The following is a 140433-nucleotide window of genomic DNA, read 5'->3' on the forward strand; positions in this document are numbered from 1 at the left end:
AATAGAGTATATAAAACATATTCATAGGCTTCAACCTAAAGCTTTAGTTGATGGCTAAAATGGTCCTTTAACATGGGTCTTTTGATACCTATCGCTTAATAATCCCCTTGAAAGTGCTTTTGGGAGGGTGGGGGGTGGTGGATGAGATCTGAACCCATAACCTCTGTGTCACGCATAATGAGATATGGTACAATAATAGACAATAAGAGTATAAGACAATCGACTTTGAGTTTTGACAACTTTCTTATTGATGAGAATCCTGAAGCACTGTGCCCAATCAGAAACTTGGAATTACAGATTTATCTCAAAGTGAAAACTGAGATTTATTTTCAGGCAAAATTTCAGCACAAATTGCTACCTGTGCATCTTTTATCAACTAAAGTGTTCTAATATCGGTATATAACAGAATTATGGTCACAACTTTACAGTGTACAGTATTCAGTTACACTTCAGGGCCATTCGCAAATAAGCTGATAAGACCGCGGAAAACCTGAGCTGACAGTTTATGAGCTCGTAGGATCTCGCCATCCAAATTCCAAACACCCTCTTTGCCATAAGATGTAAAAGCAAATGCAGGGGTCTGCAAATAAAAAAAAATAAAAAAAAATAAATAATAACTGATAAGGAAGACATCCATTTGAGAAAAAGAAGAAATTGGAAATTATGAAAGATTAAGAGCACAATACCTTGTAATGTTCTACAAACTTGAAATCAAGGGGAGATCCACCCTTTTTAGCTAGATGGGTTAGGTGCCTGCAAATATCATGCAACAGCATCAATACATAATTTTAATCATGTGGCAACTTTTCAATATTCAGTAGTCAACTTCGAACTTTCAATTCAGAAATTGCAGAAACATCATTCCCCCCAAATGAGGCGATTAGTCAGAACCCAACCTCTGAGGCAGAGATTACAAAGTACCAGATAAAATTTGCGTTTAAAACAATACTTAATAAGGGCATAAGGCTAATAGTTTACACAGTTAAACTGTATATAGTTCACATGCCCCCTCCTACCTAAATGCACAATTATTTCAGTTTATGAGATTGTAGGATCTCGCCATCAAATTGTCAGCTCGCAGAAAACAAGTGTCTAATAGTTGCTTAAGGGTGTTCAATAAAACTTAAGCTCTTAGGGATGCATCTGTGAATTTTAGGGGTGATTTTCTGCCTATGATACTGATACTACAATTTATAGACTATATCAACATACATTAACAGCTGATGGCCTGCTCAGATATCTCTCTAGGATCTATCACCTAAAGCACTCAGAATGATTAGACCGTCGAGCACTAAATGGTCATTGCAAAACAAAATTTCAGTACCGATGAGGGCTTGTCCTAGTGGTTAAGATTGAGGGATTGTGTACGATAGGTCACAGGTTCAAATGCCCCCACCCCATTTGTAATTTATATTGCCCATATGGGCTCATACACACGAACAAAAAAATCATGCCAAAAAAGAGACCCAAACTTACCACAAATATAGTGCATGCGAGCAATTTTTCACCAAGATAAGATGCAGGAGACCATCTGTAAGGTGCGCATCAGCCACTAAACCATCAGGAGCTCTTTCATTTCGACAAGACATGACAGCAGCACCTACACTAAGGAATTTCCCTCTAGTTTTCAACCATTTTGATTTCATCATGCCCGTGTATGGTGTGTTGCAGACTTTGCAATTAGCTCTGCAAATTATTCGCTCACATTTTCTCTTAAGGCCCTGGCATGACTCCACGCCCCCAATCAAATCATCATCTTTGGAATCTGGATCGGTATTCTTAGACTTGACATCCAAGTATGATAATTCAGCCTCATATGACCTAAAAAATAATCAATAAATCAACTAATGCAGGATAGTGTGAAAAGCTATAATTATCAAGCATGCAGAGGGATTGAACCCAGACTTTTTATTTTATCCTTACAAATCATGTTTTGTATACTTGTTTTTGTGGTTTTATCCAAAAAATCATACTATATGACCAAATTCATTAGAAAAGGCAGTAAACCAAAATGCTCACAAGTTGTCTAGCTCAGCTCTGTCAAAAGCTTGGCTTGGCAATTATTTAAACTTGTATTCTAACTTCTATATTAAATGAGCCAAGCACAAACAAGTTGTTAAAATTAAAAGCTCATAGGCCTATTCAACCATATTTTGCCATTTTTCTTTTCCATTAAAAAACTATGAGTTACTTTATGGGGTGGCTAATTCATTTGACCTTCAAGAGGATTTTTAGAAAAAAATTATAAAATAAAAAAATCAATAGAAACAAATTACTTCGTAGCATGGGAGGATAATAGATTCTCCCTACATCCTATGGACATTTTCCATTTTTGATTTTTTACAAATATTAATAAGTCTAATTCATGAGTTAAAACTAAACAATAAAATCGTAGTGTAGTGAAAATAAATAGTTGATTGGGTAGAGTTGTATATATTGACCAAATAAACAAACTAAAATAGACAGGTTGACAATATATTTGCAGCGCCAACAATATTTAGGAGTATATTAACATAAACCAAACTATAGGGAGGAGACAACTACAACAATAATATGATCATGCCAATGCGTCTAACACACAACAGATGAAGAGAATCAGTTTGAAATAAAACGAGTGGAGATTTATTGAAAATAAGAAGGAATTTTAAGGAAAAAAAGAAAAACAATTGAATTCTAAAATAAAATGCTGAGGCAGGCTCACTGCTTGGCTTTTATCAAGCTTTAAATTGGGACCACAGAGTCAAGCCTTCTCATATATGATTTTTCTTTGGCTTGGCTCCACTCATAGGAAGCCCCAATTCTCATACTCGTTGAGGCTAATCCAGTGTATAATCGACGCAGAACCAGTGTTTTAAACCGCATTATAAAATGTACAATCAGTCCACTGGGGGCATGCATGCTCTACTGAAACAACTAAGATAGCTACCTGTGTTTGAAAAAAACTTTTGTCCCTGCGAAGTCATAACGTTTGGGACCCATCCAGCGATATTTCTCACTCTCTGTAATGACATCTCCATAAAATCCATAACTGCAAGGCTTTTAGCGTTGTGTCATTAATAAATACTTTAATTGCATAAAAAATGTCAAACAGCATAAAGAAGGAATACCAAGATCTTCTCTTTTGTAACAACATTTTTATAGCTAATATTAGTTCAACATTAAGGATGAAGAATTGAAGTATACAATAAACTTCACTCTCACAAAAGCATAAAAGAAACAAAGGCCAAGGCTATGAGGTCAAGGTGCATCACAATACACATCCACAGGTTATAACGAATGCTTTCGCAATAGACAGCCGAAAATGATAATAATAGTAATAGATGAGACAATTTAAGTAAAGTGAAAAGCCTACATCAATGCGGGGTGATTGGTTCAGTTATTCGGTATGAATTTTATTCTTGAAGTATAAATTCAGAAAAGTCTCTTAGCTTAACAAGGTCTAACTAACCCTGTAATTGGTTGCTTTGAAGCAATTTATTAAGCAGTATAATTTACAATAAATTAAGGAGTATGCAAAATGCAAGAAATGTGTTTTCAGTGAGGTTTCTAAATCCTTCAGTCACTTGTTCTTCAAACGTAAATGATTCAACAAATAGGGATTACGTGCCTTTATCTGGACGATAGGTTGAAAATAAGGTGATTGAACAGAACTACCTATTACTTCCCATAAATTTCCTAAAGTCTCCTTGATTGGCAACAGGTGAGCAGTCTCCCAAGTGTTTTCTCATCTGAACTCTCATAATTTACCATCAGTGACCACGACTAGGCAAGGTTCCCATGCACAACATACAAAGCATCAAAATCCACATGAGAGCCGGTTTTATATAAATAAACAGGATCTAGCTCCTAAGATCTCGAATCAGAGTAAGCCAAGAAGGTGCTCAAGGTCGGTCTGCATGCTAATCAGAGAAAGAATCTTCACAGGAGCAACATATGAACAAGCGAATAGCTGGAAAACTTTCTCTTTAGAACTAATTTAGTTACATGCATGTGAAGAACTGGTATGCTATGTTACTTGGACTCGGATGAAGTGTCCAATTAGACACGGGTGTCCAAGTATCGGACTCGCCCATTTTCTTGAAAAAAATTCTGTCTTTAGTTAAAAATGAAGTGTCCAAGTGTCGGTGTCGGTGTCCGACACGAGTCATGTCGACACGGACACGTGAGGTAAATGAAAGAGTCCGAGTAACATAGCTGATATGGAATGCAGATAAAATTGGTGCAGTATAAGATTATAAGAAAACACGACTTAGATGGATGGAGAGTGTAAGATTGTACAAGGATGCAAAACTAAATTTTTCAGTCCTTCAAGACACAGTAAAGTGCCATCAACATATAAAGAAGATCTGAACAATATATACAGGTAAAGCCTCTACTTAGCCCTTCCGATTCTTCCACAACCCAATAAAACAAGAACAAATGCATAATACCTTGGACACAACATGCTGCAAATCTTATATAAAGGCCAGGAAAATAATCAGGGACTTAAAGAAATCTGAAAGCGTATAAGCATTTGTAAATTACCCGACAAAAGAGGCTGTGTAATGTACAGAGGGTTCAATGTCTGAGTTCATGGTTGTTTGCCACTTTACAACTTGAGCTATATCAAGACCAATTCTTTTCCCAAGGACAATGTGTAATGCTGATGTTATGGGATCTCTCACTCCTGTTGTACTGCATGAAAGAGTAAAGCACAAAGCTCCAATCATATCATAGTTCTTAAGGACAAAAGTGGACATAAACATTCAGATATGAATGAACAATTAGAAGCTTGCAAAGGGCACCAAGTTACACATTATCCAAAAAAAAATTGTACGGGGAATGTGTGAAGTTAGTATCAGTATCCATGGAGCATATATAAAGTTGTACACGTTTTCCATCCTAAAATAAGTCAAGCACAACAAAAGATACACAGAAATGACAGAATGGATAAGGTGATCTGCAAGGCCTGTGATTTAAAAGGGACCAACAGTATGGACTGGCACCATCGTGCGCCATAGACTGATAATTAATCAACTTACTGAGGGCAGAAATCAACATTTAGAGATCACATTGACTTGGCTTGGATGATAATTGTATCCAGAGCAAATCAAAGGAGATTAAGATAGAAAGGTACACTTAAACTACACTGTAATAACCTTGGCCAACACGGTCAAAATCAGAGAAAAGGTAAAGGAATAACAGGTTTGTTGGTTTACTCCCCTGGAAGCAGTCCTAGGTGTTCCCCACTACAAAGAATGAGATCCCCCCCCCCCAAACCACCCCATTTTCAATAAGGAGAGAGAAAGTGAAGGGAAAAAAGATAAGGAAAAAGGCAAAGAAAATAAACAAAGACATTATTATCTACAAAAAAAAGAAAAATATCATGAAAAGTAACAATTTCCCGAAGATTACCAAATCACAATAGCATCAGTCGAGCCTGCTGGAATGAGTCCAAATCTGAATCTTTCATGAGGAAAAGAAAAGTCAACATCTTCATCAGCTGAAATTACAAGCAAGAAAGTAGTCAAAGAATTGGCCAACATAAAGTTCTATAAAGAGCTAAAGCCCTAGAGCACATAAAAGACTTAAGGTGAGGCACTAAAAGTTAATATGAAGTTAGCCTGGTGTAAACCAACCTGTGCTGCATACACCATCTTCAATTCCTGCAATTTTAGACACATCCATTCACAAAGAAGCACCTAAATAAGTTGAACAAAGCCGAAATTGGGATACATCATTACAATGATATAACTAATTATGGTACATACTGGAACTTGGAAATTGAGATTCATAATGTCTTGAAGTTGGAAGCAGAGGGGACTGGTCTTCATTGGGGTTAAAAGTACCTGCATTAATTTCACTTGGATACGGAACTGAGGCACTTGATTCTTCCCCTGGAGAAGCCATAAAACCTGGAGGAAGGGGGGTAGATTTGGTCTTGAACCTGGACCTGAGAAGCCCATTTAGGATCTCATTGAATAAGCCATCACCACCCTGCAACCAATAGAAACAGAATTATATAGTCAATTGAGGATAAAGATAGGATTACCCAATGAGCACACAGATCAATGGTACATGCATAGAAACTGCATCAACCAAAATAAACTAAAGTTTATAATAACGAGAGAATGCTTTCCACCGGGGCCATTCGGGGATCGACCCCCCAGTAAATATTATAGTAATAAATTAGTTAATTTTTTTTTTTTCCTTTTTTACGGAGATAAATAATTAGTTAATGAACTTTTTTTTTTTTTTGAGAAATTTAGTTAATGAACTTAAATAACCTTATTTTATTTATAAAACACTGGGACACAGTGATTAGTTTTGAGCGAGATGTAAAAGATTTAAATCCCGGCTCCTCTAATATTTTCAGCTAAGATCCGCCAATGGCATCATAGATAAGAAAATTAATGTTTGGCAATTGGCATCATAACCAAACAGGGGAAAAAAAGACAAAGAAAGTCCTCACGGATATGAGAAATTTGAAATTTAGCAATTAAAAAAGCCCTAAGGTAACAGTTTGGTTCAATTCAAATGTTCAAGGATGCCTGGAGATCAGTTAACAAGACTTTAAAGAACAAATCACAAACTTACAACAGCCACAATACCATCAAATGAAATCAGTTCACGGTTTGTCATAGACGACACTAGATCGAAAGCATGTCCTGCCCTCTCTGTAACTGTTACCTAACAGATGGTAGACAAAAGAAGATGTTAGCGGCAAACCAAATACTTAAGCTAAAAAAAAGACTCAAATAAAGGTGTGTTGTTGTTTAACATCATCAAGATTCATGATACATCATTGTTCCTAATATGAACATTCATCATAGAGCAAGCCTGCAAGTAGCTAAGACACCTCAGACAGAGAAATTTTTAAATAATAAATGTCAAGAATGTCAACCAACTAAACTGATGATTGTAATCAGAAATTTATAAGGGGTACTGGAGTACTCATGAAAGTCATCTTACATGAGAAAGACTGGGATCAATATACCTCATTGTCTATGTGACCAGACACACACCAAATTTGTTGCATCCAATTTACTAAACAAAAATACTAAACAAATCCAGCCACCTAGTTCTGTCCTCCATCCTCACCTCAAAAGACATAGAAGAGCGCTTGAGGTAGAGACTAGCATAATACAACATATCCAGAGAGAAGACAGTGACACAGGAAAGACAAGGTTCAGTTGGGAGGGAGAGAAAAGAGGAAGAGATTGGAAAGAAGAGTCAACATGAAAATTTGAAAAAACAAACCATAACAAGAATTTAGAATGTGTATAAAATGGCAAAGATGGTCATAGTGTCATACATATGTTACAATGCTAAGATACAAAAAACAAAGTGTCTTCATGCATCAACATAGATAACACAATAACAATTATCTCAATAATTCCAATAGAATATATAGGTCAGTGACAGTAACTAAACAAATAGATCAAAAGACAAACCTGAGTTCTCACTTTAGCACGAGAAAATATTGGAGCTACAACTCCCCATATATTTTGACCGTTCCCCTTGCCACTTTTAGGATTGACAAAGACCTAAAACATTAAAGAAGCATAATAAGTTTGCATCTTTTTGTTAATTGAGCTGTAAGAGAAAAAGATTCAAAAAAAAACCATACCAACAGGCTCTTTGGTCTTCCGATTTGCGTTGCAAGATATGACTTTATTTTGTTCACTATCAATTTACATACAAGCTGATCGCTGTGACCAAAAGTGTACTCTGCCAAGTGCCAGAGAGATGCCTTGGCCTTTGATCTCTGCATAACATGTACCACAAAAAGGTACATCTGCAATATAACATATAGACTGATAAACGAACTATCATGGTCAAAAAATAAAAAATCTACAGTTGGAAGACAAGGAACTAACCTCTGAATCCTGATGCATAAAGCAGCATCTAGTTGATTGACGAACTGATCCCCAATCAGCCGATTCAGCAGCATATACATCAGAAAACTTTATTTCTGCAGCACTTTCAATGTGATACTTACGGCCAATACATGATGACTTATCCTGTGAAACAATCCATCATCAACTTCCAACCATGAGTACACAATTACATTGAAATAAAAATACAAACAGAAGCGCATCAAAAGATAATGGCAAATCGAAGTACGTGTATCTGCTCAATTGCTAATCTCAGCAGAATAATAGACTGCTACCCCAATGGAAAAACTGTAGCCACCACTCTGAATAGCTGTAAACTTGGAATAAACAATAAAGTGACCAAGTCAAGATCACAGCACTAGTAGGATTTATAGAATCCATGGCATACAGCCATACATAGTCTTAAGGTATCATGAAAGAACCCTTTGGAAAGAATTAATTCCCAGTGGGATATTCTAACTAAAAAAATCATAACACCAAAACTTTTCCCCACGAAATAAGTAGGGGGGAAAAAAAAGACAGCTTTTCACTGTACAAATGAGCTTTCACAAAGATGGTGGTTAAGCGAGAATCCCACAGAATCCAATTCTAAATTCAAATAGAAACTATCAAGTCAACAAATATCTTGAGTGAAATAGATAGCTAGATCAATGTGTACATTGAACATGAACCACCACAAATTTTTTTACTAAGTAGCACACAGACTGCTATGATAAGTAACTTCACAACCTTCCTGCAATCGTAGAGGCAGCGGTTAAAATGCATACAATTGACCACTCCATTGTCCATATCCTGCTATATTAAGGAGTTTGATGTGAGGTATCATGGTAATGATATGTTATGGCATTAGACAAAACCATGGAGATTTCCAACATGGTGAGACTTTAGCTGTAATTCATGTATTTTTGGGAAGGGGAGAGGACATTTGGACCCTATTTTCCAATGCACTGGAGTGAGATGTAAGGTCTAACAAACTTTTGTCCTCAAATTAGATTAGTGAGGCGCGCATGTTTAATGGTTATTGTTTTAAAATGGGTGCTTAGTGAGCCAGTATAAACCTAGAATTGATTGTTCTCATTCCTTATTTTGTTCAACCCTCACCCTAACCACAAATTCCTCATTGCACCATGTTCAAAACAAGATAGAAGCCTAAGGCAATGGCAAACAATAAGCTGGAAAATTCTAAATTTCTATTAATTCCTGTATTACATACATCATTGAAAATTGGAAAGTGCTCATTCTCCAATCTTTATAACTCTAACAGCCCATAATTAGTAATTACACAGGCTTAAGTAAAACTAAATTGGCAATAAAAATTGAAATTCAAGACACCCAGAAAATCATAGAGTAAAAAAATGAAGAACTATGAAATCTATATGATCATATCAAAAATACCCATTATTCCATGAATCATAATCTCCATGATATAAACCAGAAGACAAATAATTTTCACCCAATTAATGTTTTTTTTTTTTTTTTTTTGATTAAGAGAAAGGGGCTTACCTCAATCGAATAATCTGCAGGTTTCCAAGATAAACCAATTGAATTAAGAGAGAGATTGACTTCGCCAACACGATCCAGGAATACAGTGGAGCTTAGTTCGGATAATTCGCCATTAAAATGGTCATTTAAGGTCGAATTCTCTGCAATTAAAGAATTTTCATCCTCCATGATTTTGTAGGATAATTCCTCCTTCAGAAAATCATTGAAAAAGATTTTAATTCAAAGAAAATTAAGAAGAAAATCATGAAATTTTGAGTTTATGACCCCGGAGTCAAATGTTCATCGTTAAGAGAAAAAAATTGATTGACATTTGTTGTTGCAAAATGAGTAAATGACTATTCTTTATTTCTCTTTCCCATTTTTGGTAAATAAAGGCAGCTAAAGAAAGCAAATTTGTTTTACTAGTAAATTGGATTAAAATAAAATTGTAGTACTGTATTTGGCAAGACAATTCTATTTTACATTTTTACCACTCGTATTCAATTTTACCACGTAGTAGATGGTCTGAAATAAATTAAACTAAATGTAAGCCCGTGCGCGGTTTTTTTTATATTTCATTTTTGTATATTATTTTGTAATTTCTTATTATCTTTTATACTTCTTCTGTTCTTTTATTATTGTACCACTTGCCTTTTAAGGAAATTCCACAAATATTGCACCATTTTCATTTAAAGAAACAAAAAATGTGTGTTCACACTGTAAATATCTAATATACCCTTACTTTTAACACTTGATTCTTTACTCTATGTTTACATCAGATGGCTTTTTTGTACTTTTACCCTTCTCTCTCCTCATTTTTCCCACTACCAAAAAATGTGTTCCCAACATGTATGGTGCAATAATAAATAACGGAGGAAGTATTAGAAGTAGAATTATTTTAAAAAATAATTAAAAAATTATTTTTTTTTTTTTTTGATAGAATTAAAAATCTTTTGACCGATCTAAATGATTTTTTTTCACCACCCGACAAATGAGATAATAAGAACATTTAAAAAATATATATAAGAATATTCTTAAAACCTAATAAAAAAATATCGATAGAATTGTTGCAGAATAGATTTAAAAATTGTAAATGTATCTAATCAAATTTATGCATTGGAATTTTTTCATCATTAATTATTGAATCATTATTTTGTTGTCGATATCACAACGCGATATTGCTTATTATTTGGAACGACTCAAAAGTATCTTATAGAGTAAACATTTCATAGTCTTCAATCAAGTTTGGACAAATATTTTGAATACAATTGGCTTTAAATTGAGGCATGAACTTGTGTAATCACCTTGAAATTAAAAAAATAAAATTAAATTAATTTAATAAGTTGATTATGCAATCCAAATCACAAATTTTGTTTTTAAAAATACCTCTTCGTCCAATATTACCATATCCAGACTTATTAAGCTATTTTGTTTGCGGAAATTTAGTACATCAAACAGGTGAAAAACTTGTACTTTGAATTTTTAATCATTTTTGCTCGAATTTAATTCTTTGACCTGCATGTAAAAACGAAATTCATCAAACAGAACATAAACATATGAAATTAAGCTAAAAAGTACCCTACCACTGATGACCTAAAACTGACACAAAATTACTAATGTATAAATATGAAATTTTGTTGGTGTTATATAATGTGTCAATTTATAACATTAGGTATAACAAAATTTAATTATGATTAATGAACAATTTTAATTTCTTATCATAAACGCTATCAAAATTTATCTTATAATGATACTATATCATTTAAATATAATTTTTTTCGAAGGTATTATTTAGTATTTGTGATACAGTGTCACACATCACAAGCTAGATAATTTTTCCTTAAATTCTTACTTGACCGGAAGTGTTAATTAAGTATAAAAGTGGAATTATCATACACTTTAATGGTAAAAAAAAAAAAATGCATTTATAAGATAATTTTGATTCAGTTGCATTATTAAAGTGGAGCTGTCATTCCTATTATTCTACGTCGGTAAAATTTGTGCGCTTTTCTTTTTAAGATAATTTTTTTCCAAAAAAATTATTATAAGTCAGATAAAGATAATGATAGATAAAAATTATTATAAGACAAATAAAGATAATGATAAATAAAATTTGGTTTTTAATATACGTGGCATTAAAATTTTAAATACCATATCTCATTCGCTACTTTTACCTACGTGGTGATACACTTTTTTTTACTCAAAATTAAAATACAAATCTAATTTATCATTGGACAAAATCACAAGAAAAATATAAAAAACGATCTATCAAATTATTAAAGATTAAGGTATTACAACAAATAGATAAAATGATACTCCGTAATATATGTATACATAAAAAATGAAAAAAATAAATTAAAAAAAAAAAATCATACATTGAGTTTTTATTTTTGAACAAAAGCTTTAATCAAATCAAGATCAACCAAAACTTGAAATCTTTGGGGAAAGAGTTATTAAAATACGAGTCAGGTTAATATCAATTTTCCATCTTACAACTAAGTGGACAACTGTATAACCGAATCTTTTAACATGAACGCTTTTGAAGCTATAAAGAGAATTACAAATTCCGAAAATATCCTCAAAGAATAAGAAGATAGGAGCAGCTCCTTCCTGTTGCTAGTAGTTCGATCACACGCACCACATTGATAGCATCATCACGTACACTCAAGCACCAAGACCCTATACCCCAAGTTTCCTGCCAGCAGTAAAGCCACATTCCCATCTTTGATCACGGCCCCGGCCTAGACTCGCCCCAAACGAGAATTATAGGTATTGATGCTTATAAGTTATACAACTTTTCTCAACTCGTGACCCTAAGCGACCCAACTCAATTGATAGGTCTATCGTCAATGTATACTTAATACTTACGAGTATAAGTTATACAACTTTTTAAGGATACTCTTTGATTGGACTATCCCCAAACGATGCGAGAAGTGAAATGTGTTGATATGGCCTAGTATTTTAGTAACAGCTTCCTTAAGCTCGTCTCTTGAATAATCTCCCCTACTTAGGCAAGACATGATAAGATCATCTTCATGTGCTTTGTTGCTAAAATCATCACCATCATCATCGCGTTCAATGGCTCCTTTGTCATAATAGTAAAACCAAAGCCATGCATCTTTTATGGTGACACCACTAGACTTTAACTCCAACTCATTATACAAATAACAAAACTTGCATCGATATAATTTAACTACATCTTCATCTTCATCTTCATCTTTATCGGTTTTATATAAAGTTAGCCTCCCATTACCGTCTTTGCTCACAATTGTTGTCAACCTAGGGTGCTGATAAATTGCCTTTCCGCTAGGATTGATTTTCATGGATGGAAATTGTTTTAGAATTGTGTTAGCATGGAGCTTCAAGCGCCTCCATGTCACGTCCCCTCTTCGAGTAATCTCTTCGTTTGTGACTGGCCATACAACCGGAGCCCTTTGATTATTACTATAATTATTATTATTATTGACGATGGTAGCATCAACAGAAATAAGATAATAAGTTGATTTATGCGAGGTAACATTGATTTGAGAATCCCACCTAAACCAGGAATCAGCTAAGGGTACGGGTTGAGGCGGGACTTGAACGAACACAGACTCAAGAAGCGAAAACCTTGTAAAAAAATCACATGATTTCTTTTGACTCACCGACAGTATACAACGATCAACCTGATGCTGGATTAATTCTGGAGGGACCGGAAACAAGACGACAGAGAATGATGACGCCCATGACGGCGACACTTTTGGGTAGTTGATTAACGACCTTGGCATGGTAAAGGAGATGACCCTCATACTTGTAACAATATCACACATTTCCCGAGAGACAATCGAGCAGCGACAAAGGCTTACAATGTCATCGACTTTGCTTAAGATTAATTCTATCAACTCTCGAGGAATACAATTCAAACTATCTCTTGCCTTATTAACGCCAACCTGCAGTTCATCATCATCCTCTTCTCGATTCAATGGTAATGGTAATAATGGCTTCTTATTATTATTATTAAACCAACATCGTTTTACTTCCATGAACGCTGCTATTGCTACCGCGCTCATACATACTGTCCTCATGATGATTATACTTCCCATCAATTATTTAATTTGAACAATTTCTGAATTCTGATATTTGATCTAGCAATATACTACGTATGTATACAACTATAAGGATAGTTTCCTATTAGTAATTTGTTTACTTATTTATTATAAGAGGATAGTTTCCTACTAAATTTTATCTTTTCTCGCTTTTTTAAAAAAGAAAAAAAAATTCTAAATAAAATCTTTTCACTTTTTTTTTTAATTTTTTTTTTTAATTTTTTTAATTTTTTTATTTACCGGTAATGTACACGGGGAACCCTTTCCTATCACAGGAGGGGGACGAGGTTCAAACCCCTGTCACACGGGAGGGTCCACCTCCTAGATCCTTATCTTTTCTTACTTACTCTGTACTATGTACCTCCATATTTTGTTTTTTTTTTTTTTTTTTTTTTTTTTTTTTTTCTTCCAAGGGAAATCTAGGAATTTAAGTTTGAGTAAATATGGAGTAGTAAGTACATACATAATAGTTCAGTCTGAACAGAAACAACAGGTGTAATGCTCAATAAGCATTTGAGCCTTTTGTCAAACATTGGCAGTTGCAATATGAGGCATGATTGTGTACACCTCCACGTCGTCCATGCTTGAAAGTCTAACCGAGTACTGAAATGTCCATCCATGGCAAGCACCTGCATGTACGCCATTCTTGCTCACTGCAAAGACAGCTCCAACAAATTTGGGAAACTTTCTAGCAATTCTGGATATCGCGTTCTCAGCAGCTAACTTAGGTTCCATTCCTTGTCTCATACTCTCAATAACTTGGTAGCTGTTCATCAAACAAAGATAAATTCGTATCTCTAATATTCAAAAATTTCACTCTTTTGTTCAGAGATAATAGTGATCACTCATTTTTCCTAGCAACTTAATAATTAAGCAAGTATATGTGATCTTATATTAAAGCTGAGAGACTGAGAGTGTTAAAATACTTGAGAGTCATAATATAATGCAGATCCTAAGCAACAAGTTCTGTAATCTAACCATGGAAGAAAGCGCATCATAATATCGCCATCTCCTGTTGCACCACATGCACCAACTTCATCATCAGCATATGCTGAAGACCCAGGAATAGGACCATCACCGACCCTGGTTGCAATGGCATTATCTTGTCAGCATACAATGATAAGACTAAGTTGTTTCAGGGGAAAATATAACAGGCATCTGAAATTAAGAACCAGTCTAATTCACACCTACCTCATCTATATATATTTTTTTAAGCAGTAAAAAAAAAAAATAAATAAATAAATAAATAAAACGCTAACTATACTTAACACTATGGTTGTGAGCATAATCCAAATTACCTGCCAGGGATTTTAAAAGTTGCTCCATTAGTAGATGTACCAACAGCAATATGTCCCATCTATAAAAATTACAGATGCTAAGTTATTCTTATCACAGAATGTGTCAATTACAATTCAAAATAGTCTAAACTGACTAAAGGAATCAAGGTAGGTTAGCCATGAAGAGCATACCTTATCGATAACAGCCATTGAAATAGTGTCATGGTTGTGGATGTTAATAGGCGTAATATTTCTAGTCGAAGTTTCTACCAGATTTGCAGCAGGACATACCGTCTCTCCAAAACCAATCATTTTGGTCGGATGGTAAGGACCACAACTGTTTGAAGGGGAAACGTTCTTTCGGAAATTCGGCTGACAGTCATTCTCTTTCCATTTAGTCCACTTGTGCAATGAATCCTCAGAGCTGAGGTTCATAGGTCCCGGAAGACCCATTGAAATGGCAAATAGTGATGCTTGCTCTCCAACTAACAAAGTATGCTCGGTATATTGCATCACTAATCTTGCAGCTCTAATACCATCTTTCACATATCTCATGGCAGCAACAGCACCAATCTCCATAGATGCCTATGAAATGCTTTAGAAAACAAATAAAAATTGAGCTAATGTCTACAACATGCATACATGTAAAAAAGCGAGCAAGTTATAGTTTTGCTACCCCATTCATTATCAAAGCATCCAAAGTTGTTTCTCCATTCTCATCTGGACTACCACCAGGTCCAACTGTGCAAACATAAAGACACATTTCAACATTCTATCACTTCTCAAGATTCTCAACCATATGGTTCACTTTATATTCCACATTTACATGTACAATCTAAATTCTAAAAGCCGAAAACTAAAATTTATTCAATCAGTTTTCAATATCACTGAGACCTGCTAGTGACCGACCTTACCGTTACAGTTACAACTTAATACTAGAAACTAATATACTATAAGCCACCACACGATCCACATAAGGCAGAAAGATTCAAATGTTACTGGTACTACCCCCCCCCCCCCCCCCCCCAATCAAACTACAGCAGTAGAAAGGGAAAGTGAGTGCACAAACTTTCAAATTACTAAAATTAATGTTGGCCACAGAGGGCTCACACATGAGTATAAATAAACCAACAAAAGACAGTTCAAGAGAGGGTGCCTTATGGCCACAATCCTTGATTTCAAACTATTAATACTAACATCATCATTATTATCATGATGATTAACTGGTAATAGCATAACTATCGATATTTCCATTCTTAATGTGCTACCTTTAGGAATATGATCTTTGTTTTTCATATTTCCTATCAAAAAAATTTTCCAACGAATATTTCAAAACCTCTGTACTATATTTGTTAGGAGTAAGGCTAAATACATTTATACATGTCATCATCTCACCCCTACCAACCTTAACATAATTCAGATGATTGCATTTATTTTTTTGTTTTCGTTGCACAATCATAAGCTCTCTATACATAACATCAGAGCAACCACACAACTGATATATATCAAGAATAAAAAATTACTGTTCTTGATAGCACAAGTTCACTCTTCGAATGCGGAGAAGACATGTAGTGGAAGCTCATACATAAGCTATGCATCAAGAGTCATACACTTGATGCATAGCTAAACTAACACGATATATACACTTCTAAACCACCCGGTAAGCCAAACTAACACAATATTATTTACAAAACACCAAATCATAAGCCATAATCTTCTTTTTAGAAGAAATAAGCCATAATCTTCTAAATCTTAATATTGACAATTAAACACATTTCAAGCTCACCCTCCAGAAATTATTCAGTTCCAAAACATACTATGTACAATTAAAAACTTCATATTATGAATGAATTGCAAAAATCACACAATTTCCTCAAAAACATATGAAACTCAAAGTTATAAATGAAGATAATTTATGAAAATCATACCTGTACCATCACATCTAAGTTCTTCACAAGCAGAACAACCTTCAACAACAGCATCAACGGCTGAGAAACCTCCATCAACAGCTCTCCAAGCAGCCCTAACAGCATCAACAAACGGCCAAGTGCTTACCACAATTGGGTATTTCCCATTATTCTCAACTTCATTTGCGACAACCTAATAAACATACATACAACCCAATAATCAATATCAATGACTAAATGTTTAAAATTGACAAAATCCCAGAAATTAAAGATAAACAAAAATTGAAACTTTGGAAAGGATGGAGTACTACTGTAACGAGCAGTGTAGTAATGAGGAGGGACTTAAACCCAGCAATCTCCATTCAGATTCTTTCTGGGGTGACACCCAAAACTAGGAATCAGAGTTATCAAATATGGGTTATCGGGTGGGTTATATTGAGCCAATACACAAAATGATAATCACTATTTATTAATACGAGTAAGGATAATGGGTATTCAAAGCATCCGATCTGAATGATTTCTGATATCATATATCCGAAATTTTTGGATCGGTTTCGAAGAGTAGTTTTTGATATCTGAGTACGCTTTGGAAATCCGATCCGTGAACAGGCCTAATTTTCACTGCTCCTGCAATTCTACAAGGAGAAATGGAGCAAGTAATAAAAAACTGAGGGTAAAGCATGTTTTTGGGCAGGTACAGCATCTTTCACACACTTTTAAAACTACCAAACACCATGTTTTTGGGCAGGTAGAGCATCTTTGGCACACTTATAAGGGTATAGACGTATAGTAGTATACTGTATACAGATAACCCTAATTTAAATATTGAGTTGAAATGTTAAAAATATACATAGCACACATTAAAAATTTAAAATCATTTGAACTTTATCACTATTACGTAGAATACTTAACTTATATATATATATATATATATATATATATATATATATATATAATATATAATACCACCATTGGTTACACTAGTTTACTGAAATTCATGACTAATTGTCATTATGATTCAGAGAGTAAGAGAGCATTTTTTTTATTTAAAACTGAAAATACAAACTGATACCAAATTCCCAATGTTACAATTGACAAATCAATCTGTGCAAGTGTTACCCACAAAAATGGCTAAGAAGAATAAACAAGGGGGCATGGAAAGGGAAAGACACAAAACAGCAGAGATGGATCACCACACACGGATACTAAATATGTACAATTAACCAATCTACAACTCGATCCCCCTTGATACCCCCTCAATGAATCAAGAGAGAGACACCCTTTATACAAAGCTGTAAGCAGGAACGCGACTTCATCAACATCATCTCCAGACTGTCTCATTGGCATCAGTGAAAATTGAGTTGTGATGCTCTATGAGGCACCGAATGACCTCGACTGCAGCAAAGTCAATGGGTAAGCCATCATCCAATGGAATGGGGGATGAAGCATCTTCTTCATCTTCGCTCTCCTCTGAAGCAAGAAATATAAGACAAGCAATTCATCAGAACAATTATACTTGCTAGATATACATATCAAACTAATGGTTTGCATTGCTATATAAGCTATCTATTCAAAGTCCAAATTAATACCAGTTCAAAAATAAAGAATAAGAACCATAAAAACAAACAGAACCATAAACCCAGCTTTAGTAAACATCATATCTACAGGACTACAAGTAGGCTAAAAAGCCGTATTATTAAATATTGTGTCTGGAAAATACTTTGATCAGTTAGCATTTGGGAATTGGAGGGATCTATTAACCTTCATCAAATCCCTCCATTGATGGAAAATTTGGAAGGAAAATGGGAGCTCTCTATTTTATCCGATCCCTCTCCCCTCCCCTCCCCTCCCCTCCCCTAAACTTACTGCACTCCCTCACCCACCCCACCACCCACCACCACCCCCCCCCCCCCCCAAACGATTGCAATGATTGCCTCACAAAACATTACTACTCTTCACAATGATTGCAGACTTTCCTGTTATGATAGGCATAGCATAAACTGTAGAACTAGTCTACGTAATTAAACTGAATTAGTGTTGTCTTATTCAGTCCTTGTTGCCCTTAGATATAGCAGATAGTGGGGTAACAGCAATGATTTAAAAAAAAATAAATAAAATACTTGGTATTATGCACCTCATGTGTTGCACTGCTTGCACACATCTAGGTTTACTTAATATGACAGTTTAATCAACATACAGGAGCTCACTTTAACCCTCAACATAATGTTGAAATGCCAATCTAACAGTTTACATTTCTACACAAAATATATCACAATATATTATACAATCACTTTTGTATACACCCGGTTTTCAGTAATTTACTGTACATCGAGTTCATTTTTGTCAAATTTAGTGTCATTTTTGTCAAATTTAGTATCACTTTTGTCAAATTTATCAATAAAGCATAAATAACTCTTATATATGTCAGAGTAACTTTTGTGCGTTTTAGTGTAACTTTTGTGCGTTTTAGTGTAACTTTTGCGCCTTTTATTGTCACTTTATAACGGATGTTCAGTAATTTACTGAACATCCGTTATATTTAAAAGTTTGTGTATACTATATACCAAAAATCAATTGGTATCATCCTGCAGATAGGAGTTGCTGAAGTTCATTACATAAAACAATTAATTATAACATCAGAAATAATGTCACTCTTAAACAAACAACTCTAGAGATACGTCCAACCATAAACAGACAATTCTTGCACCATAAGTGACAAGGTAAAAGCATCAATATGATATTCACAACAGAGATACTCAATTACTCACCAAGCATGTCCCATGAGCCGTAAGTAGGGGGGCCAGTGGGCAAATCACTTTTCTTTCTGGTGAGAGCTTTAGTCTCATGATGCCAGAACTGCCTATAGGATTCTGGCCTCCTTTCCTTCTGCCAGATGATAAGAGGTGCCATTTCCTCAGAAAGACTTTGAGCACCCATCTGTAGAGATTCAAAAGACAATAGTTATCATAAAGTCAAAGTGAAAATGGAAATGCTTTATTCAAAGTGAGGTTCTGTTAAGTAAAATGACTCAGCAGTTAGTGTTCATTATCTAATACATGAGGAAAGTCATCAAATGGAAAAATTAGAACAATAATTGGCAAAATAAGATCCTTGAGATATGAGGATAAAATGGGACAACCGAGATACTCATTCAATCTGGAAAGCACAACTTTAAAGAATGGGAGTTTATGAAAAATAATAGTCAGAGTAAAACGTGAAATACTGGGTACATAAAACTAATAAGTATTGAATGCTAAATTCAAGAATAAGGATTACAAATAAACATGAAATTTGTTTATAAGTGAATATATAATAATGGATCAACAGAAGCCAAATATCAGCCAAGCTCGGAAAGAAATATTTAAAGTAGATAGCGGTTATGTGGTTCATGCCTTGTTGAGAACCGACTTCTGGCTAACGCGGAGCAAGAGTGCAGTAACAAACTCCAGAGTCATATAATTTACAGTAGGAAGCTTCTTTAACACACTCCTAATAACATTGATACTCGAACGAGCACTTCTAATCTCATCATAGAGCTCAAAAGTGGTAACTGGCTCAGGAAGACTTGCAAGGTAACATTTAATTAAGAACGCAATGTCAAGTGGATTTGTGCCATCTGGTGGCAATGCATTGGGCTCTGAAATTGAAATGTCAACATGTGAACCATCATGATTCATGAAGCCAGAAAATATTTTGGCCAAAGTAAGCAGAAATATGTTGAACCTTGGTTGTATAATGAAACAAGTTGCTGAATTGCCTTCTTGTCTCCCTCCAATTTAAACAAGTAAGGTGCACTAAGCCCTGCAGCACGAGTAGAGGAAAATATAATAAAAACCCTCTCTTTTGATCCTGCAGATACACAACAAACATAACCGAAGTACAAAATAAAATAGCTCAAGTGGCTATAATGACCTGATGCTATGAGATAATCTGCACATCTGACCAAAATATGGGGAATAGGCCTACTGGATTGCTGTTGTTGTTGCTGCTGCTGCTGCACTGTAATTTCTAGTGCAATTCCAAATACTGGAAACATAATATATTAGTAATCTATACTCATACTAGATAGTATAAAAATGCTAAAATTACTCCTCCCGTCCCTGAAAGAACGACTCATTTAGCCTAATTTTAGTCCCAAAAAGAATGACCCATTTGCATTAAAACACCCACCAATTTGCAATAATATTTGTGCAAAATTAGCTTTCCCATATAATATTTTGATTTTCCATGTAATTTTATTACTTTCTCTCTCTATTTTTTTACAAACCCCATGTAAATTTATCTTTCCAACATACTATTACTTCTTTTTATTAACTTTCTTAATACCTGCGTAATCAACCCAAATGGGCCGTTCTTTCGGGGACGGAGGGAGTACAACAGGTTTTGTATGACTTTATTTATCAAAAATCAAACAATAGGTTTCCACGACTTTGGGAAGACTCGGAATAGGATATGTAGGAAAAAAAGGAAAGTAATACAATAATTTGTTAAGATTTTCAAAAAATTTAAAAAAAAAAAAAAAAAAATTATAAATTAGTAATTAGAGCAGACACCCTCCCATGTTTCAAAAACAAATTCCCTTCCATAAACTACCTTTCTCATCAAAGTTCCTTTCTATATCTCTCCTCCAGAAACTGCAATAGTCTTACTTATAAGTCCAAAGAGTGAGGTAAGGTCATTCTCCAACCTCCACCCAAAATCAAAGTGGAAAGTCAGAGACGAAATTACCTTTTAAAGAGTTTCATTTAAATTGAACCAAATACAGTACAACATTTGTAATTTCCAACTAAACAATAATCTTCCACTTCCCTACATTGTGAGTTTATGACCTGTCCTTAAGCATGCAGCCAGAAGCTCAGTCTTCAAGACTTCAACAAGTTAAAAAGTGGGGGCCCAAAGCCTCAAAGAAGCTTCCCACTCTGATTTCCTAAACTATGTATGAATGTTAACACAACAACCCCAATAAACCTAATCTATAAAATTATGCAGGGCAGATCTAATTACTTTATTAATCAGTATCACATACAAACCAGTTAGCATAGTATTATATTAAGACAATGACAGACCAAAATTAAAAGCTCTACCATACTTCAGTCTTACATTGAAGTTCTTAATTTCCGAAAAAATAAATAAATAAAAAATAAAAACGAAACACTAATCTACAAGGAAAAGCAAAAAATTACGAGAAATTTATTAGGCAGCACAGGCAGATTATTGTTAAATAAAAAAATAATAATAAAAAACATTTTTTTAAAAAAAAAAGAAGTAATGAAGATAAATGCTTACCATCACTACTTGCAACACCCTGCAAGAAAATAGAGAAACAATTGAAGGTAAGATTCTGAAAGCCTTACCTAAAAACCCAATCCTGAATTAAAAAACAACTAGAGAATTAAACCTTTTGCCATCTTTCAATATCTGATATAAAGGATTTACTTCTTTGAGCAGTTTTCTTTGCCACCTGCAGAATTGCCATGAAATGACATCAGTAAAATGACAAGTAGATTTTAATACCTTGAAACACCAAAGACATATCCTAAAACTAGATTAAAAGATTTGCAGCAACAGATAAACCTGGTTCACATAAACTAAAATAAAATGGGCTTCATGTGTCCAAGATTGGTCTATAGAAACTAAATGAATATCAACATTTTGTAAGCTCCAACTTGTATATATATGACTGCCTAAGCTTCAATTTATCCCATAATAGAGTATTAGAGTGCAATACTGCAAGATAAGTTCACCACCTTAGCACAAGCAGATATTACCAAAAGACTAAAAATCTTAGTACAAAGTATACATCAATTGCTAGAACTAACAGGAAATGATAGAAAGGCATAAGAAAGTGATACACATCATGATACCTCCTCAACTTTTGTCTTTCCTATAGAAACTTTGTCTTTGGTCTCAGAGATTCCTTTCCTTAAGAAAAAGCTTGTTGAAGCAGCAGCTGAAAGAAACCGCTCCTGCACAGCTTGCTTAGTAGATGGTTGCTGGAACAGTGACCATTTACTCTTAACCACAGAACCAACTCGTTCAGCTGCATCAACCACGTTCTCTTTTGCATCCTTAGCTAAAGACCCGGCCTGATTCCCAGCTTCCTTTAGTTTAACCCCTAAATTGCAAAATTGATCACGGTTACTCTAATCTAGCACTTAATAACATACAACACCAACTTTAAATTTATAAGTTAAACATAACAGAATCTACCTGAGGCAGAAAAAAACCCACTAGCCTTGTCTTGCCACTGAGGAGATATCATAGAAGGCATTGAATTTCAACCCAAAAGCTACACGTACACCTCCCCACGCGTATAGCTGTACCTGTCATAACACACTCAAAATATCAACATATGCTGACTGCATCCTAAATCAACACTTAGTTCAGTACCTCCTCTAATCCCAAACAAATTGTACTCCTAAACGACAGCTCATCAAATACCTCTTACAAACCCAAAACAAGCTGTCTAAGAAATAAAGAACAATTTTCCTATAAGTCTAAAACAGTAGCAAATATATCTGTAAAAATACTACTTCAAATAATTCCACATTAGCCATATGCCCTGATCATTTATCATTTTTCCACTACTCCAATTAATGTTATTCCTCCTTCCTCAACCACAAGCAAAGATTAACTGTTAAAAATCGCTTCGGTACCGGAAACTTCAACATGATCAATTTAGGTCCACTTCTTGTTCAACCACCTATAGGCCCTAACTCAAGAATTCAATTCTTTTCGACACCGGGCGATTACAAAAACCTATTTTCAGGGTCTCCACACTATACTGTTGATTAACAAAAACTGAAAAAGAATAGCAATTAGTGAATTTAATAACAAAACTAGATCAAACACATCAATTTTGAACTTTGGTGATGTATCATAATTGACTCCAATAAAATCTGAAAAAAAATAAATTTATCAATTAAAACAGCAAACAAACTTCAACCCATTTCATAACATCATTTAACCTAGAGCATGCAATTCAACAGGTGCAAAAAAATCCAAAAATAAATAAATAAATAGCAAAAAAACAATTTTTATTTTCTGTAAATTTCTTTCATTACAAATTATTCTTGCTAAAATCTTCAACAATCATGGAAATCGAGAAAAAATATAAATGAATTATCGATCAATCAGGTAAAAGAAATTCAGAAAAACAAAAAATAAAAATAAAAATCATAAGAAATACCAGTAGCTAGAATGGAATAATCCAGTAAATCGCCACCAAGTAGGGTTGATTTGGTGGAGGGGAAAAAGGTGATTAGTGGAAACTTTGGATTTTCGAATTTTGAATTAGGACTTTTATCTTGATTTTTTTTTTTTTTTTGATAAAAGCAATTATTTTTATGAAATTTATTATTCAAAGAAATTGAACAACTGGAAGAGTAAGCGCAGTAAGACCTTAAACGACGACGTTTGCTAGATATGATGGGCTGGAAATCTGGAATGCTGGATTTGCGCTGGAATCCTGGAATAGTCGAAGAGTACGGCTTCACAATTTTATGCTTTTAAAGTTTTACCTTAGGGTATTGTGTATTCGTGTACACTGTTAATTACACATTACAACGGTTGAAGGTTAAGAGCTTACAGGTTCGGAATATTAAATTAGAATTTAATGTGTCAAAATCTAATCTGACCGATTTAATCAACCCAAAACATACTTTGTATTCGATGTGCATGGTCACAACTCACAATAATGTAGCATGACTCGAATTTAAAATTAGGCTCGATATGATCCAACCTCATCAACCCAACAGGGTATCCGAATTGACACCTGTAATTACAATGGTATTCAAAAGATAAAAATACAACTCAAATAAATGCATAAAATCTGTCATTATATAAAATCAGAAATTTTAATAATAACAATGTTTGCCAAAATGATAAATCGTATTCCGTACAGTATTACTTGTTTTTGTACTAGTTAAGAAATTTTTTAACCAACAATTTTACCCCAAAACCAATGATCATTCCAAATACGATCCATCTTCTCAAGAGGAATGCCCTTGGTTTCTGGCAAAAACAAGTATACAAACCCAGTCATAACCAAAACCCACCCACCAAAAAAGAAGAAAATCCCAGCTTTAAAACAGCAAAGCATAGCTAAAAATGTTTGAGCTATGATAAAAGTGAAGATAAAATTAACTGCTACTGTAATACTTTGTCCTGCAGATCTTATCTCAAGCTGGAAGATTTCGCTAGGGACTAACCATCCTAATGGCCCCCAAGACCACCCGAAACCAGCTACATAAATGCATATGAGCACCAACACCAAATAAGCGTATTCTTTGCTAATCCCACCATGATCTCCTAGGTGTGTTGCCATAATAGTCCCAATAGCAATCTGACAGATGAACATCTGAACTCCTCCGAAGATGAACAAAGCTCGTCTTCCAAATTTGTCGACGATTAGCATTGATATGAATGTCGAGGCTGTTCCTACAGCCCCTGTCATAACTGCAGAGAGAAGTGATGCACTTTCTCCTAGGCCTAAAGTACGAAATAGTAAGGGAGCATAAAACGCGATTACATTGATTCCTGTCACCTGTTGAAAGAATGGTATAGCTATTGACATTATGAGTTGTGGCCTGTATTTGCGTTGCAGGATTTGGCTGAATGAACTGCCATGTTTTGTTTCAGGAATTGTGCTACTCGCGTGTATAAGATCATCGAGTTCTGCCTCAACATCAGTAGTACCTCGTACACTTTGCAATGTGAGCTTTGCTTTATGCAAAAGACTATTAGGATCAGTAGCGCCAGAGTTTTTGCTTCTTTGGATTAAACTGTTTGGCGTTTCAGGCAGAAGAAGTGCCCCTACAGTTAAGATTATAGCAGGAACCACAGCCGTGGCTAGGGAGACTCGCCATCCCCACCCGCCTTTGATTTTCTCGGTACCAACGTTGATCAAGTTTGCTGTCAAGCCCCCAATGCCAACACTAAGTTGGAAGCCGTTGTTAAATGCCCCTCTGTACTTTGGTGGTGCCATTTCTGACAGATATAACGGAGCAGACTGTACCAAAAAGTATAAATGTTATAAAATAAATTCTCATCTTTAAGAAACACAATTCAGTCATAATCATACATACTTGGTTGGCGAAACCAACTCCAACACCAAGCAATAGGCGGCCGAGTATAAGCATGTAAATGTTAACAGCAGCACCACCAACAGCAGAGCCAGCAAGAAATGCTAAACCCGCTATTAGAATGGATGGCTTGCGGCCGTATGCTTTGGTGATTGATGAAGCAAAGAAGGATGCAACAAGGCCAGCAACATAAAGAGATGATGTGAATGAAGTCAACAATTCACTGTTGAATTTGCAGTAGTTGCTAATTTTGGTGTCTTCCATCATATTCAAATACACACTTGGGAAGAATTTTTTTAGAAATGGCTCCATTGATGTTACTCCACCTTCAAATTCGATACACATTATATAGTACATTAAATTTCTAAGTACTAACATAAAGCCAAGATTAATTAGCCACCTTATATATTATGCTTGATAATTTGAGACGAAAATTGACAAGTATGTAACAACTAACAAGGAAACCAAAGTTGTAAAAAAGAAAAACCTGAAATTCCAATGTCATAACCAAAAAGTACTCCTCCCATAGCAGCCATCATGCACGATATTATAACAAACCATGTCACCTTGCCATTATAATTATCACCTCCGCCTCGAGTTATAACTGCTACACCACCTGCCATCACTTGTATGAACAAGGCCAAGGCCGAGGACAGCGATGATTGAGTCAAGGTCGAAGATGATCAGTAGAGGTTGTTTGTGAGTTTACGCTATTTTGTAGTATGTGCTTGCTGCAGACATCCTTGACTAGAACTCTAGTAGCATTGCTAGTATGCTATCAATATCATTGTCATAGTCTTATGCATCATGCAAGTATACATTTTATCATGAATTTGAGAAGATTCAAAGAAGTTTAAGCATCTCATATTTTGCTGTCAAGATTATGAAGCTAATGTTGACCATTGACTTGAAGTGCTATAGATTATGTATTTATGTGTCTATATTTCAATATGTGATGTAGATATCTTTCTAACTTATTATTAGTTACTCCGAAGTTAGCATAGGAAATGTACAAGTAATGTTGACGTTTACTTAATCTTTTGTCATGTAACGAACTTGTATTACTAATGATTTCTAAAAATTATAATCTAACTTAATAACTAACTCAATTCGTAGGTATCACGTGTAACATATTATCACAAACTATGTTACTTTGCCATTATAATTAATCATCTTCTGGTTTTGTACATAATTATTACTCTTGTCATTGCTTATATGAACGAGATAGGAAACGAAGAAAACCGGGATTAATTTAAGGTCGATGATGATCGGTATATATCTCAACTGTTCATGTAGAAGGTTTAGGGGAATTAAAAATTAAGTGATGCTCAAATACTAGGTTGTTTGTAAGGTTATACTTAATACCCAAGTTTCCAACTGACACAAATGAGCAATTTAGTGTGTCATAAGACTCATAACTCATAAGTACATAAGTACATACACAAAAATTGTCATACAAAGCCTGATAATTTAATTCAATGTACACTACTAGCCTACTAGGACATATGAAGATAAATTTCCAAATAAAAAAAGACTCACGACAAAGTCCGTAAATCTCATACTCCGACACTCCATATTACCTACCCGTTAACCAATCAGTCAAAATGCTTTTAATCAAAGGATCTTGCTAACGAGCGCCCCGGGGCGATAAATAATGAATAATTATATTGGTTGAAATAGTATTAAGTTATGAATGCATGACAAAATTAAGCGTCATTCGATATGATTAATGTTAATTTTACTCTAATTCACTTTTAATTCTCTTATCTTACGCCCCGGGACGCTCATTAGCTTTTGCCTTAATCAAAACAGAGCAAGTAAAATGAGACTTGGGTAGATAAACTAAATTATACTATCAACCAAAAAATATTAATTATAAAAAGAAAAATACTAAAACAAGTAGACTTAAGTTAGATATAAAAAAGACTCAATGAAGTCAAGATAACTAAACAAGTATATGGTCCATTAAGAACCCAAATCATATGATTATCAAAACAATACTCGTACAAGTTAACAAAATAAATGGGGTGTTTAAGGCTAGGATTAGTACCAACTTATCATCATAATCCTTCATTATTGAATTCTAGATCATCCTTAATCTTACACAAGTATAAAACTGGGTTTCTACCATGTTCTTCATTTCCCTCAAATAAAAACTTATTCCGATTAATTACCATCACAAATCCAATCAAGTTGAACAAAGTTAGAGCTTGTTCAAATTCAACCGAAAAAACAATGGTGAAAGCAATTAGGGTTCATGAATTTGGCGGTCCAGAGGTTTATTTTCTATTCTCTCAATGATTTATATGTGCACTCTACCTGTTTGATATTATGGCCAAATGAGCTAATTATTAGTTATTGATGGTTCAAACTTAAGCTTATATTTTGATGAAATTCTGAAAGTTTGCATTTTGATGACAAATTATTGATCTTTCTTTTTGTGCTATGCAAATGCACTCTACCTATTCGTCAATTTGCCCAACCTCCAAGTTATTGATTTTTTTTTTATTCTTTTTTGGTTGAAATTCGAGAATTTACATTTACAGATATGGGTCAGTGAGTAATTCTGACAAATTTTACAATTTGTGTTGAAAATATAATTCCCTTTTCTTTCTCTCCCTTAAATTTTGATGCATATGCACCTGTGTTCTTAAGATTATGAACTTTATTTGTGAATATAATTCACATGACTTATTTATAAAATATCTACTCTTCAATTGAGAGAGTTTCCAAGAATGTTTTACTTCTCCAATTCTTCATGTGGAGGCAGTTGTTTGATTACTGAAATTTCGTCACCTTTGCAGATGATCATGCTCTTATATACAGTTGATGATATTACTTGAGAAATTTTCTTGTTGAATATGACAGGGAGATTGTGAATCTTAGTTTTAATTTTGCTTGTATGCTAATTAACAAGCTGAAAATGTTAGATTTTTTTTTTTCCCCGATTTATATGTATGTATATTTGATGCTGAATCTATTGGCTGAACTTGACTTGATGACGCTAATGTTTGTAGGTATTGAAGTGGGAGGATGTAGAAGTAGGAGAACCAAAGGAGGGTGAAATCCGCGTGAAAAATAAAGCAATTGGGCTTAATTTTATTGATATTTACTTCCGCAAGGGAGTTTATAAGAGTCCAACAATGCCCTATACTCCAGGTTTGCCTATTACTTTTGATCGTCTGTGCAATTTGTCTGACCCCCTCTTCTGGTTTTTACCGGTTCTGGACTCTTGGGAAGGACTGTCCATTTGAACCACCCCATCAATGGTGCAGATATATTGCTTGATCTTATTGTTGCTTATTTAGTTATGATAACAAATTTCATTCCAGTAAAGTGATGTATGCCTTGAGATTTGAGGAAGCAGCTTCTCTGCAATTCTTTCAAGATACCAACTGATATGCATGCAAACCTCAAATTTCAATGGTGTGAGTTATTTTTTTTTCTTTATGGAAGGTTTTGTCTGTCATTTGAATGGTGAAAAAAAGTCCTTTAGGTATCATATCTTGCTTAGTTATGAGTCTTATGACTCAACAGGAACACTAATTTAGTCTCCAAAGGCTCCAATATGCTTTATACTGGGATGTGCAGAGCCCCGTGGTCTCCATTCTGCAATTTGAATATTCTTTTGGTCCATAATGCTATCCACTAACCTGTTATATTTACAATTTTTTTTTTTTTTTTTTTTTGGGGAGGGGGGGGGGGGGGGGGGTTAGGCATTTGTCTTGGTTAAAAAAATGTTATTTGACTTAATCTTATCATCTATTGTGTGTTGATGGGCATGTGAATATGTAAGCATATCAGTAGTTAGGGTGGTTACGTGGAGTTCTCAAATGTTTTATGTTGCTTAGATATAACATTTGTCCGAAGTATCTTTTCATGACTGCATTTCTTGCGACTGAATTGCCTCTCCGTTAAGCCGTTATTCTGTTTTCTTTCTGTTTGGGGGATTACTAGGAATGGAAGCAGTTGGAGAGGTGGTAGCTGTAGGTCCTGGATTAACTGGCAGAAAGGTGGGTGATCTTGTTGCTTATGCTGGTAGTCCAATGGGTTCATATGCAGAGGAGCAGATCCTTCCTGCTGACAGAGCTGTCCCTGTTCCGCCTTCTGTTGATCCTATCACTGCTGCATCTATCATGCTCAAGGGATTGACAGCTCAATATTTAGTCCGTAGCAGCTTCAAGGTATACACTCTATGTGATTATTGACTATAGGCCTGTTAAATCGTAAATTTACCATCTCTGAATGAAATTCTGACTAAGACTTGGTTCTCATACTCTTCCCTTATTTCTGGTGTGTATTTGTAAATGAAGTTCTGCTCGCCCATGATAATGACCTAGTTTATATGTCTAAGCATGTTATTCAACATTTATTCTGATTACTGTTATTAGCAAGCTAGTTATGACTTACTTGTTTATACAAAGTAAATGTACCAAAAGAAGGCACATGCAAGCTAGTTATGACTTACTTGTTTATTACTGTATTTGAGGTAAATGTTCTCATATGAAAGCTAGTTATGACTTACTTGTTAGTCATAACTAGCTTGCATATTAGAACATTTACCTCATGAATCACTCATGAAGTCTGCACCTCTAGTTCCCTACTGTAGAGAACATGTGTAGCAAGTATCATCTTAGTGTATTTCTATGAAGGCACAAACAGTATCACAAGTGTATTTTTAAGAAGAGATTTTTCTTGATTATTGCATTATTCAAATCTAGATTTAAGAATGATCAGAGGAAACGGTTGTTATATGCTATAATATTGTCTATTCTTCCAACTTATGAAATCATAGGTTGAAGCTGGGCATACTGTTCTTGTACATGCGGCTGCGGGAGGGGTAGGATCTCTGTTATGCCAATGGGCAAATGCCCTTGGTGCTACCGTCATTGGCACTGTCTCAACAAAAGAGAAAGCCGCTCAAGCTAGAGAAGATGGTTGTCACCACGTGATAATCTACAAGGAAGAAGATTTTGTGTCTCGTGTTAAAGATATAACAGCTGGCCAAGGGGTAGAAGTTGTCTATGATTCTGTTGGAAAAGACACTTTTCAGGTAATGTCCACCATTGTGAGAAACTTGGCACCCATATTGAATTTATGAGATCTTCACGATTTACCTTAAGAAAGGAACTTCAAATTAATTTTTTAGGTTTTACTCCCACCCCGCTCTTCCCTTCAGAAAAAAAAAGGTGTTATCGTTGCCATGTTTCTCACTACATTCAACAAAAAAAACCCTTATCCACCCTAAATCAAACCAGGGTTGCGCTTTTCTACCTGGACGGCTGGACCCTGCAACTTTCTAGACTTGTGTATTTTTGAATTTAAATTCCAAGCTTTCTGAATCCTCAAACAAAGGAACCAACTTATGACCTTATTTGCATGTTGGGGTTGTTTAGAATATATGAAGTAATTAGCTTATATTCCCTTGTGATTTTGTTGGTGCTTTCCAGACCTTCCCATATACTGTAGTTCCATTAAGATGCTTTTTCTGCGTAATCTAAATAATATATTTTCTTAAAAATAAATAAATAAAAACATCCATATGCTGAACCATGTATACTGAAATTTTTTTGTTTTCAGGGATCACTGGAATGCTTGAAACTCCGAGGATATATGGTTCTGTTTGGTCAGTCTTCAGGTTCACCGGATCCTGTTCCATTGTCAGCGATTGCAGCAAAATCCCTCTTCTTAACAAGACCCACCCTTATGCATTACACCATAACTCGGGATGAGCTTCTAGAAGCTGCTGGAGAGTTATTTGCAAATGTTGCTTCAGGTGTTTTACGGGTTCGTGTTAATCATAAGTTTCTACTGTCACAAGTAGCTGAGGCTCAAACAGCACTTGAGAACCGACAAACAACTGGATCAGTTGTGTTGATACCAGATGCTTCACTATGAGGTCTTACTATTAAAAAAAACTGTGTTTGTCACTTATGTATTGTGTTCAAGGTAGTTTTAGTGTGAGTAACGGGTTCTGTGTAATTACACAAGGATCTTTTGTCTATGTTACTACTAGAATGAGGTAATGAGTTTTCATCATATTTCATGTTATGTAAGCTAGCAAACATTAATTTTTCCTGTGAGGTCTAAACCTTCACTTGCCAATAATAAATAAATGTTTGTTTGGTATCATTGGCATCTTTTTGGTTTTTGGTTTTACATTGAAAAAAAGAAACGGAAAATTGAAAACAAAAACAATAACAAACAGGCCCTTACATTTTAACAGATCTTGAATAAGAAAAGAAACTATTACTATAATCCTATCTGACCAATCTACTTTTCAATATAAGTTAGTTGCTTCCATTACATAGGTTTTTACTTAGGAGGTTGCACTGTAGTACAAATTCTTTATGGCCGGAAACTTGTAGCTTAACCAGAATGTAAATTGAATTGACAGCTGCTATTGGCATTGCTGACTTGCTGTAGGCAGCCTGAGTTTACAACTTCATTTAGCAAAAATAAATGTGCACAAGAATAACTCATAGAATGGGGCAATCAGCAAATATACAACAAGACTCATGTATAGTAAAAATCCAGCGACATTTTCTAGAACATATGAATTATAAGACTTCAAGTAGCCTTTCTTTAACAAGAACAACTAACTCGACAAAGTTCATGCAATTCTGGCATGTCATCAGCACACGTGAATTTGAATTCTTGTAGCTACCACTCTTCTAAGTTTCAGAACACCAAATGTTTCAGCCTGCAAACAGGTACTGAAAGCCCAAGACCAATTATCTTTCATCCATCACTGCTCATTGCCTGCCAATTGCCACCATAACAAACTAAGCTATATTTAAACCTTAAATTACCAATTGGAACCACCATCTGAATCACGAGATTGGTAGAAATCGTTTGGCTTTACGATGTTGACATCTTCAAATTCATTATCATCTAGACACAAAAAGAAGCACGCAAGGCATTAGATACAAACCAACCTATAACTGATACAATACATCTTACAAAGAGGGTTTACACTTTACACCCTTTCTGTTCATTCTTGCTTTGCTTCACACCTTTTTTGTTGTTGTATTCGTTGGGGGGGGGGGGGGGGGGGGGGGGGGGGGGGTTTACCTTTAACGGTTTAGACACCCTTTTCTTTTATTAGAACTACTGTTGGAGATAAAGCACAATGTAAAACAGACGAATAAAGGGTAATAGATTACTTTCAAATGGGATATTGGGTTCCCTTTTCCCTTCCTAGAGTTATAATTAACTGTCTATGGGGATAATAAAACAGTTAATCCGCTGCTACCAAACACTAGCATCGCCTCCATGGCTCCAACCATCCAACACCCTTTACGTTAGCCCTTATTGATTATTATTACCCTTTTTTTCATTCTTTTTGGTTTTAAGCATGGTCTCATTAAATAGTGAAGATCATTGTTCCAGCTGCTGCTTACATTTTAATGCCTTTATTCAGACCCTGTTTTTTATTCGAGCCTCGTATACTGTGCTTGAACTTTTAGGGACTTATGGCCAAACTATTTACATATCCAAACTGCATGTGTGGAATGTCGATAAGAATTCCTTCTCCCTAATCACACCCTTCTTACTATAAATTGACCTTTAACATCATATCAAGGTGATCTAACTGATGTAAAGTTGTAAACCTCCTAGATGCTCCTCAGTGAGCTATAAGCCTATAACAAAGGTGCATATAATGGGGGAAAGAGTGATGCATCGATGATTTCTAAAGAGCCAATTCACTAGTTCAGAGGATATAATGGTTAGACACTTAGACACATGGTTTCATTACAAATTCCCAAACCCCACCAATAAACTTCTTGGCTAGCACCTATGTTTCTACCCCTTATTGTGCTGCCAATACCTATCACTATAACACACCACATTAACATTAGCCACCTGACTTTCTGAAATTCTTTGGTCGCTTTGCATGAATATACATCAATTTCATAAAAACAAGTCAAGTCCAAGATAGGATTATGTTCAGACACAAAAAGAAAATACACACATTGAAGATCACAATGAAAAAAGAACAAAAACAAAGAGGCCAGACAAGAGTAAGAAGAGCACCTTTTCTCAAGGTTAATGCCACAACAGCATCATTTTCGACCTACAAAAAAAGAAAAACATTCATTCAAATTTCAAGAGACACGAAGCTTATTTAAAGCCTCGGCACTAACAAGAATATATAGACGACGAAACCAGTTTCCAAGTTCACGAGTTGATCATATTCGCGGATTCACCTACCTTTTGATCTGCTAAAGTCTTTGAATCCTCAAGCACTTCCCCCGATTCTACAAGAATCAACCGCTGGTTATCAACAGGCTGTTCAATAAGCCCATGAATTTTCTGCTTTATCTCCAGGATTTTTTCAGTAGGATCACACTGAATGAAGTAGGTTGTCTTACTACGCTTAACTCGAATGTACATGGCCTAAATACAAATCAATTCAGCTTCAATCACTCAACTAACTCATAAAACTATTTACAAATCGAAACTTCATCGATCATTCGACATCAAGACGCTTTTATTTCCACAACACCACAATTAACAAACAAAGATTCTCATAAAGGTAACTCAATTAGACAGATATATCCCAATCCAACACCAAAACAATGAAAAATTTCAGTTTTTTATATTAATTTTAACCATAATTTAATAAAACGGTCAATCAATCGAGCTCCAAAGGCAATTTCAATCATAAATCACACAAAATTCGCATTATCATGATCCACCACAATTCCAAACACCTCAATTACAATCATCAAAACCAACTAACCTAAAAAAAACCCAAAATTCAGCCTCCCAACTACCCCATAAATCAACTCTTATCTAATGTAAATAAATCATGTATATTTGCATGAAATCATCCAAATTAACGAGATAATTAATGAGGAAAAAAAAAATTGAATCAAAATTTTTAAGAAAAATTGGATGAAAATTGCTTACCATATTGTACAGAGAGACAAGGTGTGAAAAGATGGTTGCTTTGAAATTCCTAAGAACTCAAAAAGATTAAACATAGAATTAAGGATGATTAAGATTAATTAGATGATTAACGATGTTGGTTAAGATGGTTAATGGAAGAGTTAACTTACAGGCAACTGTAGACTTAAAGAGTTAGCAACAACCCCCTCCAACTACGAAGTCCAGAATTTGTATTCGTCTACTTCTGTTTTCTCCCTTCTATCTCCCCCAGTTAATTTTTTTTTTTTTTTTTTTTTTTTTTTTTGGGATATAATTTTGTTATTATTTGGGTTAGGTTTTCGGTTTGTCACGACTCAAGTCCTCACATTCTCAATAAGTCTATTGTGAACCCTGGTCTAGTACCTGCCCATTTACGCTACAAATTTCATTTCTCGCTAAAGACCTAGGCGCTTGTACATATTTTTATACTAAATGTTCAAAATTTACAATGTTTGGATTTTTATACAAAAAGTTTAAAATTTGCAATTGTTCATATATTTTACTAAATGTTCAAAATATCAAAAGTATAGACTTGATAACATTGCGATTGTTCAAATGATTTTACTAAATGTTCAAAATTTGCGATGTTCGGATTATTTTACAAAATGTTCAAAATTTGCAATTATTCACATTTTTTTACTAAATGTTCAAATGTATAGGTGTGGTACATTGCAATTGTTCAAATATTTTTACAAAATGTTCAAATATGCAATGTCCAGATTTTTTTACTAAATGTTCAAAATTTGCAATTGTTCATATCTTTTTACTAAATGTTCAGGCATGGTACATTGCGATTGTTCAGATATTTTTACTAAATGTTAAAAATTTGCGATATTCAGATTTTTTTTATTAAATGTTCAAAATTTGCAATTGTTCAAATCTTTTTACTAAATGTACAAAAGTATAGGCGTGGTACATTGTGTTTGTTATGATTTTTTTACTAATATATTTAGATTCAAATTACACAATCAACAATGAAATAATGAATCAATGAGCATAGTTTTCAGAATTAATTATGAATTGATCAATTATAAGCAATTAGAAATTAAAAATATAACATTCAAATAATCATATTCAGCAATGTATTTAGCAAATTAATGAGAACGATCAAATTAATCAATCAAATTAATGAGAACAATTAAACATATCAATTAATCGATCAAATATATCAATTAATCGGTCATGATGGCTTGAAATCGTTCATAATGGATTGAAATCAATCGAATTAGCTTCAACAAATTAAATTCAATTAATATTAAAACAATGATTTCATCCACAAATTCATCTCAAAATAAAAAAATATATCAATATTGATCACACTAAATTCATAATAACTAACCTAGATTGATCTCTTGGGGAATTTCGACAATCTGCATCACATTAAATGCAGCAAATCAATAGAAAAAGTTAAGATGGCAAGAAGAGCAGTAGTAAAATGAGTTACGTTTCATTCATATACACATGCGTTTAGAAAGATGTCGACCTATTCTAGAAGAATTTGTACTCACCCCCTTAGAGGCGTCAATGTGGTTGTATGGGCATTAGGAAACAATCAGGGTTAAGGAGATGACCATGAGTGTTAATAATAACTTTCACTGTACTTATAGAACTTTATTTAGCTCAGGGTTGTATTTTAGTGAAAATTACATTGACAATAATACAATAATAATGGGTTGTTTGGAGGCTCAAATGGGCCTAACCCGAGGGTCCACCTTTTTAGGAACATTATGACGAAGTCGGTTTTTGAAGGTGAAACCCGAACACGCCCAGATTGGACAAAGAGGTTTGAAAAACGTTTGAAATTAAAGCTTCTAAAACTCTCAAAGGCAATCTTGTACATACTCTAAGAGTTATAATTGTACAGAGTTCTCTAAAATCTTGTACATAAAAAGGATGTAGTTAGAAGGGTGTGAAGTCTCTAGGACTTGTGTATGTAAAACCTTCCATTTAAGAAGTTTAAGAACATTCTAGGTTGTAAGGAGTATTATAAATAGGAAGTCTTCTCCTCATGTTAATTAGTATCATACACACAATTGTAAACTCTCTCAAGTATTAATACAAAAAATCCTTTAACAAATCTCTCTCTCAAACACTAGAGTTAATGTGTGGTGATTCTAGTAGACCACGTGCAAAAATAAAACTAAGGGGTTCAGTCAGCACATGACTAGGTGCATAAATAGAACAATTAAACTTTTAATTTCGAGTCCAATGTTGGTGACATTAACGGCTAGCATTTTTAGACGTTTTCACATAGGTTAATTTGAACCATCTACTTTTTACAACACAATAATGATACTCCAAGATTTTAACTACTTATTTAATAGATAATGAACCTTGATGTTTACACTAAGACACCAAAATTTAGGCAAAATTATGTTGTTAGCCATGAAAGTTTACTTCTAATTCATGAACAAGTTCGCAAGAATTGCATATACAACCAAAATCCTTTGGTAACATACAAATATCAATTTTCTTATACTATGTTAGTTATTTATTGTAGGTAACTTTGAAATTTTTACCATACACGTGGTATCGATACTAGAATAACAATTTCTTATAAAAATTATCAATTTAAAAAATGCAAAAAGGATAAACAGATGATGCAAGAATCATAAAAAAAATACTATGTATCTAAAAGGTTAAATGTTGAACATTTAGAAAACCAAAACAAATAAACAATGTTGTCAGAACAGAATAGTAATTAATCAAGTCATGTGTCCACGTGCAACTGCCACTATTAAGAAGACTAAGACTGTGATCAATAATGTCGACTTGAGCTTCTATGTGAACATCAAGAGGTTTAATTAATTCGCCCAATATTTGTGAAATATCTTCTAGAAATTCCATCAATTTCATCTTCACATTTTCAAACATCCACTTGAATATTTTAAAATTTTCTTTAGAAGAGTCAGTTTTCTTCATAGAGCTTGGAGGAATCGAATTAAAAGCTGCACATATACCATAAAAAACTTGAATGAAAATTTTGGAACAGCAAAAAACTTAATTTGATTCACAAAGCACATAAAAATGTTCTAATACGCTGAAAAATACTCATATAATGCAAATACAATTACATTAATCAGTAACATGAGTAGAAAGGTTTATAGGATTATAGAGTTATAAATTTACAGTCTTTCATAATCTTTACTTGACCATACATTTCAAAATGTTATTTGTTTTCAAATTTCACCACCCCTATACATTCTTCTAATGATACTCATTTAGGTTCAAACTTTATAAGTATGAAAATATAGTTATTACTATTACATAATTATTGATGTTTTGTGATATTTTCCAATAAAAAAATAGTCTTCACAAAATACCCTTGAATTATCATTTAATATATATACCCATTCAAAATTTCAAATTCAATATACCCATAAATTTCATGAAAATGTCACCAAATGCCCTTAATTTTGACTAATGTCGTTAATTTCGTTATTTATTTATTATGTTTAATTGTGCCAAGTGATAGCATCTTATTAGTTCTTATTTAATTTATTTTTAATTTTTTGAAAACCTTATTTAAGTTATTCAACTAAATAAATTAATAAAAAAAACTTTTAAAAAATTATTAAAATAACTCACCATCATTCCAGCAGTCACTCTCCCTATCCTACTTGCCCCTCGCTGGTCTCCCAGACCCCCTCTTCTGCACCACCCCTCCCCCCCCCCCACCTTGGGTCAATAGTGCCTCGCCCCCAACCCTTGACACAACATCATCCCCCACCTTGAATTCCCCTCCCTCCCGCCTAAAACCCTTAAAATCCCCTCCCTGAAACTCCAACGACCCCTCTCCCACCTAGATACCCTAGCGGTTAGGGTTTTTGAGGGTGGTGGGAGGGGCGGTTGGGGGGTTTAGGGTTGGTTGTAGGGGTTTTTTTAATGAGTTTTGTAGGGGAGGGAAAAAATTAGGAGTATTTCATGAAAAAATTGTATACGTAGTATTAGTTGCAAGTAATAGTTAACGGAGGAAATATATTAGTTCATTTAACTATTTTTAACCTTCTTACTTGGAATATATAAAATTTCATTCATTATTTAGTCATAAGTTCGCAATTGCTTCAATGGTAAACCGCACTTTCAATTTTGCGAAGGTCGCAGGTTCGATTCTCATGCCTATCTTTTTTTTCTTTTTTTTTTAAGAACCCTAATTTCCATTCTGCCGATCAATTCTCACCGGAAAATTTTCATTTCCCGATCAATTCACACCGGAAACTCCCATGTCTGTTCTTCCCTAAAATCTTACATTTTCCGAATTTCGCAGATTTCCGTAATTTCTCCGTTTAATTTCAATGGATTCAGATAAACCTTCTTCTTCCCCTCGAAAGGTTAGTATTCAAGCATTTTTCTGGTTTTCAATTTCAATATTCATTCTTTTTTTCTTTATTTTTTGATCAAATCCCAGTTTATCTTTGATGTTTACAGGTCAGATTCGCTCCAAAAGCTCCATCGCAACGAAAGACTAGAAAAGCTGCTGCTACTACTACTACAAAGTAAAAGAAATTTTAAGCTAAATTTCATTTCAATTTCTTGTTTAATTTGATCTGAAGATTACTTAAAATGTTTGATGGAATAATTTGCAGAGAAATTCCCGATGGAAATGATGAGGCGGAAGCACAGAAGTTATTGCTTCAGCGTTTTGATGAACGAGTAAGTCATCAAGATTACTTGTTTGATTACTGATTAGCGAGTAATACGGTGTAATAATGTTAATGTTATGTTTTTCGCTCACTTTGTATTTTTTTAGGAATGCATAACAAAATCGTGTGTCATTTGTCAGTCTATGAGATTAATATATTCACTTTTGATTCCTTCCTAGTTTATTTAGGTTTGTGATGACTGATTAAGAAAGCTAATGCGATCCGGTAATAGGTTGATACGAGTATAAAATTGTTGTTTTTTGGAGTTTTTTTTTGCTCAAATAAAGGGGTGTAAAATGTAAATTACAACTTCCCCGTTTTGTGTATTTCAGGGCAAGTCTCGACAACAATCTAAAGCCGAGAACAAAGGTGAGTTTCTTTATCGTATGAGCAATTGAACTAATACTTTGTGTGGACTGTGGTGCAAATGTGCGATGAAGTATACTAATAATGTATTTAACAATTAGCAGTAACATCAATTTGTAATGTTGTTCCACTTGTTTGGTGTCTCTTGTTGATTGCCTTATAGTGAAGCTAGCGTATTTCCCTGAACTCTCTTTAGTGGAAGAAACTCTGTAACCAACCTGTTTTTCTATACATAGATAAACTAAATACGGACATTCATTATATATACTTAAAAGTGTTAAAGCCACTGCCTTCACAAGGCTCCGTAGTGTGGCACCTTTCACCTTGGCAAGTTATTATCTCATAACCATAAGCCGAGGGGTTTTGATTTATGAACCTATGCTAAACCTAAAGGTTGGACTTGCCACTAAAGGTTGCTTCTTGTATGACATTTCTATCTAGAAAAAGGTTTGCTATGACATCTATTCGGCTGAAATTTAAGACCATTTTCTATTAGTTTGTTGTAATGGTGCTTTGGCTTCTTCCATAATGAAAACTAGAATACGGCCTTGTACCTGACTGCCAGTGCCACATCGGCTTTCTTGTCTAGCTACTGCTACTGATTTGGGACATTGGGTCAAGATCAGTGGCTTACATTAGATTTTATACTTGTAGCTCCAATGCAACCCACCTTCATACACGGAGGACCAAAGAGATCTATCACCATGAGGGGATCTGATGTTCTTCAAGATGAAGGTCTCAAACGCAGCCAAAAATCGGATCTTATGGACTTGGATGACAGCACCAAGCAGCCTGTTTCATCTCTACCTGCTGTTGGACCAAGTGCGACAGAAAAGAGTTCAGAAGATGATCAAGTTCTTAAAACCAAAGAGTACAAAGAACCTTGGGTATGAATTATGAAAGCTTTAATTTGTCATTTTCTCTCTTATCCTTGACTTATTACACTTAAGCTGACAATATGTGTTTTGTCATCAACTGCAGAACTACACTACTACTTACTATCCTACCACACTTCCATGGAGGAGGCCATACTCTGGTGATCCAGGTATGCTTTGGCCTTTGAAAGCTATGAATCAAGTCTTTTTTTAGTCTCCACACGAAGCAAGTCATATGCTAAGAAGATAAGACTCTAAGAGCAAATAATATTTTTGAAAGTCCATGAATTATCAAATAGCAGCTCCAGGTCAGTAAAGAAAACGAAGACATAGAATTCAAGCACAAACCATCCTGTGAGAATTTTGAACCTGTGAACACAAAGACATTAAAACAATGCAACTAAAAAGTCCCTAGCAACATACATTTATGTCGCTTATTTTCCTTGGAGTTGAAACTTTTTATTGCTCTGAGGTTGATATCTTTTGGCTATTCCTTTTAGTCATTCTTGATGAAGCCGAGTTTGGGGAAGCTGCAATGAAGTCAAATTATGACGAGAATTCAATAAGTTCTGCCTCAGAACTTGGATTTCTGGTGAGTATTCTTAAATGGAAATAATAGCAAATATTCTGATGCTTGTGTGTTTAACATGTCCTTATGAATTGTGATACTTCACAGAACCCAGAAGAGACAGGTCAAGAACGGTTGCTGTTTTTCCAACTTCCTCCATCTCTTCCTGTAGTTAAACGATCTGCTACTGCTAAGGGGAAAGAAATTGATGACAGTTTGGGATCATTAGGAGGTCAAAAGGGTCCAATGACAACGAACATGGGGGCAAAGGGATCTAGTACAGCAGGTAATTCACAGCAAAGCTGCAGTTTGGAAGAATTGCCTGCAGGACTGATGGGGAAGTTGCTTGTTTACAAGAACGGAGCTGTCAAACTTAAACTTGGTGATACCCTGTATGATGTAAGTTTTTTGAGCTGTCATTGCTACTATAAACAGAGCAATCATTTCTTCATTGCAGTATCTCCTCTCGTTAGCTTGTCTCAGAATGATATCTATTTCTTCTTCCTTTACTGCTAAAGTCAATTTTAAGAATGGTACTAATGTGTAATTTGTATGCCTCCTGCAATTTGTGTAGGTGTCAGCTGGATCAGATTGTTCATTTGCTGAAGATGTAGTGACATTCAATCCCAAAGAGAAGGAATGTTGTTCAATTGGCAACCTTGACAAGCGAGCCATTGTTTCCCTTGATGCAGAGTACCTCTTGAGTAGCGTTGTTGACCTCAGCTAGACTGGAAAGCATTTGATGTTTACAAACACCACCATTTCACGTGTATCTAGAACAGTAGTACCCCTTGTAAGTATGAGATCTCAAAGATCAACTGTATGTACAAGTTCAAATTCTGATTAATACTTCTATGAAACTTTTAATGGTAGTATGCTACAAAAGCTTCAGATTGCTCAGAAATCATATATTTTAATCACTTAATCGTCTAACTTTATTGATTTCGCAAATGCATAACATCTGTAGCCCTATAGGGCTATAATTGCATTTTGGTCTTGGAAGTAATTTCTACACCTTTGAATAAAGTTTTTCTATTCCCCTCACGAGAAAACTCCCTAGTTACTAGGGAAACTAAATTAAACTCACTAAACAACTGGTAAGAAAACATGAGGATCAATAAACCTACCTGTACTTGCAATCCCAACTAAATTATTCAAGTGATATGTGATATACAATTGAATTAAGATAAGCTGACTGACGGCATGTCCATACTAGATCATGTTCACCTCTATGTTAATGTACATCAACATATATGTGGTACTGATAATAGAATAACAATTTATCATTAATATTACCAACTTAAAGGGTGCAAAAGGGATAAACAATATAATCAATATAAGAGTAATCAAAAGTACATTGTATGTGAAAGATCAAATGTTGAACATTCCGGAAAATAAACCATGTTACCACAAGAGGTATTTTCACCATAAAAGTTGAAGACTAAATATGAAGAAAAAGCATGTTAATTAATGTCGACGAATATTGATTGATCAAGCCCTTTGTCCGCGTGCAACTACCACTATCAACAAGACTACAACCGTAATCAAGAATGTCGACTTGAGCTTCTGTGTGAAAGCATAAGACTCTCCTTCTATATCACATTCAAGAGGTCTAACTAATTCACCCAAAAATTGTGAAATATCCTCTAGGATTTTCAACAATTTCATCTTCAAATTTTCAATCATCCACTTGAATATTTTAAAATTTTCTTTAGAGTCAGATTTCTCCACAGATCTCGGAGGAATCGATTCAGAAGCTGCACATATACCATAAAGAAAATTTTGAGACAGCAGATAACTTAATATAGTTCACAAAAGTACAAAACACGTAAAAAATAATACTCATGTAACGCAAATACAACAGCTTAAGTAATATGAGTAGAGAAGCACACTAACCATCACGATAAGAATCCCTGATCTCTCGCACAGCTTCATTGTTCAGCACAGCATCCCAAACAGCTTTATCAGATGACAACGATACCACCATTCTCTGCAATGTAATAAACTCTTTCACAATAACAATATAAGAAATTAAGAATCGTGTAACCTAAAGGCAAAACTAATACTTTTTATACATATATAGTTCCTCTATTTCACAAATGTCAACCAGTAGTAAAGAGCTGGAATTGACGTGAAACTCTTTACTAAACTGCTTGTTTCATTATCCATAAACAAGACTACAAAGTGAACCTTCAGATAATCGGTAGAATCAGTTAGTTTAATTAATCTAATGCAACATCACAAGGGCTTAAACCATATATGTTCCACAAAAATTATATATACTCGAAATTACCTGAACACTAGGCTCAGTTTGCAAGAGATGGAAAGCATCATGCACCCTTCCCCATCCAGGAGATTGTGTCAAATTCTTATCATATGGAAGCATTGACGGCTCAATCCAATCTGTCTCTGAACCCTTTGAGGATGTTCTTTGCAGTGTATCGGAGGAACTCTTCGTTTGGTCATCCATGTCTATGTCTACATCATGAGACATCTCTTCGGTGGCAGATTGCGAGCGTGAGAGTGGATGAAAGACTCTACAGCAGAGCAGCCATAGGTAAAGCACTCTGGAAACTACTTATAGGCACTAGAAAATGCTGAAAACTAAGCTACTGAAGCCAAAAAAAAAGCTTGAAACATTTTTTAAAAAAATTATGCAAATGAAAACACAATACTAGAATTTGTTATATACTCGGATGGATGATTGTACACCCAACTAATCTCTGGTTATACACCCGGTATATATAACAATCTCTCACATAATAATAGCATATAATAGCATCTTAATCCATAACAAAGCAAAGACTTAAACTTTCCCTATTTAAGCTATTTACTGCATGACAGCATGAAGTTACAATCATTAAATGTTCTTAGTTTGGGAAATAAATTAGATGGTTTAATTTATAGTAACAAAATTCCAATAGTCATGGCAATTACGGGCAATTGCAATTCAACTTTATCAATCGAACAACAAAACATAATTAATTGGTTTCTAATCTAACATAAGAATTTGAAATTCATCTCATGCTAACACACTAGTATTAAATTACCACAACCAAATAATAAAAATAAATTAAAATGTAAGTATAAAAAAAAACCCTCAACTATTATACACCCGAGTGTACCTAACACGTCACAAAGATCGCAACAAACATAATAACAAGTGAACTTACTGTTGAAGAGAGTAAAGGGCATTTTGTACTTCATGAGAAGAAGGAACAACACCAAAAATAGGATCATAATAATTCTCCAAACATTCCCATTCACTATCAACCTCACTAACCCCATTATCATCATCATCATCTTCATTAACACTAACACCATCATTAATCACATAATTAGGAGAAAGAGGCCAAGGTGAAGAGAGAGAAAGTGGGTGTCCATTAATACTATTTGGGGTTGTGGAGGAGATTGAAAGGGCATGTTTAGATGATGTTTTTTTACATTTTGTTGAAGAAGATGAAGAATTTTTGGTGGTGTTCGAATTTGGTGAAGGTAGAGATTCTTGGAAATTCTTAACCTTGGTTCTTACGACTCTTCTTAGCATATCTCCGCTGTTACCACCGCCGGCGCCACCGCCTCCGCCGCCGAAACCTCCGCCAAAGGATTTCCTCATTGGTTTTCTCTGTTTTTGTGCCTTGTTTAGGAAGAAGAAAAAAGTGGGATATGTATCAATTTATATTTGGATTTTATCTTCTGTTGATATTTTTTCTTTTTTTGTTTTGTTTTTTTTTTTTTTTTTTTAATTTGCCATGTATTGTCCACGTGTACCTTTTACTAACGCCTATTTTAGTTGATACTAGTGGGTGTGAGGGGTGTGACTTTGGAATTCCCCTGCTAGGGTTGCAAACAATTCGAATTGAGTCGAGTTGTATAACATGTTCTAGTTATGTTTGAAAAAAATAGCTAGTTATGTTTGAAAAAAATAGCTTTTAAAAATCTGGATTGAGTTTGGTTTGTTCAGATTTTGGCTTGTTCGATCGTTGTTCACGAATATACTTGTTCGTATATCGAATTTAAGCTCGAGTTTGAATTCATTAAATCAGCGAAATCTTATTTATCATTAAAATTGATTTCTAAAAGTAATACTAGAATTTTCATGCATATATATATAAGATGAAATTGTTTTTTTGTTTTTGTTTTTTTTTTTTTAACGAGAAGTAGTGATACTTTATTAAATACTCATAGTATCAGATATTACACCTGCAATTCTGCAAAGCTTCAGGTGGGAATTCTTTAATCTACACATGGAGATCCGTAAAGCTTCCACTGAATTGTGCTAGCTTATGAGCAACTTTGTTGTATCCACTACCAACATGAGAAAAAGAAAAATTAGAACAGAGTTTAATAAGCTCCATAATGTCTTGCACAATCAGAACAAAGCGGGAAGGTTCAAAGCGATGCAGCTTGAGATGTCGTACCAAATTCACTTTCACTTTTCATTTGTGGCATCATGGCACTGCAACACATGAACAATTACGAGTATCTTTTTCCAATATATTGTTTCTTTTTTTTTCTATTTATTTATAATCTTCTTCTATATAAAAATAATAATATATATATATGGGATTTTTTTTTTCTATGAAAACCATATATATTCATTATCTTATATATTTATAATTCAAGCACGATCAACACCTATTGAATTATTAAAGGTAAAAATTTATGATGACTTAATATTCAAAATAATTACACAGTTAAAGTTATTTCTGGTCTCCACTTAAACCCGCTAATATTTCTTTATTAATTTTCTTGTCACATTCCTTAATTTCAATGATGTCTTAACTTCACTTATTATAAGTTATAAATTCTATATATTAAAAGTCTTATGTGAAAGTTAAAGTGTGATGCTTAAAAAAACAGAGGAAGTGCTTAAAAAAATAACAGAGGAAGTAAAATACAATACAGAGATTTCCAATCTAAGAATATAAAGGATTGTCAACCTTAAACTTGAGCCAACTGTCACGGCTAACTAATCCCCTAATACTTTGCAATGACGCTTAAAGCAACGTAAGCAACCAAAGCTTAAGTAAGGAAGTAAAGATGGATCGATGCACAAATGAGTAAGTTTAATAAGAGAACTCTGATTGCTTGAGAAATAGTGTTTACAAATTGTTTGGATGATGTAAACATGTGGGGGAAGCTCCCTATATATAAGGCTCCCAAGTTTGCCTATAAATTCCTAAAGTATTCTAACCTCCTCAAATGAACGGTCCTAGAAACTAACCTCTCTAGAATATTCTATACAATTCTGACTTTAAACTCTTATGTACAAGTTTTCGAAAGAGTGTTGCACTTATCTAGCCCTTGGAGTACATACAAGATTACTATTGCTTTAGAAAGTTATAGAAGCTTCCGGATGTATCCAATACCTCTTAGTGCAATTTGGACCTACTTTAAAAAAAAACCGACATCACTAGGATTTGATAAAAAAAAACGGGGACTCTCCAAGTTTGGGCCCATTTGGATTTCATTTGGGCCCTCAACTAGCCCATTGAGCTAGGGGGAAGATAATAATTGGCACCCCATGGGCATCTCCCTAGGCTATGATCGTTGCGTATATCGCCCATATGATCACATCGACTCTATAAAAGGTGAGGGACATGGGTCGTGACCAAGGATGTCAATTGGTCAGATAAAGATTGGGTCCGGATGGACCCTGCTCCAAATCTGTTTTTCTACCTTGGATCCAAATCCGACCCTAATCCGTCAGGTCTAGAAAATGGAGATCCAGAACCGACGGGTCCACCAAATCCGGGCCCCAAACGGGCTTTGTACGTTTTGCCTAATTTTTTGCAACAAAATGTAATGTTTAGGTCGAAATATGTATTTCAAACTTCTGCCAAGAGTTTATTAAGTTCAACCTAAATTTAAGTTATACAACTTATCCAAAATACAAAGCAACCAACTTATACACTTGTGTTTTGAAAAAAAAAAATATATAAACAATGAAAAAGTATGATGTTAAAAATGATGATGTATAATCCATCTTCCCAAAGTACTAATTTTGATCACTAATAACATCATCAACATTCTCAATAAAGAAACAAATAATTTTAATTTCTTTTTAAGAAAATATAAGCAGATAAACGGATCCGAGTTTGGGATTAGATCAAGATCCAAATCCGTTTTTTAACAGGATCTAAGATTCATAGGGTCTAAAATTTGAAGACCTATATTCATTAAAAACGAATTTGAATCCACGGACCCGAGACGGGTCCCGATCCACTGCCATCCCTACGCAACACTCAAAAGCCCAGACACCTAATGACTCCACCCATGAAGTCAAGTATCCGAACCATCCCTAAAAAGCTTCTCAACCCGACCCGAATCAATGCCGGAAAAACGCATTTCTGTTTGATTATTACTCCAATAAGCCCTGAGCTTAAACCCTTGTTCTTCTTCACCTTGCGCAACTTCTTTCTCTCTCCTCCCAAACCAAAAAAATGGGGAAGAACAAAAAATTGAAGGAACGCAAGCAAACTGAGCACTGCCCTGCTACTGTCTTCATCTCCAATTTACCCTTCTCTTTCTCCAATTCTCAGCTTGAAGAATCCTTCAGTGATGTGGGTCCCATTCGCCGCTGTTTCATGGTCACCAAGAAAGGTTTTTTTTTTTTTTTTTTCTCTAAATCCATTTTTATTATAATTTTTCTGTAATTTATGCTATATTTTTTATGATTTGTGATGTGGGTTTATCATAATTGTTGTTAATTTTTGGAAATAAAGGGTTAATTTGATTGGATTTATGCAATTTTGTTGGAAATGTAAGTAATTTTTCACTTTGGTAATATGGGTGTATTTTACAGGTTCAACTGAACACCGAGGATTTGGTTATGTTCAATTGTAAGTTGAATAACTTGAATTAATTTAGTGGGGTTTTTCAATTTTATTTGATACTTGTATTGGATTTTTAGTTAAAGGTGAAGAAAGAACCCAAGTTTTAGTATTTTATTCAGCATCAGGACAATATGCTGAATGTATCTCCAATTGTAATATGAGCTAATGCATTTGCTGATTTTACTCATTAATGTGGTTATATCTGATCACAGTGCTACTGCTGAGGATGCGGACCGTTCTATTGATATGAAAAATGGTTCATCTCTTGGTGGCCGGAGAATTGTGGTGAAACATGCTTCTCACCGTGCTTCGTTGGAGCAACGTCGAGCTAAAACTAACCCAGGTTGGTTGGCTCGATGCCATATTTATTTAGAATAAATGGACATTTATACAGAAGTGGATAAAAATGTTGCTTAATTATGTTAGAATAAGTACTGACTGATTATGTAGTTTCTAATTTGTTTCCCTCTGAGTCATGCTGAATCTTCGTGCTTATGTGCTTGAGCAGCAGCTGAATCGAATGATGCTGATAAGACAACAGATGAGAATGATAGTGCTCCATATGATGCTGAAAAGCTTGAAAAGCCTCCAAGTAAACCTGAAATTGGTATGATATCTCGATACATACATATATAGATTGCTCTTCTTAATGTCTGCTTCAAATTTATTTGTGTAAGATCACCTGTTTGTCACTGTGACATACTTGAACTTGTGATGACAACAGATGAGAAAGATAAAGTTCCTCATGTTGTCGCAAAGATTGAAAAGTTTCCAAGTAAACGTGATATAGGTAAGGTATTTCAATACATATATATTGGCAATGCTTTTTTATGCCTTCTTCAATCCTATTCATGTGAGATCACCTGTTTATCATTATGACATACTTGAATTTGTAGTGACAACAGACGAGAAAGATAATCCCCCTCATGTTGCTGCAAAGAAGGAAAAGCCTCCAAGTAAACGTGAAACAGGTAGGATATTTCGATGCATGTATTGATAATGCTCCTACATCTCTGCTTCATCCTACTTTGTATTTGTAAATTACTTGTTTATCACTGTGAAATACGTGAATTTAATTTATAATGAAAACAGATAAGAAGGATAGTGCTCTTCATGATGCTGAAAAGCCTGTTAAGCCTCCAAGTAAACCTGATATAGGTAGGACATTCAATATGCTCCATTATGTTCACTTTATTCCTATTTGTGTAAGATTACCCAGTTGTCAAAGGTGACATACCTAGATTTATTATAGGTAAATCACTTAAGCAACCAAAGAAAGCAAAGGGAGATCCTGCTGGTTCAATTGAAGTTGGCAAATCTTCAGATAAGCAAAGGTATTAAATTGCTAATTTTATTTTCTAAATTTGGAAATTTAGCTTTGAGAATTATTCATTATATGCTGATTAAATATATATTTGAGAATGTAGCAGTTGGACAATTTGTACAGCATAGCTGTGTTTATACAAATTGTATACTTTCCAAAGGGCATATGTCCATATCTGATTATATAATTTTTAACCTGTATTTTACTCATATGAAATTGAAATTTTTCATAAAAATGACTTATTTGAAATGTATGAAGGGTTGCAAGAACTGTCATATTTGGAGGCCTTTTAAATGCTGATATGGCAGAGGAGGTCCTGCGTCGTGCTAGGGAGATTGATGGAGTGTGTACAGTCACATATCCACTTCCAAAAGAAGAGCTTCAGCACCATGGTAACTGAAATTTGCATTCTCTTTCCTCCATTTTGGTTTATGGAGCTTAAGCTATCTAGATTCAAAGCCCATGGGCTAGATAAGTTGCAGAAAACATGACTTGCATTATCTTAATTTGTCTAAGCACATCCAAGATTTTTTTGAAGGGTTAGGATTGATAGATGACAAATACTGTAGGGCCCACCCCAATTGTTTTGTTAGCTATTTTTTTTTTTATTTAACATTTAAAGTGCTTATAAAGAAAAAGCAGTTTCTGTAGTCTGTATGACTGTATGTTGAACTATTCAATAGGGCTTTATTGTTGTAAGACTTGTAACCCTTGTGAAATTGAATTACTTTTGTGCCTTCAAAATCACATACTAACAGTGTGGTGTTGTTTTAGGGCTTGCTCAAGATGGGTGCAAGATGGAAGCTGCGGCAATGCTGTATGCAAGTATTAGATCTGCACGTGCTTCTGTTGCAGCCTTGCACCAAAAAGAAATCAAAGGAGGTTCAGTGTGGGCACGCCAACTTGGTGGAGAGGTAAACCCATACTGCTAGACTTGCTACCCAATTATGTATCATGCCTTTTTCTGTTATTTCATATGTGATGCATAATTTCCCCAATATCGAGTATTCGAGTCACATGTTAAGGTAGAGTGATTAAGTGCTGGAAACCTGTATGTGGCATATGGCTGAGTACCTGAAAAGCTGCGGACTGTGAACTTTAAATAGATTTGTGAACTATGTAATCTAGTTTTTTTTTTTTTTTTTTTTTTAACTCGTTAAGTCTCAAGTCCAAACAGTCTTGGAGCCACTGTGCTATCTTATCTAGTGTTTTTACTTATATTGTGTGGAGTAATGCTGTAATGTACTTAGTGATTTGAAAAAATGTGGCTATTGTGACTTCATACATTAATAAGACCAACCGATCACTATTAGACAAGTATATGACAGATGACTGATTATTATATAGAGATATAAAATTGCAAACAAATCAAGGTATATGTAGGCAGATTGCAGATTAGGTGACTTGCAGGAGTGGGAGGCCTGGATTAGGAAGGTTTACTTTGCACTGTAAATTTTTCCTGTGTGATTAAACATGATATCATGATGTCTTCACTGTTCTTTTGGACCCTGTTTTGTGTCATTTAATTTACTTGACTATAACTGAATAAGCATGATATTCTTATTGTTTTGCATGTCTGATTCAGGGTTCCAAAGCTCAGAAGTGGAAAGTCATAGTCCGTAACCTCCCTTTTAAGGTTAATTCTTTTGTAATGTGGTTTTCTTATTCATCATTAGCAGTTTTCAAATTTACCGTCATTTATAACACAACGCTTTTTAAACCTGTTTGTTGCATTGAAGCAGGCAACAGTCAAGGAGATAAATGAACATTTTTCTGCTGCAGGATTTGTTTGGGATGTATTTATTCCTCGGAATCCAGAGACAAAGTATTGTTATTTTTTGTACAACGCACTGGATTACCTGAAAATACTATCCTCTTCTTTATGTCTGTATAAATGACTGAATTTCCTTTTCAGGTTGGCCAAGGGGTTTGCATTTGTAAAATTTACTAGCAGGCATGATGCTGAAAATGTATGTTCTTTTGATCTGGTTTCAATTTCCTTTGGCTTGGTAATTGTGAGGATCTTTTGTATGAATTTTTCTTTATATTTTTCACATAGGCTATCCTGAAGTTCAATGGCAAAAAGTTTAATAATAGAACTATTGCTGTTGACTGGGCTGTACCAAAGAAACTCTATACAACTGGTGTAACTTCTATTGTTGATTCAGATGATGGTAATTTCTCTTCCTCTCTCTATTCAAATGCGGGTTTAAAAAGCTTTTAGCCACTTATCTAAGATGTTGCATTTTATGGTAACTTTGCTCTTATATATTACTTTATTTCTTCTTATTTCTATACTCTCTCCTGATTTGGGAGAGAGGCATATAAGAAGCTTAAGTGTTGAGAAAGGTGTCTTTAGTATAAGCTAAATAAGTCATGGTAACATTAGTAGCCTTGGGAAATTCTGTTAGCTGCAAACTATTTTTAATTGTTAATGTGTTCTGTTTTCCTTGCCTATCTTTTTCTCTATTTTTTTCCCCTTTTTAGGTGTTGGGGCTTGGAGGTGGGGACTCTGGGGAGAAGGCTGTAGTTCACCGACAAATGAATACAGTAATTCTGTACTTATCTAGATGACATTATAGAGTAGTTTGGAATCATAAATTAAGGAACTTAACCTCCTTTGCCTGGCTGCTTCTGTATGTGATGGTGGTAATTTAGTCCTGTTAAGGCCTATTTGATGATAGAGGGATGGAGAGCTATAGTTTGTATTTCTCAACAAATTTTCTTATAGGAGCTGTTAAATTGGGGTGGGGATGGGTAGGGGTGGACCCAAGAGTTTTTTATGCTTTTGGTCATCTTTTGCTCAAATGAGCAAAACATACTCTTGTTGACTTGTGGTACAGGTGTACCCAGGTGGTTATGTACATGATACTTATAAATTTCTGTTGAGCAGTTATATAAGATCAAAAATTTCTCTTACATGACTTATAAATTTGATAGGAGAATCCGCTGATGAAGATGCTGACAGTGACACTGATTATGCATTTGAGAATGATGATTTGGCTCTTGCAACAAAGGCTGAAGGCTCAGATGGAGCTCACTCTGACTCAGATGAAGAAAAGGAAGCCACAATTACTTTTGAAGAGGAAGCAGAATTAGCACGAAAGGTCCTTCAAAATGTTATCACATCCTCTGTGACGGAATCTTCTTTAAACAATGGTTTGAATGACGGAGTTCCTGCTAAGGCAGTCAACTTGGGCAAGAGTGTTGAACCTGAACACACAATCCAGACTAAGGATGAAAAAGCAAGAGTCAACCCCACTAAATCTAAATCTGTCAATGAGGAAGATGATCTTTCAAGAACAGTTTTCATAAACAATCTTCCTTTTGATCTTGATCCTGAAGAATTAAAACAACGATTCGCAACTTTTGGAAAAATCCAATCATTCTTTCCTGTTGTTCATCCCGTTACCAAGTATGGACATATTATCTTCTTGCTTCTTTTCTCCCCATGAGGTGATATATATATGATGCATATAATCATTCTTATATGTGCAGGCGACCAAGAGGAACTGGATTCCTTAAATTTAAAACGATTGATGCAGCTGATGCTGCAGTATCTGCAGCAAGTGCTGCACCTGGTCTGGGAATCTTTCTGAAAGGAAGGCAGTTGAAGGTATTGAAGGCACTGGACAAGAAATCAGCTGATGACAAAGCATTGGAGGATTCCAAAAAAGAGATTGAAGACCACTGCAACCTTTACCTGGCAAAGGTTTCTCTGTCTTTCCTTCCATTTCTTCTTGGCTAGTGCTTTTGAAGGCATATTTGAGAGTTCCATCTTTGCTATTGTGTTATTTGCTAAAAACATTGTACAGGCTGTTTAAGCTTATTGAACAGAAGTGTTTTGTGGTTTTTACAGGAGGGTCTGATAGTTGAGGGAACTCCTGCTGCAGAAGGGATTTCAGCGGAAGATTTGGAAAAACGCCAAACGTAAGTCCTTGCAATATTTGATGAGTTAGAATCATATAGGTCTAGAAGTTCACTTTATTTTGAATAATGGGATTTACATCCTAGTTACCATTTAAGCAGTTATGACTAATGTGCTATATCGGGCCTCCTGTCCTATTATGTAATGGGATAAGAAAACACAATGCCTTGACTACCAGCAAAGAAGTCTTGAGCTTTCAGTCACTGAAGCTACTTTTATATCTTCCTTTCATTGCAACCCTGCAAAATTTTTCTGTAGCATAGTTGACCTATGAATTGACAATATGTTTGGAAGTTCGATTTGATTGCACAAAAGATTTCTTTAAATTTTTAACTTTTGCTTGATTATACAGATGCGTAGATGGTGATCATTTATTTGTAGGATAAATGAGGCAGATATGTTGGCTGCTGTTTTGCCAGCATCTGCTGCATGTCATTATCATCCTTCAATTGTATATTCATGGTGGTTGGATCCTGTGCAGGTTGCATCAGAAAAAGATGACTAAACTTAAATCACCAAATTTCCATGTTTCCAAAACAAGATTAGTAATATACAATTTACCGAAGTCAATGACTCCAAAACAACTGAAAAAACTCTGCATTGACGCTGTGGTTTCAAAAGCTTCAAAGCAGACCCCTGTGATACGGCAGGTTTGTGTGTTTCTCATTGTTATTGGCATATCTTTATTTGTGCTGTTGCTTTAGACTTAAGTTGTTTGCACTCTGAATCTGCTGTGCAGATAAAGTTTCTTAGTGATGTTAAGAATGGGAAGGTGAAAAACCATTCTCGTGGAGTTGCTTTTGTGGAGTTTGCAGAGCATCAACATGCTATTGTGACATTAAGAGTGCTTAACAACAATCCTGGTAATTACTTGAGCAGTATAATTTGTCTGCGATTTTTATTTTCCTTAGATTGCAGTTGCCTTTTCTTTCTCAAGTGGTTGAGGAAATGCCTCATTCACATAATTTGAGTGATGTGGTTCAAGAAACGCCTCATTCATAATTCAAAGAAATGCCTCATTTGTAATTCGATTACATGCCTTGAGAAATGCTTCATTCATATGTAATATTTTTCATAAACAGAGGTATTTGGCCCTTCGCATCGCCCAATTGTGGAGTTTGCTGTTGATAATGTTCAGACATTACGGAAGAGAGGCTTAAAAATTAATGACCAGCTGCAGAAAGCTGGTGATGATCGAAATGATGGCACCTTAACTTCATCCACTAAATCAAATAAAGAGAATTCCAGAAAAAGGAAATCACCAGATGATAAAAATTCTAGAGAAGATCGGATGACTGGTAGAAAACACGTGAAAGGAAATAGAGCAATTGATGAGGCTGCTACTGAAGAGAATCAAAGAAAGAAGCATCAGCCAGTCCGAGCAAGTGAAGATAGAAACAACCACGAAAAGAAGCAAAATCATGATAAATCATTTCAACACATGAATGGAACTGTGGATGCTCTTCAATCAAAACCCTCCATTCAAAATGACAAGCAGTCCAGAAAGAGGAAGGTAATTAATCCTACAGGAGAGGGTCCTGAGGGGAAAATTACGAAGAAGAGAAATAGGAACAATAAAAAAGACCGTTTAGGCCAAGATGGCGTGGATAAGCTGGATGTGCTAATTGAACAATATAGATCCAAGTTTTCACAGAAGAGTTCTGATAAACCAGATGGTGAAAAACAAGGTTCCAGGCAGCAGATTAAAAGATGGTTTCAGACATAGGTCTCGTTTTTTGCTACTGCTTCTCTTCCAGAAGTAGCTACATTTTGAATGTTGTACATCACCAAAATTTTGTACCAAAGATATTTAGGGAGAAATGATGTGATACACATACACTAATACAAAGGTTTTTGCTATTTCTGTCATCTACAGGAAGTTTTGTCACTACTACTATGGTTACTACTCTGTAGTATACTACCGCATTGCTCAAGATACTACTGGTACAATGTGGGATACTAAGGATCGCCTTTAAAAGAGGCCAATGTTGGCACGAATGCAGATCAAATTACAGGTCTTTCTGGCAAATCAATTTTAAAAGTGTTTCATAAATATATAGGATGATGGAAAGGAACATGCTCATACAGTCATACCTAGTTATTAATTTGTAATGTTTACTATTTCAAAAAAAAAAAAAAAAAAAAAAAAAAGAAAAAAAAAAGAAAAAAAAAGAGATAAGAAAAGAAAAATTTTTTGTAATGTTTACAATCCGGCAAATTTACAATCATTTTTATTTTTTTTTTTTTATTTTCTTTTGAAAGAACAATCATTTTTATTTAAATAAAAACAAATGGGAAAAAAGTAGATAATGACAAATGACCATAATATCCATTGATTTAAAATTTTGGAAAAGCAAACTTTTAACAAGACTATTTTTCGTTCTTGTTTGGATTTTGAACTTTTCAAAAGTTATATAGGGACTACTAAAAATCAAATCACCTATCTTTCAAATGTAAAACAATAAAACAAGCCATTATCTCACTAAACTATCTTTGAATTTTATTAATCCACTAGGTTAGATCCCGTGCAATGCACGGTTGTTAAATATTTTTGATAATTTTATTATAAATTTATTGATATAATGACTTGAGTATTAAAAACTATAGAGCATACAAAAAATAAAAGCATGTAAGAGAAAATATTTAAAATACATGTAATAATTATAAATTTATAATGGATAGTTTAATCTTTTAAGAAAAGATTTATATTTTATATAAAACAAATTATGTCATAATTTAGATATAATTTATTTTTTCCTTACGTAACAAAAAAAATTTTAGAAGGTACTTTTGGCGGAAAATTATTTAATAATATATTGACAAGTATGTCTTTAGATTCGCTTTTAGTAGTATTTAATTGATTGATTGATTCTACAATACACCTATAACTTGTCCCACATATAGAGCGATATGGGTATGACTTTGGTGGATAGTGAGTATAAAATTTAAAAATCACACCCACCACAAGTATTTTATATACAGTAACTAGTTACTCATAAGGCTTGTTCTGTTTAACTTAATTTCATTTCAGTTAATTTCATTTCCTAATTTTTTTTCTCTAATAAACAATTTAATTCGCTTCAGCTCAATTCCTGTAAACAATTCAGTTCAGTTCAATTTAGTTCATCAAAATAGGCTCTAATTATACCTCATATATCATATTTGCCCCACATCTAACCATCCCACCCTCGATCCCCACCTTTTTTTTTACTACCTCCGTTTCATATTTTTTGCAACTTTTGCCAAAAATGGATGCTACACATTATTTGCAACTAATCTTTTCTTTCCTTTTTAGGTTGTCATTTCTCTCTTTCTCTCTCCTCATCACATGCATTCTTAATTTTCTCTCTCTATCTTACACTCACAAACAAATTTTGCCTAAGAGTCCGTGCACTCTTCAAAGTTGCAAAAAATGTGAAATGAAGGTAGTACAACATTTTACCCGATATTTCTATATCCGATATTTGCGTAAACGAGCCATGTACTCATGAACCCCTAATTAGTAAAATTCCAAATGGTATTTTTTTGAAAAATGTGTGGACCATTTAGTGTCCATGTCGACAAACAAAAAAATGAGAAAACTTCCCGGGGTTTTATCTCATCTCCAAACTAACATGCAGACCGTTTTATCCACTCCATTTTTCTCTCTCATCTGCTCATTTCTTGCTAAACCCTCTTTAGAATTCCTAATCAAATCCCTAATTTCTCAATCAATTCCTAAATACTTCGATTGTCGGCATTTTAGGGATTTCACGCATTTGCTGAAGAATGTGATATATTCTGCACTTTTTGAGCTTGAATATCTCAAATTGAGTTCAAAAAAGTATTTTATTTGTTGGGAATCTTTGGCTGACAATGTTGGGTTGTGGTTATGAGCTCTTCCGTAGTGTTAATTGACAATTTCATGGTTCTTAACCCTAGTTTATGCAGTTCAATTCACAGGAAAAGTAGCAATTTTTTGCCCAATTTTAGGGTTAGGGGGAATTTTGGGGGGAGGAATCAGCGGGTTTTAGGGTTAGTGGTTCCGAATGCGAAGAAGAAAAAGGGGCTTAATTCGAGGAAGAAGAGCTGGTGGCAGAGGTTTTTCTTTGAGGAAGATGGGAATTGGCTTGGTTTAAGGGAGGAGGATTTGGAGGAATTTGAGGAGGAGAGTAAAATTGAAGTTGAGGAGGGTTCTGATAAGGTAGAAGGGGATTCAGAGAAGGAGAAATTCGAGGCGTGGAAGAATCGAGCCGAGGCGCTTATTGAGTTGAGAGAGGCTCAAGAGGGAATTAGGAATGAGGAGAATAGGAATTGGGAGGATTGGCTTGTATTTGATGAGGGAAATGGTGCTGTTAGAAGAGATTGGGATTATATTGATGATGATGATGTTAATGAATTGAAGGAAGATGATATTGATGGTGACCCTGATGAGACAATGCCTGAGAGGGGGTTAGTGAAGAGTCTTGAGAATTTCATTCTTGGGAAAGAAGATGATGATTTGTTGTATGAAGATCGTGTTTTTCAATTCGCTTCGAGGAATTCGGTAGTCTTTCTTCTGTTGCCTGCCTTTGTGTGTTTCTGGTTTCTGTTGTTTTGTTATACTTGTGTAATTGTGTATGTTGCTAGGATAAGCTAACTTCAGCTGTATAAAAGTGTGTAACAGTTGCTAGATAAGTGCATGACTTTTTTCTTATAAACTATGTATTCCTGTCTTGCAGGCTAAATTTTTGGCTGTTTTGATAATTGTACCATGGGCAATGGATTTTCTTGTGCATGACTACGTTCTTATGCCTTTCTTAGACAGGTAAATGTTTGTCTACTATGCTTTTAGCTTGGCCTATTGTGATTACACCTCAAATCATTTTTTTTTGTGTGTTCATCGTTTAAAAAAATCGGCATGGCTGCATTACCTTGTCAAATTTGAATGGTTAAAGTGTGCCTTATTGATGGATGAAGTTGTAAACTTAGGTTGTTTTGTGCTATTTGAAGAGAAGACTTAATTGTGCTATATGTAGCTCATTAATGTTTCAGGCTATACTCAGAAAGGTATCTCTAGTGCTAACTGGAAGAAAAGAGCTTGCATCTGCCTTTTCTTTTTCGGTTTTCCCTCACATATTTGTTGGAATGCCTTAGTTTGAAATAAATTCTCTAATACATACACACTAAACAGTACAACTAGAGGATATGTATTTTCCAGTGATAATTTAAAAGCACGTAAGTGGTTAAAGCTCATTAGCTTCAGAAACAAGAAATACCTCGACTCCTGCTTCAGATAGTTGCTGGACATTAAAGTTACTGCAAATTATCCATTATATCTAATTTAACCATTTATTGTTGCCACACAAATGCCTTAACCTTCACAGGAACCATAGCCTAGCCTACTTGACTGTGATCACAAAAAAATAAGAGGGGCAATATATGAAAGAATAAAATCATTCTACATTATTCCCGAACATCATTAATATGGCAATATTCTTTGTTTCACTATGGTATGTTTTACCATGCACAGATATGTCAAGACCGTACCACTTGCTGCAGAGTTGCTTGATGTGCGTAGATCTCAAAAGCTTGAAATGGTCAAGGAATTAAATTCCGAGAAAGAAAGGCTTCGATTTGAAGTGGAGATTGGTAAAGCACCTCCACTTTCTGAGGAGGAGACATGGTGGGAATTGCGGCATAAAGCGTAAGATCTATTGAATTGCATTTTATAAAGTCTATTTCAGGAAACTTTTTAGCATGGCAATTTCTGGCTATAAGTTTGAAATTCAAACATGACACTCTAATTGCTTTTAGATTCGAGCTTTCCATGGCCTGAGGCTGCCTGACCCATTTGTAATGTCACTTGCCATTCTAATCGGGATTAGCCTTATAAATACATGTATTCCCTTAATTCACTTGAGAGATATACCATTAAAGATAACCTCAAGTGCTGTTCTTTTCAAGATGGAAGAACCTTTTTGGGGCACTATGAGAGTTCATGGCGTCATGGCACGATAACTATGTGTATAAACTATACTTCATAACTTGAAATTTCGGGTTTTATCTGTTACGTACTTACGTGTACTAAATTGTTAATAGAGTATACTTGTCATCAGAGTGTAGATTTCACATCACGCAATGGACATAAAGGACTAAATAAAGATTTTTTTTTTTTAAATATGCTATGATTGCTCCATATGATTTCATACATTGCTTACAATTCTCTAGTTAGGAAGTCAACCTAGTTTCCTGATATGAGAAATGGCTCTCTCTATAAGATTGTATTTCTTGGCTGGAAAGCTTAATTGCTTTAATTTAGCAAGCAATCCTTTCACTAGCCCTTAAATACACAAAACTGTTTTCTATCTTGTGTTATAATTTGTTTGAATTGGTTATCCTGACAGGCTAGAATTGCGAGATGAATGGAGGTTGAATAATCGGAATGCGTTTGCCAACATATGGTCTGATATGGTCTTTGGAGTATCAGTGTTTCTCTTGTTATATTTCAACCAGAGCAAAGTAAGATGTCTTTGCTCTTCTACATTTAAATATGTGTATGAATCCAGCTCAGTCATGATCAACGAGTGCCTCATACAGAATACTTGGTCTCATACAAAATACTTGGAAGCCTGACATAAAAATTTGGGAGGTCCTGTGTAGTTGTGCATCACCTTAAATAGTGCCTGCTCTACTTTATTATCTATTTCTGAGTGATGTTATTATTTTGCAATGACATAAAGGATTTGACTAAAATGTACTTCTGTAAGCGTCAACGAGTACGTGATTTGGTATCTTATGAAATCTTGTCCCAAAATCTTTGTTTAAAGAGAAGAATACTGATCACTTTGTTCATCTCTACTATTCTCTCTTTGCCCCATCCAACTAGCTTGCTTGTGGAACACTGAAACTTCCGTATTAGTGCTCTGATTAGATGTGGCTTAAGATGCATTTAGAGTAACTTCAATTAAGTATTGGTTCTTTGGCTTCAGACACAAAAGAAAAAGTAAATTATTCATTTATAATTTATAGGAGCAGTTGATTGAAAGTTGAATTCTAGGTAACAGACATCTGTTAATTTGTTGCCTTCATCATTCACAACCTTGTGTTGTGGTTGGAAGGTGGGTAAAGAAATAGATTTCTTATCAAAATAAAGTGTGAACTCTGATATTTACATGTAAATATTGGGATACAAAATTTAATTCCCGAAGCTTATCACTTCTATGTTGAATATTGAATATTGCAGGTGGCTTTACTGAAATTCACAGGATACAAAATCATCAACAACATTTCAGACGCTGGAAAAGCATTTCTCATTATTCTAATCACTGATATATTTCTTGGGTAATCTTAATAAGCTGACTCAATTTCTAATAATTAAATGTATGTAATTAAGGAATTCTTGTAAAGATAATTAATATTAATGTATGCTGCATTTGTTATATAGGTATCATTCTGAATCTGGTTGGCAAACCGTGTGTGAAGTCTTTGTTGAGCATTATGGACTGGAGGTTGATCAGTCTACAATCACAATATTTATATGCCTGGTACCAGTGATCATGGATGCTTGTGTGAAGCTTTGGGTATGCATACAATTTCTTATCATAGATCACACTGTCGTCGTAATTTTTTTTGTGATAATGCTTTCAGAACCACGAGAAAAAATAATCCCTTTCTTGTTAGGTTCATGATCCATCAATTTACAGAAAGTTGTTACTGGTCTTGTAAAGTTCTCACAATTAATTCATATTCATGGCTCAATCACCTGGATGCCTCATTTGCCTTGAGAAATCTGAAAGTTACCAGGCACTTGGGTCAAACATGTTGTCCCTATTTCCAGATTAGTCATGAAAACCTTTTGCTTCTACTCCCTCCGTGTTTAAATACTTGCTCTATTTCTCCATGCGCTTTCTCCATGTGCGGAGTTTTAGGAGAAATTGGAGAAAATAATAAAATATGAAGGTAGTGGGGTAGTTGAGAAAATAAAAAATTGTAAAAAGCAAAAGTAGTGGAAGAATAGGAGGAGAGAGAGTATTATGTTGGGTCCACCAAGTGTAAGAAATGAATTAAATATTGTAAAAGCTTTCCAAAAGAGGAAATGGAGCAAGTATTTAAAACGCCCGGAAAAGGAAAGTGGAGCAAGTATTTAAATACGGAGGGAGTAATTTTTAGTCACTGTAATATTGGTATGCGCCTTTTTTCTTGGTCTTGTGCTTTTGAGTTAATCTAGTCACTGTAAATGGTCATATAATGTGGAGAATTTTTATTTCAACCCAGAATTATCAAGGATAGATTCTCGTATGGTTTTTTCTTTGGGGAAAGCTGGTTGCTTATATGACTATATCATTACCTTATATGGCTCTTGTGTGAAGCATGGTGTTCTTTTTTCCTCATTCCTTAGATGGTGAACCTAATTAATCAATTGTTAATTTGCAGCTGTTCAAGTTCCTGCCAAGATTATCCCCAAAAGTGTTTAATATCTTCCACGAAATGAAACGTCACTGAAGAGATTTTTCTACAAAACATACAGAATAATGTGCTATGAGCATTATCCCCTTCATATTCTTTTTCTCTTCTACGGAGGCATTTGTCAGAGGAGATCACATTCCGGAGATGAATTTTGAGTGTTGAGTTATGTATAGTATAATTCTTCAAGTGTTCAAGTCATAAATTTAACTACACTCCATATTGTTGTAAAGTTCACAATTTGCTTTTCATTTTGTCAAAAAAACATCAATCTCAAAATTTTGGAAGGGCACGAGCAATATGTTAATAAATGAAATTAGCTGGGAAATTATTCTGCATTGTTTGGTTCATTATCTTTTCACCTTGTGATGCAGATAATCTCAAACCTGCAACCTCTGTATAAATACTATGGAGTAAATATTTTCACAATGCTCTAACCAACTACGCTTCCTTTGGAGGTTGAAGCTAATATATTTGGAGGTTGAAGCTAATATATCATATACTCCTACTATGTACAGCAAGTAGAAACAGAACTAGTATGGCAACTATATAATGCTAATAATACGAAAGGAAATTACCAATGTACCCAATCTAAGACAATACTGTAATTAGAGAGAGATATATAGTTAGAAACCCTTTTAAATTTGATTATGCTGTTTTGTAGGTATCAAACCAAAATCAACCAATTTCAATCCATACAGCTATACAATCATCAAGGGTTATCCTTCCCACATTTTGTGTTCTAAAATTTACAAAAGCTCTGCCATGCCTCAGGCTAAGGCATTTCCTTCCTATGTGACCCATGTACTATTCTTTCTTTCGTTCTCAATTCAGATCAATATATACATGATGTGAAACAGCCGAAGTGAACTCAGCTGCTTGCAGCCATTGTGCATATGATGAGCATGGCACATAGTAAGCCCCATTGGCTAAAGAAAACAACTAGTTCAAGCTTGTGGTGAGATGCGAAGATCAATGCATCAGTGGCAGACTGGCAGTCCATACACAATCACCTGCTCCTGTTTGTTGAGGCAGGAAGGGGCTGAACAGCAGCCAAAGGGTTCACTTGGTACGAAAATGCAAGCTTCCAAAAGTCCACCAAAGTCTGTTTCAGCGATAACACTCTACTAAGAACACCCCTGAGAGTAAAAAAAAAAAACATAATTCAGAAACAAAATCACAATAATTGCATTTGCAATTACTGGTTAAATTGGTGTTGTATGGAGTATGATTGTATGATAACTAAATGTCCTGGTGTCAGTAATCAGCTTAATATTCAGACCCCGTTCTTTTGTCTTTGTTTGAAGGTAACATACCTTGTTGTTTTTAACCCAAAAAAAATAAAATTTGATGAACGCTTCTTGTGGGGGCCAGAACAAACATTATCAGAATAGAGTTGACTTACCTCTTAATGGATTCCCCTTTCTTCTGAATGAAATAGCTAATCACAAAGATCAAACAAGCCAAGAAGATCTTCCTTCTAGATGCAATAACTGAATTGCAAGACCTTTGAGTTATGTTCTGCAATGATATCCAAAAAGGATGTTTTGAATCAACACCTCCATTGTGACCTTGGGTGCTCAGGACTGTCATGGTCTTATCTGATTGCTTAACTTCTTTCAAAGATAAAGCACGAGATTCAGGCTCCTCAACTGTTGATACCGATACATCACCAAGTGTTGAGCTAGATGATTTGAGATTGGACAGAGAGTGGAGTCTCCTCAGGAGATCCTATGAAAAAAAGTGATTTCAGAAAGAAGGAAACATTAAGTGCTTAATGGTCAGTGCTTCAGTTTAACATGTACACAAAACACTGCTATGTTATGAAAGCCTAAAAGGTATAATGCAAGTGATATATACAACTCTCGCAGGAAAAGGGGGCCAAAGTGGCTTCTTTTTCAAGTAAATCATGGGGAAAAGACTTGCAAAATGTACAGGAAATGATAATTTGTTAAAGGAGACTCCATTAACATTGACTGGCTATATCTACCCTTTGTAATACTAATGCAACCTACCTTTTTTATCTAATAGCAATAGTTTGAGATCTGACATTGGTACCTAATCATTCCTCAGGAAATAAGCTTTTACTAACATTATGTTCTTGAAATAATTGCTCAATGAGTCAAATAGCTAATTAGTACACACAAAATGGTAATAATGTAAATACCTGCCGCGCGTTCTCTGGTAGCTGAGCTTTCTCAATCCATGAGATAGCATGGTCGACATCATTTAAAGCTACTCCTAAAAGTGTCAATGCATAAAATTCAACAATTTTGATAAATTGGTCCCCTTCTAAAGTGAAATGCCCAGCAGATACATCCACATCAATTTTCTGCACATCCGGACTAGCAAAAGCATAATACTTGTCATTGTTCATCTGCCACTTCGAAAGAAAATCCTCCAGGAAGTCACGGACTCTAGAGGGATGTCCACCTGAGACCTGCACACATGCACTGGAAAAAAAATGAAAGGCAGACATTAGAATCATGGCCATTTCCCCCTTTTGTCTCAATGGAAAATATTAGCATTTTAGATCATGATATTTGTAATAAAAAACTGTAGACACTAATTCTCCAATTGCCATTCTTCAGCCAGCAGGCTTTTGGCAGAAAGGGTATATATTCTGCACACCATATGTCAAGAACTCTAGCATAAACACTAGTACACATATCAAAATTTTAAGATTCCAAAACCATAACATACATTTGCTTTTAGGGATGCAGAGAGAGGGTATCAGCAATTTAATTAAGAGCTGCAAGTTGGCAAGAACCATATGATAAATCAAATAACACAAGCTACTCCAAATATCATGAAGTTTCACAGTGATGGTTATGGACTTATTGGACTAGAACTGGGAAAAGTTTTTTGCAAGAAAAGAATAGACAACTCTTGAAGAAATCACATAGGAAAACAGAGGTCAGATTGTCAGTCTCAACAGCACATTTTAAACTGACACTCGCTGTAGGGTACAATTACAATTCTGAGCTCCTGTAACCTTTGGTTGATATAGTTTTTTTTTTTTTTGACACATTGGTTGATATAGTTACTACTCTAGCAAGAATATAGAAAATTCAGGAGAGAAGCAAAGGCTTTGGCATATGAGGAAAGTCACTGATTTTGCAGTTTAGAAAGAAAGAAAGAAAGGAGGGGGGGCGGTTTTGTCAACGAACACGTCTCGAGCCGGAGGAGTGAAAGTTCCCAAAAATCAACGAGGGTGTTTTCTAAGAAAATCTTGGGAAAGTTTACAGAGCCACATCTGCTGGCGAGGTTTGCAACCTTCAGGAATAGGTGGATACATTCTAGAATATGAACAGCAGGAAGTCTAATTCTTAAGAACTATAGAACGGGAAAAAGGTGTTTAGTCTAAGAAGCAAGAACAATGGAAGTATACTTCATTTGTGCCCTTGTGCTCTTTCTCTGCTTCCTTAAATATCACATATTATAGTAGTCATTTCACTAGGTATATATGAAAGTATGAAGGCATTCCATAAAGATCCTAGAAACAGCAAACAGGACATTAGAGAATACCCGGTAAGAACAACTTGAACAGGAATTTCAGTAACTGATCCAAAATAACCCTCAAGCTCCTTTAACAAATCTGATGACCTGATGAGGAGAACAATAGTAAAACCATTATTAGCGCCTAAACAATATACATACATGAGTATCTTCCACAATACTCAAGACAATTCAAGCAAAGCCTTATAATGCACATACCTTCCAGTTTCTCTCCAAGACTGGACTAGGACCATTGCAGATGATTCCATCATCTCATGCCATACAACATCATCCTCGGTGTATATGTGTCTATTATCATGTAAGCGTGTCAAAATTGAAGAGGCTGATGCTGCCGCCTCCTCAAACATTCCACTAACAAGATAGCTGCACAGCGCAACAAATTCACATATCACATTTGGTTTGGTTTCAAACAAACAACAGACCCCATGGAGGAAAGGGCAAATAGATTAACATAATTCGGTCATTCCTACTGCAAACAAAGTGCAAAACCTAGTGAGGCAATGCCAACTACAAGTCTACAACTAAAGCCAATCGTTAAGTTTCAACTAAATTTTCGCGCAACGGAAGATATTACCACTTTAATCACTCATCAACCAAAAATAGCCACTGTGAACAATCTTCTCAGCCCTTTATTTCAGTACTTGAGAATTACAAACTACAAAGCGCAAACTCAAGGAATTACGCTCAATTAGTATCACTATACACCCAAATTTTCACCCAAAACACCCAAATCAGTATCACTAACAACTCAATTGCTAGAATGAAAACAGAAATTAAAAATCAAGATAAGGCCAAAGCAAGAGCATACAAATCAATCAGGAGTATAACAACTTTAAGATAATTTCCAACAGAGAAAGTAGCAATCTTTATTACAATAGCTTAAATTTTGGGCGTTTCAAAATCAATAAAACCCTAATTTGTGTGTCTTAACATGGTATTGAAACAACTTTACAATTGAAAACCTAAAAAAGATAATTGGGAAATTAAGTAGAATGAAACACCTTTCAGCAAGATCAATTTGTTGCCAAGTTACGAAATCCAATGGCATTTTAGCGGGTACTATCTCCTCTTCCATTTTACAAACAAGGGATTCAAGAAAATTGGGAAATTTTTTGAACCCAGATCAACCTCATCATCATCTGGTTAATAAGTCAGTTGACATTTTCTATTGGGTGGATTTGACTGTATAAGTCAAACTAAGATATACGGACTACGGGGACGGACTACGGAGTACTTGGTAGGTAGGTAATCCTTCCGAGTCCTGTTTCCGTTTTTAACAATTTTATTGACTTATAGTAATGTTAACTGTGAACTATATTAATAAGGAAAATGCTATATGTTGCCCTAATACATAGCCCTTAAGGCTACATATAAGCATTAAATTTACGCTTGAAAATCGTAAAAAGTTCAGAAATCATAAAAATATTAACACTAATTACACTGATTTACACGTGTTTTTGTCATGAATTCCTAATTTTATACAATTTCCAAGAGTGAATTTAATGCTTATATATAGCTACATATAGCATTACCCTATTAATAATAATAAAAAAAAGTTATTAATACATTTATGAAAATAGAATAGTTTTTGTTTAACATTGAGAGAAACTTGTATTTTCTCATATTTATTTACGAAAATAGCATGTGATAGACGGTTTTTGTTTGTCATTGAGAGAAATTTGTATCCTCTTATAAAAAATGATTAAGAATCAGATTTGTTTATCGCAAATTCAACCTTTTAACTCAACACTAAGGGTAACCAAAAAAAGTGTCCTTATGACCCTTCAACAATTAATCCCAATTCAATCACCATATGAAAACTAATCTCATCCTAACTACTTAGATTTATGACAACCTACCCTATTATTAGTGGTAATTCATTTCCTCTCTTCATCTATTCAATAGTAGTCTTAGACTCTTAATTATTTATTTAATCAACTATGTTGTATTATAGAGAACCTCAAATTATCACGTTAATATACAAAATTTAGTTATCAAGTGATAAATTAAAATTGTAAATAAGCACCAAAATTTCTCCGTCGACATGACATTTTTATAAATATATCAAGAATTGTGGGCCCATTTTAAATAAAGTAATAAATTTGTATTTTCTCCTTATATTAGGGATTTAGAACGATACACAAAGATTCTGATATTATTATCATTCTACTTTTTCTTTGAAAATTTAAATTCTTTCTACTAAATTATTTTTGGATTAACATTACAATTTGTTGAATATTAAAAGGAGAGAATACCAGTTGATCTATTTGATTGACTACATACGTTGACCAAGAGAATAAAATCAACATTGTCATGAACTATTTGGGGTATTGTTGTAAATTCAACAGGTTGAATTGGGAAAATTGGCCACATATGCAGATAATTAAACTCCTTCCTCCATCGAAGCTTCTCATATATAATTTTTCAGATCTTCAAAAATTTAATTCAATGAAAGCTTTAATGGAAGACATGGTCACCTTTACCCTTTTAACGTTTACCATACACTTAATTTCACCCTTTACATATAGGGGTTTAATTTTATTTGACGCTCAACCATCGAATATGATGGTGTCATCAGTGGAAGTTGGAGACGAGGAAGATAGTGTCGGTGAAAGGTTGACACAATGGAGATGGTAGAACTGGTGTTGTCGGTGGGAGTTGGGTGGAGATCGAGGAAGGAGGAACAAGAAAGCTTCAATGGTGTTGGTAGAGTAATGCCAAAACACTTGTTAAACTTCACTTCAATTAGACTTAGGACCTATTATTCATTGACTGAACTCAGCTGAACTGAACTGAAATGAATATTTTATAAGAGAAGGAAATTAGAAGCTGAGCTGAACTGAACTAAACTGAACTGAGCTGAGCTGAACTGAACTGAACTGAACTGAATTTCAACGTAAGAGAACAGGGCCTTAGCCTCAATTAGTGAGTAGGATTACTCATGAACTGGTATTCGAGTACTATTTTCTAATATTACAACAAATGCCATTAAATTATATTGACAGTTTTTGTCAATAAAAAAGGCAAAAGCTAAGGAGCGTTGGATAAGCTAACTAAACGTAGAAATATTAAATTAAAATGAATATTAATTACACCGATCGAAGCATGATATTGACATACATTCCCAAATTAATACTCCTTAGAGTCGTTCCTTATTAAGATCCTAAAAAAATTAACGACTTTAGAAAATGATTTAACTGCTGAGGAGGCCCCCATTTATCTCCTAGATAAACAAACTTGGTATATCCCATGGCATATTGGTAAATAGATGCATATGGAATTGTGTAAATTGTATAAAAAAAATATTAAATCTGAAAATAAAAAGAAAAAAGTAAAAAAAATTAAAGACCCACTGACTTAACAGTGTGAACTTTTTGAAGTCATGTCGTTATTAGTGTGAAGCCATGGAAGAGCTCGAAGAGGAAGAAGATGACGCCATTCCCCCCGACCTTCACCTTTCCTATCCAAAATCCATAACAGCCACCGTCTTCAAAGAGCCTCCTGTTCCACCGCCAACAATTCCGTCACATACTAACTCCATGACGCCGCTTCGCGGCTGTAGCCCGGCCGGCCGAACAAATAGAAACCCTAATAGCAAAGTGTGTAAAGTAGGGCCATACAAACCCTTTAGGGGAAGCATCACCTAATTGTCGCTTTGGGCTAAATCGGGTAGCCATTCTGCCATGAAAACATAAAAAATGTAGAAGAAGAACAACCCCCATAACCACCATTTCTACCATCACCACCGTGCATCACCGACGATTGTTGACAAAATTTGTTGACGAAAATTACATTTTTGATGATTTTTTCTGAAACAATTGTTTACCAAAGTGACAAACAGCATTTGACGGAGTTGAATTTTCAGTTAGTGTCAAAATTACATAAATAACCCCAATTTTACTGCATTTTTACGAAAGTACCCTGGGATATTCTTATCAAGTTTATCTCCTAGATAAACTTGAATTTCCTCTTTAACTGCTTATCTGCCTTAGAGTCGTTTCTTATTAAGATCCTAAAAAAATTAACCGAGCTACGGAGCTAGTACTCCCACAAGCAATGTAAAATACTCCAAAATCCCAAAAATACCCCATTTGTACTCGGTTAAAATTCCCATTTTACCCCTTAATAGTTTTTAGAGTACATGTCGGACATAAAGCAAAGAGTATGCTCATTTCCGATTTCTTGAGGAAAAAGAATACGCAAAAAAAAGAATACGCAAGAAAGCTGATTAAGAGAGAAACCAAAATCAAGAGAGAGAAAACTCAACAATCTTACTTCAATGGATCCCAAAAACACCAGCACTCTACTCGTCGACGATATTCAGCGAACTCAGTATGCCCTTTTTTCTCTCTCCTACTTTCAATTTCAATGCTTCAAGGGTTCATTTCACTCTAATTCAATTTTTACAATTTTTTGGGGTCATTTCTCAGATTCCATCGATTAGGGTTTTGTAAAAGCTAGATTTTTTAAAAATTTGTTGTGGGTATTAATATTTTATTGTTTGTAAATTATAGTTCATTTGCTTTTAGAGTGTTGTTTGAAATTAGGCGTTGATTAATTTGTTAATTGGGAATGGAATTTGATTGAGTGATTTGTATGAAACAGGTACCCTTATGTGACTGGGACATCTGTTATTGGAATCAAGTATAAGGATGGAATTCTCATTGCTGCTGATATGGGAGGTCTGATTTTGATTTGTTTTCATCTTGTTTTTGCGGTTCTTTATTGCTTCCCATTATATATATACTTCAGTGAGTAATGTATACTTTTGTTTGGGCTTTCGGGGTTTGCGCATGAGAGTGTTGTGAAAATTTTATTGTTCGTGTTTCGCTATGAGGGTTAGATGGTTTTGATGAATAATTAGATATAGACTTCAATTGGTTGGAACTTGGAAGGGGATGAAAAGGTGTTTTCTTTATGGGAATTGTTATCTTATTGAATGATAAGGCAGTTAGGGTTAAATTTAAGTACATTCAGAGCAACTCTTCTGAATTTACAATTAGTAAGATTCATATTAAAGGGTGGTTATTATGGAGAATGTATCTATTGAGATGCACCCCCTTGAGGTTTTGGTATCTACTTTAGCTTTTAGCTTATATCCGTTAATGACTTCCTTTTGTTTGACCTCTCTGTTTGAACTACTGAAGTGGATTGGGTGTCTCATATGTTAATATTGGAGAACTTTCCTATGGATTCCTTGGTTTTTTCAGAGACTATATAGAGTCACCTTAAATATTTTAAGTTTAGAAGCTGCACTGTCCAGTTATTTTGGGATAATTACATACAAGAAATGTGCTTTTGAGGTAATCATTTGAAGGCCTCTCCACTTCTCAAAAGCATAAAAGTAGTGAGGACTCAGATAACCACTCATCTTACTATGGTCAATGATTCTTTCACCAAAAAAGAAAAAAAAGTCCAATGATTGGATATCAGTCATATTCTTAAAGTTCAGGGTTTAGCTTTTAATACTCACCTGGCTATGCATGCTCTAGTATTGTGTCATCTTTGGCTGATACATGAGTATAATTTGCAATGCCTTTGTCATCTATTTGACTGTAAGCATGTAGGGCTTCCGAAATAAGAAATGGTTAAATTGTTTCACCTATTATAACCATAGAGTCTCAACATGTCTTCATCATTTGTCTTTGAGTATTTCAAATTTCAAAGGAATTATTACCTTTTCAAAAGTTATAGTTCTTGTTGGTAATTACTTTCTAGATTTCTGCTTCTGCCTCTTTCTTGGTTGTATTAAGTATGCTCCTTTTTAGTGTGGCAATAATGTTTGGTGTGTGGTATGGCTTATTTCCATCACTGTAGCATCTCTCCTGTGTCTGTTTAACAAGCTCTTTCTAGAGTGAGCTATATTTATCTCTGTCATTCTCAACTATGCCAATAGAATACTTTTTACGAGTTTTGTTTTTTTTTTTTTTTTTTTTTTTTTGGTGTGTGTGTGTGTGTGTGCGTTTGTGTGCGCGTATGCGTTTGAATAATATATTATGATTATGTAGGATGAAAATATTTACAAGCAATTGTTAAGGTTACTAAAGTCTTGGATTGTGGCACTATTTGCTGGTCCTGTTGAGATTGTTCTGCAGGATAATTATCTTTGTAAAGTTTTAAACCTTAAAACACAATATCAGGGGGTTGTCTTGTTATGTGTAAAGCGGTTTATCCTTTTAGCATTTAAGTAACTAAAGTATTGACATGTATGACAGGTTCCTATGGATCCACATTGCGTTACAAAAGTGTGGAGAGATTGAAAGGTATCGGGAAGCACTCTCTTCTTGGTGCCAGTGGAGAAATAAGTGACTTTCAGGAGCTTCTGCGTTACCTAGATGATCTCATGTAAGTGATAATCCTTTTGGCATTTCTTTTGTTCAATAAGTGCATTTAACTTTGTGCTGAAACATGCTGCCAATAGCAAGAGCCAAAATGATTGACTCTTGAAGCCCACAATAGTTATATCAAAAGCACAATAGGTCAATAGTATAATTAATCTCTTTATGTTTCTTCAGTCATTGATGTGCCTTTCATGTTTTTGCTTTCCTGACTCGTGACTTCTTTGTTTTTAACCTTGATGTTTGCAGTCTGTATGACAACATGTGGGATGACGGAAACTCCCTTGGACCTAAAGAGGTGCACAACTACCTGACTCGTGTTATGTATAATAGGCGTAACAAGTTTAATCCACTTTGGAACTCTCTTGTCCTTGGTGGAGTTAAAAATGGACAGAAGTACCTTGGAACGGTGAGTTTTCAATCTTCAGCTTCATGCTCGGATGATTGCTGTTAGAATGTTTTGTAACTCCACATAACTTTTGTTTTTTGAATGAAGGTTTTGAACTGTGTGATGTTTCTGACGCATGTGTGTAGGTCAATATGATTGGTGTACACTATCAAGACAATCACGTCGCCACCGGATTTGGTAATCACCTTGCGGTGCCAATTCTGCGAGATGAATGGAAAGAGGACCTGAGTTTTGAAGATGGTGTTAGGCTACTGGAGAAGTGCATGCGTGTCCTACTATACCGTGATCGATCTGCAGTCAACAAGCTTCAGGTCTGTTCATCTTTGTCATGATTTAGTTTTCATGACATGCTTCTGTAGCCATCTACAAAATTTTCTCTTCTATTTCCTGAGCAACTGTAATTATACACCAGTTTGGTATCTTAGGGCTTAGGCAAATCCTTTGAGTTGTTAAGGACTCATTATTGACTCATGCACTCATTGATCTCCACTTATGAATACTCCATATGAGTCTTAGTATGGATTACTGTTTTGATACAGGAACATGCAGCATGCTTTGTTTAATGTCCTTTTTTAATGCTTCTTTCCTAAGGTTGCATTATGTTTGGAGATGTCTGAGCTGTGTGTGAGCTAATTGGTCTCTGTGTGCACATAGTATTGTAATATTAGATTAACAGTGCTAAAGATAAGTGAGAATTATTAAGAACCCTGAAATGTGAAACTTAGCACTATTTTATGATGCCTATTTAGTCGAGGTTTGGCAAAAGGGTTGGGAACCATTTTACATGTTTGAAGTGCTTGCATGTGAGTGTGAAGAATGTGAAGTGGTTTGCCGAATTGCCTTGGACTTTTTCTCCTCGCCTCTATGGTTTTGGCCTTTGGGGTAGGTAATCACACATAGATAAAATAATACAAATTTATTGGGAAAAAATAAAAAAAGATTTAACTGTGCCTTTGGATTGTTTAAGCATTTTTGTCAATTGTTTTTACATAAAGAATCATGACAATGCATTTTCAAAAATGACACAGCTCTAAGGGAAACATGATGCTGGAGATGTATCTAAAAATCTGGTCAATGCAGTCATCTAGTTTCTGCATACTCAGATGGATGCCTGCATTATGATTGTGTAGTTTCTGCATACTCCAAAATGTTTGTGATTCACTAATTTACCAAATATCCTTTACTAAATTTTACTTCAAAAATTATCAGATTGCAAAGATCACAGAAGAAGGCGGTGTGACAATCTCCCCACCCTACTCATTGAAGACATATTGGGAATACTCTGCATTCAAGAATCCCACTGCTGGTGCTGAGGGCTCATGGTAGATGATTTGCCTTGTAGTGGTTAAAAGTTGGAGTGCAATGATATATGACTTTGAGGCTTTTGTTTGTAATTTCAGCTTCATTTACTTTCAAACTTTACTTGAGAACTAGAATGTTTTTATGGTTAGCCCGCTATGCAAACCTTAACAAGAAATATTTGTTGTTAGTTATTGCAGTAACGTTATGATTTGCTCATGTGACTTTGGATTTTCACCACTCTTATCTTCATCTCAACTTTCATCTTTTTCCTACAGGCCAGCTACACGACTCGTATATGCTCATCTGTGCCATCAGTTGATTATTTGCTTGCATGAGTCACTGTTTTTAAGGTTATGTTACATGGCTATCTGCATACTGGTCTTGTTTGCTGAACATGTTTGTTTGATCTTCGGCCCTTTTCAACTGAATTTCTAGGCAGTTTCTTGATAGTTTTCTCTTCTTTTTGAAAAATCTCCCCATCATAAGAAGGAATTAGTCATCTTGCCGGCTAAGCGTGACAGCTTAACCTCTAGCTGTATTTAAAACTTATAAATAGACATTTTGGTCTTGGTGGTTTTCTTGACACTAGTGATGAAAGTGACATATTAAGCTTATGGACTAGGCCGTCTCATTTATTATATGCCTCAACGTGCCCGCAACTCCTATTTGCATGTAAGTGATGTAACTGTGTGACACTCCCACCACTATGGTTTCTTGGTATCATTGAATCTCATAAAATGTCTTCCTATTCTTAACAATATGGCAATTATATGTAAACAAAGTAATCCCGAAATGGAAACTAGTACACCCATGACCCCCAACTCCAAAGTACGTCGTCCCCAATCTGCTGGCATTCCTCGCTCACCACGCTTGAGCCGTAGTAGTAGTGGTGCATCAACTGCTTCTACCTCAGAATCTCGTGGGACATCCCCATATCGTTCCACAAACCGGATTTCATCTGCTTCTCTTCCTGAGGTCCGTGCTTCAAGGTCTGCCACCACTTCCCCTCGACAATCAGTTCATCGGACAAGGTCAATAATCAAGACTAGAAGCGCCACTAAGGAAGAGAAAGAAGATGAAAGCTACAACAATATTCCTATATCCAAAGTCATAGGCAGTCCACGAAGGAGACTAAGCTTAGATAGCAAGGACTCAAAGGAAGATCACAACAACGCCAACCAGAGTAATTTGGCTAGGCTTTTCAGGTCGAATTCTCATAACACAATATCGAAGGCAGTAGGGAGGTCCTTGATCAAATCCCCCTCTGCATGGGCACTGTCTCCAGGCCGTCCATTGTCCGCCCCGCCCTTGGCACCAGATTCACCTAAGGTGAAAACTGTAAGTGGGGTTCTGAAGTACTTCAATAAGCAGAAGAAGGTATCATCAGCTCAAGAGGAAGAATTTCACCAATACAAGATTATGCATAGTAGACTGCTTCAATGGAGATTTGCCAATGCTAAGGCTGAGGCTGCTATGGCAATTGTTAGGCGAAAAGCAGAGGTCAGTTGGTTTTCCCTTCCTTACATCTTCATTTATGTATGAATGACATTGCTCATATGTCAAAATCTATCTGTTATATGAGAACGATTGAACGTAAAGGAAATTTAGTAGAGGGCTCACCACATCACATAACCGAAAACTTCTAACCTTGGCCACCCTTGAAATCTTGTCTCGTTTCGTTTTTTTATTTATTTATTTTTTCTTGTACAAAGGCTAGTAATGTAGATCAGTAGATAAAAGACATAATTTAACTCCAATTACAACTCTCCGTAATGATGGCCAGTGCCATTCACAAGGCAGGTCGGGTTGAGGACCGGCCCATGAAACAACGAGATGGGTTGTTTCATGGGCAGGTGGTAGGTTCGGGCTATCTTTAAAATTGGCTACTAATGACCCACCCATTATATAACTTGACCAACTAGCATAAGTAAATTGTAGCCAAAATTAGTCCCTTTTTGGGATTGCCCTCTTAATCAATAATATATGCTTAGTTAAGAATTTGATACAAGAAAAATACAAGTTAACAAACTAATTAATGCTATGTGATTGCATTACAGGGATATCCAACTAATTTCATCACACCATCTTTAAAAAGAGGTATAGAAAGTTCTTTGTGATGGTTAAAGTTTTACAACCCTTTTTAAAATTTAGCCCTTATTTGTAGTTTTTATCAAACTCAAATACGAAGTATCTTGCATTTACAAAAGAAAGACAGCTTGTAACAAAACAAATAGAAAAAGTAAGGGAAAACAATAAAAAGAAATGAGTGATCAATTAGGAAAAAAATTAAAAGGAAAAGTGAAAGGGAGGTGGTGATCTTGAATTGCCATGTATGTTATGAGTAAAAACGAGACGTGTTTAGACACAAGATGAGACATAAAATGAAACAGAACGTTTAATACCTATATAATACGGGGTAATAGTTTGAAATTTTAAATGATATGCTTATGTTGTGTCTACATGATATTTGACAGGAGAGAGTGTTTGGTGTATGGTTGAAACTATACAAAATGAGATATGCAATTGCTGAAAAGAGGATGAAAGTGGAAAGACTAAAGCAAAAAGTAAAGTTTCTTGAAATTTTATGCCCACAAATTGAGCTTCTCAATGAGTGGGAAAAATTGGAGAAAAAAAATTGTGAAGCTGTTGGTAGAGTTACCAGGAAGCTCTCTGCTTACTCTACTAAACTTCCATTAGTTGATGGTGCAACGGTGCGTTTCATATTTCCTAACCTAAAATGCTAAGAAAATATTCTGCGTATATTCTTTATCACGTAATTGAATTTGAGAGGATCGATCAAAGATGCATTTTTATATAACAACTAAATAATGATATGAAAATTACTATTTTAATTTGATTGCTAATTTAAAATAAGTTGGCAATTTGTATGCAGGCTGATATAGTTTCTGTATATGATGCCATGAAATTAGCTTTGGAAGTTATAGAAAATATTGAAGACACCATCATAGACCTTCAAAATCAGGTTAATGTTTATCTAGAAATTTTTAATCACTACCTCAAAATTTTGTAATAATGTAATTTGTATATCATTATTTTGGTTCAAAAAATTTTAAATTTAGTTTGTTGTGCTTGCATGAATGCAGGCTGAAAAGGCAAGCAATACATTAAGGGAGCTTGTGTATACTGTCAATCAAAATGTGGAATGCTTTCAAGATTTACAGAAGGAAATTGCATCAGTTATGTCACTAGAGGTATGGTCTTAGCTCGGAAAAAGGTTCAGATATAAGCAATCTTGTAATCAAACCGTACAACTAATAGTAAATCGGTACAACATCAATGTGGTTATTAACTTAATTACGGCTATATATAGGTACTTTGTAGTCCGTACTATGTTAACAAGCACGTACTTACTCCGTAATAGTCTAATGTAATTTATTGTGTGAACAGGCACATGAGAAAAGCTTGGTAGTACATCTCATACAGGGGAATAAGGAGCCAGAGGAAAGCCAAAGGAATTGTAAACAGCACCTTATGAGATCCTTTAAAAACAAGGAGACAGCTTTAATGTTTTCTATGTTAAATGTCTCTTAATTAATTGTTATATCAATTGATCATATTGTTCTTGCATGCTATGTCTATATCTACATTAGCCCCCAAAAGTGGTGAGGCTGAAATTTTTGTATGATGATGGGTCTTTCAAAGACCAAATTTTGAAAGAATTATATCAAAGTTCTATAAATATATATACAGATTGAGCTAGTGCATTACATGAGTCGCCTCATTATAATACTCAAGTCTTGCTACATTTAAAAGCATGGCGATCACCAAAGCCTATCCAAGAGCCAGCATCCGAGCACTGCACCATCGACGTTCAGCTGCAGTGCTCGGCCTGGTGGGGGATGATAGATAGACATCCACAACTAGAAATCTAGAGTGTACTTATCATATCATCTTCTAGAGATTACTGTATGCACTTGATAATTCTCAAACCGAAAGGAAATGCCCTTTTTAAGCTAACTTCATAATTTCTTTTGACTAATTCTAGCTACAATAGTAATGAATGGATTTATTTTTGCTTTTTGAATAAATCTGCAATATAATTATCACCTCTAAAAAAGCACAAGCTGGCCACATCAAACAATACTTTGTTACAATTAGTACTAGAACAAAATCATTGCCTCAAATTTCCATCAAAAATCACTTCATAAAAACTATTTCTATACCTCCCCCCACAATTTGAATCATAAATTGAAAAAAAAAAACCCCAAAAAATAGAAAATAATAATTAGAAAAAAGATTAGTACTAATATTAACATAAATTTAATTTCTTTACTTCTTTTCACCTAAAGGAGGTGCACCAACATTGTCATGAACATCAACACAACCACCAATTTCTATTACATGATCACCACTATCACCTCTTCCTAGACTAGGAGATTTTCTCTTAGGCTTGGCTTCTTGCAACATTGATATAACATCCCTCATGGACGGCCTATCAGCAGGGTTTCGACTTGTACAAAGTAACGCGACTCTAAGTACAAGCATCATCTCCTCTCTTACTGATGCACAAGACGCCCCTGCATTTTTGTCTAGGATATCATTGATCCCATTTTTCGCCTTAATTTTGGTACGCACCCAATCTACAACACTATTTCCTTCACCAAACTCCGGGTGTACTGATCTTTTTCCGCTCAATATCTCCAATAGTACCACCCCGTAACTATAAATGTCACTCTTTTCATCGACTTGTAACGTATAAGCATACTCTGCATCATCCAAAACACACAACAATTTAGTACAAAAAAAAGTTGCAAACATAAAGATTACTAAACTTAGCTTTTACTTAAGGTTAATTAAATTCACCTAAGTAATTAGTGGGGCTTACTAGCTTAGTGAATACAAACAAGAAGACAACTTTTTTTTTTTTGTTTTGTTTTGTTTTTAATCTTAACCATGAAATTAACTAATAAAAAAGGTGCTAAAAATGACTAAATGAGTCAATGCAATGTATTGCACCAAAGATTATTACAAACTAAGTGTTTGACAAATTGGTGAGTAGGTCCAAATTTAAATGATTTTGAAAGAAAAAAAAGCAAGAAAAAGCAACATCACGCGTAACAGTTGAAAGAGCCACTACTGTGTAAAATTGTAGTATGCCACTAAATAACACTGAGTTAACGAGTTGCTGAGTCAGTTCACTGACAAATGACAATAAGGAATTTTTGGTGTTTGCACTATAACTTTATTTGTTTGATGAATCAACATCACATATAGTTTATATAGTATTCCAAATTTCCAATTTTATGGGTAGATTTAATTTTCGTCTGTCACCAAATTGTACAAAAAAAAAAAGCATGCTTCCAAATGTTTGAATAAATTGCATACTTGTTGTATGCTATATACACACTGACATACCATAACACTTTTGGACCACATGCATGATTGAGTATTTTCAAATTTTAGATAAGTTAGTTAATTAAACTAATGGTGTCTTTAAAACAAATTTAAGTGTTAAGAGTGAAGGAGAAGGGCTATACCGGGTGCAATGTAGCCGTATGATCCAGCAATGACGGACATAGACTCGTCGCTTTGTATGAGCTTGGCCACCCCAAAATCAGCCACCCTTGCCTCCATTTCGGCGTCTAGAAGGATGTTACTAGGTTTAAGATCGCGATGAACAATGACTGGATCGCAATCGTGGTGTAGATAACATATGCCTTGAGCCACGCCGAGGGCAATCTTGTACCTAGTAAGCCAATCTGCTATTAGATTTTCTCCTTTGACCTTGCCATGCAACAAATCATCTAAACTCCCATTAGGCATGTACTCATAGAGCAACAATGTGCTTTCCCTATTACAACAACACCCTAACAACCTTACAATGTTCCTATGCCTTACATTGCCTAGCACCTCCACCTCGGCGAGCACCCCTCTTCGCCTCCTCAACGTCTCCTTTTGCTTGCCCCATAACTTCTTGATTGCTATGATTTCGCCACTAGGCATCTCCGCCCTATACACTGTCCCGGTAGCCCCCATTCCGATGATCTTATCACTCATTGCCAAGCACTCCAACACATCATCCGCGGTGAAGTTCAATCGTTGAAAGGCGGTCAACTTCCACGGACCAATCTCCTTACCCTCGGATATTTTACGGCTATAATTGGCATGAAAACACCTACTACCGGCAATCAACACAAACAGTCCAACCCCAAATGCCGCGGCCATGATCCACACAATAGCCCCCGCCGTCTTCTTAGGCTTCTTATCCTCCATATCCGATGCTCCGGCCACCGGAGAACCCGACAAGCACGGCTTCCCAATCAAATTACCACACAACCCCTCATTACCCATAAATGATGATGCATTCAAATTAGGAAAAATCGACCCCGAAGATGGTATAGACCCCGTCAAAAGATTAAATGACACATTAAAAGTCTCCAAAGTTCTACAATCATCAAAATTAGAAGGAATACTCCCACTAAGATTATTATAAGAAAGATCAACAATATTAATAGAAGGAAGAGTAGAAATTTCCCAAGGAATAATTCCTGTCAACATATTTTTCCTCAAATTTAAGGAAATCAACTTCTCACAGTGCCCTATATTCCAAGGGATTGTACCCTTTAAATTGTTCCCTTCCATCTCAATTTGGTACAAACTTTTGCACCCCTTAAAATCTGGGATATTCCCAGAAATCCCACAAAAAGAAGCTGAGAAAATCTGCAAACTAGGACTACCCCAAATCCCATTTGGTAATTCCCCACTAAAAAAATTCTCTGAAACATTTAAATTCATCAATTTAGGTGCAATCCCAAGATCATTGGGAATGTTCCCACTTAAATTATTTTTACTAACATCCATAAAAACAAGATTAGGCAAGTGTCCAAACCCATTTGGGATACTCCCATTAAACAAGTTATTCTGAATTCTTACCCTTACTAATGAAGTGCAATTCACAAGTGATATTGGCAACTCACCAGTAAACTGATTATTGAACAAGATTAGCTTCTCCAAGGTGTTGTTATAGCACAATTGCTCCGGCAAAACCCCGGTAAGGCGGTTCGAGGAAACGTCGAGTTTAACCAACTTTCCATTGGTACCAAGACTAGAAGGCAATGACCCATTAAGGTCATTATTCCAAAGAAGAAGGAACTCAAGCATTGGAAGCTCACCAACACCTTGTGGAATCTCCCCACTTAACTCATTGCTTAACAAACTTAGTACATTCAGCTCCTTGAGCTCTGAAATATACTCAGGAATCGAACCCGAAAGGCGGTTACCTGATAAATCAAGCCATTGTAGTCTTTTCAAGTTGGATAGGCTAGATGGGATTACACCAGAAAAGTCGTTGGAAAACAACAACAATGCAGTTAAGTTTGTTAAGTTCCCAATTTCTTGGGGTATACTCCCAGATAAGCTACAATTTGAGATGTCTAAGTATTGTAAGTTGGACAACATACCCAACTCAATTGGTAAAGACCCTTCAAAATTGTTATACCCCATTTCAAGATGCTCAAGCTGATTCAAAGAACCAAGTTCAGGTGGTATTGTACCATTTAGGCTGTTTCCTGCTAAATGAAGGAAGTTTAGCCTAGACAAACTGCCATACTCTGCTGGAATACCGCCCGAAAAGTAGCTGCCTCCGAGGTTAAGGTACTCGAGGAACTGGATGTCTTGGAGGTCAAGTGGTAAAGGGCCAATGAAGCTGTTGCTATAACCATTGAAATGTGTAAGGAATTTGAGCTTAGAAAGTCCTTGAGGAAAAGTTGAGTTATAGTTGTTATGGTTTATGTCAAGGATTCTAAGCTCTGATAATTCAAAAATTGAGGTGGGAAAATTACCCTCAAATGAATTCTTGCTCAAATTGAGGGTTTTAAGGGAGTATAAATGGCGGATATCTGGTGGGATATTGCCGGAGAGATTACGCGAAGAGAGGTCTAATGAGATGATTAAGGAGGAATTAAGGGCACATTTGATTCCTGACCAAGAACACCAAACAGGGGAATGATGGGGAGAAACAGGGGAGGGGTTTGACAGAATTGAGGTAGAATCCCAACTTTTTAGGGAATCTTGAGGGTCATTGAGTGAAGATTTAAGGGAAAGAAGAGAAAGAACTTGAATTGGGATTTGGGATTTTTGAAATGTGGGTGTTTGTGATTGAATTAGTAAGGGAAAAATGGTGAGGAATAAACAGAGAAAAACAGAGGAAAACAGAGAAGAAGAGAATTTCATGGTTTTTGAGTGATGAAAAATCTAAGTGTGGAAGAAAAGAAGTGAAAGAAGGTAAATTTAAGGGAAGAAAGAAAATGAAGATAATTATGATGATGAGAAATAGTAGAAGAAAAATGAGTAATAGTAGAAAATCTAGTAAGAGAAGAAATGGTGCTTTTTTGGAGTGCAGGGTGCAGAGGGTGTTTCATCATGAGTTTTTGGTTTGAGTGGGACTGAGAGTTGGAGAAGAGAGTGTGATATAGATTGACAAAAAGATAACTAAAAAAGAAATTAGATGATTTTGTATTTTCTTCTCTCTTTCTTTCTATTAACAACCATCACTACCTACCTATTTACCTCTTATTTTGAATAGTGAGGTTGAATTTCACTACTATTTCAAAAACTATTCTTGTTTTTTGATTGGCATGGGTGATATCATATCAATCAATATGACTTTTTTCTTTTTTTGGTGGTTCATGAGGAGGTGTAGATAACATTTACTATTAGAATGCATAATTCTTATGTTACACTGTTATCTACTCCGTATAACGTATAGTACGTTTATGTATGTCAAACAGATAATGTATAGTACGTTTATGTATGTCAAACGGATATAAACATGTAAAGTAAAGTGTTATTGTCTAATTGTGTATAATATAATACATACCTGATCACGTACATCAAATCATGATTGGCAAAGAGACTAACAAATACTAATGAGAACTTAACCTATTAGCTACTAATAATGGTCTATGTACATAGGTCGGATTACTAATGTGGTCGATGGTCCTATGATATATTAACATACTTTTAATAACTACGTATAAACTTCATTGTCATATTCATAACATGTCAAAATAATATCACGTACTCCATAGTAGAATTGTCCACATGACCACACCCATAACTCCCTAACAAAACAATCTTGGCCAAACATTAGAATTGAAAGCTCTTAGATAGTGATACTCTACTAAAATCTTGGGATGTATTAAGTAAAATTTCATCCTATTTGTTCTGTGGTTTTGCTTCTCACATGTATCTATCTTGAAAGTTATTGTAGTTTTGTCTGCTTTGCTTCAATACTGTTTTATTTATCATTGGATTTTCTTTTATGTATTTTTCCCAAAAAAAATTAAAAAAAAATAAAAATTAGATTTTCTTTATCTTTTTCTACTTTTTCATCATTCCTTAGTTTCCTTTATCTTTGGCCATCAATATTGATGGGTATGTGTTAATGTTATAGTGACAATTGTTTCACGCAGGATCCGAGAAAGCAAATTTCAAGTTCCCACCCATGATTCCTCTGCTTCTCTTTTAAGTATTTATCTTCTCTTTTTCTTTTCTTTTTTTTCTTTTGGCACACCACTAAAAAAACGAGATGAAAATTGATTAATGTTTTTTTTTTTTTTTTAAATAAATTGATCATATTATATAAATAGTAATCACTTTAGAATTTGTCAGAACAATACATTAGGGAATGATTCCAAAGGATTTAGGGATTATTACTATTTAAGGAAATTGGAATATCTTCTTTAAATGTATCTCAAAAATAAATCATCAACCCCTCCTCTCTTAGTCTCTAATCCCAACTATATGTATATAAATATTTTTTTTTAAAAAGTTCATAATCCCAAAGAATATATATAAAATGCTAAAACATATAGTTTTTTTTTTATTTTTTTTATTTTTTTATTGCTAATAATTCTTGATTTCACCTTGTGCTCACACTCAATCCGACTTAATGATTAACCTTTGATTATCCTTTGATTATACCTATTGAAGCTTGAAATTTACTTTTACGAAGTATTAAGGAACACACTCTTTTAAATTTCTTTTGTCTTTTGATGTAAAAAACCAATTTCTCTAATGTTTTAATCTATGCGTTTATTGTGTAGCTGACCGCATTGTGTGACTGGCTGATTTACACCAAAATACTGACCGTAACCCCTAACCGAGTAACCCTGAGCGACCAATCTATAACCCCTAACTGCCCGAGTAATTTTTGACCAATCGTATAACCACTGACCGATCGAGTACTCCTTGACTTTAACCAAGTAATCCCTGACCGGCTGAATAACTCTGATCAAGTTACTCTGGCCACAGCCACATAGCCTGTCCAGCCACATATGAAACTTTATTATAATCAATAGTACAATACCAAATGAGGGGAAAATACTTTGACAAGGATTATACATGTCATTTTCTAGATTACCTTACTTAAGGTCGTTAATTATCTTAAACTTATATTATATGGTTAATAATTTAATAAGCCATGATTAGATGGCGCCAGAAATTCAAAATCAACAAGATGCTCTTTTTGTCTCCCATCCCCACCTCAGGTGAAAAAAATATGAGATTATGATCCTAGATGGTGTACTAATTATTCAGCTAATTAGGTAAATTAGATTACTGTATGTTTTCATACGTTAAATATGGTAACTTTTGCTATTATCTATGCTTTGACTTTGAGTAAAAGGTTAATTTACATTTGTCATGATGAGCAATTACCAATTATAATCATTATTGTTGTTCTTAATTAAAGACAAAACAATCATCATCTTCAGGTTATATACTTCATGATTTATACTTCATTTCCAAGCAGAGTATTGTCTTAAATTAATACTCGTAATTTGTTGCAGAAAATGACAGTGTAACAAATAAATAAATTCTAATTAATCATACATGTGACAATTATATATTTACTTTGTGATGTATAAAATAAAGCATAATGATGGCCAATTCTTTGTGGAACTTTTGGTGCCATGAGTTGTGGCCAAGTCTAAAATTCCGTGGGCCTTACAGCTAATCTGCACAATTATATGAGCATGCAAGAGCTTGAAATGTTAGATACTGGATCATACTTCCTCCGCTCCAATAATATTGTAATAATAAAATTTTAGTACTATTAATCAATCTTATTTGACCATATAATATGATTTATATGTTAATGCAAATATAGTTATGTATGATTTTGTTAGATTTGTCTCTCAAAATAGTTTCACATTATCAATATTTTATAAATTTTTACTCTTATATAATCATAGATATTTAACATATAAAACGTGATTTGGTATGTATAATTCCATCCTTGTTACAATGTTATTAGAACGGAGGAATGAAATATAAGAGAGTGTTGTTGTACCTTACATTATAAAGAATATAAGAAAAAAATTGTACGAAAATGAATATGGACCAACAGAAAGTAGCCATACTCCGTACATGACAATATGAAAGTGTACCGCCATGCAAGTCTACAAGATGATACTTCAAAATGATGGATGCGAGCATGCGGCTAATAACATGAATCATTAAGGAATTGTGCATGCATGGTTGTTTTCTTTATATCCACCAAGTGCTACGCAAGTAACATAAACCATATTGAAAGAATAGGATCAGATATATATTATTAATATTGCAATAATGAGACATGCATTAACAAAGCAAAGAAAATCAACGAGGCAAACTTAGAAAAGATAAAGTATATATATATATATATATATATATATATATATATATATATATATATATACATTATTTGGCAAAAATACATATTCAATATCACATTTGCATTGTATGATCTTATATAGTTACAATTGTATTTATAGCTAAGTGTATTTTCTAGTAGGTATTTCATAAGACATACTTGGCTTCTAGAAACGGATCAATTTAGTACGTGGTTGCATGTACATATTACCTCTTCTCATTCACGATCAAGGAAGTTAATTACCTTTTATTTCAATATGCCTAACGTCCGATCCGATCCAATACAAAAATTGGCAATGCTCTCTCTAAAAGAACTAACTAATTAGGTTAATTACTTAATTAGGCACGAGCTTAGTCATGCTTCTTACATGCTAATAGTCTAAAACATTATGCATTGTTCATACTTGGTATCCTTCAATATGGAGTCAACAACAACCTAAAAATGGAAATTACCATATTGTCCTTAAACTTATAGTAACAATCAAAGTACTAGTATCAAGGGCAAAAAAGGAAGACTATATACAACACATAGATAAGCTAGCTTAGGTAGGCATCTTGATAAAGAAAAACATGGTAGAAGATGAATTTTGTAGAGGAACTCCCCAAAAAGCCAAGAAGATGATGTGAGGTCCACATTATAATATTATTGTAGAGAAAACATCACTTTGTCTCCTTCATTCCCATCACTCTTAACATTATGTTTTTTTTATTTTTTTATTTATTTTTTCTTTTTTATAAAATCATGAATTTCTTACCTATCCTCCTACAAGGCTAGCATGTGTGTGTCGCACGTGCCTGTTTATTTTCTGATTTTCTCGCGTGTAAATTAAAGGGCCCCAAAGCAATTGCACATTAATGTTTGTCCCCACTCTTACGCATGATCGAAGCTCCGAATGCCTAATTCGGATTATTTTCTTCTTTTTGGCGAAAAATTTCCTTGAGTAAATTTTGTTCAAGTTATACCTTTTGTTTGAATTGAAGATGTAATTGCGGAAACTCTAGTTTTTATGATCCAGGTGCTGCATGTAACCATCTAGGTGTTGTGCGAGTGTGTTTACATTCATGTTGTGCACGCAACACTTCACATATATGATGCACGGCTTGCACGCGTCTGAAATTGAACTCATGTAGTCTTTAGTGTAACATGTAATGTATCTATATAAGTGACTAGGTGTACATGTAGTCCAACACAACAAACTACGTACGTACGAATTCATATAAAATAGGGAGTATTTTCTTTAAATACAAACAAGTGTAAAATACATTTTGCATAATCAAGCTAAGGAACGGTAATAAAGTTACTAAGTACGAAAGTCATGGAAGGTATGTATGCAAAAATTATCAAGTATATCAAAGGCCAGGGGCCAAAAATTTAGGCACAGGAATTGCACTGTTGTAGCTAAGGTACAAGGTATGGACAACTAGCCAAAGGACGGAATAAGGTGTGAAACCTCATCCTTAAAAAAAAAAAAAAAGCTCTATATATAGCCATTATGGGGGTAGCATCATGACTCGTCTTATGAGCATTTTCACATAAGACAGGGCATAGCAAGCGTGATATAGACAAATGTAGTGGCATCAATGCATAAAAATTATTAGTTACAGGATAAATAAAGGTAGGTCAAGACATGAATTAGATGGTTCCATCCACTAATAAATTAAACCTTAGAAAATCCGTTTGGAGAGCATGGTAAACACCTTGATACCTAACTTTGTTCGATCTGAAATTGTTCCGCGGAGGCCAAATTGAAGGATATAAATCATGAAATTGGACCTTATTTGAAGATTTTGGTTGCCAATTCAATGTCGATAAATAAAAGTAACGATTAATTATTGGACCTTATTTAATTATTTGCAACCATATACGTCCACTAGCTAATCGGTCATATAATGTTTTGAAATGACCTTACGGTCAATCACGGGTGTTGTGTCAGTAATTGGCTAAATTATTTATAGTTAAGAGGTAAATTAAATGATTCTAACAAACCACTCAAAATGATCTCATGGGATCTATGAGAAGCAACTAGACCACTCTATCCTTCTGGAGCCCGACAAAGTCTAAATTCTCTAAGATTGAAGGATGTAATAATCTTTGTATCAAAAAAAATAAAAGGTTAAACCCTTGATTTCGAATCAATTTCTGAATACAAAGCTGAAGTCTTGAGAATGGGTTTGGTTCAATAACATGGTTATTTTGGAAACGTGCTTAATGGTAGTCTACAGTTGTTGTAAGAGATGATTCTAATCACCAATTAGGTATTCAAGGGTCTCATTTAGGTAATGGGAGTTCTTAATTGATCAACCACATCTTTCTTGATGTTGATTATTTACTTTATATATAAAGTTATTACACCTAAATCATTGGTTGTTTATAATGAAATTCGTGTAATATATCATTTTTTATGTTTTTGTCAACCAAGTCTAATACTACCTTCGTTAAATGTTATGTGCAATTTTGGGGTATTATTTATGAGATATAAATTATTCCAAAGTAGCATATAACATTTAATAGAGGTAGCATAATGTTTTCATGAGAATTCTAATTCATATGTGTTAGAGATATCGGAAAATATATGTGTGATATATTTTTCGTATATATCATTTAAGAGAATAATATATTTAATTAGGATATTTATGTTAAGATATTATTTTGAGAATAGGTTTATGGTTAGACGTATATCTTTTAGGAAGATTGTTTCCTATTTTATGAGCTTAGGTTTTGTATAAATACTCAACCTATTGATGAATAATAATCAAGCCATTCTATTCTATTTCTCTCTAATTTGTCATGGTATCAAGAGCAGGTTAAATCTTGGGACCGCTTACAAAAATTTCCCCCTTGCCGATGGGTTAGAAAGTTAAACCCACCGGTGGGATTCAAAATTTTGCTTCCGCTATGCAATATTAATATTTTTAAAATTTTTATTTTTTTGGGTTGGTACACGTATCATATATGTGTATGTGAATTTTTTTTTGGGAGAATTTTTTTTTTTTTGGGAGTATGTGAGTGGACTTCCTCCACTATAACACATCTTTGGAGATGAAGAAATTAAAAAACGGCTCTTTTGTGTCGTGAGACAAGATATATTTGGTTCTCCTTGTGCCGTGAGACAAGGTTTGTGAGTTGATTTGAGCATGATTTTGCTCTTTTGAATTTGAGTTTGGTTTTACTCTGAAAAACTAATAAAAAATTTAAGTGTGGTTTACTCTGAAAGACCAAAAGATTTGAGTGTGGTTTACTCTGAGAGACCAATAAAAGATTTGAGTGTGGTTTACTCTGAAAGACCAATAAAAGATTTGAGTGTGGTTTACTCTGAAAAACCAATATTTGATTGGAGCTCGGTTTTGCTCTGGAAAAACCAAAATTATTATATTTGCTGGTTCGAAAAGAATGACGTTCCTGCTTGATTGATTGATGACTGATGAGTTCGAAAAGATGAACGTTCTCATCATTGAAAAAAAAAAATTAAAGGCGACATCACAAGAGTGTGCATCTCGGCTTCAACAAAGTGAAGAATTTCCAATCGCAACGTTCGTGTTACTGCCGTTACGATTGCGGGAGGGTGTTAGAGATATCGGAAAATATATGTGTGATATATTTTTCGTATATATCATTTAAGAGAATAATATATTTAATTAGGATATTTATGTTAAGATATTATTTTGAGAATAGGTTTATGGTTAGACGTATATCTTTTAGGAAGATTGTTTCCTATTTTATGAGCTTAGGTTTTGTATAAATACTCAACCTATTGATGAATAATAATCAAGCCATTCTATTCTATTTCTCTCTAATTTGTCAATATGTTTATTAGTAAAGGAAGAAGCAAATCACAAAATTGTAAAGTTACCAAAAGATCAGATCAGAACCTAACTAAGATGCAGGTTTATTTTTTTTATTGGTACCGACAACTAATGCAAAAAAGGTTAAAAAGTAATTAAATAGTGATTATCAAATAAGTTAAGAAGATACTTTGTAACATTAAAAATACAGTATAAAGTAAATGCATGGGCCAATCAAAAGTAAGCATGAGGAAATTTTTAAAGAAACTAAAAAAAAAAAATTAATACTATACAATAGCTAAGTACTCATATTAATTGAGCTGGACTTGAACTCGACTGATGATTCAAATTGACACCTCTACGGCTATACGTAGATTACAATTTGTGTGAAATGTGTTGGGAATATTAGCATAAAGCCAAAATTTGGACCCACGTCAACAATGTTTGTTTTTGTGAAGGCTGCTGTATAATACCAAAGCATGCCTTAGGGTGTTATAAGATGGGTAGATAGCTAGTCACTTTGACTTAAACACAATTTGATTGAGTCTACGACGATATCCTTTTTTCTCTCTCCTGAAATTGTAAACTCGAAAGTGGAGAACAAAATTATGACATTTTTGAAGGGGAGTGATGGCAGCATGTGAGGTTTTCTCAATAAGTCAAGATTTTCAATTTCTCTATGTAACATCAAGTGGTTAACCTTGTTGATTTTTTTTTTGAAGGAAATCACTTTTTTTTGATTTAACAAATTAATTATTGGATTTGAATTTTTTTCCTTACAAAATGCATCAATCTATTATATTAGCCAACGGTATTGAAATTGAACGTTTACCTATCTATAGTTATTAATTTTCACTTCTTACCTATACGTTTATGTGTGGATTAGTTAAAAATCCTCTTTTTAAAAACTACTAATGCCTTCAAAGACTTACACACATGCCACTAACAAAATATTTACTTTTAACACACATATATATACACTTACATTATATGAGATTAATTGATCCACTTAACCTTTGTTTTTCTTTCTTTCTTTCTAATTTTCCTATAGATTTCACCTTTTAAAATTATTTTGTTATAGTCTCTTCAAAGACATCTAATTATTTTGCTATAAAGTTAAACATTTGACCCTAAAAAGAAGTCGTGACTTGACCCCAATAAAATGAAGATAATTTTAAGTGTAACCATTCTTGATACAATAGTATCACAGTTCTTTTCATTGCATGCATTCATGGAAATCCTCCGTAGTAGTATTCTTTTAATCGGACCGGACCAAATCGATTATTGTCATGCACGCAACAGGATAATTAAACAATCATACTACCTCCGTTAACTTTTATTTGCAACTTTGGAATATTTTATATCTCACAAATAATACCCCAAAGTTGCAAATAAAAGTTAACGGAGGTAGTATTACTCTTCATTTTATAATTTTCCTTTTTTTTTTTTTTTTTTTTTTTTGAAAAATCATTTTATAACTTTCCTAATTACATTTCTCTTTTGGCGAAAAAAAAGGTTAAAATACATATTGTTGGTATGTTACTTTGTACTAAGACAAACATTTACAAAAATCAGATGTACAATAAAATCCGTCATAAAGTTATCCTAATATGAGCAAAAGTTACCCTAGCATGAACTAAGGTTACCTTGATATAAATAAAAGTTACAAAGTATTTATATTTTATTGATTAAAGTCACCTAAACAATTGTAAAAGTGTCCCCCGATACACAGTAAATTACTATACACCGGATGTATACAAAAGTTACTCACAAGTATCGTATTCGTATACCTCACTACTGTACCTTTTGTGGTTCGGTATGCACCAGAGATAAATAAAGATCAAAAAGATAAAGTTTGTCTACGTTCGTTCTCTCATGGAATGCACTTCCATGTTCCAACCTACAAATAGCTGTTCATTTACCAAAGTTAAATTGATATTAATGGATAAAACATGTATGTCATTCCACTAAAAGCAAAAGTTTAATTGATAGTTACAGCTTCTTTAGGCAGTAAAAAAAAGGTTTACGAGTAATTAAACTAAATTAACACCACCTAAAACTTTAAGTAAGTAAATAAGTAGTGGTATTCCATGTTAATCTATCTAGTACTAAATTAATCACACAATTAAAGTCATTATTAACAAGAGGATCTTTGTGGGCTAAGAGAATTTGAGATCACAACAAAACAAAAGTATGGTAAATGATGTGGTCCATATATAATCATTGCTTAAGATGTTCTATCATTAAAAGTTGCTTTGGTTTGAAGATAGTATTAGTAGCCAAGAGATAAATCCACCACCCACTACATTTTTAAATAAAAAAGTTAGAGCAAGACAACTAAATGATTTACATATTGTAAAGTAATCTTATAATACTACGTTTTTAAATACTTGCTCCATTTCTCCTTGCGCATAGTTTTAGGAGAAATTGGAGAAAGTAATGAAGTATGGAGGTAGTGGGGTTAGTGGAAGAATAAAAAATTGTAAAAAATCAAAAGTAGTGGAGAGATATGGAGGAGAGAGAATATAGAATTAATATTGTTGGGTCCACTTGCTGAGAAAAATTAATTAAAAATTGTAAATAATTTTAAAATAAGGAAATGAAGCAAGTATTTAAAAACGGCCGGAAAAGAAAAGTGGAGCAAGTATTAAAAAAACAGAGGGAGTACATTTTTAAATAAAAAAAATTAGAACAAGACAACTAAATGATTTACAAACTAGTGTGTACCCCGGGCGATGCCCCGAGTTTTACTTTAAATATTAACAAATATTCTTTGACCTATAAAATATAAAGTATATACTAGTAATTAAAATAAGAGTGAACAATAATAACTATGAATCTAAATAAGTGCTCTCAAATTGATGTTTGATACAAAGTATTTAGTATATTTTAATTGAATATGAAACATGATTAAACGATAGCAAAGATGGTTAGAACATTAGTTTAATTCTTATTGGTCGGTGCCACGTGGCACATACTCCGTTTTAGGAACGCTTTTTAATCTAGAAGTATAGATTGTAAAGTAATCTTATAATAGTATGGTTTATTGAGCATATATTTTGTATATTTATTACTTGAGATTTCTAAATATCTTCAAGTATAATCGATTGTACCTTACAAATACAATTTTTTTTTTTACCTATATGTTTCAAAGATCCGACACATGAGCAAAAAGAAAAAAATAACCTTAGTACGTAGTACCATGCAGTAAAATAAATTTGTCAAAAATAAAAGGGAGTTTAGTCTTCTTAGCATTGGATATTCAATCTAAAATACTAGTACAAAGTACATATGTAAGAAAGAAGTTTTGGATATTCAATCTAAAATACAAAGTACATATGTACATATGGAAAAAGAAAAAATTTGTCTCATAATCATCGTTTAAAGTTTGCACGAGTTATCAAAGGTTTCCATGTGAATTTAGAGGTGATTACAGCCATTATGTGATCATATATGATATATGTAGGAATGTCAGAATAAAATTCATAGATGAACAATGAAGTTAATTGTTTCAAGAATTCATTAAAATTTCAAATATGTCGGATAAATAAGATACAGATACAAAAAGTTGAGACTCGCATCCACAGCAGCACGAGTGAAGAGCTAGGATAGCAAGGCAAAACGGAGACTAGTTGAATCCCAAAAGAATCCTACTTACAATGAGATTGAAGGTTAACTTCGTGAAGATGGAAGCACCACACAAAATGATCAGGAATAAACATTTGGATCAGTAAAATTAAAACTATGTACAAAACTGCAGCGTTCAGGCTTGCTGAGATTAAGAACGGGGAGCTGCCATCTGCTGCTTCTTAACTCTCTCATCTTGCTTCACCATACTGCAAATAAAATAATACAAAGTCATGCAATTACAATTCTTTATAGGTTATAAACAGGTCAATTTTCCTCATTGCAAAACATATAGCCTACACCCTTCTTCAATAATTCAACTAGAAGAGTGCGAACGATCAGGGTGGGAAACTAAGGAAGGACTTAGGGGAGTGCTGGTTTCTGACAATTCTTTCCTGCTGCCACCAAAGGTGACAGCTGTTGGCGCTAAGTTGATTGTCTACAATGTTGAGTTCCAAACCAAACAAACAGCGCCTACTTACAACCAAATAAAGTTTGGATGCTCCTCTAGTTATCTATCCTAATTTAAATAGCCCAACAATGTCAAGTCTGGCCTTGGAGATGTCATCCCCTAATGTGACATAACTAAACTGTGAATGTCAGAGATTTAGTTCCCGCACAGCTGACCAAACTCACAATCAGTGAGAATCCCACTGAATGTTTTGGCCTGCTGAAAATTCTAGGCAATTACTTAAAAGTTTTTAAGAAGGCATAAAATATCCTTTAAGTCAGTAAGGACTATGGAGGGGCAAGTTGGCAACGAACAGTTTAAGAAACTACACACAAACTTTGCATCAAAATGTATGTTATTCAAATGCAAAATCGAGCAAAAAACCTTGAGAATCTATATCTAAAAAGTCCAACAAAACGTAATAAAAACACCCTTCCCAGTCCAATTAATCAAATACCTATATTTTTGGTGAAATTTAAAATTAGGAAATTTTGCAAAAAACCACCTTTTAAATCTTGTTTTTTGCAAATAACCACCTTTTAAAAAAAAAATGTTGCACAAGACCACCAATTTTAAAAATTTTGTTGCAAATTACCACTTTTTTAGCCAAATTTATCAATTGTTTTACATTGAATTGGTGGTAAGTTGCAACAAAATTTATAAAATTGGTGGTTTTTTGCAACATTTTTTTTAAAAGGTGGTTAAATGCAAAAATCAAAATTAAAAAGGTGGTTTTTTTGCAAAATTTCTTAAAATTATTACTTGTATATGTTAATGCCATTCCCTCAAAAAAAATATGTTACTGCCACACTAAAAAACTACGAAGAACTCTTTACTTATAATTTAATAGGAAGAAAGCCTAACAAAGCTTACAAGCGGTTGGTTTACACACATTGAACAAGTATCATTTGCACATTTTTTTGTTAAAATAGCTGAAATTTCTTGTTCATTAAATATAACCCCTATAGAGTGCATGTCTTGATCCAAATCCAGATCCAGATCCATCATATATCAAAATGTGCAATGTATTCATTTGAAGGTTTCCATATGTCATGTATTATGTTGTATACATGAAGACAACAAGATAAAATTTATACAATAATAGCAATGAGCGTAACTCAACTGTAGGTACCTGACATCATGAGGGGTGATGAACACCCACTGTGACCCATGTGATAACGCAAAATCAACCAAGGTGTCCAGACTGATTTTCCGGCTAACTGCATCCTGCATAGGCAGATTTAAAAAATGTAAGAAAAATTAAGCCATTAGAAGACCAAAGTGAAAAGGCATTAGCTCCACAAGATTCTAGTACCATAAACACATCAAATTCATCCATAGCTCGAAAAGGGGATTCGGTCATCTGATGGAGAGCCAATGCAAAACACAACGTCGAGAAAGAACGTTCCCCGCCTGTTTGAGCACACACTAGTTAAAAGCATTAACAAACATGGAAAATTACATAGAATCTTGATAAGGTTCGTTAGATCCTTGATACAATTTTCACCTACATCTATCTCCATGATACCATAACTATTCTAGCATTTACAGGACTTGAGTTGGTCCAGCTTCCATGGTCACAGAGTAACAAAGATTCCAAATTCAATCAATAAATCAAAGCCTTAATCCCATAAGTGGGGTCGGCTACATTGACCAAATTTGATTATTCCGTGAAAGATTCCATATTCAAAAGCTTACAAAAATTAAGGAGCAGGATATCAGGGGAATTTGATAAAGAACTCGTGAAGAAAGAACAGAATTAACAATCCAGGTCAAAATTTGATCAGTAATAATGATGAACCTGAAAGTCCTCGGGTATCCTGAACAGTAGTTCTAGATGCATCCTGTGGCATCTTAACCTATCAATCAGTCAAATGCAGAACATGAAATTCCTATCCCAGGATCAAATCAAATTATTTTAAATAAATTTAAAGATCAACATATATAATCACCTCAAGAGAAAGAGTCTTCTTTTCAGAGTCCACAGTTATCTGACCACTTATCCCTTTCTTTCCCAGATTGCTATTAAAACTGGTACCTCCCCACCAAAAAAAAGGTCAACAAACAACGGAAGCATATTAGAGAGTTTACAAAAAGAAATAAACAGGGGATTATTATTTAAGCATCAAGAAAATTGGCAAACAGATTGCAAAGTTCTCACTTCCATGTCAATTGGCGCATCATATAAGAAGCATTCTTTTTAAACTTGGTTTTTCGTGATTCCAAAGCTCTTTGAGCATCCTGCGCAGCAGAATTAACAGTATCTATGTTTCAATCAACAGTAAAAAAAGCCAGAGATCAACAATATCTTGAAGGGCAGAGTATGCTAGACAGTATATTTGTACAGAAAGAACACACTAAAGAAGATAAACACTTGGAATAACATTTGCCATTATGACTAACGGGTCTATGGCATAATCAGCTGGGAGACATTGATGCTTTCAACTAGCTCCACTGTAGTAACAAGGGTAGCTTCGACGCTTCATGTAACCTAACACAACTTCTCAACTTGTAACAAGGTGAAATCAAAGTCTTGTGGGCCCAATGACAATCGCTCTATAGCTGAAATGTAATAAAAGGTAGCACCAGTAGCAGATCAAGCATGGGACCCACCCCAGTCCACCAAGGTAAAGAGTTGGAGCCCCTGCAGGCTTTACTAAGCCTGTTAGGGACCTGATTGGCCCACTATTGAAAAAGTGAATTGTTTGTCAGTAATTGCTGAACCTGTCTACAATTCTACATTTTCATGGGTAAAATCTTGTAAGTGAGCATCAGTTTAAAGAAAGGGAAATTCTCAATGGTGACCCCCAAGTTCTGCTACGCACACATGGTGACCTCCTTTATTTTTTTCATTACACAAAATGACCCTAATTGAGAAATTTATCTCACTTATGACATTAATGAGTACTTCCTCCGTTCTATTATATTGTAACAAGGGGGAAATTACGCATCCCAAAGCACATTTTATATGCTAAATATCTATAATTGTGTAAGAGTAAAAATTATAAAAAGTTGATATTGTGAAAGTATTTTATGAGACGAATCCAATAAGATCCCACATGACTATATTTTGCTTAACGTATAAATCTATATTATATGGTCAAACAAGAGTGATGAATAGTGCAAAAAGTCCATTGTTGCAATATTAATAGAACGGAGGAAGTATTATTTAGTTTTAAAATACTAACTAGGGTTAGCTTGAAAAAAAGAAAAAAACTAAAAAAGAAAAGCCACTTTAGTTTGATCTCAAAGTTCTTTAAACTATTGTTTTATTCTAATTTTGGCAAACTCCTGTTACTTCCGTCCTTACCCCACAATGTCAACACCTTTCCATTCTCTCACTTTTTCCACCTTTTTTGTAGACCCACCTTTTTTACACTTTCTTTCCCTCTCCCTCTCTCTCTCTCATCCACCTTTGTTTTACACCCATTAAACACATTCGAACTCTCTCCAATTGCCTAAATATGTGTTCAAAGATCGCTACAATAATAGTAAAAAAGCTTTTGGGAACGGATGAAGTATTTTTCAATAGCTTGATAAGTCAAATGATTATTTTTCAATAGTTTACACTTTAGAGATGAACAAGTATTACTCACTTTGTTTTCTACTCCACTTTGATTTAGAACAAATATACACTATTTCACATGTCTTACTTTGACCATATTTTTTACTAAGACATACAAACAGATATATGACGTAATGTGTTATTGAATTTATCTTTAACGTACATATTCAAAATACCATTATCTTATATTTTTTTTTTAATAAAAAGGTAATTACAAATATTAGTCAAAATTGTGCATTGGCAAAATTGTGCATTAGCACTAATTTACAATGGTATCATATGTTTGCCAATTAATTAGAATCTTACAAATTTAGTCATAATATCATATTATAAGCAAATATGTAGAATCTTACAATTGTACAACTTAATCTTATTTGCTCCAACCAATATTTTTAAGTATTAAACTTCCTTTTTTTTGGCAAATTACTATATTTTGCATTATTTCTTTCCACTAACGGTCATGGTCTCCTCCCAAACTCACTAATTTCCCATTATTTCTTCCCATCACACATTTTTTACTTTACAATAAATTGTTACCTCCACTATCTTTTATCATGGTTTTTTAATACCCCAACTAGCCCCACTTACATCTTATTATATTAAAGTCCATTACTTAGAAAAAAATGGAGGAAATATGATCTAGGTAAAGACTAAAATAGACCCGATCTACAATAACTTATTGTAGACCCAACCTTTTAGTATACCATACGAATGTGATTATATCATACGAAATGTGATTATATTACTACAAAAGTGATTATATCATCCTGAAATGTTATGTAAATGTATCACTTAAAAAGTAAATTTATCATTACAAAAAGTATCAAATAGTAAATTTCATCATTTAAAAGATGGTTTTTGAATTTTATCATCCTAAAGATAATTATATAATCTCATTAAATGGTTTAATATAAGATTATATAATTCAAAATATATGACTCACAAAAAGATAATTATATCATCTAAAAAAGTAATTATATCATCCTGAATGTGATTATAATTTTTGAAAGTGTCAAATTTTGGGTTTACAATAATTTAATGTAGACCGGGTCCATACAAGACCAATTGTATGATCTAAGGGCTTGTTTAGTTCACCTTATTTTGCTTATATGATTTAACCAAACTTTGACCTTATGTGTACGGTTATCTATAAATAAAAATTATATATCAATTGTGATCTTGTTAGACTCATAATAACATGTATTTATTAATATGAAGTTTTCATTAAAATAAATAAATAATTACTTCTGTCGCGCTTATTTTTTCCAAAATAAGTAATCGTAAGGGGCCGTTTGGTTGGTGGTATTCATAAAAGGGAAAGGGAATCAACAACCCTGATTCCGATTCCCTTTGTTGCTGATTGTTAGTCGTTTTTCCCATTCCCTTTACCCCCTCCTCAATTCCCCCAAATCCTTCCAAGTTCATTCCCCACTCTCTAGGTATTTTTATTCCCATTCCTTACCACCACCACATCACCACCTTCCTACCTACTCACACCATCGGAAAACCCAACCACCTTACTAACCCTCGCCGCCCCTCCCCCCGACCCTCGTCGTCTCTCCTTTCCCCCGCAGAAACATTCCCCTGGTTGTCGTCGTCCCTTCTCCGCCACTCGCCGACCTCCGGTAAGCTCACGACGCACTTGAAAATCTTCCTAGACCCTTCGTCAGAACTCGTGCCCATGTCCGCACCTCTTTAACCCTAGAATGAGAATTAATTGGAATACCCATGTTCGTTGCCCATGTTCACACCTTCCTCAACCCTAGAACATGAATTAATCTTCCTAGAACTAAGAATTAATTGGATTCTTAATTGGGGTTTTCTAGGGTTTAAAGGGTATTGATGATGAATAGGGTTTGCAATGGCTAATTTTGAGGAGAAAGAAAGGTGAAAGGGATTAGGGGAAGGTTTTCCGGGGAGGGGGATATATTTTGGGAGGAGTGGAGGGGTGGGGGAAATGTGCTGGCTTTAGGGGATTCCGACAAGGTGATTGTTGGGGAGTGGGGTGGCTGGAGAAGTGGGAAAGTGAAGGGAAAAGGGGTTGTGTGGTAGTGTTGTTGGTGGTGCTGAGGTGGTGGTGATTCCCTTTGTTTTGTACTTCCTCCGTTTCTATTTAGTTGACGCGTTTGATTTAGGTACATATATTAAGGAGAGGAGAGAGATTGATAGAGAATGAAAAAGCAAGTGGAATAGCTTGTAAATGCAAGGTAAAAAATTTACCCAAAAAGGAAACGTGTTAACTAAAAAGGAATACGTGTCAACTAAAAAGAAACGGAGGTAGTATAAAACAAACAACACACTACATGGAATGGTTTTTCATTCTATTGTCTTTATTTATTCCATTCTGTTTACCCCGTGCTAACCAAACGACCCCTAAATTGACCTAAACACGACCTAATTCTAAACAACCTTTATCAATCTAAATTTGAATCTCGATTCCAACAACTTTGAGAGCATCAAAGCACAACCACATCATTGAAGCCACTCTCAAGTTTAATTTAACTCCCCTAAAAGTAATACATTAACTTGATGGAGGCTAACAACTTATATTATGGTGATATGATCATATAAAGAATGTTGTGAACCCAATGTGGTTTGTTTTCCAAGTTCAGTAGAGGTAGCAACCCATTCACCTATACCAGGCACAAAGATGAAAAAGAAAGAGAGGAGGGGGTCCCTCTACTCATAAAATTATACACATTCAAAGGTGATTTCATTTCTCTAAGCAACGGACCATTACCAGGCAATGATATATAGGTACTAGGCAGGTCTTTTAAATAGTAAAACTTGAAAAAAAAAAAAAAAAAAAAAAAAAGAAAAGAAAAGAAAGAAAGAACAGGATCAGCTGGGAGCATTTGAAAGAAACAACAATATATCTTGAATAAGGGATTAGGCAAGATGTTCTTGAGAAAAAAGATATTTGAAAGGGGAAGGGAGCATGTGCCTTTAGTGGTTTAACTGGGTATAAACGCAATTATGCATAGCACAAATATATCTAACTCAAAATATAAAACAAACCAGGTGGCACATCTATCCCACTTTAAGGGACTTTGGTATACATATTACCTGTAACTGCTTTCGGAAATTTTCATAAGTCTTTTGCTTCGTCAAAATCTTACTCTGCTTCTTCTCATACAATATGCGTAGCTCATCAATGGATTCCGTATATCTGCAAATATTGTACCATTACATTTCAGAACCAGTTGCAGAAACTTTCATAAAAAGAAAATTACATCCTTACATATCCCTTGCTTGCTCGAGTTTTTCAATCATTCGTTTTAGGTGAGCACTGAGTTGCTCTGGGGTGTCTTCACAGCCTCCCATAGCTTTAACCTTATCCTCTGGGCACATGTAGGAGGCTTTCTCATAACTATCCTGCAAATCAATTTTTGAATAATATGAAATGTTTTAGTTCATCACTACAACATACATTTGTATTACAAAAACCTAGATCTGTACAACATACATCTATTAGAAAGATGAAGATAGTTCCATCTGACCCAACTCATTGGGCTAAACAGTTTGAAAATGCGCTCAGCTTCAAACCCTGCTGAGGCCAAGGTCCAGCAGAGTAATTTTACAAATTGTTTGACCACTTAACAGTTCAAAAGATATAATATATACTAAACTTGTTAATTTTTTTTTTCTACAATAACAATCCAAAATTCCAAAGCAATAAGAAAAAAGAAAATTTATTGAAGTGAGTATCCAATGAAGGCAAGGCATCACAGACACACATAGAGGCTCACAAACACATCTGGATAAAATTCACATAATTGCAACATGTATTTGGGGGCATGAAACTGGTAGCTAATTGACTCCCACATTCAGCAACTTATGGATTTGCATGCCTGGTTTAATATCAATCATTGTGGTTTAATATCACAAATCCCTTTTGACTTATGGATTTGTATGCCTGGTTTAACATCAACTATAGCAAGATATCCAAATAAAAAGGTAGTTCTATAGATGCTTGACGCACCTAGGAGTCTTCTCCAGAATTTTTACTAGTCAATGTCTACTAATGATCTTTTCCCATGACCTATTCAACACTTCACATAGTGCCCAACACCAACTGATAGCACTAAAATCAAAATTTCCTTATTGCTGGAAATCTCACTGAATGTCCATTACTGCAGATCAGATTGCACAAGTACTTGGTTTCGGAGCTAAGAAATACTGACATATCTAGCTATCATAAGCATCAACTTGATATCGGAATTAGTCTGCATCAGTAAGAGTATACCTTGCGCTTCTGTTCAAGCTGCTGATACTTTGCTTCTGCTTCTTTAATATCAGGTAAAATCTTCTCAGCTTGAAGTTTTTCATAATGCCTTTTCTCCTGAGAAAATCACAAAGGTAGTCATGAATGAACAGAAGAACAATTCCTAATTAATATATAAGCTATAAGAAGATAAAAGAAGCCAATGAGAGCTGACAACAGCACAGACTCAAAAAATTGGTGACTTGACTTCTAAACAACAAAGATTTGTCATCTTTTTTTGTAGAAAGAGATTATTGAAACAGCTTGAAAATAACATATGCAACAGTGGTGGGCTAATGTCTGAATATCACACTCAATTGGTAAAGACAAGTCACCTCCAATAGCATACTGGTAGAACTTAAAAGACAATCCAAGAAAAGCTCTAGAGAATTGCGCTAAGGGTAGCAAAAATAGTCACTCAACCCCTAAGTCCCAAAACCAATTACATAGCAGTAAACTTCAAAAACATTTTGACAATTCCCGTACAAATATACAAGTTTTAAAAAAATGGATAGAAGGGTAAGACATTAAAGGGTTTTGCCAAAAACAGAATATGGTGAAAAAACTTAGCACCATAAGAAACAGATGAAAACGCTTTTAGTTAAGAACTTTCAAAAACAAGGGTAGTAGTTGATTTCGGGTTATTCATCCTACCCAAATCTTTTCCATCCTTGAGACCAAAGGCCTCAAGCTCTTGGGCCAGTAAACTAGACAAAAAATCAGATTCAGTAAAGAAACAGATCCTAAACAAGTAAACAGTATTTTAATAATTTAAGTTTCCCAGCACTATTTGATTGGTGATCCTACTAATCATACCCCAGCTATGCAGAGAACACACAATTGATAATTCACAAAAGGAACATATCACATAATTTATTTGAGACATACATATGTTTCTCTTGTAGAAGCAAAAATAATGATATATAAGTCAAAAAAGATGCATTTGCAATTCAAAACATATGGTATCCTATCTGCTCGGTGTTTTTAGTGCTCTCTCCCCACAGCAAGGCTGCAACTGGTTTTGGTACAACAAGAAACATTTAACATGCTTTAATACCATTCTACAACATCCCGCAAAATTAAGATTTCCCTCTATTTAAAGTTCAACTAACTTTCTATTAAATGTCATTTCAAAAAGTTTTAGCTCACTTCTACTTAGCACCCTACGTTACTGATACTCTTCACTTCACCTCAAGTACCCATGTCGAACGCTCGACACTCGGACATAAGTAGGATACTTAGACACTTTATTTTACAAAATATTTGAATCGGACACTTGGACATGTACATGTGTACCTGAGTCTAAGTAAAATGGTTATTTTTCTTTTATTTTTGGAAAATCCCTTTTACTATCTTACCCCTCCTACCCCACACGACCACACTATTTACACCTTTTTTACATACTCTCTCATACTTTAACCACCTTCTCACATCCACCCACCTTTTTACTCCATCTCTCATTATTTATTAAACTTTTCTTCAACCCACTTGTTTTTTCATGCATTTTAAAACAAGAGTACCAAAAGCGAGTCAAATATCGGGAACGGAGAGGGTATTTAATTTAACAAGATTTAAAATGCATTTCAAGTAACAATGACATACATCACATTTTTAGACAAGCTTCCTTGTTGGACAACACCTGAATGTAAATTGGATTTCCAATTAGATCTGAACCAGACACAAAAAAAAATAGTATTCTCTTTCCTAATACCAACCAGATTTAAGATTTGAGACACATAAGCAGGCAATCCATTTAAGTTTAGCTTTCTATTCCAATAGAAAGCCTATGACTACAGGTGGACAAATTGGCGGAAGATGGAGCACATTAGCAATAAAGCATTAGGCAAGAAGTATAACTAACTGCACATTAGTAGAAACCAAAGCATAAACACTTTCTCTGTAAACCTTTTCATATTTTAATAGTCAATACCAATATGCAGTCACAAAATCACAATCACAAGTTCCATGACTTTCCAATTGTCCAACATTCCACATTTCAGAGGATCATAAGATCTTAACCTCACAATAGAATCATATCACATAATCCCTAATGATAAAAGACACTGAGATGATGATCCCAACATAAACAACAAGCAAATAAAAATCGTCTTCAACCCATGATGGCATCCCCAACCTTCTTTGATGCAGCGAAAATCCTGAAAAAAGCACAATGTACTATATCCAGTTCCCACTTTAAAGGTCAGCTAAAACATAAAAGTCTAAGAGCTGAATATAAAAATCCTTATACAGAGTATTAGACTTTGTGAAACCACCTAAATGATATTGTTGTGGCCTTTTGGAAAAATATACTACTTGCTGGATTCCGGTTTTCTCCTCATCTTTTTACTTCATTTACCCTACCTCTTTTCATTTGTCTTTTTTTTTTCAAATTTTTTTGTTCATCTCACACAATGATAACCAAATTGATTCTTCAAATAAATTCAAAGAAACTTTGGCAGTAGCTCAAATATTGTTGAAGGATCATGTTCATTTTTTAAAAAACTTCAATTAAATTTGCACAACTTTGAGTTGGAAATGGTTGTAACTTGTAAAAGAAAACACTTTTTTTTTTTATGTACAATTCATTTATCATTAACGAAATCATCAGTCTACCCCATGCTTCCTCTCTCCTAATATTCCTCATACTTTGCTTCTCTCTCCTCCAGTCTACCACCCCTTCTTTCGGCAAAAATAGCCACCAATACCACCTTGTTACCCTTCCCCTTCGATACTCAATCACCACCAAACACTCCATCAGTTCTGTCACACAATACATTCATGGATACACCCAGGTTCGTGGAGAAGAAAAAGATGGACCAAAAGAGTAAGAAAGTGGGAAAGCGGAAAGAGGAAGCAAATCATAAGGCTGCATTAGTGTTTCAATTGATATAAATTGCAATCTATACTCCATATAAATCTTAAACTAAATAATCAAGATATAAAGGAAGATGAATTGGTAAAAAGGAGGGAGGAAAAAGGGAATCAAGTGGTAACAATAAATGCTTCAAAAGGTAAATTCTCACGAGTCACGACTTTGATTATTAGATAGTTTTGATGAAATGTACCGTTTATAAGGTTGCTTTTTGACTATTTTTTTCAAAACAGAAAGGTAAAGATGGATATAAATGACAATGTAAGTAACAATATAAATCAAATTTAAGTTCCTTATAAGAGGCAAAGAGTAGATAGATAGTCCACTGCCCAAGCCACACACAAGCACGAACAAAACTCATACATTATCTACATAAATGAAGGGAAAAGAATAAGAGACCAACCCCCTCTAAATCCTCTAGATCCTTGGCAATAGCTTCATATTCTTGAACAGCTTTATCAAGAGCATTGAAGTCCTCCTTTGCAGATTCTGCAATTGTCAACAAGATACAAACATATAGAAAGGACAGACATCAGTGAACAGCATTAGCCAATATGAGCTCAACATCATCACCATACCATGCAAGTTCTCTAGAGATGCTTTCAGTTCTCTGACTTTATCTTGCGCTTCATTCCTCTGCACTTGGACTTTGGCTAGCATGGTTTCCTTTTCTTGTTTTACAGCTTGGATTCTCTTTTAAAAATAAAAGAAGACAATTAGATAAATCTAAATACAAGAATACCATATGACAACCAATAGAGTTTTTGCAGTCATCAGATAAAAGCAGGAGTGGCTAACAAACCATAATTTCTTCACAAAGCTCATCCACAGTAGACATATTAGGTCCACTAGCTTCCGCTGCATGTTCGCGCTTGAAATAATCAACAGCAAACGTCTTTTGAGAAAAATTCCGCTCCGCTAATGTACGTCTCCTCTAAATCATTTATAAAGAAAAAAGAGGGCAAAATCTTAGACACTAACAGCATCCATATACTAAAAAAGTCTGCGAATGTAAAACATCCAGAAAGCCAAATCTCTTCACGTAATTTAGCTGCTACTTAGTAAATTAGCACTAACTAATAAACTTCTAAAGACACACAGTCCCACATAAATATCATAACTGAAGGTCAAAGCTTAGCTCCTTAAGGTTGAGGCACATAAATTATTGTGCTACTTCGCAACAAAATGAAATCTACACCACAGTAGAGAAAGACATTTTATTTAATGAAAAACTTTCCCAAAAGCACAAACCATCTCATACTGATAATCTGTTGACAGTTGAAAAAAAGCAAATAAAATGTATGATCATGCTGTAGGAATTTAATTGACAATAAGATAATATGTTAAACATTACAAACTATTCTCTAGGTAGAACAAGAGCTTGATCAAATGGGTTCTTTTTTGCTAGGGGTATAGGGAAAAGGTAACTAGGTACATCATACATTAAAATCTGTAACATTCCCAATCCTCCAACTTGTTCCTCGAGCGTTTTATTTGTACTTCTTACTCATTTACAAAAATAACCTACCATAGACCCTCAATGTTTTTATACTTCTACTTTACCAAAATGTTTCTACTTATAGCCTTTTGCTTACAGTTTTAGCAATATGCAAATTACCAAGTTAGAGATTTCCTGTATCAATAATTTTCAAAATTTATTAGACTAATGGTATTATCATGGCTATAAAGTTACTTCAATTGGAAACATATATTGAGAGAGTTAAAGCAAATACATTAAAATGCGAGTGAGGTAGTAGATTAAAATACTTCTCTAAAACAAATAAATTTGATGGTCATGGTTATATTACTTGTGAAAGAGATATCTAGAGACCCTTCTTCTTAACTTCCAGGATGTATTTGCCTTATGAGATAGTTGCTGGCCAGGCTAGTCATACCATTTCAGAATAGCCAATCTACCTTCGTCTCTGTTTTCTCTCTCATCTTATTATCTACCTTTTGTTGCTTTACACTGCAGACTTCTTACTAATATGCAGTGCCACAAACCTCTTAAGTTAATTACAGATTGTTTGCTATTCTCTAGCCTTAACTTTTTAGTTTCTCAATGAAGAGGCTTTGGCTTTTTTCCATTTCCTCTCTTATTACAGTCTACGAATGGCCACAGAGTTACTATTCAGCTGTCAGCCTGTCACTTTTTGTATTATTTTGGTCTTACCCGTGTCATTTTTATCTAATTTTAAGGGCTTTAAAAATAAATTTCATACCACGACAAAAAAACCTAGCTCCCTGTATCTAGACCCAAGGCACACTGGTGCGTCTAACCAAGTTCTCCAATCTCCATCCTCCATAAATAAAGAGTATTTACAAGTTACAATGATAGTAAGCATATGTAGCATCTACAAAAGGTTTAAGGAGCCTAAATAATTATACAACTACTTAAGCCATATGCAAAAAATGAATATTTGGTTGTCAAATTTTCAGAATAGCTCTCAAGCAAAAAATTGTTTAACACATTGCATGGGATCTAGACACAAAATCCAGCATGCATGCTAACAGCCTGACAACTTTTCTAGAAGACGATAATTAAAGGATGAAAAACAATATTACCTTGATATCATTAAACTTTTCTTGAAGATCATGTACTTCCTCCTCCGCAACTCTTTTCAATTGGCGAGCTTTTTGATATTGTTCATTCATGTACAATGCATCTCTTTCAAGGTCTTTAATTTGATCATCATATGAACTACAAAGCCGTCTAGTTCTATTTCTTCTATTTGGAGGAAGAATGGTTTGGACTGACCCACGAGAAAACCTAAACTCGAGAAATGAAAAAAAAAAAAAAAAAAAAAAAAAAACCATAATATATCAAAACTACAGTGTATAAGCCATTCAGAGGGAAATAATTCGAATTCGCAACAAATAGCATCTGTTCACGTTGTCCTCCTTACCTCTTAATTTAATTTGAAAGCACTGTTTTTGCTTTCCCTCCCACCCCAACCCCAGGTGGACAAGTGAGGTTTAAAGTATAATCTGAATCGAGTATTAATCAAATAGAAAATTAGCACTCTTTGTAACTCATGAACTTAGAGTTATCTAATGAACAAATTCAGAACTATTTCAATTCCCTAGAGAAGGTTCAGCAGGTACTGCATAACAATAAGAAAGACAAAATGATTAATATTTTAATTAAAATGCTTATCTGAAGCATATTTGTGAGTACATATTCTTCATTATTTTTACTTCCAATTAAACATCGATTCTATGATTATGTGGTTTGAGATGTAGAAGTGTCTAGGTGAGCATTGAAGTGACTAGTAAGGATACCATACCCTCTCGAAGTGTCAAGTGTGCAATATGGCTGTGGAAGATAAATGAAGAGTCAAAATAATAAAGGTCAGCATGGAACCTCCAAAGATTCATAGAAGGGTACATGACATCATCACCGATGGCCTAGTATATCATTGCTTAATTTCAATCATAACAATTACAGCTTAGTAAGGAGATTGTTAGTCTCACATTTTATAGCCATCAGAAGTATAAACCTCCTTCAAGTTTGAAACCCTTTCTTCAAAAGCAACAGTTTTGCCCATGTCATAGTCCTTAACAAGAACTTGCCTCTCTGCACTACCCTGAAACAAAAAAAAAGAAAAAACATATAAGAAGACCACTAGACCAGAATCGTTGTTGTACTAATAATAATGCATCCTCTCTTGACTTTTGTAGTTTACACTTCTTAATTAATTTGGTCCATTTTTCTTTTACCTAGGCCAAATTATTTATAAAAATCTCACTTACAATAAGGAAGAGAACAGAGTTTCTTTTTTTTTTTTTTTTAAAAAAAGGTAGAGCCAACTCCAGGTATCACTATTTGCATTTATTTTCATCATATTGTCCTTTCCTGACATCCATCAAGCCCCAACAACCCACAAGGAAGAGAACAGAGATTTTGTTTTTTTAAGGTACAGCCAACTCCAGGTATCAGTATTTGCATTTTTTTCATCATATTGTCCTTTCCTGACATCCATTAATCACTATGAAAAGAACACTAGAAAAAGGAGATGCAAAAAAATCCAGGTAAAATGCTAGAGGTATTTGTAAACATTCAAATTACCTTATCCACCAACACATTTACAACTGTTGCTTTGTCTGAGTGTAAAACAGAAAGGGTAGTAGGGTGTCTTGTTTGAGGAAGTTGGTAGTCTTGAAGGTTGTACCTATATAATAAGCTTGAGTCTATCAACTTCAACCATATGAAAGGATGCTGTCTTAAAACCTTAGGAATTTAGAGCTACCTGGGACGTGAAAAATCATATATGATGATATGAAGGTGATCATAGTGCACTTGTCGGGCACATTTCCTCAGTAGATGTGAATCTTTGATGTTTGTCACAATGAAAGCATTTAGTAACCTTCCAATTGCATTTTCAACAGCAGATGCCCATAGATCGCCTTGAGTCAAATTCTGCAGATCCACCAAGAAACACAAACCATTATTGATTTGATTAAGAGGATACAATCCCCTGGATATAGTTCTACCCTTTTTATTTCGATTTATATAATCATTTCAGGGATATATTTAAATAAACAACTGCTGCATGATATACATTAATATGGATAGCATATGAAACCTCAAAACACCAATAACACATCAAACCAGATTGGTTTTGAAGAACAGAGGCAACCAAAGCCAAGGAACCACTGAAGGCAAAGAATGGGTTGCCACTGATGTCTGTCAGTCTGTGACTGTGACTTCCAAGCTTGACAACATAACAACGCTGAAAATCGAATAAAGGGTAATGCTGCACAGTACACAGTGAGTCTATCCACCCCTACCCCCTCGCTCTTCAAAATAAATCAATAAAGAACCTTGCAGAGATATTGCCATTAGCCCAGCCTTGACCAAAATGGCTACCTACCGCAAAACAGAAAGCCTTAAACGATTACACCTGTTATTGAGACATATTATGCTAGCAGTTTGCCATTGCTGACTGTTAGAATTGAAAGGAACAAAACACCAGAAGAATTAAGACCATCACATTTACCATTGCCATTACAACTCCGTCACTACCCTAGTGACTCAGCTTTGCCCATATTAAATTATATATTCAAGAGTAGAACTTGCTCATGCATTATCAAGTGTTAAACGAATGTTGTCTATTTGACTCAAATATTTTCAAAAAGAAGATACGAGTAAAAAAAATTTAATACTAGCACAAAAAATTAAAAGATGTATAGAACGGGCAGAGTCAAGGAATTAGGCATTGTTATGTTTTTCTTACCACATGGACACCAATAGGACCAATGGGTGGACTTTGAAAGTCATTACAGCGTGACTCTATTATGCGCAGAAGCTGAATCACCTTTTCACCACCGAAAGCAGTAACCTGGAACAAAGATAGCATATACATAGAGAAGCTTTTAATTAGGCATCCAAACTACTCTCCAGTAAATCATCTAGTCATCTTAATATAACTTACAAGATATACGGCTGAAAGCTACCCATTTAAAGCAAAGAACAAGGTAAAATATATAGCTGGATTTATCTTTATTACCTTATTAGTTTGATTTCGCTGAAGCTCATTAATTTGGGAGTTATAATCACACAGCTTTCGTTCATGTTCATCAACCTGGCAACAAAGAAAAAAGTTACTATATGTAACCAGGAACCTCCACTTTACAGATAATGTCTAAGACGAAGAAATAAAAAACATCATAAAAAATTAAAAGCACCAAGGACATGTGCATCATCCAAAAAAGCAGGAGTCCTCCGATGAAACCTATTTTCCTTTGCATATACAAAAAATGATTATTTACACATCTTCTACAGAATTCCAGCAAAATTTAAGGGCCATATATATACTTCATGCAGGCACTTATTTTTTTTTTCCTGCCTATTCAGGCGTATTAACCAGAACCTAAAAAGAAGCTCTTAAATGATTCAACCACTTTGAATTCTAACCCAACTTTATTTCCACATTATCTTTGAGATTGCACATTAGAACAGCACAAGACCTCATATATTCGAAGGCCTAAGAGATAAAGAAGCTCTGCTATATTTATTCTAGTAAAATTATTCTAGAGTTTTTTCACCAAATACCCCTAAAATTTGACAGAACACCCATACGCTTTCAAACGATCAATTTTGAAAAATTGGGCATGGCCTTACTTACAAGGGTAAACTCTTCGTTAACTAAAATCCTCCAATTTCAGCTGAAAATTTCTAACAAACCTAAATAAGCCTTTCCTCACTCTTTAATTCATCCAATCCTTCAATCTTCAACACTTCAACTTAAAAATTATTGGTAATTACACAAATGAGATTAAGTCCTTTCTATTTTAAAATAAATAAAAAATAAAAAAAAAAACCAAAAAGGAACTATATTCAGAAAAAATGAAGACGCATAAGTTCTATAAATTTGATCCAAAAGAACAATATAACCTGTTCCTTAATCTTTCTTATATCTTCCTTTCTTGCATCCAAACTTTCTGACAAAGCTGCCTCATCTTCCTTCAGCCTGAACCATAATCCACAGCCAAAATTAAATAGTGTAACTTAGCATGTACTCCTTCTGTCACACAAAGAATGTACATGCATAATTTTCATTAAATTTAAGATATATCAGGACTACTCTTTCTAGACGTGCTTTATAAATAAATGCCCATCACCGTATATTCATCAAGGAAAGTGAATCATGTGTAACGTTAATCTCATTATTTTCATAAAATTAGTACAGAATAAAACAGATTAAAACAAATATATCTAATTATTGGCAAAAACACATTAATACCAAGCAGAGGAGCCAGAAAAGCAACCTTGTCAACAATGCATCAGCAGACTTTACTTCATCTTGAAGTTCTTTCAGTTTTTCCTGAACCCTAGATTCTTCAGCCTGAGGCAGATAAAATAAATAAATAAAGAACACTAATAAAAATAAAGCTTATATCACATTACTAATCGAAGTCACAGTCTATATTTTGCAGTTTACTTATTTATTTACTAGTCGAAGTAACAGATAAAATAAATAAATAAATGCTTGGAAGATTGAATATGGAGGCAATCCGTCTTATGAAACAGTTAATATAGATTTGTCGTGATACGAAGGATTATTATTTGTAGTTTAATGATATAGAGAATGCCTAAGATAAGGTACCAAGGGAGATACGTTGGTGGGCTTTAACTAGAAAAGGCATCTCGTGGTAATATATTGATATCATTAAGGAAATGTACTCGGGAGATAACGTAAGTGTGTTATAATTGGAGTTCATCAAGGTTCTACGTTTAGCCTTTTTCAATTTGTCATAGTCATGGATTAATCGACAAGTTCAATTGACAAGTTCAATCCAATTTTATTACTTTTAGATTTTCTCTCCTCCAAGTCACAGTCTATATTCTGCAGTTTAGCTAGCAAGCAAGCATGGCAAAGAACCATGCATCTTTTGCGCTATATCATGTCATCAATAGTTGTAAACCTTGTAATAATGAAGCCTTTATGCAACTAGTATTTCCAATCACCATCAATGCCAGAAATCACCTACCATCAAAGGTGGTTTTTATTTGCCTACATGGGAAAAATAGGTTTCAAAAAGGCACCTATTGAGGCAGGGTCAAAAAAAGTAATCTAAACCTACGAGAAAATTAAGAAAAAAACACACGATTGGCATGGTAAAGATTTGTTCATTACAGTTCAACATAGAGCATCAAAATCTCCAAGCAAGTCAGTGAATGCAAGTCATTGAAGGCACTAACCCACAACTGCTACTACGCATATTACAAGTGTGAAGTATGCCAAAGGCCCTAACCCAAACATAAGTACTCCGTAAGTCACCACCGATCAAAAATGTTAATGCCCCAATATATTATGATATACTAATTGGTGATTATAGTATTATTTATTTTAGAGAATAATTATAGTAAATTATAGAAAGCTACATGACTAATTATATATGAACATGTGCTTAAAATAAGTTTAGTAACTTCATTATAAGTCCAGCCATAATTGTTTTAACTATATAATTTAAAGGAAAATTTCACAAGAATAATCTAACCTTTGCCTCGTTCACCCAAAATAATCCATAATCCTAAGTTTACTACTTATTTTCTCCTACCAACCCTAGGAGGTCACCCAACCCTTTACTACCGATAACCATCCACGTGGCACTTCCTTATTGGCCAATTTTTATTTTTTAAATTATTTTGAAAATTCTGAAAACTGAAAAGAAAAAAAATTAAGATTTTTCTCTCCTTCCCCTTCCTGCTGGTTTCTCTCTCCTTTCCCAACCTCCATAATCACCCACCAACACCACTCAACACATTATCCATGACCACCAACACCACCACCTACCACAACCTTAACATACAAACATCACCACTCAATATAACAACCACGACCAACCCACAACACAACCGCAAACAATACCCACAACATCAACGACTTACAACCACCAATAACCCACGACAGCGCGCCGCAATCAACACCAACCAAAAAATAACCCCTGCTTATTCCTGCCATAATTGAAGACGCATGCCCAATTTAGCCACAAATTCAATTGAAAGAGAGAGAAGAGAAGAAATATTACGGTTTGACGGGGATGTGTATGTAGTAAGAGGAGTTTCATAAGGGAGGGGAAGGGGTGACGAGAAGGTTGGTGAGGTTGGGATTTCAGGCTGGGTAGGTGGGGTTGGGGTTTCGGGGTATGGGTGGGGTTGGTGGTTTTGAGCCTGGGTAGGAGTGGGGAAAGGGTTTTGGGTCAGGGTTTGGGTGGGGTAAGTGGAGGGGGAGATATGGCGGCGTTGAGTGTAATGGAGTTGAAGAAGAAAGAAGGAAAAAGGAGGGAAAAAATAAAAATAAAATAAAAAATTAACAATTTACCTGAAGTCAAATAGGCTTGGTGTAAGAGAATAAGTAGTAAACTTAGGATTATTCCAGGTTTAGCAAAAGGTTGGATTATTTTGGGAGAACGAGACAAAGGTTGGATTATTCTTGTGAAATTTTCCTAATTTAAATTCTGGCGATTATGGGTTAGTAAATGGTATACTGTATAGTATATAGAGCTGAAGTTTGTAACTAAGAGTATTTATAAATTAAACTTAGTAAAATGATAAATACTATAAAGGACAAATTGAACTAATCTATTCTAAGCATCTTATGTCAAAAGTCTAATATTAATACCATTTTAGAAAATAATTTGATGCTTATATGTCTGCTGCATAAAGCGATACCGTTTTTATTTAATGACCCTATTAATCTAGATTCAAATTCCAATTATTTCACTAAGGCCAACTTCAAAAAAATTAGACCTTTAAAGTCTAAAAGGTTAATGTTTGTCCTAGAGACGATGAGGGGGAAAAAAGAAATCAAGGGAGTATCGTATTGCTAATGACCTAATGTTATAAAGTATGATTTACAATAATAATAACATTAATATTATTTAAATTATGTATAATCATAAAAACAACAACAATAATATTTTATATACCATCCAGGTAGTATTAGTATCATTCTTATATTGCTTATAATATAAACACTATTATTACTGACTTAGCAATAGTAGATATAAAGAAAAATGAAATAGGTTGCCAATAGTGTAGTAAGTGGTTTCACGGGAATCAAACAAGCAGGCAGCTGGTTCTTTAAGAAAAAGCATTTTCTTCTAAGATATTGACTTTTATTTTTAGGAAAATTAGTAAATAATAATCCCAACTTTGTTCCATTTTCTTTTAATAATCCCAACTTTGGGGGTTGTTTATTTTCTTTAATCCCAAACCATTCAACAAAAGTCAATGACCTGCTATCACAAGTTACGTGACACGTGTCACATTGTGATTGGTCCAAAAAAGAAAAAAATTAAAAATAAAAGAAAAATTTTTTTAAAAAAATGAAACCCCCACCAAACCCCTCCACCACCGCCCACCGGTTTTTCAAACCCCAGCCGCCCCTATCCACCTTAACCCACCGAAAAACTTACCCAACCCCTTTACCCCACCGGTGAACCCAACCTAAGTACCTAACCCTCCCGTCAGCCAGCCGCCACCTGCCTTCCCGTTCACCCCCTCTCTCCTCAAAACAACCAATAAAAACCTCCCTCGTGGCTTCAAATAGTTCAAAAGCCCACGACACCCTTTCCCCCACCAACGAAACACCTGTCTCAGGAGATTCGAGGGTTGGGGGAGGGGTTTCGTGGGCTTTCGGAGCGGCGGGGGAGGTTTTAGATGCATGCATCCAGGAGAGAGAGGGGGTTTACGGGGATGTGATTCAAGGGGAAGGAAGGGGAAGGGACGACGAGACAGGAGTGGTGGCAAGGCAGCGGCGAGAGGAGGGGTATGGTGTGGTTTTCCAGCGCGGCCGCGTGGGTAGGGATTGGGGCTGCTAGGGTTCCGGTGGGCGGTGGGGGCTGGGGTGGTCAGGGAAGGAAAGGGGCTGGGATTTCTATTTTTTTGAATTTTTTTGCTGTTTTTTTATTTTATTTTATTTTATTTTTTGGCTAATTAGATCTCAACACGTGGCAATATAAAAGAAAAAAAATAACCTTTTCAACCGGTAAACGGTAAAAGGGATTGAAGAAAGTAAACAACCCCCAAAGTTGGGATTATTAAAAGAAAATGGAGCAAAGTTGGGATTATTATTTATAAATTTTCCTTATTTTTATCCAACAATAAAAACTTTTATACAGTGACATGAACCCATTCGTTTCAGCAGATTCCTGAGGAATCAAGAAATTTTAATACAATTTAGGATATACAGTGAAATCAGTCTGACGACATATACATATTACCTATTTACCTACATTCCCAAAAGTTTTTTCTAGTGATATGGTTGACACACATATAAGGCAATTGGAGATAGAATGTGTTGATGTGGTGAATGAGTATAAGAAAAATAAGGATAAAAGCAAGAGTGTAAGGTGGGTAGTGTAAAAAAACGATGAAAAGGAAAGAGATAGTGAATGGAAAGACGTAAATATTGTGGAGTAAAGGGTAAGGTAGTACATGAAGTTTGCAGGAAAAAAAAATAATAAAAATAATAAAAATAAAAATAAAAAAAATCATATTAAAGATAACTTAGGAATATCTGGATATAGATCAAGTACCTTATAATAGACCGGCTTCAGGGGGGGTAATTTGGTAATGCAAGTCAGCCACAACCTATGTGGGTCTATGCTAGAAGGACAGTCAACAAGCAACAAGAGCAACAGCAAAGGGCAGCAGCAGCAGGTAGCATTTCAAGGCCTCAAGACTCCAATTAAGTAGAAGACAAAATCAATCAAGAAGAAGGGAAGGAAAGGAAGCAACCTTAGTCCTATGATGTTTATTTATGTTTGTCTAAATTAGCTAAGTTTCACATGTTAAGCCTTAAGGTCATCTTTGACCGGCTTAGTATAAGTAGAATGAGTAGTGTTAGTGGAAAATTAGGCATTAATTGGGTTATTTGAAATAGAGAGTTGCAACCTCAAGTTGCTAATGGGAGAGTTGTAGGCTAAACCTACTACCTTTGTAAGCTTTTAGCCATTATCTATCAAATTATTAAGCCTTTATCTCTATTAATTCTTAGGATTCATACAATCTTTACCACCAAAAAATCAGTCGATAATATACCTGAGTGTTACGCATATTTTGCTCTTGTATATTTTGAATTTGCTGCTCTAGGGACTCCACACGCTTCGTCATCTTCTGGACATCAGAGATTATTTGATCGTATTCTTGCATTAATTCCATCCTAGATTTCTTTGCCTAAAATTCACCAATTAGCATACAGACAGCCCAATCAAATGTTAGCATATTCAACTGGCATAACTAGTGGAAAACAGAAGACAAATCTGAAACAAGATGGAGAAACGTATATGATACTCCCTCAAAATAGATGGTCATGTTCCCAAAAAAGCACTTTCCTCACTTTGCTTTTCAAATCAAAAAATTGACCATTGATATACGGTGTGTGTGTGAGTGGGGGGAAGCAATCCATGATTCCCAACATAATACACACTGCTATATTCACCTTTGACAATATTTGTATTTTTAATACTGATTATAAGAAATGCCAACAGTCGCCACTTGACCTCAAAAATATAAGGTGGGTGATATAGTAGAAAAGGAATTAAAATTAGAATTGTATACCCTAAGATGCACGTCTACTACTTAATCTACATCTACATACGCAGGATATGTAGCCATAATAATAGTCTGAAGTACAAGACTGTTCAGATAACACTGGATTAAAATAATAATAAAAAAAAAAAAAAAATATCCCTATGGTCCTATAGAAAATATAAATAAGTCTTCAAACTACAAAGTTTCAATCCTAACATTATTAAAACTTAATCGATGTATTTTAATTCTTAAGACCACAAGCACCCACCCTGGAACCTTGACCTGGAGACCTGCTTAAATTTAGTTAAGGATACTACTGTATATATACTAAGGAAGACAGCTCTAAAGTCTAGTCAGTAGTGCCTCAAGCATTAATCTATATGTAAAATAAGCTAAGAATACAACTTCATTCCTTTGCATCTTCATAAAAACTTTGCTACCTTTACATAATATCGAGCAAAGGTGATAAACAGTTTAACAAAAAAAAAAATTAAAAACAAAGATAAAAAAAACTGAAACCCTGAATTGACCAAACAAGGCTTCTCCAAGTCTGGTAGTAGGAGACTAATTAATTGTGAAGAAAAAAAAAGCAATTCCAAAGCATAAATTATCTCTTAAGGTCTACCAACCATTTCAGTGACCAAAGGTCTTCTCTTATGTTAATGCTTTTGCAAAAAAAAAAAAAAAAAAAATCATTTACTCATTGCTTCAAGATAATTTGTACTCATTACTCCCTTGATTGAAACCCCAAAGCTCTCTTGACAGAACACTCTCCTATTTATGTACAAGTAGGAAGAAATTACATACCATGGATAGATTATCCTTCAACTCATCCTGCAATCTATTCACCTCTGATGTTTTTTGCGCCAATTGCTCATGACGACTTTTCATATCTGTATAGCTTTTTTTCAAGTCTTCAATCATCTCCTGCAACAGTTGTCTCAAGTATTTAACTGTAGGTAAGAGGCATATGTCATCTATTTCTCTTCAGCAAGTGAACAAAGATCATAAACAAACAACAACAAAGCCCTAGTCCCAAAATGATGGGTTGACTAACATAAATCGTCCTAAGGAACCACTTGATTGTATAATTGTAGGGGAAAAAAGTGTGTAAATTGAGAAACAGATAATAGTATACAAATAAAATTAAAGTTCAAAGAGTGGCAAGTCTTTTCCACAATTCGAACTAACTTTCCACGTCTTCTTTCGCCTCATCAATTAAAACAATATCATGCAAACATCATGCACCATGATATATCATCTTGAATTAAACTTGTCAGCCATGACAATGACAAATTGAAAAAGGCTAAATGTAGAACCTTGATGAACTCCAATTGTAACACACTTACGCTAGTTCCCTAGTACATGTCCTTAATGATGTCAATATATTACCACGATATGCCTTTTCTAGTTAAAACCCACCAAAGTATCTCCCTTGGTACCTTATCTTAGGCATTCTCTATATCAATAAAAAAAAAAACAATTATTAATCCTTCTTATCACGACAAATCTATATTAACTGTTTCATAAGACAGATTGCCTCCATATTCAATCTTCCAAGCATTTAAGTCAAATTAGTATTCCGAGATAATAATCCCTATCCATTTTGCAATCACTCGTTCCCTAAGTTTCATAGTATGACTTAATTGTTTGATCTCTTGATAGTTGGCACAATCTTAGACATCGCCTACGATCTTATACAAATGTATTTAAGCATTTTTTTTCCTCCACTTTAAAGGCGTCTTATAACTTCCTCAAATTTTGTTGAAAAATGTTGTCAACCATTCAATTCCTCTACTTCTCAAATATCTCCAAACTTCAATAGGAATGCCATCAAGATCAACTGCTTTCTTCAATCCCATCTTTTTAATGTCATTTTGACTTCAAAAAAACCCACATTAAATAAAATTAGAAAAAAAAAAACAAAAACAAAAAAAAAAGGTACAAACATTAGCAAATTGAAGACAATCAGATCAAGTACTTTGAACTTATTGAGGTCTCACACGTAGTTTTCAAATAAACCAAATGTAGGAAAACACGCCAAACCTAATCATCAAGCTGGAAAACATGCCCATTATAAAATACTTTCATGGCATTGCTAGTTTACAATCAAAAACAGCTCCATCAATATGATATCCATGTAGTTAAAATATAATGGTTTGCTTTCCAGTGAAAATATAAAAAGTTCTTCAAACAGTTTTAATAATATGTTTCACAGTCAAAATTAGGAATTTTAAATTAATCCATTACTGTTTGAATAACATGTTTAACTGTTCCTTGCTTTGTGACTTTTAGCACTACCAGGTAGGAGCTTATAAATTATAACATCCATGTAAGTTATCTGTTGATCTCATGTATTTGTAGAAATTTCAGCTGATAGTCAGTACAGCTTATTGATTGATATTACTTTGGAAACAACAAAGTAAATTAACTTAGTATGACAATTTTTTCACAATTAAAGTAAAGGACACTTTATTTAGAATACGTCATTTGAAATCACAGCTAAGACCAATAATTTAATTATCATGAAATAAAGAAAGATGTGACTTAGAGTTAGACTTACAAGTCTTTGATTAATTTCTGCTTGGCAGGTAGGAATTAGCAATTTCCGTTTTTCAACTAGTGCCCTTTGCTTCAATAATTCCTTGTCTACATCATAGACCCAAGACCAAGCCAGCTTATACTTCATTAATTTTACTCTATCTGATAATTCTTCAACACGCTCAGTGTTTTTAATCTTTGCTTGCAATTCATTGAGTTCCCTGACAACAGGCTCAATGGATCTCTCCAATTCTTGGACTAACTCATCAGCAGTTTCCAGAGCATGTTCAATTGCTTTCAATAGATCATCAACTTGCTGAAGAAGAGTTGCCTTGAAAAAAAACTAGAAAATTGTTTGAGTATAAGTGAGGGCCCTTGACAACTATACTTTCCAAGTAAATGATTAATTAAAAACACAAGCAACCATTGGCCACAAAGAAGATAAAGCAGATATGAATGGCATATCATCATCCACAAACACCTTAGAAACATCAAAACTGAACCCCAACAATTAACTTCTCGATGTATGCTCTTACCTTGAACTTGTCTTTCGCACTTCCGGACTGTAAAAATTCCCTGCTTTTGTCTTGAGTCATAATTACACATGGATTCTCAACATCTATCTGTAAAAATTAAAACAAATTACAAATAATTTGCAGTTCATTATATACCAATATTACAGGTGACATAAGAAAGAACAAACTCACGTTAAAATGCTCCACAAGTTCCCGAAGCTCTTCCTTCTTGTTAGAAACCCTTCTGCCTGTCCACGACAAAGAAATTGTAAGTATCAGCAAGTTTAATAGCAATAACAGTACAATAATAAAAGGATGTTAAAAAAAAAAAAAAAAAAAAAAAAAAAAAAAAACCTTATCTTGAATTAAAAAATATTATCAATTGTTCCCCAAGCAAAAACAAAAATTAAAGTTGTTTGTTCTTGTTGAGCATCATATACATATAACTCACTATAGTTTTAAACTACAATTTAAAGAACTATTAGGAGTAAAAAGTATGAGACATAGTCACAAACAGCGCAACATAAAGACTGATGATCTAGTAAAGCAAGAACCCCAGTAGCCCCTTTGGCCGTAAAGTGCTCCATAGTTTCTAACTTTCTATGTGAAACATAAGGCACACCAACTGACCAACCTAGTTCAACATATCATGGCAATTGGCATGCAAAATGCAATGTAATATATTGATGATGTAATAAATAGATAAATACATGGTATAACTTGCTCCCATCCCCCGCCCCACACTTCACTATTACTGATTTCGGATATATATGTGGTTCACTTATCAATATTACACATAAGATAATTCCTTTAGAAGACATAATGAAGCTTAAGTACGAACCTTGGTGATCCTTTAGCACAAGTGTACTAGATGATTCAGTGATCCTGCGCTCAATAATTATGCATTCACGATAAGATTCTACTTTAAAAGCATCCATTCCTTCATTCTTTAGTACCACCTGCACCAAAGCATAGCTGCCCGAAAGACAATAATCGCGCTTAAGGTTACCGTAAACTTGATCACATATACATTCAATATCTTAACTTAACACATTGTAGCATGAAAAAATTACACATAAAGAGATGAAAAGTTGAAAGAAAGTAAACCTGCAACCAGTCTTAATAAAATCTTTCAAAGTTGAAGCTCGATTAGTGGCCTTAGCTCGAGACCCAAAAGCAACACATAATGCAGTTAGAATCGCACTTTTTCCACCTAAAATCATACAAAAATTTCATTTTGCACCAAAAAAATCACAGAATCAAAATTCCCCTCAAATTAGGGCAAAAATTAACGAACTGGAATCGAAAATTGAGGTGAGAGAGACACTTACTGCCATTTTGTCCGGTGATAAAATTGACAAAATCGCCGAATTCGATCTCCAAATTGCTGTGACACATGAAATTCTCCAGTTTAATTCGGCGAATTGTGCCGGCTGTGATTGAACGGTGAGGTTGAGTGCTTAAATTATCAGAATCTTCCATGTCTTCAGTGGTGGAATTGAACTCCAATTCCGCGATTACGAACCCTAGGAATTGGGGATTTCAAGGGTTTTGAAAACAAAATGAAATTTTGAGAGGAAAAAAAAGGGTTTTTAGGTATTTTGGCCCTTTTGGCGGGAAAATACACTCGGCTTGTAAAGCTTGTTATGGAATTCTTGTATGCGGTTAGCCCTTAGTTTTACCGCCGTTATAGATTAGTGTGGTCCGTATGAGTGACGGTTGTTGACCAATTGACTAGTACATACTCCGCATATGTAGTCCGTTGATTAAAGTATATTATACGAAGTATTTCGTATATGTCAAAAAAAGTACTCCGTACTTCGTAAATGTCAATGCAAAAATTTGATTAGTGATAGTAATTTTATCGTCATCAACAAGTATAAATTATAAAAGTTTACAAATCGAAACAATTTAAACAAAGTAACAAGTATCTACACTTTTGTTTTTAATTATATATGTAACGATCAAACATTGGTTAATGTAAGACGGTACAAAAGTCAAATTGGGACACCTACTATATCTACAAGGAACTTAAAGATCACGTAGATATTATAATCCCTTTGGCACTTAATATTGGACCTTTATAAACAAATTTCACATGAATTAAGAAAATAAAAGATTGAGGATTTGTTCACTTCAGCTTGATATCAGTTCAATTCAACTCCAATCACTTCAGTTCAGTTTAGTTCCAATCAGTTTAGTTTAGTTCAGTTCAGCTCAATAAATGTGAACAGACCCTAAGTGGCTAAGTAGTAAAAGTAGATTGGAAAATTAAATTCACCTGGATAGTAAAAATTAGAGAGAGAAAGTAATAAAAGTACATATAAAAGTAAAATTACGTGGAGAAGTTAATTTTACACAAATTTTTTTTTTTTTAAATTAGAGGGTACTCCGTATTTAAATGCGAAATGAAGTTATCATTTTCGGACTATACTTTGGCCAAATGGGTCAAAAATTAAGGGACAGTCGGACTGAGGCAGTATATTTCTTTTAACAAGACATGCAGATATTATTGGATAAAAGGATTCGGGTTAGAGGGATAGGCACTTTTGGCCTTTAGGGTTCGTTGATTCCCTTATCCCTCCACTCTTAAAGGGCCTATTCCGATCCTCTCTAACCCGAAATGGATTTACTTGTGAAAAGTTTCAGCCCCTCTTCTTCTTACCTTTATACCGAAGTAAAAAAAGAATTTGAGTCAAGTAGTGAATCTAGTGATAACGTTTGCTCCTAGGTTTGAACTTTGAAGACATGATGAGAATAGAGAAAATGACTATTTACTTTACGTGGTTGGATGGATTAGGATTGAAAGATAAAGATTGAGAGATGATTTAAATAGATAGAGTAGTTAAATAATTGTTCGTCCCATTAAATTGTCTCATTCAATCATATTTTGTGAGAGCTTTACCATCGAAATTTCACAACATTTTTTTTTAAACAAATGTATGAACTAGATGCCCATATTTTATATGAGTTGTAATTTTTTTTTTTTTTTTATCCAATCAATTTTGGATAATACATACGGAGTAGATTATATGTTATGATTGTTATCTGCTTATTCTCTCAATCTAATATTTTATATGTCACAATTATTTTAATCATAAAAAGAAAAAAAAAAATCTTTTTTCATCTAATTAAATATTTTAGTAATGACTAATTATTATCTATGTACCTAATCTAGTTTTGAAGCCAAATCCTACATAGCGCGCTAAGGCCATGTTCTTTTGAGCTTCTGGCAGAGCAGAGCAGATTGAAGCAGAGGAGGGAAGAGTAGATTGAAGCAGCTATTTTTAAGTACTATTTTTAAACAGAGCAGAGCAGAACAGATTGAAGCAGAGCAGAGCAGATTTTAGCAGAACAGAGCAGCTCTAAAGAACGGGCCTAATTGTGACATACCATGTAAGACTTCAAGCCAATTATACACATTTTAGCTCAGCTAGTTACTTTGTACCTCCAATGATTAGGTACTAGCTTAGCTTCCTATATTAGATGAGCACCACTTTCTCAATTAGTTTTTAGAGTTTTAGTCCAATGGTCAAGCAAATTTAAAAATTGCAACTAGTTCCTACCTACAAGTCTAGAGATGTCAATAGTACACCCGATCCGACCTGAAAAATATCCGATTTAGATTTGCACTCGTGTGGACATAATAATTTGACATGACCTCAACTTTAAAAATTGACCTGACCCGACATGGCCTCATCAGACCCGATCCGATCATCCGTATTGACACCTCTACCTACAACTATTAGAGATCTTTAATACTTGTACATATTAGTTCAATATCCAAGATGCAACAAATAATAAGATGTTTCATAAGCCCCTACAACACTACCAAATTAAAAACGATGACTACCCTAACATTGGCACCTCTAAAGTGCATAAGAAATAAACAAAATTGGAAAAACATAAACCCCAATAACACATCCCGCGTAATTCTCACATTTAACTCATTTCAGTTCACTATAAGAAACCTAACCAAAATATTTCTTTCTAAATCCCTGCAATTCTCAAGAAACTTCAACTCAACAATGCTTCTGTTCAACAAAATAAACCGAAAAACATTTCCTTTCACCTAGATTTCATCCAGCTAATCAAATTCGAAAAAGCGCTTGAATGCTTACATGATCCCAAATTTAATCCTTCTGGGTTAGGTATTCTGAACATTGGTCATGAAGGAATGACAATTTCTGCCAAAAGTCAAGAAACTCAAGTGTTTGGGAGACTATCTGTTAATTCCTCTCTGTTAAAGGAATTTGTCTGTCATGCCCCTGTTTCTGGAAAGCTGATTAGTATAAAGCAAATGCTTCAAATTCTGTTTAACAGTGGCGGATCCAGGAGTACATAGAGTTACAACTGTACCCCCATTCCACAAAAAAAAAAAAAAAAAAAAAAAAAAAACTGTTAAGAATAGAGATCGCCTTTATGTAATAGGCGGTCTCTTAGGTACTGTTATGCAGTATACCGCAACACCCAATCAGCCCGCCTTTTATGTTAAATTTAAAGACACCGCCTATGTAAAAATTTGGTCTCTTAGGTTATTTTTTTAATACCCTCCACGCTAGAAGCCCAAAAGTTTCAAAGTAGTACTTTTTGATCAAAGAGAGCCACTGTTACAAAAACAGGTCTCTTAAGTGATATTGTTAATTTTTCCCACACAAGATTTGCACTTTTTATCAAAGAGACCTACTTTTACAAATAATAGTTCTCTTAGATAAAAAAATTTCCTCACAACTATAATTCTTTTTTTTTGACGGGCCTCACATCTATAATTCTTAATTTTAAGTCTTATTGTCGGAAGATAGGGTGTATCCGTGTATAGTACTCACAAATATTAATACAAAAATTTAGTTAGGTAAAAATTATTACGCTCCACATATTACTTTTTATTTTGTAATTTGTCTTTTATTAAACGTAATTTCTTACCCCCATTCCTCAAATCCTGGATCCGCCACTGCTGTTTAATGGTAGTCTTAATCGAGGTTTTACATTCTCGCATAATAATGGCGACAACATTCTGTCTGTCGTATATGGTAAGAGGTTTCACTTATAATGAATTTGGATAGTGCATGTATATAAATAAAGAGTGTAGGATGGAATTTGTTATGTGTAATCGGCAATCTTGTTTTTTTTTTTTTTTTTTTTTTTTTTTTTTTTTTTTTTTGTGAAGTAATCAGTAATCTTGATAAGTATGCTTAATATAATGATAAACAGTAATATTTGAGAAGAATATTCAGTAATCTTGATTACACTTTACACATGTATAGTTTAATTGATAGGTATGATTAATGATGATATAATGTATGGATATGTACTTTGAATGATGGATAATTGGATATAAATATATATTATAGTTTGTTACGAAGTATATTATATATGTAGTAAATTACCCTTTAATCCATAGGTTAACCCTAAGCATTTAAGTATATATATGAGTTTGACTCCATGGAAAAGCCACGGCAAACATTGCTTTGATGGTATAGACATTGTATAGTAGTTTTGGGGTGGTGTGGCGTTCTGAGCTGGACCACAGCGAGAGGGGAGACCGGGAGAGACGAGCAGTCTGAGTGACAGGGCTTCAAAGAAAGGGATAGGACTATAAGAGGGTGAAAGCCTGATATTAATTAGTTACTGTTGTTTAATTAGTTGGAGGGATTTTTGATAAATTTGTTTTTTTGACTTGCAGAGGTAAGTGTTAGCATATGAGTGAGGATAAATGGTGATAGGAGTGAGGGAGCCGAGATGTGTGGAATATAGCTTAAATGGGTGTTTGGGTTCTGGGTTTAGGCTCTTCAAATAATCTTAGTTAGCTACATTGAAACCAAAAATGTTACAAGGAATTATGCTGAATTGTTGCATACAATCAGTACATGAATGTATATCAGCTAGTTCTTTTGATGATGTTAAATGGAAGTACTTATGGAGGAAGATGCTATATTGTTGTTGCTGATGCTCTATTAATTAATCACAGGCTCAACCGGTAGGGTAAGGAGGTTGGAGTTCTTGGCTAATAATTCCCTGAGCAACTTTCCAGATATTAAAGTGCAAAAGTTCTGTTTCTGTTAGCTCTGCTTTCATGAAGGATTTGCTGACAAAGGCGAAACAAGAGGCATTAAAATCACCTCAAGTGCAGCTTGGGTTGACTGTTAATGAAGTCACAAGGTTCAGTATAAGAAATTCCACTGGTTCTCATGATGTTTTAGATCATAACGATGTGATAATGTCAGTGCATCAGATCAGGCCAATGGAATTGGCAAGACTTGCTGCAGATTCTATCTTCTTTTGTTTCATCAGTCAACCCAAAAATACCTGTTTATTTGGCTTCAGGTTTGCGCCACTGGGTGATTTGGTATTCACTATTCAGCATCAACTGCAAAGCATATCCTGTGGTGCTATGATCTTACTCATCTACCCCATGTTGACATATTGCATATAGCTATGTTGTGGATATACCTATGTTGATAAACTGCTTTTTTTTTTTTTTTTTTTTTGTTGGTTAAAAGCTTCAAATTGCTTACTGTTGGTGGTTTATCAAAAGCTGATATCACTGATAATGTCATAGTACTTGAGAGTTTGTCATTAATTAGGAAGAACACCTCAGCTTGGTAGCTTAGTTTGTTTTAACATCATACACCATTTGTACTTGGATGATTCCATGAATACTCGAATTTCTCTCTATTCACTGAATATTGGTTGCAAATAAATCATTTGAACAGATAGCAATATAATATAAGTTGAATATTGTTATTAAAAGTCTGAATGTTTTGGCTCTTAAAAAGTCTGATTATTGTTTCATCACTTTCTGAATGCTGCTCTATGATCCTCTGAATATTGCTTCAATATATCACTTTTTGAATATTGGTCTTCAAATTTCTGAATATTTTCCTAAATATTAATAAGTCGAATATTATTGAGTTGAATATTGTTCTTAATTAGAAAAACTGAATATTGATGTACTATAAGCCACTACAACACTACCAAATTAAACACAAAAAAAAAAAAAAAACTACCTGTAATGAACAATTACATATCAAAATAAGCTACATACTACATTATTGGCCTTGATACTAAATGTGTGGAACAATGGTCGGCCAAAGCTCCATGACAAAAGATTCGGCTGTAAAAGATTGTCCATGAAATATGGGGTGTTCGGGCATTTTAACATCACCTACAGCTGAGTCAGTCTTCATATTATATAGGACGTACTTCCTTCCTCGATAGGAACTGTTGCATTTCACAAAACAAATATCTCCATTGGTTTCGCTGTTAAAGCTGTTCACCATATTTAACCAAGGATTGTCCATTACCTGAAACTTGATATCCCACTTACCATTCTTGTAGTCCGTAAGTTGATAAACAGAATATATCCCTTCCGAGAAACAGATTGCGTTCTTCACGCTATAAGTAGCCAGTCGAAGGTGCCCTTCACTTAGCTCGAAATGACTGCCATTGTATGCTAATTCTTTAGGGATGGGAATTGACCTACACTCATAAGGTTCATTTAATGGATCATATGCAATGAGGCATGAGCCACCATTCCAATGGAACATCCCTTGGTAGACTACGATTGTGCCAAAATCGAACGTATCAGTATCATATTCAGTGTCGTATGTACCCCTCGATGGTCCCAACGACCAACACGGACCTGGTGGGCAAGCTACACTATATATGTCCCAACATCTCGTCTGTGAAGAGAAAAAACGAGTGTAGAAAAAGTCGTCTTTTTTGTGGCGTTTAAGCTCAACCTCCAACACAATGAACTCAACCTTATGAGGAAAATTGGGGTCCAAGGAATAGCACATGAACCCGACATAGCCAACTTTAAAACTCATACGAGAAGTCAACGGAGGAATTTTACACCAGTGCCTTGTAAGGGGATTACATACGTAATATTCACCAAAGGGACGAAAAAATTTTGATCTGAAAACTCCCTTGCATAGTAATAAGCCATGAGAATTCCTCACAATTCCAAAGCTTCTGAAACGATCCTTGAGTTTAAAGGGAAGGAAATTAAATGAAAAATCGAAGAATTTGCCGCTTGGATCAGAAATCGGAAATTGATTAACGTTATGATCAGATGAATAAAATACATGTGGCATTGGTAGAGAACCGTATAATCCTGATGCCGAAGCCATATCCCAACTAAAAACATGATAAAGTATAAAATGATGACGCAGTTGCAAGTTTTTGCGGCGTTGAATGTAGGAACGAACGAAGCTAGAATCGGATATCAAAGCAAGCCAACGTTTCGAGATACACTTGCAACGGAACACACCTTCTAATGGAAGTCTAACCAAAATCTCAACAATTTCATCGTCTTTCAAATCATCGATTGTTGATATTGATGCTGCAACTTTCTGTTTTTTGTATGTAATTATACCCGCGAAATCCATTAGTCGTATGATGGGATTTTGGGTTTCTTTTTTATGATTTTATTAATTGTTACACCTCTCCTTCCTTTATCTAAGAGCTTATATAAAGAGATCGATTATTCTATTAGGTTTAGGATATATAAAATATAATGTACAAGTTGAATAATATTAGGAATTGAAGTTGGGTGGGCCTTGCTTAGGTTCAACGTCAATTTTACTTTGGGATGCAATTTAAAGACCTTTCGCAATTACTCTTCAAAAGTCCGATATCTATACTAATATATTAAAAGGCGTTCCTAAGAACGTCCACGTGTCACGTAAACCCTCTTCACTACACCACGTCACCTACTCAACTATTCATTACGCCATGTGGCTCTCCTTCCATTTGTTTTTCATTCCATGTCATGGACTCATCATAATAAAATAAAAAATAAAAAGTTCTCCACAAGAATTGAACCCACAACCCCTAATTCTAAAACTAAGTATCTTACCACCAAGCTATGTAGTTTTTTATGCAATCTTTCAATACAAAATATTAATATGTAGCAAATGACAATATAAACAACAAATTTAATTACAAGAAAATTAAATCATACATTACAATATATATTAATGTTCAATTCCATGTAATAATCCGGGGCATCACCCGGGCCCAAAAACTAGTTGCTCTTTACAAGACTGAACATTGCCTTGTTCTTCTAAATATTGGTTTCTAATAAATCATTGAACATATAACAATACAAGTTGAAATTGTTCTTAAAAGGTCTGAATATTGGTGAATAAAAATCTGGATATTGCTCTAAAAAGTTTTGATATTGTTCTGATTTTTTATGAATATTGGTTGCAAATAAATCATTTGAACAGATAGCAATATAAGTTGATTATTGTTATTAAAAGTCTTAATATTAACGTATAAAAGTCTGAATTTTGCTCTTAAAAGGTCTGAATATTGTCTCATCACTTTCTGAATATTGCTTCATCACTTTTTGAATATTGGTCTCCAACTTTCTGAATATTGTCCTTGACAACTATACTTTCCAAGTAAATGATTAATTAAAAACACAAGCAACCATTGGCCACAAAGAAGATAAAGCAGATATGAATGGCATATCATCATCCACAAACACCTTAGAAACATCAAAACTGAACCCCAACAATTAACTTCTCGATGTATGCTCTTACCTTGAACTTGTCTTTCGCACTTCCGGACTGTAAAAATTCCCTGCTTTTGTCTTGAGTCATAATTACACATGGATTCTCAACATCTATCTGTAAAAATTAAAACAAATTACAAATAATTTGCAGTTCATTATATACCAATATTATTTTTTTTTAACGCAAAAGTGGATCAATATATTACATCATAGTGGGAACATCCACATGACCAAAAGAGAGATAGTTAGGTGCATGAGTAGCAACCTTTAGTCTTACAAAAGTCTTAGGTGAAAGCAGTAGGAAACTAAATAAAACAGAAAGCAGAAAATAGTAAGATAAAGTAGTGCTGCAACTAGCAAAAGACCATCCAGATAGCTGAGTGAAGTGTAACATAGGTGACAGAGACTTGAAGGATTCCAAATCTAAACCAACCCCTGATCAGTTGGCTGATATTCGGGTATTTCAGCAGCATAGATATCAAATACTTCTGGTGGAGGAAAGAAGTAATTCTCCTTTTCTCCCTTTTTGACTCGAATCCTCCCCATGGTAGCAAGCTTGTCAGCAACATTATTACAAGCTCTTCTGGCATGAAAGATAGTAACAGTCCATTTTCTGCTTAGGAGAGAAGCGACATCCCGTACTATATTGCCAAGATCGTTGTCAAGGAAAGCTTCCGGGTTTTTTAACATTTTAGAGAGTGCATCCGCATCAATCTCTAACTCAAGGAGCTCTATTTTCCTCTTCCAGGCTAGGAGCAATCCTTCCCTAACAGCAAGGAGTCAGCAGCACTAACAGCGTTGAAGTTGATAGAAAAACCCTCCTGCCATAACCCTTGTTGACACCTGATAACACCTCCACCTCCTGCATTTTCAAGGTTCAACCAAGAGCCATCTGTATTAAGTTTGTAAAATCCTCGATGGGGAGGAGCCCAAATTCTGACAGCATTGGAGCTTGAAGGACCAGCAGAATCAGCATTTCCCTGTTGTAATTTCAAGCATCCAGCATAATCAACTTGGAACTTAGAAAAAGTAGATTGGATGAAAAGCATTTTTTGTTCAAAAATAGCCATGTTCCTAGTTTTCCACAAGTGCCAAATAGAAACCACAAAGATAGTTTTCCAAAAGCTATTACTCTTCAGATTAAAAGCTAACCAATCGACAAGATTAGTATTATAAAAAGAAAATAAATCAAAGGAAGAAGAGTAGTAATTTTGGAAAATAAGAGACCAAAAGGCTGTAGAATTTGGACAATCTCTAAAAATATGCAAGGAGTCTTCTATAGGAGCTTCACATCTAACACAAATAGGGTTAAAGTGCAAAATTTTCTTCTTTAGAGTGATACCAGAAGGTAATATGTCTCTAACCAAATTCCAAAGAAGCATTTTGTATTTATACGGCACTTTTAATTTCCATAAGTTTTTCCACGAAAGATTAGAGAGAAAAGAGGAATTGAGATTACAAGGAGGGAGAGTGGAATTATATGCTGATTTTATAGTGAACAGACCACTCTTATCAAGAGTCCACCTTAATCTATCATTAACATTAACAAGAGTAGGAAGGGGGTGAGCTAGAATAAGAGAATAAATATAGGCAGGAATGATATGTTTGATATTATCCAAATACCAGCTATTATTTCTAATAATATTAGAAACCCTCCAATGACCTCTAGAGTTTGGAATTTCAATGTTAGGAATAAGATACAAGGGGCAGTCACCAATCCAATGGTGGAATCATAGTGAAGTATCTTCTCCATTACCAATGTTTATAATAATTCCAGATTTCAGAATTTCCCTTCCAGCAAGAATGTCTTTCCAAATAATAGAATCCGTAGTCTTGGCATTGTAATCAAGGAAGTTGTTGTATTTTAAGTACTTTTTAGTTAGAATTTTAACCCATAACTTATCAGGTTGAGTTAGAATTTTCCAACCAAGTTTAGCCATAAAAGAAAGGTTCCATCTCTTTAAATCCCTTATACCAAGACCCCCTTTTAACATAGGATCACAAACTACTTTCCAATTAGTTCTAGGTATATACCTAGATCTATTAACCCTATTCCAAAGAAATTGTTTGCATTTTTTTTGAAGTTCAAGAATAACACTTGAAGGCAAGATGTTAGTTTGCATGGCATAGACTGGATAAGAGTTTAAAACAGATTTGATTAAAGTACATCTTCCGGCCATATTTAGAAGTTTAGCTTGCCACCCTTTAATTCTTGAACAAGTTTTGTCTAATAAAGGAAAATAGTCTTGATGGTTTAAACGTTTATGACTAATAATAACCCCAAGGTATTTACCAAAGTTAGAAGTGTTGGTGATGTTGCAAATATCACAAATAGAACGTCTAACATTATAGTCCATTTTCCTAGGGAAAATAGCCGAAGACTTTTGAATGTTAATAGAAAGGCCAAAGATTTGTCTAAAGTGATCTAGCACATCCATCATAACATGAATATTGGAGGAGGAAGCTTTGCCAAATAAAAATACATCATCGGCATAGAATAAATGAGAAATATCAATATCTTTTGCTATTTTCATTGGTTTCCACAAACCCTCATTAACTTTAGCTTGGATCATGCATGAAAGACGATCCAGGCATAGAACAAAAATATAAGGAGAAAGGGGATCACCTTGGCGAATGCCTCTTTGAGGAGAGAAAGAGTTAGTAATCTCACCATTCCACAAAAGAGAAATACTAGGAGTAGAAATACAACACATAATGAGGTTAATAATATTAGTAGGCAAATTAAAATGATGTAAAGTATCTTCGATAAAATCCCATTCAAGGCTGTCAAAAGCTTTCGATAAGTCGATTTTTAGGGCCATTAGATTAGCCGTTTTAGAAGCTTTATTAAAATGGTGTGCAACCTCTTTAATGATAATAATATTCTCATCAATAGATCAAGAGGGAATAAAGCTAGACTGGAAAGGGCTAATGAGGTCATTCATGAAGGGTTTCAACTTATTGGAAATACATTTAGTAATGATTTTATATATAGTATTGCATAAGCCAATAGGCCGGAAATCTTTCATTGAAATAGGACTATCACATTTAGGAATTAGGGAAATGTAAGAATCATTAATAATAGGAGGAATAGAACCATTAATGAAACACTCCCTAACAAATGAATGGAGAAAAACTTATCAAATTCCATTTTTTTTGGAAAAAAATAGGTTGAATACCATCTGGTCCTCGGGATTTTATAGGGTCCATTTGGAAGACAACCAATTTAATGTCATTAACTGAAGGAGGAGCAGCAAAGCTACTGTCCAAGGAAAAATCTACAGCCTTTTGGAAAGAATAAGTTTGTAAAAGAGAAGTGTTAACAGAGATACTTTTAAAAACATTCATAAAATAATCTCTAGCCAATTGTTTAATAGAAACCAAATCAGTAATCCAAACTCCATCATTATCTTGTAAAGTAAGCACTTTACTCCTAGTTTTCTTCACATTAGCCAAAAGATGAAAATATTTTGAATTACAATCAGCATGTTTTCTCCAATCCAAACCTGCCTTTTGAGCCCATATAATCCTTTCAATTTTATAAATTTGATTTAGCTCAAAAAGCAAGTCCTTTTCTAAAGCAAATAGAAAATTAGAATGATGTTTAGCAAGGGCAATCTGAATTCCATTAATTCTGGACACAATTCTTTTTTTCTGGTTATATATATTTCCAAAAATATCATGGTTCCAAGTGTTTATATTTTTCATAAATTCATGCCTTCCTTTAATAAAGTCTAGGTCATGCATGGTCCAATTAGAAATGAAAAAATCATTGAAATTAGGGTGCTCTAGCCAAGCCGCTTTACATCTAAAGGGGTAAGGGCCACCTTTCCTTTTTTCAAACAAAGAAATTAGAATTGGATTATGATCAAAATGAGTTCGAGCAAGATGCAATACCTTAGTATTTGGGTAGGTGTTCAGCCAACTAGGATTCCCAAGTGCTCTGTCAAGCCTTTCCTGAATCAATTGAAGCCTTTCCTGAATCAATTGAAGACCCTCCCTAGCGTTATGCCAAGTGAAAGGATTTCCTGAGAAACCTAAATCTACCAGACATGCAGCATCAGCAAGACAGTTAAGGTCAGCACATTGAGCTTGACGAAACCTCAGACCACCAGATTTTTCAGAGGGATTAGTTACTTCATTTAGATCACCAAGGAACAACCAAGGTGTATCATCTGGAGGAAGAGAAGCTTGGAGATCCTTCCAAAGCTTGTGTCTCTCCGAAGGGGAGGAGGGAGCATGCACAGCAGTTAGCAACACCTCTTTGCTATCAGGAGAAAATTTAAAGAGTGCATGGAAATAATTTCGAGTATGACCCTCAACATAATCAATTAACTCGATAGAATTCTTATACATTAGCCAAATACCACCACGCAAACCATTAGGCTTAACAAATTGAAAACCATCAAAACCAAGCATCTTAGAGACTTGTGAAGCACGGGTACCATCACTCTTAGTTTCAAGGATTATGAAAATATTAGGTTTATGAGAAGTAATAACTTCCCATGCATGTGGAACAAATTCATTTCTAGAAGCTCCCCTCACATTCCATAAAACTATTTTCATATCAAGATTGGGAAAGGGAGGAGGAGGATTACCGTTACAGAACAAAGGATCAAATTTGTCCCATTCCTGCCAAGACGAGGTCCGATCCATCATCACCACATCGTGCATCTTGAGTGGGACGACCATCGAATCGACTTCCCTGATTGTGTTCAAAGTCTCCCAAAAATTCACCTCGACTTGAAGACCCACCACTCCTTCTTTGATGCTGAATATTTTCATATGGTGACTTGGGTTTTCTAGATCGTGTTCGCTGTTTTCCGACGAGAGATTGATTATCGGAGGATCTTTTGGTGGAGGGACTAGGTTGTGAGGAGGGTAATTCGGCCAACTGACCTGCTGCTGGTACCACGGACGAAGAGGAATTGGTCGAATTGGGTTCGAAGTTGGAGTGGGTGTTTGAGTTGTTGTCGGAAATTGGGAAGTCATGAATTTGGTGATCTGAACAAGAGTGTTGTACATCATCGATATTTTCTCCGGTGTGGGTGGGGTTTCTATCGATGACCATAGAAGAGGTGTCATTGATGGTGGGGTGAAAGTCGGAAGTGGTGGTATTTCTGATCTGAGATGGGGTCATAGTCGGAGTTAGAGATGGGTTGTAAGGGAAGTGAGGCGGAACAGGAGGCGGGTCTGGGAACGGCGAGAACGGTTGTCTCATCGACAACGGTTGAGCTTGGGTGATCGGAGTACCCTGCTGAGGGCGGGAACTGGGCGGATTGTTGCTGGACGAGGGTCGCATCCATGGAGGAGTGCTCGACCTCGTGGATATCCGCGGCGACCGTCGGGGTGGACGACCAGGGGGGAATTTCGCTTTGTTTTTCTCCATGGTTAGGGTTTGTCAAGGTTTCTTTTTCTGTGGTAGAATTGAGCTGTGTGTTTGAATTCTGATCGTTGTGGTTTAATAGGGAAGCGGTGGTGGAATTCGTGGGGGTAATTGCCATTGTTGATGGCGTTTCCATGGGTGCCAGATGGCTGGAAATGTCTGAGTTGAAGCAAATAGAAGGAGAAGGGGAAGCGTGTGTAGATAGAGAAGAGTGATTTCTGGGATTTGATTTTGTATTTTCAATGGAAAGGTTATCATTGGGATTTAATATTTTAATATTTAAATCATTGGTAGTGGTTTCATTGGTTGTACTGAGAATAGAAAAAGAATTGGAAGAAGAAGGTTTAGAATGAATTTTACTAGAGTCATTAATTTTGGGGGTGTGAAGTGGGTTAGTTAGTTTGGGCTTTGACTGGTTTTTTGAACTTGGGCCTTGAGGTGTCTTTGAGGGAATGAGTTGAGGTGGTTTTCTAGTAGTCTTAGAATTGTTTTGTTTTTTCTTGTTGGATACCATGGTCCATGGTCCATAATCTGAATTTATATGGGGAGCCAAGACCCCCAAATTTAGGGTTGGAGGAGACAAAACCTCAATATTTTTATTCAACTCACCTTTTGAGGAAGTTGTATTAGGTAATGTTGAAGACTCAACAACTCTTTGAGGACACCTGTCTTTAGAGTGGCCTATTTTTCCACAGCTACAACATAAACATTGAATATTTTCGTACTCAATAATTTGCCAGCTATTTCCAACCCATACTTTAGTTATCAATGGGATCAAAAGATCAATGTCTAAACAGACCCTTGCATACCTTGCTCTTGTGAGATGATCAGTTGCATAATCAACTCTGATCGGATTTCCTGCCATTTTTGCAATGTCGAACAAAGCTTCTTTATCATAATATTCAACTGGCAATTCCGGAAATCTTATCCAAACCGTCATTCTATCAAAAGGATTCATGGATGGTCTAAAATTTGGTTTCCATTTAGTTATCATTAAATAATGATCTAAAACGAACCATGGCCCTCCTAGCAAAGCTCTTTCATAATCATCTGGAATTGAAAATCGAAATAGGTAAACATCTTTACCTAGATCAATAACTTCTAAAGACCCCTTAGGTCTCCACATAGCTCTAACTCTCTGAGTAATGAAGGAAGGTCTAACTGAGATGCCCAAACACTTACCTATCAAAGTTAGTTTCCAAGGTTGTCTTAACTTATGTAAGGTATCCTTAGGGAAGGAGACAGCTTTGGAAGGATCAGGTGGGCTTAGGATTTCATCCTCCCATTCAGTAGAGGTAACCACAATCTTCCTAGCCTCATCAAACCATTGAGAAGAAGATTGGACAGCTTCTCTAAAAGATGGCTTAGGTTGGTTTGAAGAAGCAACCAAAAGTTGTTTCTCAGGAGGAGAAAATACCTCAACACTATCTAACATAGCTGTATCCACAGCTGTGTTACTTTTCAAATTGGGACCTTGGATAACAACACTAGTATCCTGAATATCAAGAACAGAATCTTGAACTTGTTGAGCAACATTTTGAACATGAGAGGAGCTATTAATCAGATGCAGCGTCTATCATAGCCATGTTGTGATGATCAATCATGTTGATATCACCAACTGACATGGTAGATTGTAAGGACATAACGAAAAAACTTGTGAAGAGACAGAAGAAAGAAAGGAAACAAAACAGGACAGAACTTGAAGGAATCCACGAAGGCTGAAAACCTGTAAAAGAAAACAATTTGAGAAAGAAAGCTTACAAAATCCCTAACAAAAGCTCCCAAGGCCACTTTGCCTAAGCAAGATGGTTGATCCTTGATGACTCATGCAAGAGAGAGTGAAAGCTAGAGAGAGAAGTCATGAGAGAATCGAAAATTAAATACACATTTGCTATACCAATATTACAGGTGACATAAGAAAGAACAAACTCACGTTAAAATGCTCCACAAGTTCCCGAAGCTCTTCCTTCTTGTTAGAAACCCTTCTGCCTGTCCACGACAAAGAAATTGTAAGTATCAGCAAGTTTAATAGCAATAACAGTACAATAATAAAAGGATGTTAAAAAAAAAATAACTTATCTTGAATTAAAAAATATTATAAATTGTTCCCCAAGCAAAAACAAAAATTAAAGTTGTTTGTTCTTGTTGAGCATCATATACATATAACTCACTATAGATTTAAACTACAATTTAAAGAACTATTAGGAGTAAAAAGTATGGACACAGTCACAAACAGCGCAACATAAAGACTGATGATCTAGTAAAGCAAGAACCCCAGTAGCCCCTTTGGCTGTAAAGTGCTCCATAGTTTCTAACTTTCTATGTGAAACATAAGGCACACCAACTGACCAACCTAGTTCAACATATCATGGCGATTGGCATGCAAAATGCAATGTAATATATTGATGATGTAATATATAGATAAATACATGGTATAACTTGCTCCCATCCCCGCCCCACACTTCACTATTACTGATTTCGGATATATATGTGGTTCACTTATCAATATTACACATAAGATAATTCCTTTAGAAGACATAATGAAACTTAAGTACGAACCTTGGTGATCCTTTAGCACAAGTGTACTAGATGATTCAGTGATCCTGCGCTCAATAATTATGCATTCACGATAAGATTCTACTTTAAAAGCATCCATTCCTTCATTCTTTAGTACCACCTGCACCAAAGCATAGCTGCCCGAAAGACAATAATCACGCTTAAGGTTACCGTAAACTTGATCACATATACATTCAATATCTTAACTTAACACATTGTAGCATGAAAAAATTACACATAAAGAGATGAAAAGTAGAAAGAAAGTAAACCTGCAACCAGTCTTAATAAAATCTTTCAAAGTTGAAGCTCGATTAGTGGCCTTAGCTCGAGACCCAAAAGCAACACATAATGCAGTTAGAATCGCACTTTTTCCACCTAAATCATACAAAAATTTCATTTTGCACCAAAAAAATCACAGAATCAAAATTCTCCTCAAATTAGGGCAAAAAATAACGAACTGAAATTGAAAATTGAGGTGAAAGAGAGACTTACTGCCATTTTGTCCGGTGATAAAATTGACAAAATCGCCGAATTCGATCTCCAAATTGCTGTGACACATGAAATTCTCCAGTTTAATTCGGCGAATTGTGCCGGCTGTGATTGAACGGTGAGGTTGAGTGCTTAAATTATCAGAATCTTCCATGTCTTCAGTGGTGGAATTGAACTCCAATTCCGCGATTACGAACCCTAGGAATTGGGGATTTCAAGGGTTTTGAAAACAAAATGAAATTTTGAGAGGAAAAAAAAGGGTTTTTAGGTATTTTGGCCCTTTTGGCGGGAAAATACACTCGGCTTGTAAAGCTTGTTATGGAATTCTTGTATGCGGTTAGCCCTTAGTTTTACCGCCGTTATAGATTAGTGTGGTCCGTATGAGTGACGGTTGTTGACCAATTGACTAGTACATACTCCGCATATGTACTCCGTGTTTTTTTTTATTTAAAGTGTTAAAGATTCAGTCATTACTCTGAGAGAAGTCTTAGCAGGCCTCCAGATTTATACCAAGTACACAGGTATATGGTTGGTTGAGCTTAGTTTTATACAGACTACAAGAATGTTACTTAGCTAAGGACAATGACTTCAATGCTAAAATTAACGACATTTTGTTCTTCATCACATAACTATAGCTTGAAAATAAAGAACACATACGACTATATGAGACTTGACTGCTAGCTAACAAAGATTAGTTACGACAATTTTCTTCGTCACTTAACCATAGCTTGAAAATAAAGGACAAATACGATTTTATGAGACTATGAGGACTAGTGTTTGCCAGTTACATATGCCCTTATACGAGATATTGAGGAAATAATGTCACGCCATACCAAGCCTTGTTAAGATTAAAAATTTGTCATTATCAAAGGAATTCAGTTTAATCCTTGTAATACTACTTCACTGATTGAATTGGCACATACACTTCAAAGTCTTCAACAAAAATAAAATCTCTATTGTGTGGATTTTAGTAAGTATCGTTTCAAAATGATGTACACCCAAATTTCCATGCCAAAAATTTCAATGAAACATCCTAATAAAGTGACTTCCAAGTCAAAAAGCCAGTGAATTTTCCACACATAATGTCCCATTCTATACTGTAAACTTAATTATAAAGGCCTTATCTTAGAATAAAGTCAGGACAGAAATTACTGTTAACGAAATAAAGTATAACCTTTCTTTTTCCACTCATAACATAAAACCAATTAAACTAAGAACTTAGAAGTATAGATGTGTAAAGTTTCGAGGCATTGACATTATGATGAACATCAAATTAAATGAACACTACTGTAATGCGCTACTCGTAAGATAAGCTCGAGTTAATTAGTATAATTAATCCGGCCCTTTTAAGTTTCAATACATAGTCCATGCCAATGCTTAATTAAGCACATTTTGAACAAGTCTCAATATTCAGAGATGTACTGCATAACATCATGCCAGAAATTTCATCCATTGTGAATAATGACAGACAGTACAGTTGAAAAGTCCTCAAATTAAAGAAAGTATTATTGGTACTTCCTACAGGCTATATGCAGAAGATGAGAAGATTGAAGACTTGGTGCGAGTAGTGGCTTGCAGGTCAACCGGGGTCTGGGCTTTTCATGGCGTAGTACATGAACGTGTGGTCGTAAATGATTTACTAGCTAACAAAAACTACCAGAAATTTCTTTGTAACATCCTGAAAATATAGGTGCTTCTACAAGACTACAACTAATGATTTCCAAGTCAAAAGGCCAGTCAATTTTCAAATACATGTCCCAATCTATAATGGCCTTATCTTAGAATGTTAGGAAATTAATATAAGAAAAAACTGTAGTTAATGAAATTAAGCAAAACCTTTTTCTTCCACTCATAACATGAAACCAAAGTAACAAACACTTAGAAGTAGGTGTCAAAGGTGTGTATGTAAAGTTTCGAGACATCGTGATGAACATCAAATTAGAAGAATACTATTACGTACAGTACAGTAGTTCGTATTAACAAACTGTGAAATTGAAGTTCATTAGTATAAATAATTGATCCTTTCAATACGTAATCCAATTCTTTCTTAAGCACATTTTGAATAGACTTAACATTTAGTCAATAAAAGAGTTGTACTGCATACCATAATGCCAGAACCTTCATCATTCTGAGTGACAGACAGTATCATAGTACAGTTACAAAGTCCACAAATTAGACAGTATTATTATTGGTACATCCTAGCTAGAAGCTACATTAAGAAGAAGAATTGGTGCGAGTAGTGTCTTGCAGGTCAATCGGGGTCTGGGAATTCCAATTTCCATGGCGTAGTACACGAATGTGTGGTTGTAATACTCGTAAATAAGTTACTAGCTAGCAGAAACTACCGGCCATGTGCATAACTCTAGGCAGTCAATTTCAATCGTTTTGGTTACGTTGCATTATTTATCGATAGGCATAGAAGTAAAAGTGTTTGAAAAGTTTGGAGATATCGACATCGTGATGAGCAAGAATACTGTTAGCTATAGTCATGTGGGATCTTGTTAGATTCGTCTCGATTTGTATAATTTTAATAATCTAAATTTATAATTTTTACATATTGGTGATGAAAGATATCAACGATTCAAAACATGCATCGGCAAGCATGAAAAAAAAAATGTTGCAACTATAAAAAAATAGAGGAAGTATGTAACTAGCTCAAGTTTATCCGTGTAATAAATCCAACCCTTTTAATACATAATCCAATGCTTGAGCACACATTGAACAAGTCTCAATATTCAGTCATTTTCTATAATGAGTGACAGACCTTATAATTTACAACTTAATTACAAGTCCTTAAATAAAGACATACACCCTCTCTTCAAAAAAAAAAATTTAAAAAAATAAAGACCTATACCCTACAGGAAGACTTGGTGCGCGTAGTGGCTTGCAGGTCAACCGGGGTCTTGGCTTTAGTAGGTCACCCCTCCATGAGAAACCTCCAAGTCAATGAATCAGTCAATGCTAAGCTTGATTGCTAAACTAACAAAAGATTAGTTACGACATACAAGTATTATATTTTTCTTTATTTGTCACATAACAATAGATTAAAATAAAGAATATATATAGGGGAGGGATCCGGTGAGAATAGCTTCATATGTGAGAATTCATACTTATATGAGAACTGATTTAAAATTTAGAACATGTGAGTAAAAATTTAGAACATGTGAATAAAAATTTAGAACATGCGAGTTAAAATTTAGAACATGTGACTCAAATTAAAATCATATGAGTAATAATTTAGAACATTTGTGTGACTAATAAGTTTAGAACATCTGATTTAAGAATTAGAACAAGTGATTAAAAATTTATAAAATTTGCTTTATGAAATTTTAAACATACTAGTAAAATTTAGAACATTTGATTTAAGATTTTGAACATGTGAATAAAAATTTAGAACATCTGATTTAAGATTATAAACATGTGAATAAAAATTTAGAACAAACTAATATAGAATATAGAAAGTGTGAGTAAAGTATTTAGAACATACGAGTAAAAAAATAGAACATATGTTTTGAAATCTGGAACATATTATTAAAATTCTTAGAACACACGTTTTAAAATTTAGAACATATAAGTTAAAATTTAGGAACAAGTTATTTAAAATTTATGATATCAAACTTAACTAATTTATGGTTTAGAACTTGTGAGTACTAAATTAGAAATTTTGATTTAATTTAGAACACCTAAGAAAAAGTTTAGAACATCAGATTTAAAATTTAGAATATATGAGTAAAAATTTAGAACATAAAGAGTGTTCTCACATATGAAAAATTTTCACATAAGAAAAATTCTCACGAGAACCTTCTCCTATATATATATATATATATATATATATATATATATATATATATATATATATATATATATATATATATATATAGGGGGAGGCTCTCGTGAGAATTTTTCTTATGTGAGAACACTCTTTATGTTCTAGATTTTAACTCTTATGTTCTAAATTTTAAATCTAATGTTCTAAACATTTC

The 140433-nt window shown here is 34.6% G+C and overlaps 17 protein-coding genes across 22 annotated transcripts; 6 read left to right on the top strand and 11 right to left on the bottom strand.

Moving 5' to 3' along the window:
* Window positions 1-224: 224 nt before the first annotated feature.
* LOC145607383 (ceramide kinase-like) lies at window positions 225-12081 on the bottom strand. Its single transcript, XM_081663053.1, has 14 exons — window positions 11998-12081; window positions 9381-9599; window positions 7860-8003; window positions 7610-7777; window positions 7434-7526; window positions 6577-6669; window positions 5751-5976; window positions 5619-5645; window positions 5395-5482; window positions 4525-4674; window positions 2927-3028; window positions 1477-1821; window positions 687-753; window positions 225-580 (listed from the first exon to the last, which is right to left on the bottom strand). The coding sequence occupies exons 1-14, from the start codon at window positions 12079-12081 to the stop codon at window positions 443-445; spliced, it is 1944 nt and encodes a 647-aa protein (XP_081519179.1). The 3' UTR covers window positions 225-442.
* Window positions 12082-13890: 1809 nt separating this feature from the next.
* LOC145608494 (putative isoaspartyl peptidase/L-asparaginase 3) lies at window positions 13891-17026 on the bottom strand. 3 transcript variants are annotated; one of them, XM_081664112.1, is made up of 7 exons: window positions 16940-17026; window positions 16650-16821; window positions 15398-15462; window positions 14914-15306; window positions 14743-14801; window positions 14423-14527; window positions 13891-14210 (listed from the first exon to the last, which is right to left on the bottom strand). In XM_081664112.1, exons 1-7 carry the CDS (start codon window positions 16988-16990, stop codon window positions 13970-13972), a joined length of 1086 nt encoding a protein of 361 aa, XP_081520238.1. In that variant the 5' UTR covers window positions 16991-17026; the 3' UTR covers window positions 13891-13969. The 3 variants fall into 3 exon arrangements, with proteins under 3 accessions (XP_081520238.1, XP_081520237.1, XP_081520239.1); XM_081664111.1 differs by having other exon boundaries at window positions 16937-17011; XM_081664113.1 differs by lacking the exons at window positions 15398-15462; window positions 16940-17026 and having other exon boundaries at window positions 16650-16918.
* Window positions 17027-17645: 619 nt separating this feature from the next.
* Window positions 17646-23963, bottom strand: LOC145607758 (putative Rho GTPase-activating protein At5g61530). The gene is made up of 10 exons (XM_081663350.1): window positions 23818-23963; window positions 22839-22951; window positions 22493-22743; window positions 22027-22089; window positions 21915-21933; window positions 20541-20654; window positions 20352-20429; window positions 20021-20265; window positions 19397-19565; window positions 17646-18098 (listed from the first exon to the last, which is right to left on the bottom strand). Exons 2-10 carry the CDS (start codon window positions 22897-22899, stop codon window positions 17950-17952), a joined length of 1149 nt encoding a protein of 382 aa, XP_081519476.1. The 5' UTR covers window positions 22900-22951; window positions 23818-23963; the 3' UTR covers window positions 17646-17949.
* A 486-nt stretch (window positions 23964-24449) lies between these two features.
* On the bottom strand, window positions 24450-26495 carry LOC145608327 (hexose carrier protein HEX6-like). Its single transcript, XM_081663945.1, has 3 exons — window positions 26199-26495; window positions 25715-26037; window positions 24450-25638 (listed from the first exon to the last, which is right to left on the bottom strand). Exons 1-3 carry the CDS (start codon window positions 26332-26334, stop codon window positions 24565-24567), a joined length of 1533 nt encoding a protein of 510 aa, XP_081520071.1. The 5' UTR covers window positions 26335-26495; the 3' UTR covers window positions 24450-24564.
* Window positions 26496-27725: 1230 nt separating this feature from the next.
* Window positions 27726-31843, top strand: LOC145607889 (uncharacterized). The gene is made up of 5 exons (XM_081663484.1): window positions 27726-27988; window positions 28729-28870; window positions 29669-29895; window positions 30507-30764; window positions 31292-31843. The coding sequence occupies exons 1-5, from the start codon at window positions 27734-27736 to the stop codon at window positions 31607-31609; spliced, it is 1200 nt and encodes a 399-aa protein (XP_081519610.1). The 5' UTR covers window positions 27726-27733; the 3' UTR covers window positions 31610-31843.
* A 277-nt stretch (window positions 31844-32120) lies between these two features.
* LOC145607890 (uncharacterized) lies at window positions 32121-34888 on the bottom strand. Of its 2 annotated transcripts, none has more exons than XM_081663486.1 (5): window positions 34777-34888; window positions 34628-34676; window positions 33926-34111; window positions 33749-33788; window positions 32121-32473 (listed from the first exon to the last, which is right to left on the bottom strand). In XM_081663486.1, the coding sequence occupies exons 2-5, from the start codon at window positions 34628-34630 to the stop codon at window positions 32460-32462; spliced, it is 243 nt and encodes an 80-aa protein (XP_081519612.1). In that variant the 5' UTR covers window positions 34631-34676; window positions 34777-34888; the 3' UTR covers window positions 32121-32459. The 2 variants fall into 2 exon arrangements, with proteins under 2 accessions (XP_081519612.1, XP_081519611.1); XM_081663485.1 differs by having other exon boundaries at window positions 32121-32605.
* A 3631-nt stretch (window positions 34889-38519) lies between these two features.
* On the top strand, window positions 38520-41919 carry LOC145609254 (DNA-directed RNA polymerase III subunit RPC4-like). Its single transcript, XM_081664782.1, has 9 exons — window positions 38520-38976; window positions 39074-39141; window positions 39232-39298; window positions 39621-39657; window positions 40309-40541; window positions 40636-40699; window positions 41030-41121; window positions 41206-41496; window positions 41672-41919. Exons 1-9 carry the CDS (start codon window positions 38941-38943, stop codon window positions 41822-41824), a joined length of 1041 nt encoding a protein of 346 aa, XP_081520908.1. The 5' UTR covers window positions 38520-38940; the 3' UTR covers window positions 41825-41919.
* Window positions 41920-42412: 493 nt separating this feature from the next.
* Window positions 42413-44725, bottom strand: LOC145608978 (uncharacterized). The gene is made up of 4 exons (XM_081664554.1): window positions 44271-44725; window positions 43391-43634; window positions 42994-43087; window positions 42413-42854 (listed from the first exon to the last, which is right to left on the bottom strand). The coding sequence occupies exons 1-4, from the start codon at window positions 44711-44713 to the stop codon at window positions 42589-42591; spliced, it is 1047 nt and encodes a 348-aa protein (XP_081520680.1). The 5' UTR covers window positions 44714-44725; the 3' UTR covers window positions 42413-42588.
* Window positions 44726-47491: 2766 nt separating this feature from the next.
* Window positions 47492-55048, top strand: LOC145607696 (uncharacterized). 2 transcript variants are annotated; one of them, XM_081663287.1, is made up of 20 exons: window positions 47492-47703; window positions 47906-47942; window positions 48149-48279; window positions 48445-48543; window positions 48661-48726; window positions 48833-48907; window positions 49029-49094; window positions 49189-49270; window positions 49519-49652; window positions 50035-50174; window positions 50846-50896; window positions 51000-51085; window positions 51176-51230; window positions 51320-51434; window positions 52201-52675; window positions 52759-52972; window positions 53120-53190; window positions 53670-53838; window positions 53928-54051; window positions 54271-55048. In XM_081663287.1, the coding sequence occupies exons 1-20, from the start codon at window positions 47544-47546 to the stop codon at window positions 54912-54914; spliced, it is 2994 nt and encodes a 997-aa protein (XP_081519413.1). In that variant the 5' UTR covers window positions 47492-47543; the 3' UTR covers window positions 54915-55048. The 2 variants fall into 2 exon arrangements, with proteins under 2 accessions (XP_081519413.1, XP_081519414.1); XM_081663288.1 differs by having other exon boundaries at window positions 51003-51085.
* A 1766-nt stretch (window positions 55049-56814) lies between these two features.
* On the top strand, window positions 56815-61950 carry LOC145608860 (protein DAY-LENGTH-DEPENDENT DELAYED-GREENING 1, chloroplastic-like). Its single transcript, XM_081664455.1, has 7 exons — window positions 56815-57713; window positions 57889-57974; window positions 58680-58853; window positions 59554-59668; window positions 60393-60490; window positions 60594-60729; window positions 61583-61950. The coding sequence occupies exons 1-7, from the start codon at window positions 57060-57062 to the stop codon at window positions 61649-61651; spliced, it is 1332 nt and encodes a 443-aa protein (XP_081520581.1). The 5' UTR covers window positions 56815-57059; the 3' UTR covers window positions 61652-61950.
* Window positions 61951-62222: 272 nt separating this feature from the next.
* LOC145608585 (protein APEM9-like) lies at window positions 62223-66296 on the bottom strand. The gene is made up of 6 exons (XM_081664199.1): window positions 66133-66296; window positions 65330-65494; window positions 65141-65218; window positions 63780-64065; window positions 63018-63343; window positions 62223-62751 (listed from the first exon to the last, which is right to left on the bottom strand). Exons 1-6 carry the CDS (start codon window positions 66204-66206, stop codon window positions 62622-62624), a joined length of 1059 nt encoding a protein of 352 aa, XP_081520325.1. The 5' UTR covers window positions 66207-66296; the 3' UTR covers window positions 62223-62621.
* Window positions 66297-69307: 3011 nt separating this feature from the next.
* On the top strand, window positions 69308-73396 carry LOC145608167 (proteasome subunit beta type-4-like). The gene is made up of 6 exons (XM_081663778.1): window positions 69308-69463; window positions 69737-69813; window positions 71347-71476; window positions 71719-71878; window positions 72004-72189; window positions 73088-73396. The coding sequence occupies exons 1-6, from the start codon at window positions 69411-69413 to the stop codon at window positions 73202-73204; spliced, it is 723 nt and encodes a 240-aa protein (XP_081519904.1). The 5' UTR covers window positions 69308-69410; the 3' UTR covers window positions 73205-73396.
* A 467-nt stretch (window positions 73397-73863) lies between these two features.
* On the top strand, window positions 73864-76759 carry LOC145607384 (QWRF motif-containing protein 7-like; the record flags this gene model as incomplete). Its single annotated transcript, XM_081663054.1, is given in 6 exon segments — window positions 73864-73953; window positions 73955-74680; window positions 75655-75891; window positions 76074-76163; window positions 76285-76392; window positions 76589-76759. Coding segments are annotated over 6 exon segments (1395 nt in total), but the record flags the coding sequence as incomplete, so codon positions are not given.
* A 486-nt stretch (window positions 76760-77245) lies between these two features.
* Window positions 77246-81582, bottom strand: LOC145609332 (uncharacterized). The gene is made up of 2 exons (XM_081664838.1): window positions 78679-81582; window positions 77246-77907 (listed from the first exon to the last, which is right to left on the bottom strand). Exons 1-2 carry the CDS (start codon window positions 81371-81373, stop codon window positions 77471-77473), a joined length of 3132 nt encoding a protein of 1043 aa, XP_081520964.1. The 5' UTR covers window positions 81374-81582; the 3' UTR covers window positions 77246-77470.
* A 10514-nt stretch (window positions 81583-92096) lies between these two features.
* Window positions 92097-120123, bottom strand: LOC145606768 (structural maintenance of chromosomes protein 6A-like). 2 transcript variants are annotated; one of them, XM_081662596.1, is made up of 28 exons: window positions 119828-120123; window positions 119604-119709; window positions 119338-119471; window positions 118689-118744; window positions 118518-118604; window positions 118004-118312; window positions 116248-116367; window positions 114949-115083; window positions 110169-110245; window positions 109795-109870; window positions 108908-108982; window positions 108635-108739; window positions 107648-107817; window positions 107467-107569; window positions 106872-106984; window positions 105963-106167; window positions 104200-104331; window positions 103976-104090; window positions 103801-103886; window positions 100508-100603; window positions 99503-99636; window positions 99328-99430; window positions 94858-94937; window positions 94649-94727; window positions 94498-94555; window positions 94012-94109; window positions 93829-93923; window positions 92097-92454 (listed from the first exon to the last, which is right to left on the bottom strand). In XM_081662596.1, exons 1-28 carry the CDS (start codon window positions 119976-119978, stop codon window positions 92397-92399), a joined length of 3156 nt encoding a protein of 1051 aa, XP_081518722.1. In that variant the 5' UTR covers window positions 119979-120123; the 3' UTR covers window positions 92097-92396. The 2 variants fall into 2 exon arrangements, with proteins under 2 accessions (XP_081518722.1, XP_081518721.1); XM_081662595.1 differs by having other exon boundaries at window positions 118004-118324; window positions 119828-120122.
* Window positions 120124-125560: 5437 nt separating this feature from the next.
* LOC145607385 (F-box protein At5g49610-like) lies at window positions 125561-126886 on the bottom strand. Its single transcript, XM_081663055.1, has one exon. It carries the CDS (start codon window positions 126884-126886, stop codon window positions 125561-125563), a length of 1326 nt encoding a protein of 441 aa, XP_081519181.1.
* A 1318-nt stretch (window positions 126887-128204) lies between these two features.
* LOC145609468 (structural maintenance of chromosomes protein 6A-like) lies at window positions 128205-136755 on the bottom strand. The gene is made up of 5 exons (XM_081664950.1): window positions 136454-136755; window positions 136231-136336; window positions 135965-136098; window positions 135339-135394; window positions 128205-128999 (listed from the first exon to the last, which is right to left on the bottom strand). Exons 1-5 carry the CDS (start codon window positions 136602-136604, stop codon window positions 128769-128771), a joined length of 678 nt encoding a protein of 225 aa, XP_081521076.1. The 5' UTR covers window positions 136605-136755; the 3' UTR covers window positions 128205-128768.
* Between the last annotated feature and the right edge of the window lie 3678 nt (window positions 136756-140433).

Source organism: Chenopodium album, chromosome 23 (assembly GCF_948465745.1).
Source record: "Chenopodium album chromosome 23, dcCheAlbu1.1, whole genome shotgun sequence".
Taxonomy (NCBI): domain Eukaryota; kingdom Viridiplantae; phylum Streptophyta; class Magnoliopsida; order Caryophyllales; family Amaranthaceae; genus Chenopodium; species Chenopodium album.

What these genes read in the sequence shown, in the direction of transcription:
- LOC145607383 (XM_081663053.1), bottom strand. Translation starts at nt 12,081, where the DNA reads ATGGGAATGTGGCTTTACTGCTGGCAGGAAACTTGGGGTATAGGGTCT. An exon ending in GAAGACCAAAGAGCCTGTTG is followed by an intron (nt 7,527 to 7,609) that starts GTATGGTTTTTT and finishes TTAATGTTTTAG; the next exon opens with GTCTTTGTCAATCCTAAAAG. An exon ending in AGTTTGTAGAACATTACAAG is followed by an intron (nt 581 to 686) that starts GTATTGTGCTCT and finishes TTTTATTTGCAG; the next exon opens with ACCCCTGCATTTGCTTTTAC.
- LOC145608494 (XM_081664111.1), bottom strand. Translation starts at nt 16,990, where the DNA reads ATGGAGATTGCTGGGTTTAAGTCCCTCCTCATTACTACACTGCTCGTT. An exon ending in CTACACTGCTCGTTACAGTA is followed by an intron (nt 16,822 to 16,936) that starts GTACTCCATCCT and finishes TATGTTTATTAG; the next exon opens with GTTGTCGCAAATGAAGTTGA. An exon ending in CAATGGCTGTTATCGATAAG is followed by an intron (nt 14,802 to 14,913) that starts GTATGCTCTTCA and finishes TAATTTTTATAG; the next exon opens with ATGGGACATATTGCTGTTGG.
- LOC145607758 (XM_081663350.1), bottom strand. Translation starts at nt 22,899, where the DNA reads ATGCCTTCTATGATATCTCCTCAGTGGCAAGACAAGGCTAGTGGGTTT. An exon ending in AGATTATCTCATAGCATCAG is followed by an intron (nt 20,430 to 20,540) that starts GTCATTATAGCC and finishes CTCGTGCTGCAG; the next exon opens with GGCTTAGTGCACCTTACTTG. An exon ending in TGTTTCATTATACAACCAAG is followed by an intron (nt 20,266 to 20,351) that starts GTTCAACATATT and finishes TTTCAATTTCAG; the next exon opens with AGCCCAATGCATTGCCACCA.
- LOC145608327 (XM_081663945.1), bottom strand. Translation starts at nt 26,334, where the DNA reads ATGGCAGGTGGTGTAGCAGTTATAACTCGAGGCGGAGGTGATAATTAT. An exon ending in TTATGACATTGGAATTTCAG is followed by an intron (nt 26,038 to 26,198) that starts GTTTTTCTTTTT and finishes TCGAATTTGAAG; the next exon opens with GTGGAGTAACATCAATGGAG. An exon ending in GAGTTGGTTTCGCCAACCAA is followed by an intron (nt 25,639 to 25,714) that starts GTATGTATGATT and finishes TTTTTGGTACAG; the next exon opens with TCTGCTCCGTTATATCTGTC.
- LOC145607889 (XM_081663484.1), top strand. Translation starts at nt 27,734, where the DNA reads ATGGGGTGTTTAAGGCTAGGATTAGTACCAACTTATCATCATAATCCT. An exon ending in TAGTCCGTAGCAGCTTCAAG is followed by an intron (nt 29,896 to 30,506) that starts GTATACACTCTA and finishes ATGAAATCATAG; the next exon opens with GTTGAAGCTGGGCATACTGT. An exon ending in TTGGAAAAGACACTTTTCAG is followed by an intron (nt 30,765 to 31,291) that starts GTAATGTCCACC and finishes TTTTGTTTTCAG; the next exon opens with GGATCACTGGAATGCTTGAA.
- LOC145607890 (XM_081663485.1), bottom strand. An exon ending in AGACTTTAGCAGATCAAAAG is followed by an intron (nt 33,789 to 33,925) that starts GTAGGTGAATCC and finishes CTTTTTTTGTAG; the next exon opens with GTCGAAAATGATGCTGTTGT. An exon ending in GGCATTAACCTTGAGAAAAG is followed by an intron (nt 32,606 to 33,748) that starts GTGCTCTTCTTA and finishes TTTTGTGTCTAG; the next exon opens with ATGATAATGAATTTGAAGAT.
- LOC145609254 (XM_081664782.1), top strand. Translation starts at nt 38,941, where the DNA reads ATGGATTCAGATAAACCTTCTTCTTCCCCTCGAAAG. An exon ending in CTTCTTCTTCCCCTCGAAAG is followed by an intron (nt 38,977 to 39,073) that starts GTTAGTATTCAA and finishes TGATGTTTACAG; the next exon opens with GTCAGATTCGCTCCAAAAGC. An exon ending in TTCAGCGTTTTGATGAACGA is followed by an intron (nt 39,299 to 39,620) that starts GTAAGTCATCAA and finishes TGTGTATTTCAG; the next exon opens with GGCAAGTCTCGACAACAATC.
- LOC145608978 (XM_081664554.1), bottom strand. Translation starts at nt 44,713, where the DNA reads ATGAGGAAATCCTTTGGCGGAGGTTTCGGCGGCGGAGGCGGTGGCGCC. An exon ending in GCCCTTTACTCTCTTCAACA is followed by an intron (nt 43,635 to 44,270) that starts GTAAGTTCACTT and finishes GCTCTGCTGTAG; the next exon opens with AGTCTTTCATCCACTCTCAC. An exon ending in CAGGGATTCTTATCGTGATG is followed by an intron (nt 42,855 to 42,993) that starts GTTAGTGTGCTT and finishes GTATATGTGCAG; the next exon opens with CTTCTGAATCGATTCCTCCG.
- LOC145607696 (XM_081663287.1), top strand. Translation starts at nt 47,544, where the DNA reads ATGGGGAAGAACAAAAAATTGAAGGAACGCAAGCAAACTGAGCACTGC. An exon ending in TCCAAGTAAACCTGAAATTG is followed by an intron (nt 48,544 to 48,660) that starts GTATGATATCTC and finishes TGATGACAACAG; the next exon opens with ATGAGAAAGATAAAGTTCCT. An exon ending in AGACCCCTGTGATACGGCAG is followed by an intron (nt 53,839 to 53,927) that starts GTTTGTGTGTTT and finishes TCTGCTGTGCAG; the next exon opens with ATAAAGTTTCTTAGTGATGT.
- LOC145608860 (XM_081664455.1), top strand. Translation starts at nt 57,060, where the DNA reads ATGAGCTCTTCCGTAGTGTTAATTGACAATTTCATGGTTCTTAACCCT. An exon ending in TGGGAATTGCGGCATAAAGC is followed by an intron (nt 58,854 to 59,553) that starts GTAAGATCTATT and finishes TTATCCTGACAG; the next exon opens with GCTAGAATTGCGAGATGAAT. An exon ending in TATATTTCAACCAGAGCAAA is followed by an intron (nt 59,669 to 60,392) that starts GTAAGATGTCTT and finishes TGAATATTGCAG; the next exon opens with GTGGCTTTACTGAAATTCAC.
- LOC145608585 (XM_081664199.1), bottom strand. Translation starts at nt 66,206, where the DNA reads ATGGAAGAGGAGATAGTACCCGCTAAAATGCCATTGGATTTCGTAACT. An exon ending in GTTCAAGTTGTTCTTACCGG is followed by an intron (nt 64,066 to 65,140) that starts GTATTCTCTAAT and finishes TTTTTTTTCCAG; the next exon opens with TGCATGTGTGCAGGTCTCAG. An exon ending in AAAGGGGAATCCATTAAGAG is followed by an intron (nt 62,752 to 63,017) that starts GTAAGTCAACTC and finishes TTTTACTCTCAG; the next exon opens with GGGTGTTCTTAGTAGAGTGT.
- LOC145608167 (XM_081663778.1), top strand. Translation starts at nt 69,411, where the DNA reads ATGGATCCCAAAAACACCAGCACTCTACTCGTCGACGATATTCAGCGA. An exon ending in CATTGCTGCTGATATGGGAG is followed by an intron (nt 69,814 to 71,346) that starts GTCTGATTTTGA and finishes CATGTATGACAG; the next exon opens with GTTCCTATGGATCCACATTG. An exon ending in GACAGAAGTACCTTGGAACG is followed by an intron (nt 71,879 to 72,003) that starts GTGAGTTTTCAA and finishes GCATGTGTGTAG; the next exon opens with GTCAATATGATTGGTGTACA.
- LOC145609332 (XM_081664838.1), bottom strand. Translation starts at nt 81,373, where the DNA reads ATGAAATTCTCTTCTTCTCTGTTTTCCTCTGTTTTTCTCTGTTTATTC. An exon ending in ATACGGCTACATTGCACCCG is followed by an intron (nt 77,908 to 78,678) that starts GTATAGCCCTTC and finishes TGGATGATGCAG; the next exon opens with AGTATGCTTATACGTTACAA.
- LOC145606768 (XM_081662595.1), bottom strand. Translation starts at nt 119,978, where the DNA reads ATGGAAGATTCTGATAATTTAAGCACTCAACCTCACCGTTCAATCACA. An exon ending in CAGAAATTAATCAAAGACTT is followed by an intron (nt 116,368 to 118,003) that starts GTAAGTCTAACT and finishes CAACTGTTGCAG; the next exon opens with GAGATGATTGAAGACTTGAA. An exon ending in ATGCGCCAATTGACATGGAA is followed by an intron (nt 94,728 to 94,857) that starts GTGAGAACTTTG and finishes GGGAGGTACCAG; the next exon opens with TTTTAATAGCAATCTGGGAA.
- LOC145607385 (XM_081663055.1), bottom strand. Translation starts at nt 126,886, where the DNA reads ATGGATTTCGCGGGTATAATTACATACAAAAAACAGAAAGTTGCAGCA.
- LOC145609468 (XM_081664950.1), bottom strand. Translation starts at nt 136,604, where the DNA reads ATGGAAGATTCTGATAATTTAAGCACTCAACCTCACCGTTCAATCACA. An exon ending in TATCACCGGACAAAATGGCA is followed by an intron (nt 136,337 to 136,453) that starts GTAAGTCTCTCT and finishes TGTATGATTTAG; the next exon opens with GTGGAAAAAGTGCGATTCTA. An exon ending in TGTGCTAAAGGATCACCAAG is followed by an intron (nt 135,395 to 135,964) that starts GTTCGTACTTAA and finishes TGTCGTGGACAG; the next exon opens with GCAGAAGGGTTTCTAACAAG.